Source organism: Aythya marila (assembly GCF_965140915.1).
Source record: "Aythya marila genome assembly, chromosome: 4".
In the NCBI taxonomy this organism is placed as follows: Eukaryota; Metazoa; Chordata; class Aves; order Anseriformes; family Anatidae; genus Aythya; species Aythya marila.
Genome location: NC_139045.1, coordinates 51,971,084 through 52,105,041, shown reverse-complemented (window position 1 = coordinate 52,105,041; position 133,958 = coordinate 51,971,084). Strand labels below are relative to the sequence as shown.

Genomic DNA, 133,958 nt, shown 5'->3' with positions numbered 1-133,958 from the left:
AATTCCATTTTTGATGGAATCAGAACTTAGTGTATGCACAACCTTTGCTTTGGTTAAAACTTTTATAAATAAAATCTTGCAGCAAAACCATCTTAATTACTACATTAATTATTAAGATACCAAGAACAACAGATTGGATTTGAGGAGCATATTTCCCTTATGCTGAGAAATTTCTTTCAAAACCAGCAGGAACTGCATAGAGTTGATTTTCCCAGTTAAAATGTCCAGTTGATAAAGCCACTACGAGCCTAGCACATGACATGGACATGGAGAAAAAGGGCCAGAATACAGGGTCTGCATTACCCCTACAGCTTCTTAGTTTTAGTAATGGGCAAGAGCCATGTTTACCTGTAGTAAGTCGGAAGGTGGCTGTGTTATTATCTGTCTTGGTGATAACTCGCAGGTTAGTTATTCTATAACAAAAAAGATCTGGGGACTAGGTGTTACTGCTAAGGCTAAATGGCCATACAACTTGTGTTCACACTGCTTTCTGGCTCCTTTAGAGATTTGCTTTGGAGAAAGTTAGTCAGAGCAACCTAAAACAGTGAAAAGGAGTAAAGCAGGAGCTGGCAGTATGGACGATTTATCAGGACTGCTCAGATTCACTTTCTGGATCTTTTTTTATTAAACAGGCTAAATGTCCTCAGTGTCATAATAACTACCTTGGATTTCCGGTGCAATGAGAAATGATGGTGTGGAATAATCTAGGAGTCTATACTGTTTGTATTCATGCTCTCCACCTCACTCCAAGGTGCACATCACAGTGTCAAGGACATACCTTCTAACATACCTTGTCCAGGTGCTGTATATAATGAACAAGTATGCAGGATGGATTGCATAGGATGGAGTGCTCAGGAGTCCATAGCATCCCTTATTAGGCAGAAACAGGGTCTCTGCAGGTAGTCTTTGAATTAAGGTCATCAAAGCACTTTTTAAGGATGTGTTTCACCAGCCTGAACAGCAGTCATAATACGAAGGAACAGGGTTGCTGCCACTTATGCTCATCTAAAGACGTGAGTCAGTGGCACAAAAGGAACAAACTCCACAGCCCTCACACATGCATTCTTGCTGCAGTTTAAAATTTAGCTCAAACTGTATTTTAGCTGGAAACATATTCTGTCTTCTCTTGTTGCTTTTACTTTTAGGCTGCTAAACACACTGAATAGTCTGGTGATTTTGTTACCTAGACAAATGTCTACATAGAACAAGTATGAAACCACTAAACTGATTTTCACTTTTGATTTTAAAACAAGATTTTGCAGTAGGTTTCTAGAGGCGAGATCTAACAAAAGATTAATCCCAAGTCACCTAACTGTTTGGTATTAGCCTTAGGAAGTTTATTGTTCATAATACAAAGCTCTATTTTGATAGCAGATGTTAATGCCTTTACTCAAACTGATCTCAGCTGATAGCATTACTGAAAAAAGCTCTTAGCAACCTAGAAATTGAAGTGCTATCTCAATTTGTGTATGACAAATACATATGGCAGACATCAGTTTAAAGTATTTCTCCAACTAGACAGCTTGATATTCAATACTCAAATAGGAAAGACAAATTATTCACACAGATCTACAGAGCAGAATGAAATCAGATGACTAGCAACTGCATAAGCTAGGTTCATGAAAACAATCTTTGAATATTATGGGTTGAATATAAAGAACACACAGAACAGATCAAATCCAAAATGCAATACTGTATTTCTATTCACTGGGTATCAATGTGCCCCTTTTATTGGTCTTTCAGCATCCGAGGAAGTCGTGATTAGATGGCATGAGTGTTCCATTTTCAAAAGAATAGATAAATAGCATGAAAGTCCCCTTAAGAGTGTAAGAAGAAATCCCCCCGCACTATTTCTGGTTCCTAGTAAACTTCGCTGTTCTTTGAGAAATACCATTCCTTCAAGATATCATGCAATTGTACATCTGCAAATGCCAGAGATACTATGATGATGCCAACACCACTGAAAAAGTCCTTCAATGTATTACATACTTCTCCTAACTACGCTTCTTGTCCCAAATATTATTCACTATTCATTTCTAGTGACCTTTTTTCAGTGTTAGACACCAGCGTTGGTTTATACATTAAACAAGAATCTTAATGTGAGGGTCACCAATGAAATGTTAGGAGATAATTATACAGTAAATGATGAACAGAATTTACCACTACTATTTTGTAATCATCATCATTTGGGCTTTATTGTTTTAGGGTTATTGCTTTAGTGTTATTGTTACCTCTAAAGGCGTCAGTTGAGTGTATGGAGGCTGTTGAATGCTGCAATTGCTCAGATTATTATTATTATTTTTTCCTGGACTTTTGGAATTTGAGTTTGCTTGCAGTTATGCAGCTGAGCTGGAGTAAGTGGGGTCATAGCAACAAAACTAAGTGTACCTCAAACTGTTTACAGAAAACAACAACAAAAAAAAATAAATGGAGTGCCCAATTTAGTTTTCAAGAACAGCAAGCAGACACAATCCAGTTTCTGAATAACTAGAAATCTGGATTATTATGAACAAACTTGAATTGTACCTGATATGATTATTTATCAACAGAATCTACTACGACTTTTTCTAGCAGGCACAGGGATATGACGAAAACAGATCTGCCTTGTGACCTAGTTATCTCTTGTGGAGTTAAACATGGTGTGTTCAGAAAGAGATGAGAAACCACTTGTTATTTTGGAGTAACAAAAAATGCTTAGGCACCAAATATGCCTTTCCCTTTAGCTACTATTTGGCCCTCCACTCTCTTTTTTTCAGGCTTGCAATGTTCATTCTCTTCTTTGCACCATGCACTGGAACACAGGATATCATCTTGTTGAGGATTAATATAAAAGACATTTGTGTCCTGGTGATGGACATCTATTTGACCAAATAGAGAGGACAAAAAGACATTTATTTTCCTATGCTAAATATTTTTTCTTGAATTGAGTGTCTATTTTAAATAATATTCATATTAGAAGTTAAAAGACTTTAGGAATAGAAATACATTCATTTGATGATTTAATCTTATGAATTTAACATTCATCAGAACTTACAGCTGGAAGACAGGGCTACGATCTTACTTGTATTCACTTTAAATTCATCTATGTTTGACTATTGAATGACTATTTTCCAGTTTGATTGCTAAGCAATAAATCCTCCGATAAGCACCATGAAAAGAGAAGACAAATAAATACTTGATTGACACAAGTTTGATTGTATTGCATGAGCTGATGACCACAGGTAAAATTAATTAAATTTTATCATTGATGCCTCTGGTTTAAAACTGTAAAAGAACTGGATCCCATTTAATTGTTAGCAGTGTACACTGCCACTACTTGACAGTAAGGCTAGCAAATGTTATCAATACTCAGCTTTGTTATGGGGAAAACAAAAACACCACCACTGCTACCACTGCCAACAATAGAAACACACTTTATTTGCTTCTTTTAAGGTCTTCATAAAAGCAGGTACACAGGAAAATATTCTTGAAGCAGTGAGTTTTACATAGGACTGTAGTTAATTGTGTCAGTAAGATCTGTTATGGTTTCCATGCTTTGAACTCAACAGTTCTGATGGCATCCTTATCTTGGCTGTGGGCTACTCCAGAAACTTGGTACCATCTTCATTGGGTGTATAATGCTATGTTCTGGGCAAAACAAAAACAAAAAACAAAAACAAAACAACAAAACAAACAAACAACAACAACCCACATCTTTGTAGTGGATTTAAAGTAGGCAAGCCCTATGACCTGTTCTCTGTTCATATTTCAGGCTAGTTCATGTTTCAGGTAGCTAACATTAGGTAGTTAACATCTTTGGTTCAAAGCATCAGACAGCACTGAGGAAGGGCTTATCTTTGGATTACAGCTGATGAACAAGGTGCTGAGTCACTTGGCTTGGATGGTGTCCATTCAAAATGAGGCTAAAGATTGACCTTTGGAAAGATTCAATGGAAATCGAGACTGGTGTCTGGAAATTCCAATGGAAGCCAGAAATAAATTTTACCTTGTGCTTGGAGATAGCACTGGCAGACCTTTTTGCTACCTGGGCTTGTATTTTAGGGACTCATAAGAGGCTTTTGTTTCCAGCTCCAAAGTTGGGGGCAAGCTTTTAGAGAAACTTTAAACATTTGACTGTGAGGTCCACATGTAATTCTCTCATTTTAGTCACAGAACGTCTGAGATACTTTTAACCAACTGTCTTTCAAAACTGTTTTCCCTTAGAAATTGCAGAGTAAAACTTTTTTTTGTTTCAGGTTTATCTTAAAAAAATCACAAAAATATTTGATTTCTGTCTGTTCAAGTAAAAACTCCTGATGTTCTGAAAAAATGAATCAGTATTTAGAATATTAATATATCGGCACTACCAGCATTTATTTATTTATTTATTTATTTTCAGGAAAAATGTACACATCAGGAGATTTCAAAGGATGAGATCTAGGATGAATTTCACTAACCACTGAAATTTTCTTCATTTTGTGGATATGGTCATAGCTTCATTTATACCAAAACAGTAAAAAAGTCATGTCTGATGCTGTTTCACTCCTCCCAGTAAATTGATATAGTTAACTGAAGCGCTGAAAGAATGACTGAAAGAGAGTTTCTTTTTTGCATCTCAGGAGGACCCATCTGAGTTGGCAAGCTCATCAGGTTGTTGTGCAAACTCATAAAGCTTCATTTTCAGAGTATGTAGATTCTTCACTTCCACTGTTCTCACTGGAAGGCTGTTACAGATTCTGAATGTTTGGTTAGGAGGTTTCCTGTTTCCAGTCAAAATAAATTAATAGCAGTTTATACTTATTTATTTTTGTACCAACATTAATATAACTAATAGCATACCTGCCCTGCTATTACCTAATATACAGCAATTCACTTCTACTATCCTCTCACGAAATCAGTTCTTTCCCTGAAGAACCAGGGACATTTCTGATAAAAAATAAAAAGCTTAGATAAATATCTTTTATATTATGATTCTTTAATTTATTTTAAACAATAAAAACTTGCATTTCCTCAGTTCAGGTTTATTTTCAATATATGTTTATCTTACAACATTTGCATTATTTAAAAGAGGTAATATCTCAGGTTGTTGATGCAGTATTGATGAGGAAAGCTGTGAGCTGTGACATCTAAGAATAGCTGTACTGTATGCTTATTAATAACCCATATTCTTTTATCTGTATCTTAGAAATCAATATTTTCTTTTCATAATGATGCAATTTCTGAGAATACTTACTCTGTTATTAACTTGCCTTGCTACTCATCACTTCATTTTAATTTCTATGAATCTGTAAGAGTTCTCATCTTTCACTATGCATATAACCACGACTGCTCTTCCATTGTGTATTTGTTATCCTTACAATGGTGGACATCATACCCTTTACTAGCTGTTACAGTTTCTTTGTTTCTGCTTCTTTAAACCCCCACTTTTCACAAAGTCCTACAGATATTAATTGTAACAGACCCCAAGGTCCGGTAGATCCATCTTTCCTCTTGAAGCAGGACCATATCCAACATCAGATCAAGTCACCTGTGTTTTTTTTTAGCTGAGTCATGAAAATCTCCAAGAATACAGATTCCACTCTAAGCAACATACTGCTGCATGTAAATTAATTTCTCATTGCCTGTTGTTCCTCTCCTGTTCCTCAAACATATTCCTTTCATTAAGTATTCTCTCTACTACAGCTTTCTTCTTAATGCTTCAACCTTCTGACTGATGTTCCTTTATCTTTTTGATACCTCTATTTGTATGAATTTTTCTATTTGTGCTAAAGTAAGCACGCGCATTACACTTTTCCATTTTAATCTTCTTTTCCCATTTGCATTTTTTTCATCTCAGTCCTAGAATGCAGCTTACGAATTCTTATCATGAATGACTCTCAACGTTCAAACATCTCTGTATCTTTCCACTCTCACCCATCATGATATTATATGTTGAGAACATCTTCCCATAGCTTCTTTATCCCTGATGGAGTACCAGAGGAATCATATTAAACACTGGATGGGATCCTTCTTCTTTAAGGATGTTTCCCAGGATACTAATTCACCATTTAATGATTGCAATGTGAATTTTGTCATGTCATGTGAACTTCTGGAACTTTTTGCCTGTTCCTAACAGATTTCTTTTAGGCTTTGCATCTGCATGCTGTTTCCTGCTGCAGACAAATGACAATGAAGGAATCACATGAAAAGTATGACATAATTTTTATTATTTCAAGGCTTTTAATAAAGGCCCTGGCTCTGGTAAAGGTTAAGACAAAGATGCAGAATATGTTATCTTGCAAGAGAATTATTCACAGTCTTCTTAGACACACTATAATGTAAGACAATCTTATCTATGACAAAGAAAAATTTTAAAAATCTTTTATATATGTTTTGACTAGGAAAATGAGATTAAGGACACTTACTTAATTTTCAGAAGTGTGCAACTCAACAAAATTATTGTAATCAAGAATAAATGGTATGACTCACCAAAAGCCTCTGGGAAGAAGCAAATAGTGAGGATAGATGGTTTTCTACAGTCAGTTCCTGAATTCCCTGTGCTTCTCTTCCTGCCTGATCCACTTTCCACTGACTGATACTGACTGATATACCACTGACCATTATATTGCAGAAACTGTAATCTTGCTCTATGTTTATCTCTTTTGGCTTACATATTCCTTTTTATAATGCCAGATATCTCTCTTGAACCCTAATTTCCTTGTATTTTACCTTCTTAATAAAGTAATTGCTAGATCCTATATACAAGTGACCCAAGATTGCCAAAGAAAAAATGCAAGATAGCTCATTTCTGCAAAAGATGTAACATGGCACGCTGAATTCAATAAGAAGTTATGAGCCTCAGAGAATAAGCTTACATTATTGGTCACCACGGTCTGTATATAAATCAGAAGCATTATGACTGAGTGAGAAACTTATCCTTGACTTACTGGTAGGCTATCTGACTAATTGGTATCCTTGAGGATTGTTATATCTCACAAGGAACATTTCTGGGATATGGACAGCTTGGTTTCATTCAATTTCACGCCACTTCAGCACATGATTAGATCAGATTTAAATGGATGGACTTTACCTATAACTGTTTGGAAGGACAAATCTAATTAACCTGATTGTTTTTCTATGTATTCTTTATCTTTTCTAAGTTCTGAGCTCTTATCGATTACCAGTAGTCACAATAAAACAGTTGGATAAAATACGCATGTATTTTTTGGCAATGATTGTAAACCTAGATTAATTTAATTAAATTATATGGGATAAAATAAAAAAAAAAAGAGGGATTAATTATATTAGCTGGAACCCTTGGAGCATTTGACTCATGTTTGGTGAATAAACACCAATGAGTAAATATACCCCCCCCCAAAATAAAATAAAATAAAATAAAATAAAATAAAATAAAATAAAATAAAATAAAATAAAAGCAACAGCATATCTCCAGAAGACATGTCAACTCACTGTGCTTAAACAATTCAACATAAAATGTTAAAAATATTTCCACATATCCCTATCATTTAATCACCCACCCAGTCTTCTTTCACTATGTATTTCTGAATGGGATCTCTCAAAGAATATAGAAAGCCACTGATTGCAGAGTTTATCTGCACCCCAACAAATGTTTGAAAATTCAACATTGACAGTACATGGTAAAACACTGAGAGGAACTTATAAAATATAATAAATGAGACTAGTGAAACTTAGAGTGGCTAGGAAACTATACATGATTGAGTAAAAACTGTCCAAAATCAAAAGCTTCTCTCTGAAGCCTCTTCTAATCTTAGTAAGGATTTCTGTATACACCTGTAAAACAACTGCTTCCTAGGTACTTTTGCAATACTCTTAAGAGTGCAGATAATACAGACAGATGTGAGAAAAAAATCTAAAGACATATGTGGATGAAACCAGAGGTGGCTTTGGAGGTACAGAGAACTAAACCTGTGCAGTCTCCACATTTATTCTAGTAGTGAGAAAGGTTTTGTATGTGAATTGAGTGGGATTTCCGGCTTTCTGACTGGTACAGTCATGTTGAGGGAAGATATCTAGTGTTTGACTTCTGCTGACTTCAGATAAAAGCAGGAAACTTCTTAGTAGTTCACTATCAGTCATCTTATGTGGGTTGAAATAGAACCTAGTTCTTTATCTGCAAAAATCTGCTTACAATAAATGAGTGGCAGAAATGTAACTCTGTTCATGAATAAATCTGTTGAAAATGACTGGACCACAGATTATGGTGCTATTGGTCTTTAGTTACTCATGCTGTACCATGTCAAGTGTCAATGTGTTGCCAAACTTTGCAGGTTTTTTGATTGTTTTTGCTGAGGGTGGTATTTCAGAAAGGGAATCTTTCTTTGCATATTTCTATCCATACATACAGCTAACATTCCTTGCATCATGAATGGAAGTTTTCAGTATGAAAGTTCACAACTTTGGGGATTTGTTCTCCTTGCTCTGTCTTTTTATTGCCTTGTTGTAGTCCATAGTTAGCAGGGGAAGGGCAAACTTTTATCAGTTAACACAATACTTAGTTCACCATTGATCACTACATCTTCAGATATTTCTTCAGGCTTGCAAGAGGATGTCTGTCAATTTTTCTGCAGCAGCATTTCCAGTCGGTCAGTACAGGCAGTTGAAAGCTCACATCTATAATTCACTGTATTTCCCCATTTGTTGATATGTTCTCTTGTTGCAGAATTAAAATCTTCCTTGCATTTATTAAAAGAACACTTGCCCATCTTTCTTTCCATACTTGAGTTTCAAGTATTTTTCATGCCCTTGGTGGGCTGAACATTACAAATAAAATACACAGGCAACACTACTCCCTGATTCAACCACATGCCAAGCCTTGTGCCATATCTCCACTCTTAAAAAGATACATAGAGAGTTATCATAGCTTTTTGTAACATCTTAAGATTACACTTGCAGCTTCTGTGTCACCCTCCCTAGTAATGTAGGGATATACCAAAATCCTGTAAACTAGAAAATCACAGAAAGCAAATTGAAGGACTGTCTTCCTATTTTCCACATCTTCAAAAAGGTTGTGATTTCTCTCTTTCACTGCTTTGGCAGGAACTTAGTGATTAAAAGGCTAATCCTTCCTGGAAGGGTGAGTAAATGGAAACTCCAGCTGTGAGGGAAAAGAAAGAAGACCATGTCTGATATTGCTACAGACCATCAAGCAAAAATCACAAAGCAATCTAGTAGAGAGAGACAGAAGACTTCTGTTTCTTTTTCTGAAAAATGTAACAGGCATTGACCCGATGTCCTTTATTGTTTCTTGAAATTTGGACAGCCAGCTTGAGATAACCACTAACAAGAACCAAATTGTTCATTACAATTTTGCATAAAAACTTATTTTAGCTTTGCGTTATACACTACTGATACAAATAATGGAGCTAGTTTGGCCATGAGGAACTGCAATCCTATCGACCTTGCAAGAATGTTCTCTCTTTTATTTGAAATAAATGAAAACTGTGTACAGATGTTAGCAACAGTACCTTCTTTCAAGTCCCAAAGTACAAAATAGATAAAATCGTCCTCTGAACCTCAAGTGCTCTGTGCTGCAAGGTGCTGAATGCCACCTAAATGATGATACACAAACTACTGTTAAAATAGTTGAGAACTGAGGATACTGAAGACCATAAAAGTTTTTATGCTGCTGGCTGTGATGCTATTAGAAAAACAGTACAATGTCCAACTTTAAAACAACCTATAAAGCTGTAATGAAAAGTACAAATATTTTATTATGGTTGTCCAAATTCATTTAACAACAATTATGGTTTATAAAATATTGCCATAGTATCTGTAATGAGGATTTCAGTAATTAATTTGAAATACCATAGAAGCCTCCCTCTTCTTCAGAAGTTCATTCAGTCTTCAAATGACATGTGGAGTTTGGTAGAGGATTGCATTTGGAAACACAAAACGACTCAAAGGAAAGTGGCAAAGGGGAGTTGGGAACTGTGTGTGGATTCCCTTTCCAGCCCAGCTATGCCAGTGCTTGTGTGTATACACACAAATCTATTTTAATTTCACAAATCTATTTGATTTTGATCCATGCAATATTTAACTCTCAGCGATGTTGTGAGCATTAGCAAACTTGCAGTGTCCGCAGAGTCTCAGTCTGAGCTAACCAATGCAAAGTATTCATATACTCTTAAATATAGGAATTATTTTACAGACATACCAAAATGCTTTATTTATTTTTTCTCTAAGGCTTCAAATTGGATTAGTGGAAGTAGGTGTATATGTTTTGGCCTGAAAAATCAAGATATATCTCCTAGCATCCATCATTTTTTAAGCTCAGAGAAAGCTGATCCTAGGTACCTTAACAGCCAATAATTCTATATAGGCTTATAAATGCACTGGGGAGAAACAGAGATGTGTTAGTTATGATTTCAGATATGTCTACCTTGATTGTGTCAGACTGCCATGGAGAAGAAATGGGACTGGATTGCTAATAAGACAGATAAATCCTTGGCAATTACAACAGTACTCTTCTACATATCTGAACAATCAATCATCAGTGGAAGCAGAAGTAAGCAAACTGGTGCCTTGATGGTACAAAAGAATTCCCTTACAACTGTCGGAAACCAAATCATTAATAACATGGGAATCAATTTCTGCTTCTCTTCTCTGCTCATTCAGCAATATCGTAGCAGCGAAGAATTGGGAAAGGGAGAAGCCAATAGCCGAAACTTAATTTTTGAAACTATGATTTAATGTCTTTTCTCAAGTTGAAGTGAAGAGTACTGTGGTCCAAATCGCTCAACAAAAAAGACAATATTGAACAAGAAGTAACGACAGACACAGAATGAAAGTGAGGGGGAAAGTCAGGAAAAGAAAAACTGGTACAAAACAAAGGAAACTTCTCAGCTGTAAAGACACAAGTGTAATATTTCCTGTTAAATTTCCTAATTCCTAATTAAGTTTGTTTCAGTATGGCACTTTTTAAGCCATTAAATTTTAGGAATAAATAAAAGAATAACATTCTATTTAAATTAAATTAAGGCGGATCTGTGAAAGACAGCTTTTGCAAAAACAGAACATAAAATTTACTGTTATGACACTAAAATGACACTAGACAGACAGCAAAACAGTCCCCAGAAGCGAATGTTTTGTATGTGCGTACATTCAGTCATCCTTAAGTTACAAATGCTAAGGAATAAACAAGCATTCCTGACAACTACATGGGTTTGTCATCCTAGGCCAATTTAAGAAGCATATAATCTTGAAGACTCATCAGAAGGTGTTTTTTTTTTCTTTGCCCTTTTTGACATTTAAGTTTTGTTGAGCTAAATTTCTGATGGTCTTCAATATGGATTTCAATGTTGTTGCTTTGCCTAAATAAATCTGTGTATGTTAATATTTTCCTTTATAACAGAGAAAATAATCTCAAAATAGTTAATTTACAGGGGCCACCTTTCAAAGCTTTAATTTCAGTTTAACATAAGTGTGTGCTGGTATTCTAACTACACATTCGAGAACACCCTGTAGACACTCTGACTGTTTTAATTCTCAAGTGCTGTTTACCCACAGAGTATCCTCCACCTGTAGAAGAATGCCCCCCAAGTAGCAGGTAGTTCTTGTGCCTGCTTTGCAGCCACTTGAGCACGAGATGAGTGGTTGGGAAACTAAATGAAAAATCAGGTTCTGCGTCTTCAATTTGAAACGTGTTGATTAGCCTAAAGCTTTAGCTTGCATGTAATTGTTATGATATTAGAGTCCCTATCAGCTGACTCTTCTTTCACTCCTTCCCTGTCAATACATTTCATTACACATTCTCCAGATGCTTTCTCGAGTCTTTTCCAATCAATCTTCAAGTTTAATTTTCACAAACCAGAAATGAGGCTGATTGCAGATGTTGATTCCAACAGCCTCAGTCACACACACAAAAATATCTTTTTGCTGCTAAAGAGTAATTAAAAGCATCTGGGAATGTTAGAAACTTGAGCAGGTGGCTTGTGTTTCTGGAATCCATGTCACCAGGAGGGGGAACCTGTGGCTCATCCTTGTGAGAAACCCTGGCGTTCAAACCACAGGAAGCTACAGAGGCTAAAAGGCAAAGGCATGGGCATAGGCTGTGTCTTATTTTGCTAGATGCCACTTCAACAGAGTAATGCTTGATTCACAGACCTCTAACCAGGCACAGAATCGTGTTTGCATGGCTATCTGGCACAGATCAAGTAAAAAAAAAAATCAATATTAAGACAAGGGACAGAGTAATGAATGGAGCATTAATCCTTTCCAAGAACTTGCAAATGGGATACGCTACATGATACAGAGTGAGTAGGAGACTTGTGCTTTGTGCTATCCAGCTCAGTCCTCACATCAAGGACAAGCATATCTGAAATGCTGATTAAAGCTCTTTAGCTTTAAAGTTTAATGATTTTTGAAACTCACTTCAAAGCTGCTGCATTTTAATTTGGTACTGCTCACAGCATGAATGTTGGGGCACATACAGCTTTGAAGAAGCTCCCTTTTTGCCTTTTTACATGACAGGGAACCAATGACATCAAAACACACGGTTACAGCCTGAGGCGGCGTGACAGTTAATTTGCAGGTTGCATCACTGCTGTGCGATGTGACCCTGTTAGTAATGCAGGACTGGGGCACGTCCTGCCTAGGCTCTGCGACCTTGTGATTCCCATTTACATCACTAAGGCATAGCACCAGGCTGTGTGTTACTGATGCGTCTTGCTAAATGGATTTGAAAAGCCTGTTAGGCCCTCAGTGGGTAAAAAATTCCCTGGAGCAGCATTGCAGCAAGCATTAATGTTCTTGCTGTTTACCACCCCGCTGGGAGCAGTTGGGGAGTGTGGTCTATATGGTGTGTGGTCTATATAGAATCACAGAATCACTAAGGTTGGAAAAGACCTTCAAGATCATCTGGTCCAACCATCCCCCTACCACCAATGTCACCCATGTCCCTAAGCACCACATCCAGCCTTTCCTTGAACACCCCCATGGATGCATATGCCACCACCTCCCTGGGCAACCTGTCCTAATGCCTGACTGCTCTTTCTGGGATGAAATGTCTCCTCATTTCCAACCTGAACCTCCCCTGGCACAACTTGAGGCCATTCCCTCTATGGACCACACAGGGTGGAGAAAACAAATGTCACACCTCGTGGGAATGGGGGCCTGAGGGAATGGCATGGCTGTGTTGTGTGACACAGTGACATGCAGGAGATGTGACCCTTGAGGAGGAGGGTGAGAGGGAGAACCCACACGCCCATCCCACGTTAGTGTGAGGTGATGAACACCTGCTGCTGTGGTGGTGTCACGGATGTGGGGGTGTCACTGTATGTGGGGATGTCACTGTATGCAGGGGTGTCACTGTGTGTGGTGGTGTCACGGATGTGGGGGTGTCACTGTATTTGGGGATGTCACTGTGTGTGGTGGTGTCACTGTATGTGGGGATGTCACTGTATGAGGGGATGCCACCACCACCACTCAGTGTAGGCCTGTGGTGACATCTCGCCATGTCGTGCTTGGGGCACCATGTGGGGACACCCGCCCCACCCAGCCCCACAGGGAGGCATGGGGCGGGCTGGGGGAGGACACATGGCGCCCCCCCACCCCATAGCGACGCCTTGTGACGTCATGAGGCGGGCAGCGTGACGTCACGCGGCCTACATTCCCCGGCAGGCCCGGCAGCCGGCTGGAAGTGACATCAGGCCGCATCCGGGGCAGGGCCGCGGCGGGACGGGCGGCGTGCGGGGAGCGCTCGCTGCGGCCATCGCGGTGGGTCCCGGGCGGGCGGCGGCGGGGCCGGGGGCCGAGCCCTGAGCCCTGCGGGCCGCGTCTGAGGCGCTTCTCTCCCCGCTTCTCTCCCCGCAGGCGCGGCCATGGCGGACTCCACGCAGAACGGGCCCATGCAAGGCGGAGCCGGCGGCGGGGCCGTGGTAAGCAGCAGCCCCCGGCCCGGGCACGGCCCCCTCTGCGGGCCGCCTCGGTGGGAGCGTGCTGGCGGCGTGCGGCTGCTCGGGGGTGGCTGGGTTTAAGTTGGGCTTGTGTGGAAGTGGCGGCGTGGTTGGCGTGCGAGACCGTGCAGGACGATAGCTGCTGGCTTCTAAAATTGGGAGGGGTGGAAGGTGGATGGGGAGCTCCTGGCAGACCCAAGCACAAAATGAGGCATGAAAAAGGTGGAAGCAAGGATAGGCAAGCTGGGAGGAACATAGATGGAGGAAAAAATGGTGATGTTTTGACACTTCTCTTAGGCTTGTAATCACTTAAGCGTGCTGTGTTTCATTAGGGCCCTTCTGGTCCTGGGACCATACAAAGGTGTGAAGAGACCTGTGGTTAGAAGAGCTTAACAAGAGAATTTCGACGTTATTGAGAGCTCTTGTGTTTTTTTGAAGCCAGGATTTTGTAGCTTAAAACCCTGCTGTTGCTTCTGATGTGGTTATGCTAACTTTAAGTTGCTCCATCTTTTACCCCTCTGTAAGAAAGGTGGCATTTCTAGGCCCAGTTGCACAAAGTGCATATTTCTAATGAGCCTTGGAGCAACAGATACAGGAGTCAGTCAGGTTTAAAGACATTGCGTGATAAGTTCTTGAAGTTGGCTGCTCAGTGACGTTGGTATGTGTTGAAGCACTACCTCCATGGAAGATCTTAACAATGTATTTTGTTGTAGAATGTAAAGGAGCCTTTTGATTCTGAGGTGGCCTAATTATTTTTGATCTGGTTAGTAACATCGAGTAAATCAAATATCACACAGAATGAAAATAAGCCCTTTGCTTCAAGCTATAATTTGATTCAAGGTTGTTGGAGGAGTTGCAATTTAACACTGAAGGAAGAACATTCAATATATGCAAATATTAAAATCCCAACTTCTGTGGAAGTCGGTTTTCTTTATCATTTTGTCTTCTTCTAATGTAGCAATTTCTGATGGCTAACAAGCTGGATACAGCAATGTGGATTTCCCGCTTGTTCACGGTTTACTGCTCTGCTTTATTTGTCCTGCCTCTTCTAGGGTATGTACTTCAATATTGAAAAACAGTATTTAAAAATTTACAAAGTAACTATGCTCCGTTTTCATAGAGTGGTTTTCATGTAAGGATCAATTTATATTTAGTATACTGGGTTGGTTTGTAAGTACAGCTTTTGTTAAAGGTTGGCTTAAAATACTTGTTGATGTGTTTAGAAAATGCGTTGAATAATTATAAAGTATTGGCTATGCTGTTGTTGCGTAGTTACATAACGATATATTGAGTTGCTTTAGCATCGTCGGTAAGTCAGTATTACCAATTTTTGAGTTTTTTTTCGTACTAGTTCTTATGTACGATAATAGAAGTACTTCAGGTATTGTGCAATTGTTGATGCAATTCTCAAGGGTGAAAGACTTCTGAGCAGGGGCTTGGTTCTTATGGTAACGTCTCCTCTGATGATTTGCAGGTTGCATGAAGCAGCAAGCTTCTATCAGCGTGCCTTGCTGGCAAATGCTCTTACTAGTGCTCTCCGACTACACCAAAGGCTCCCGCACTTTCAGCTTAGCAGGGCATTCCTGGCCCAGGCTTTGCTGGAGGACAGCTGCCACTACCTGTTGTACTCTCTTATCTTTGTGAATTCCTACCCTGTTACAAGTATCCTTTGCTTGTGTCATCCTGGTAATGTTTTTAAATATTTTAAAAACTGGATTCTTTTCATCACTTGTTTTATGATTTTTAAAAAATAATTTAAAATAGAATGTTTGCTTTTCTTAGAACATACTCTGTGTGAAATAGGAGAGGCTTATGTTGATTGATCCATATCCAGGTTAATCATCTCTGTAACTAGTGCACTAGGAGCCAGCAGTTTCTGGCTTCTAGTATTTTCCTGAGACTTAAGTTCAGCATATTTTATGACTAGTCTCACGTGATCCTTTCAGAGAAGTTGATAGCTTTCATTTATTACCAGTACAGGGTTCACGTACAACTCCTTACTACAAGTAGGGCATGTAAAGATGCAGTTTTTCCGTAAGAGGTCTTTCAGACACCTTACTAGGCAGATGAAGTCTGCAAAAAGGACTTACTCCTGTGGCTCTTCAAAGCTGATGTTTAAGAAGTAGCTCTTCTTTGTGCAGTTTTGTATGTGTATGCTTAATGTCTCTCTGGCAGAGGAATGTCTGTGTTCTTGCACTCTAAAATCTGAACTGCTGGCAGCTGCATGTTCTTTAGCGATGAAATGCATTTTACAGCCTCTGTTTATAAAACTGTGATGACTACATATATATGATAGACTTTAAGTAATAGCCTTACGTGTCTTTCATGTAGAAATAATACAGTTCAATGGAAACGCACGGTGTATAATAATGCAAGTTGTACTTTCACGTATGTACGTACACACTGATTTTAAAGCTGATAAAAAATGTGTAGCAAAGAAAAGATGTAAGAAGAAAAAGGCACAGCTATAAATACAGCCTTAGACAAAATAAAAATATGTGTCCTTGGAGATAAAAAATCTTTGGGTGTGATAAGAATAAATTACTTATTTTATTTGTATTATATAAGACATAGACATGTCTTAATCAAGTATTACTCATTCCAACCAACCTTTTGCAAAGAGCCATCACTTGTGTGTTAGCATAATATCGTGGAGAAATTATGCACTTCTGCAGCCTTTAATTTTCCTTATCGCTTGCTTCAGTGAGTATTTTCCCAGTTCTGCTATTCTCTTTGCTTCATGCTGCCACATACACAAAGAAGGTTCTTGATGTAAGTATGATTTGGTATATAATTAATACTGGTGGTATGTTTGGGGCTTATGAGCAGGTTTGGGAGTTGCAGCTATGATTTCCTTCAGTTATGTTAGAGGAGTTAGTGAAATTGCAGTGTGGAGTCCCAGCAGAGAATTTGAAAAGTCTTCTGGTTTGTTTTGCTCCTTCTGCTATGACTTGCTAATAATATACTGGAGTTGATGCTAATTATTTTTCTTCAGATGGCTTTCTTTGAAGGAAGCAACTACTGAGTATCAGTGGAGTATAAACTTCTCAATGTCTTCTCAGGGTAAACCATGTGCTATAAAGTTGAATGTTCTATATCAGCAGTTAAATAACAAACTTCAGGGTGAGGCTAGGAAGCATAGTAGTATTTGCCAGGTGAACCTGATGCTCAGTGTACCGTCTTGAACAGCTTTATATAGCTCCAACCTCCTAACTAGGCCATATTGCTACCATAGGCACTTCATCCTAGTGGACTGAATAAGTATAAGGCTGTTGGCTAGTGCTGTGTAGTTGGACCTGAAATGGGTGGATGAGAGATTTGCAACACTTCACGTTTTTAATTGAACTTCATGCTTCTATGACTCCTGAGATTGTTAATGATTATCCTAATACGGGTTCTACGCTTTCAGTGGTTTTCTTTGCAATACTGATCTCAATCCCTTTAAAGGATCTAGTCCTAAAATGCCAGAGTGAGTCATAAATGGTAAATGTTAATGTTTTGATTTCTTTTGCTAGAGAAGATCAGTATAACTTGTATGTTTTCTGGCACTTTTTTCTTCTTTAAAGGCACGAGGTTCGAATAGCCTGCCCTTTCTGAGAAATCTTCTAGAGAAACTGAATGCTAATCAGCAGAATATTCTAAAATTCATTGCTTGCAATGAAATTTTTCTGATGCCAGCTACGGTTTTCATGCTCTTCAGGTAAGAATCATCATAAATATTTTTAGAATGAGAAACTTTCTACCCAAGTATGTTTTGCTGTGGTTTACAAGGATCTCAGTTTGTGATAGTTTAAGGCTTGAACTTAGTTTATTTGATTCTTTGATGTTGCTGTTGATGCATTGTGAAATCAAACAGCATTTATTCTGATGCAGAAACAACTCAATTTCATAGAATGAGTGACATTGTTGGATTGAATCCAAGTTTTTCCACTTCTATAACTTAAGTGTACCTATGTAGTTTAGTAGGTATAATGTTGGTCAGTGTAATCGAATATTGATCTTTAGCCTCACTGAAGGTGTCTGTTTACTCTTATTTTTGGTTATTGGATCACAGAAGGTTAAGTGGCATAGAATTTCATTGTGCTAGAAGCATACAAGCAGGAGTGGGTTATATCTTCTCCCATGTTATTTCTCACCAGAGACCTTTGCCTCTTTCTAATTCATTATTTTTGCCCACTGTGTCTGTGCAGCCTGTTGAATTCATTTTAGGGCTCTTAAGATTGCAACTTCAGTAGGATTCTAACATGTACAAAGATATAACGACCTGAAAATCACTGAAGTTTGAGTTATTGCCTTTTAATATTTGGAGAGGAATTAATGCCCTTTGTTCTATGTATGCCATTGCACAGTGAGAGCATTTGTCCTGAGGGGTCTCAAAGGCAGCAGAAGGAAGGCTTTATGTTCCTGGAAGTTGACAGAAACATAATTTGTCTGCATCTTATGACATGTCAGCTGAACCCTTCAGTGCTTCAGCCCTGATGGATTCTATTACGCTTTAAGGCAACTTACCAACTGACAGATACTTGAATGTTAGATACTGGATACAGAGAGTGCTTTACAACTTTGGGGAGATCTGTTTTTTTTTTTTTTTTTTTTTCTCTATGGAGAACGTAGCATGTGAAGTGTAGCTACTTGATAAGCTACCTAGTAGATTCTGAAGCTTTTAAGAGATCGTATACCAAATGATAAAATAGTATAAAGGTTAAATGCAACTACAGTGAAAATTTTGTTCTTCAAGCTGCTAAGCATATTAAATTGCTTGTAAATATTATACAGATGAAAGACTTCTCCCCTGCCCTTGTAGCCCATCTCCCTTTTCACTTTATTTTTTATATTCTGTCTAAAGATACTGTTCATATTTGAAGGAGCTAGCTACTGGTGCTGTGATGCAGTGTACAATTTGACACAATTTTAATATTGCATTATATAAAGAAGCTTCAGTCAATTAAACTCAAGGTATTTCTGTATTTTGTGAATGGTTTGCAGTACTGTCACGTGGAACAGCAGCTTTGTAAGGTATAAAGACCTAATTTCAGAGTAACTAAAACAGTTTGATATGTTTAACTGTTATATCTCAAAACATACAGTTTCCATTGTTTTCTGAATTTTTTAAAAAAGATAGTATAAATATGGTCCAGACTCTCAAAGTGCTATGCTTAGGGCTGGAAGAGTTCATTGTAACAGGAGTACTACTGTCAGCCAATGTCCATACTTGTCCAGCATTATCTCTTAATACTAGACTGGCCTCACTGTTACTTTGGTTACTCTTAGTCACCAGAAGTGAGGTGTATAGAATGTTTACCTATAAAACAAATACGAAAACTGTAATACTGCATTTCTGTACGTCTTTTGCCTTTGTTAAGGCATGTTTATGTATATATTTTGTTGTCAGATCTAGATTATCTGAATAAATATGGCCATAGCCTCGCTTTTTTTTCACTGAAATAGTTTTCTTGCTTTTATTATGGTAAATCCTGACCTTTTTTAAAACTGGTATTAAGCTCTGCTTCTCTGTTCTCTTTCAGTGGTCAGGGGAGTCTGCTCCAGCCATTCATTTACTATAGGTTTCTAACATTACGCTACTCCTCCCGGCGAAATCCATACTGTCGGTAAGCATTAAATTGATTTTGGAAGTTAGTATTTAATGGTGTAGTGTTCAGGCATTCAGAATTTTTTCTTTCTGCAATGGATGCATAACTCTTAATAGTAAATGTGCAAATGGTAACTGTAGAATACAGAATATACCTTGGATAGCTTTTAAAAAAAAAAAAAAAAACAAAAAACTAAAAACCACAAAATATGTCAAAACCCTACCACACCCGATTCAAGGTCATGCTTATTTTATGTAGCTGAACTTTTCTGGAGTGTAGTACTATCATTGAATAGGAGTTTTCAAAACATGCTTGTATAATTAAAACTGTGCTTTGGGGGAAATAAGTTTGGAAGAAGGAAGTCTTTTTCATTGTTCTGCAACCACTTATCAGAACCACATCCTTATTTTTAGGTTCCATGCCTATCTAGGACTAATCATACATGAGAATAGACGCTTACAAACTTGTTTGATATACATCAACTGAAGAAGTAAAAGATCTTAAATATGTATGATCTAAAACATGTTAATTACCTCCTTTATTTGTGAATCAGCTTTATTAGAATTGAAATAAAGCCTTATTGATTAGCATTGGCTTGACCAGCTTCCATTGCTTTAAATTTTGAAACTATAAATATTTCTATGAGGTTTTGATCAGGTCAATGCTTTCTTGTTTTTGTTTTTTTTTTTTCTCATGACAAGCTTTGCATAACATTAGATTTCATGAATGTACTTTCCAGTCTGATAACTGTCTGATTAGAAAAAGGCTTGATAAAGTACCAAGGAAGCAGCCTTGATGCTGTGGTATGCCAAGACAGGTCAGAGAATCATAAGCTTGATTGCTTCCTATTCCCTACTATTTTGTAAGAAATCAGTTGTTCAGTCTTACGTGTATTTTTTAACAGCAAATCTATGAATGCACTTTATTTTTTTGGTTAAAAAAAATACATATATTTGTTTGGTTGTGCACTAAGAATAACTTCATGGAATCAGAGAATGTTTTGGCTTGGAAGAGACCTTTAAGGATCATCTTGTTCCAACCTCCCTGCCAGGAGCAGGGACACCTTCCACTAGACCAGGTTGCCCAAACAAACTGTTCTCCCACTTGTTTGATGGTATTTCTGTAGTTTTAAGTGAGGATACTGTTAAGTGTTTTTTTTTTAATTTATTTTTTTATTATTTTTATTTATTTCTCAGGTTTGTCTCTTAGAGTTGGTTCTAGAGTGTGGGGTTCTTGCATTCTAGTCAGAAACAGCACTAACACACCACTTCCATTGCCTCCCAAACTCTTATGGTACTTCTGAAAAAGCATCACTCCTCTGTCCTGCCTTCCCCCAGTGTGGTGTGTTTTTTTTTTTTCCTTGAATGTGGGATTTTATTTTTTTGCTGTTTCCGTGTCCTCCAATGGAAGTGGCTGAATTAAAGTTGATTTAAAATATTAATGTTTAAAGTACGAGAATTCTGAAGCTCTTGCAAGATGCTGCAACACTGAGTTGATATCACTTCAAGTTAGCAAGTTTTATGTATGTGTTTTCTAAGTTTGTTTATTTAGAAAATAAAGTCACTTATTTAGATAAATTAGAGTTAGATTTAGAGTTTAGATTAGATTTAGTCATTTAGATATGAGTTCTGGTAAATGCTATAGCATTTTTAATACAATGTTTAAGTATGATTAAATCTTTTTTCAGGACTCTGTTCACCGAGCTGAGAATTGTTGTTGAACACCTAATAATGAAGCCCTCATGCCCTGTTTTTGTAAGAAGACTATGTCTCAGCAGCATTTCCTTTATAAGCAGATTGGCACCAACTGCTGCATAGTTGAATTTCAGACACTCATCTATTGTGAACATTATGAGCAGCTGGCACTTCTGCTGATGATTATAAATTCCTGGTTTTACACTGATCTTAACTCCAGGCTGTATAAAAACGTGTATATGCTTTTCTTGGAGATAATATAAAATTTAGCATATCAAAAGCAAGTCATGGAAACTTAAAATTACTGTGCTATATTGCTAATTGGTGTGTGTGTGTGGGGAAAGTATCTGCATATATCTAAAACATGCCCAGTCTTATGGAATTGTTTTCTAGAAATCATGAGTTGTTGGACATGGAAAAACTTTTAAGTTTGTGCTTTGTATGTTTACGTTAACTGGAAGCATCGCTACAGTAGGAGGTCTCCAGTAGGTCGCACTGGTGCACATACCTATGCAGTACACTTCGGACAGTATTCTTCTGCTTATTAAATGTGTCTGTAGAATTACTTTGTCTAAATTACTATATTTGGTATAAAATTACATCCCACTTTGAATTCAACAAAACAAATTAAAGATTGTCAAACTGGCATAGTTAACACTCTTTCTGAAGGAGAGCCTATTTCTGTTAACATTACTTAAAGATAACCCTTCCAAGCTTTTACCTTGTGATAGTTTTGCATTAGGTTGTTGGGAGAAATCTCAAGACTGACCATGGAAAACAGCTATCTTGACATAACAAGATGTTTTACCAAGCCAAATTGCTGACCTGGAGGCTTTTCAGACAAAGATGTAATGCTTAAACTTTTAACCATCTCTTAAGTGAACTAATCAATGTAAATGTAGTAACTTTTGGAGAATCATTGCGGATGTGTTCTTGTGTCTACACAAATGTGAGACTGTGGTAATTCAAGCATGTCTACTCTTTAGAAAATTAATCTGTAGCTAGCTCTATATAAATTGTTCTTCCAGTTTCTGAGACTCATCATGATGGGAAATTTGCATAAAGGATTGCACCTATTCAGGCAGCTATTGAAACAAATGGCTGTGGGATTTTTTGGCGTAAATCCATTTTATGATGCTGCCTTCAGATCAGTCATAAGTACAGAAGTGAATATTAAATTGAGTGCTGATTATGCATTCACCCAACAGCTGGAAGGTAGGTCATGGAAAAATAATACTATCTGTCCAAATACAATGTCTTTCCATAAATCCAAGGCAAAGTATTTGCCTAATCCTCTGTAGTTTATGTTAATATTCTAATTACATACAATTAAGTGGGATTCATTGGCCTTTTGTAAAAATAGTAAAGTACTGTGCTTCACTATTCTCCCTTTGTTGGAGGAGTCTTACATGAAACACTTCTGCAAACAGTCTTGATGCAAAGTATTTTATGTAACTATTGAGTTATCTTTTGTGATGTGGATATCATTCAGCCTTTTCAGTTGTATTAGTGTGCTAGTTCAGAGATGTGTATTTATACACTTATTTCATTTTTTGCTCAACCTCTTGGTACTGATAAAGACCTGTTTTTTGGTAATTGAATATGTTACTCTTTGACTTTTCATCTTGCTCTCTGAACGTGATTAGCTATTTATAGAACACTTGCATACTGCAGAAGCAATTGCATGCAGTACTGCTCTACAGCTGCTAAGACTTGCAACAAGTTCCAATATATGTATATCCTGTAACTTGAGGATTTTATAAAAACTAAAATTTCTACTACAAATAAAGGAGTGTTAAATGTAACTTGCTATGCTCTTCAAGCTTATTTTCTGTTTAACAGAACATGTTGATACTCGAACCTGGAAATTGAGCAGAATGCAGTCCTGTGCGTATGTGTGCATGTTCTCTTATTCCCACTGGGGCTTCTGACATGAGACATAGTCAGCGTCTTATGCACCTCTAAATCATTTTATGGGAAATTTTTGCCTTCTAAAATGCAAAAATTTATGACACTTTGTTTCAAAACTTAACCTATGAATAAGCACTGTAGTAATGGTATCAGAGCAGAAATCTAGACCTATTTCTGACCGTTTCAACTCTCCAGCACTGTTCTAGAGCGTATTTCATGTTACATAGTATGTTTGGGCAGTGACATCAGGTTCTGTTCAGCCCTCTGCTGATTTTTAAATTGGTTGTCAAATTGGTCCCCCCATACTGGGAATGGAAGGCAAATAAATGCTTTGTTAATTCCTTTAAGGAGAGTGACATGTTTCATCTGAGCCAGTGCTTGTGGTCTAAGACTGCTGTTACAATTGTGGTTTACTGTTCCTTTAACTGTATGCTATTATTATTAAATTAGTATAAATTGGAGATGATGTATTGCAACTGTAACTGAAGGATGTTAAGTCAGATCCAACTCTGAATGGGCAAGGATGTTTAAAAGGAATAAGTGAATGAGATTGCAGTAAGTAGAGAGTTGGAAGACAGTGTCATGAAGTAAGAGTTTAAATGTGGATATGGAATCTTTTGTGCAGTTTTTCTTTAAGTGGTACTAAAAATGGATTGAGGAGGAATATTTTCATAAATGGAAGCTGATTTGTCTAGTATTATATTCTTGGCTTTGCCAAGAGCTGCTCGACAAAATTGAGGCCTGGATTTTGCTTGTGGCCTGTTAAAACTTACCTGACTGTTATACCACAAAAATATGGAACAATGGGATAAGAAGAACTTAAAAGCAAAATAAATTGGGCAGCTGACCTGCACTCTGCATCAACTTTGATTTTATGTTCTGTAGCCTTATGCTGCCTAAGTGATAAGAAGCAAATTTTCTCAAGGCTAGCAAAAACACGCTGTCCTTGTGCCTGTTTCCTTATAACTGTGACTGTTTCTCTACTAACAACTAAATTAGCACATGAAATGCTGGTTGTGTCCTGACAGCTTGAGCAGCTTGAGATTTTTGTGTGTGTGTGTTGCTTTGCTGTCAACAGCTAGCTGTGATGCAAAGGCTGTAACAGAAGTCAGAGAAATTTTCCAGCTGACTGTAAAATGTTTGTGACCCCCAAATACAAAGCAGAAGAATTTTTGTCCTAGTGAAATGTTGCCTACCTGTACAGTGGATGTTTCCACTAGCATAAATCACACTGGTCATTGTTTTAATCATCTTAACATTTCACGAGTCAAAGTGCTATTGGATAAGTCTGGCCAGACCCACCTCTTGCTGTGCACAAGCCTGCTGTAGAAGTGATATTCAGCATAACGCTTGTCTGTTCTCACCTGCAGATAAATAAAGCATCAGGACCAATTGGGGCTGTTGGGAGCAGCTAGTGCCAGTTTAAATTCCTTAACAAAATAATCCACTACTACATCTATCCTTTTCTTTATTGTCTTTTAATTTTAATCTTTCATGATCATCTTTGTGCTGTCGGTGTTATGTTTTGTTCCATTCATAGCAGAAATGCTAACTGTTCCGTGATGGATGTTCAAAGGGAGCAATATTTGTCAATATTTTAAGTTCCATGTTAATGAACTTTATTATAGTCATGAGCCAGTACTTGTTCTGACATTTTTTGAGCTGCTAACTGTGTTGGACCTTTTTATCATTAGGCACCTTGCAACATCTGCTGTACAGATCCCTTGTTAATAAGTAAGTAGAGTTCTTGCCCATTTTACAGACAGGAACTGAGATGAGGGAGGAAAGTTCACTTGCCTGGGGCAATACAAGAGCTCTGGCAGAGCAGGGAAAAAAATTAAAGTTGGATAGGCACTGGGGAGACCGATTTGTTTCTGTATCATGTATGACTTGGTCCTGTTTCCAAAAGGTACTGTACCTTGCAGGGCTCAGATTAAGGCTGGTAAAGACCATCGAACTAGAACAGCTTCTATTGTCAAAAATTGCTTCCTATGTGCGAGAGCTAGGTTTGGCCCCTGGTGTCTTCCCTTTTCTGCTGAGGGAAGAAATATGTGACAGAATGAGATCACGAGCACTTTCCTGTGCCAGGTGTTAATGGGGTGTGCTGATCTGTTGCAGTTGTCTATAACTTTTAATTGCTGCAGTGTACATATTTGTGGCTGAAATTTTATATATATAAATAGATCGGTATCTTTGTAACTTTTAACAGGGTGTAAGCTTCTTTTAAAAAATCACAGGAAAAATTAAGCCTTCATTTTTAAATAATCTTTTAAGGATAGATCCTTAAGCAATCCTTTATTGCAAAGATGCATTATCAGTATGGATAATGTAATTGAATTTATTCTTAAATGTGGATTCAAAAATACCTTTTTTTTTATAAACTGTCAGCACTAGTTATTAACTTTTCTGCAAAAGCTAGGTCTGCGATAATAGCAGATATTGTACAGGTAAGGGAGTTTCATTGCTTAGTTTGGTGCCATCCAGATGGCACAAACTTCTAAAATGAATTGAAAAATTCATCTTTTACTTGTATTCAAGGACTGAGGCACAAAATGCTAATGTAAGGCTCAGAGGGGAAATATAGTTCTCCTGCATATTTGAGAAAATGTGAAGCCCTTTCAAGAAAATCTAATAAACATAATAATAGCAGGCTGCTGACACTAAGGAAAAAGCACCTCATTCGCTCTTTCTTTTATGCAGCGATTTACTGGTCCCTACTGATTTTCAAATTGGATCACTGCAGTAAATTATCCATGCCAGTACCTGTGAAGGAAAGCACTGGGATCCATATTTGTTTAGTGCTGTGCTTAAATCAGCAAGAATGATAAATTTGATGGTATGAAATTGGAAATATCAAGGGCTTTTCTCAGCGAATGAGCAAGTAACTCCATTTGTAATTTATTGTGACCCTTTTTCACTGTATATGCTTTGTATGTCAAATATTTATTTCAAAACAAATTAAATTGTTTTCTGTATTGATACAGCTATGGTTTTGTTGATGTTGTCGAAATCAAATTGTATATTTTTTTCTGGATTTAAAATACTACCGATGTTACATTGCAAAACTGCATTTGTTGTTTTAGTTTAGATTTCTGTGTTTGAGTTCCTGACCAAAAGCTTTACATGCCGGATGTTTTAGGTGTGCATTGGGTGTTTTTTGTTTTGTTTAGAACAGAGCAGGATGTAGTGAGCTTTTGCAGTTTATTTAATTTTCTAGAGAAAAATGTCAAGCTGCATATCAAAATGAAAAGCTGATCCCTGTTTTTTCAGTCACTGGAACTATTCTCCTTTACACTTGTTATATGTAACACCAACTTCTGTGGAAACTTACCTGTGTGCTCAGTTTACTGCTGTATTTTGGTGCAGGTGTTAGAGCAACTTACCTGTACGTTTGCGTTTTTGGCAGGAGTTCTGTCTTGTTCTGTGAATCTTCAGGTAGATTACTTTTGTGATATAATCATAGACACATAGCTAAATAAGAGCAACTGCTGATCTGAAATCTGGTCTCAGCTAATACTTGATTACTTGGAATTTATATCTGTTGAATAATCTCTTCTGTAAGAAGTAAGTAAAATCATGAGCCAGTATAGTTAAAAATGTGACTGTTATCCTCTTGTGGGCTAGACATAGATCATTTATGATGGCATGTTAAACAGCTGACTTCTGTTCAACCCCAGCTCAGATCATACAGGTTTTCTTTTATCTAGGCTAGTTCTGGAGAAACATCAGTGTAGATTATATTCTAAGGAGTCACAAAAGACCTTGCTTTTAAAACAAAACAATAGTTAATGGGAGTTCACCCTTTATCCAGAGTCCCATGTGCTTGACCCTGATACCTTGCTTGTGAGGCAAGCATTAGAGCAGTCCAGATTCCTATGTGGGAAGAGGAAACTGGTTTCCTGGGTAATAAGTGAGGATCATGGCATTTTTAATTTGTGATGTGTGTTTCTATGAATCTGCATGATTGGTGCAGAAGTGAACATCAAGAGCTTGTTGGATGAAGATGGTGCATCAGTTGGTCAAGATATTTTCAGCTTGATTTTCCTATGAAATGAGAGATGATGGTGTAGGTGCACTACGGAGTGCTCTAGCTTTCACAGACCCCAAATTACCATTCGTGGTTTTATGACACTGGTATCCTCTGGACGGTACTTAAGTTTTCTAGCTGTAAATAGGCTAATTTATGCTGTATTGAAATACCATCTTCAGATTGCTGTGTTGTATGAGAGCAGGCAGGCTGATTTTGGTCTACTTAAAATGGAAAAAGCTGCTGTGGGATTGTGTTCCTGTCCATTATGTTTGAGGCTCCTGTAGTGGAAAAGCAGAGAAATAAAGATTTACTATGGCCTATGTTACTGCTGGGCTTCTTGGCTTTTTTTAAGCTTTTCTCTTGTTGCTTTGTTACCTTTTTATACTGGTGATATAGACAAAGATGATGTATGTGCACATCCAAGGCTTTTTGTCCTGGTATATGTTCACTTCAGTGTGCGAAGACAGGTACAGAACAAATACACTTTATCACTTCTGAATTTGTATTATTTAGATTCACATCTTTTGTCCAGAAAATCTGACCAAACTGTGTTTTGAAATGTTTGCCTGTTGCAACCATTTTCAACACGATTTCTTTCCACTATAGCAGCTTAAGCTAGGGTCTGACCAAAGCTATCATTAGCTAGGGCGTAGCAGTTATTTGTAATAGCACGTGGGAATCTGAAGTTGACTTAAACACTTCTGAATTATGGCATGTCCATAGCATCACAACACTGCTGGAAGTGTATAATACAGAGGAATTTTGAAACCTTAAATACTAAATAGCTTCAAGCATCAGATTAGCATGCATTTCTGAAGTGTCCAGTGGGTCTATTCATACTTCTTTCATTTTTTACCATCACTCTGCAGCTAAACAGGTTGCTTACCTCTGCCCCAATGTTTATGTGCTGCGGATTGACGTTGTGTATTTACATGTATACTTACAGCAGCAGATAAGTAACTTAAAGCATATAGTATTTTTCTTTGTTTTTCATTTAAATATGTTCATGCACTTTGCTGTTTGATTTAAAAAACAAACAAACAAAAACCACCACTGCCAGCCTTCTCTTTGCAGAACACTACACCTTTGTAAGAGAAATACTTCTGTAAAGATATTTGCTCTGTGTAAGTGCTTTTAATGTCTCATCTTTGTACGTTCAAAAGTATTACACAAGCTGTCTTCATATTCCTTAAACCAAATTTTTTTTCTTAATTTTTTGGGGGGCAAAAAAAACAATCTGCTTTTAAGCTGGTGTTTGATTTGTTTATGCAAGATTGTATGACATGCAGTAACAGGAGACCAGGGCTGATGATACTGGAAGCTTTCTCCTGTCTCATGTTCCTATGCATGTCTGCATATAGCTATTCAGGTAAGAGTAGCTACTTCAACAGAGTGAGTACTATATACCTAGCACTGTTTTGTAATTTTGAACTAGTTTTCTGCTTTAGGATGGAGGTAAGTTCTCTTTCAGAATGGCTGGAAATTTTACCTGACTGATTCGGTCAGCTGAAGTGCAATGGAATTGTTCTTTCATGCGCTAACTTTATTCCAAACAACTGACCTCTAGTGGCTGCCTTGCATCTGTGAAGCAAAACACGTTAATGTGCACCTCAGGTCTATTGGCTACACTAAAACTTTTTCCTCCTGTTTCTCAAGAATGTTATTTTCATGAGTCACTGCACTTTGGTTTCACAAGCATCTGCTTTCCTTATGCATTAGAAAGGAAATCAAAGGGAAAATGAACTTGTGACTTTTTAACTAATCAGTCACAAGCCAAAATGTGTGACACAATTGTTAGTAAACTAAAAGGCCCTATGATCTCAGAGCATCCCATAATATTCTACCTAAGATTTTAAAACCTTTACTGTCAAATCCTTGCAGACATAAAGCATAGTAATTACATTAAGCAATAAGGAGGGGAGATTCTGCTGGGCTATTGCTGCTTTACAATCGAAGTCTTACCTATGTGTGTAGTTAGTGATGTGTGTAGGTGTGGGATCTTCCCACCCCCATTTTCTCAGATAACCACTCAGTGCACACTTCTGGGTATACTCGGCATGATTATAGGTGCACAACTGTGTGAATCTTTTCCCTGATTTGATTATAGCTACATGTGACCCAGTACAAGTCCCACTGATTCTTGTTTAGGCATGCAAGTGTCCCCATTCGCCAATGGGAGAGCAAGTTCTGTAGAAGCGTAATACTTTCCTTCATAAAAACTATATTTAAAGACTATTAAGTGTCTGTGTTGGCATGTTAAACTATTGGTTTTTAATGCAAATCCACCTGTTACCACTTACTACACCCCCTCCTCTGGAAGATCTGCTCCAGGCTCACTCCTGGTGAGCCCCAGCCTTTGACAGGGTTCTGAGGGTCTGACCAGGGTGGGGGTGCACCACTGCCCAGTTCTCCAGTGTGTACCAACAACAGTGGCAATGGAGGGTTCCCAAACCATGGAGATGAACCTGTGCTGTCCTGATGTCTTGTGCACTAAGTAAAGGACTAAATGATACATCTGCCTCCCTGCTTGCTGTCCATCTCCATCCCATATCTCATCTTTCTCCTACCTTGATATTCCTTCCTTTCTTTCCCTGCCCTATTTCCTGTTGCTTTCTGCTCTCCTTTCTTCTGGAACTCCCTTTCCACCCCCACCCTACTATTCTTGTTCTCCTATTTCCACCAGTACTGACTCCTGCTTTGCCTCCCAGAAGATCAGGCCTGTGTCACCTGGAGGCCTAAGGAAATGATGAGGTGGTCAGCCTGTGGTGAGAGGGGACCAAGAGCAATGTTGGGGACCTCTTGATTATTGCTGGGAGCAAAAAGGACTGGTGATTGTAGCTGGATGAAGTTCAAGAAGCTGACTGCTGATGTTTAGGTGGATGAACTGCATGTGAATAATTACAAACTCCTGCCCACATGCAGGAAACTAAAAATATTTACTTCCAGTTTATTTCGATCTTTGACCTAGTGGCAATTAAATACTTACAGACCTGGAGTAGTACAGGACTTGGAGTGGAGTTGTACATTTGTCATTTTCTGCTTCAGAAGAGCCATTTCCCCCATGCACCAACCTGCCACAAAATATTTTTTCCATTAATTTAAATATGTTACCTGGAAAATTTAAAGGCTGTTTAGGATCACTGGATCCCTTTCTGTATTCATACATTTAGGAAAAAAAAAATGCACACAAAATTATCAGTACACATTTTGTGTTAGCAAAATGTGAGTAGGATCATAAGTTACAAAATCAAAATAGTCTCTTCCATTTAAAAACACTGCCGGTGTGTTTTTCATTTAACATATCAATGTTATGGGAATACCGCAGCAATTTCTTTAAACTATATTAAGTCCTTACCTGAGATCTTGTGGCTGTTCTGAGGTCATGTAAATCCCCTCCAGTGTACTTGAAATTGTTAATGAATTTCAGAGTCGGAAATATTCCAACTGGCTTTGTTGCATCACTTCTCAAATAAAGAACGCTAAAATCCTTCACTGTATATTAGACTTAACCAAGTCACAGACTTTTTTTTTTTTTTTTTTTTTTTGATAAGCAGTAACATTGGAGAATTTCAGCACAAGGTCACATTGTAGCTTCAGTAATTCAGTCACTTATCAACTTCTTTTAAACAAACAGGAATGCAGAAGAAGTAGGTTCCCAAGGTCTGTATTTCAGTTCACTCGTCTGCCTTTACTTAAAGTTGCTTACAGCTAAATTTTGCAAGCTTCTCATTGGGTTCTAAATCTTAAAAGGGTTGGACTATGCAGTCCCTGTACTTTGTGAATGATTTTGTAATTCTGTAAAGCAACTTAAAATCCTTAGAAACATTTACTGAAAAGGTAACACGCTTTATTCAACACAGTTCTAATATTATGGTGTTTTCCTTTTTAAAAAAAGCTTTTTCTGCCAAAAAAAATAATCAGGAAATGACCCCTTTATGGTAGCCAGCCTTTCTCATTCAATGAGCAATATATCAAAATCTTCATGTGATAGTTACATCAGCAAAGGGAGAAGGGTAAACATCCTCATCAGTGGTGCTGCTGGGCAGGATTGGCCCCAGCTGTCTCCACAGGTATTTCCAGGTGGCTGTGTGGTGCAGCTGGTAACCTGCTCTGTCCCTTTGCCAGGTGCTCAGAAGGCATTGGTGCAGCATATAACCTTGAAAGAGGAGTTCTCTGATGGCTCAGTGGCCTCTGTCAGATTCACTAATATACAACTGCTCTGCAGCATCACTTAATGAATGGAAAATCCTGTAAGGGATTATTAAGGGAAATGATCTGCCTTCTGCTTTCCCCTCTCATAATGGGGATCTCTGAGGAGATTTTAAATATTTTTTTATCAGTTCAAAATGTAGAAAATCGAACATGAATTAGTGTTTTTTTGTTGTTGTTGTCTTTTTTTTTTTTTTTTAAACTGGCTTGATTTCATAGCATAAGGGCTTAAAATAGCTACTGAATAATTGTTACTCTCTGTGGAAACCTTAGGATGCAGTTCTGACAGTTGAAAGTAAGTGTTGCCCCTCAGTGAGAACCAATATCTTACCCATTCACTATGGCTGTATCTAGTCTTTTGTCATAGGTGAAAACTTATTTAATACAGTTTAGATGTACTAAAACATGTAAACAGTTCTCTATTACTTGGAGGGTTTTTCCACTCGCTGCTTGTGACTGACAACTAATGATCATGATGTTATAAATAAGGATTTGGGATTCTGTCTTGGGATGCTGCAGGAATACGCTGTGAGATGTGGCAATTCAGTATCAGTTGCTTTATGTATTTTGTTGTCCCATGCTGATCAGGCTGTTATTGATGTTTTGGTTGTTGACTTGTACAGGTTTCAGCCTTCATCAGTGTAGGTTCAGTTCACTTGGAGCCCTTGATCATGTAAATTCTGGTTGACTTCCATACCAGTAGTATCTATTGTATATGCTATTGTGCTTTGTTATTTTTCTTCCTGATCCATATTTATAACATTTATGGATAGGAATTTAAAAAACAACTATTTTAATTATTATTATTTTTTTTCTGTTAGGCTCTTGCCAAAATAACAAGCAGCCAGCAAACCATGCATTGGTTGAATGTAGCATACCACCTAAATTGGTGAAATGACTCCACCTTTGTAACTTTACAATTTGCAGTTAATTTAGTATTTAACTCAATTGCTGTACATCTGGTAGGTAATGATACAGCATCTGTTGCTCCTGATTCACCTGGTATGGCTGTGATTGGGCTACTGGGAGGATGGGTGTTAAGTTAATTATTTCATAAGTATTTTACTTCAATCTGCCTCCACTGAGTTTATAGGTAAACGTACGTTGGCAATACCAATCACTTTTTGACTGTTAAAGAAGTTATGTGCCAGTAAATCTAGTTGGAAATCTAATCGAGTATGTTAAAGACAGGCATCATAATAATTCTCCTAAGTGGTCAAATGCTTTGTGGATTATCGGATACATTATTTACCAAAGCTCCCTGCCAAGCTGACTAACTCCTGGTGAGTTTCCGTGTTCCTCCCAGCGTGCAAATGAAGACAAGGCAGCCGGGGCCAGTTTGTCAGAGTCGTGTAGGCGATTACCTAAGCTATCCTGGAAAATCTTCAAGTTGCCAAAACGCTGTTTATGAGAGTGTAACGTGGTGCCGGTGAGACTAATTGTATGCTTACAGTGGGAACTTTCACGGCTCCGGAGCGAAAATCCGGCTGCGAGCAGCAGCAGGAGGCGGCGCAGGCAGACACCGTCACCACCTGCCGCCCGCTCAGCCGCCGGGCCCTCTTTTTGGGGAAAGAAACAGGGTTTTTATTAGATTATGCTTTATTAGCACCGACCCGGGAGGTGTGTTTTAAGACAGCGCTAGGGGTAGAGATGAGGGTTTTCGCACAGAAATCCTGCAAACTTCCCAGGGAAATCCTGTCAGCAGCTTCGGCAGGCGTGTTTAACGTGGTGTCTGCAAACAACTCCACCGCACGTCCCGCACGCTCCCCTGTTATCTCTTCCTTACGGGGGGAGGACGGGGCGCTCCCGGGGTGCCATTCAGCCCCGGCCCGCACCCCTGACCGCCTCAGCACCGCTCAGCCCCTCGGCCAGCAGCACCCCGAGGGCGTTTTTGGGGGGCCAAAGGGGCCAAACCCCGCGGGGGAGAAGCGCGGCGCTGAGGGGAGGCCAGGCCGGGCCGGGCGCTGAGGGGAGGCCGGCGGCGGCTCGGCGCAGGCGCGGCGGGGGCGCCGGGTGAGTCAGCGGCGGCCCCGGGCCCCGCCGCACGTCCGAGCGGGCTCCGGAGGGAGAGGAGGAGGGGAAGGACGGGAAGGAGGCGAAGGAGCCCGCCGCTGCCGCCGCCGCCGGTGTCTCCGATGCGAATCGCCGGCCGTTGTGCGGCCGCTGGCGTGCGGCGGGGAGCGGCCGCGCTCCGCCCGAGCTCGCCGCCATGATGCCGGCGCTGGCCGCCCAGCGGCGGGGCTGCCGCAGCCTCTACGGGCTGTACCTGCGGGGCCAGGCGGCGCCGCTCCGCCGAGCCTGCCACGGTGAGTGCCGCACGGGAGGGCCCTGCCCGGCCCCGGGGGACCCTGCCCGGCCCGGGCCGAGCCCCCCCGCAGCGCTCCGGGGCTGCCGCGGTGGGAGCGTCGCGTCCTGCCTCGGCCTCCTGCCAGGCCTGGGTTAAGGGGTGGGAGGCCAAATTTGTAGGAGTTAGGTGAAATAAAGCCCTGCTTTGTGGGGTTTGTGGGGTCCGTGAAGCGGGCCCTGCCTGTCCTGCAGGCCACGGAGCCCCTGAAATTAAAATTCTGCTCAGATCTCGTAAAGGCACTTAGGTTGCATCGCAGCAGTATATTTTTTTTTCCTTATTTGTTTCTTCTACTTGTGTAGAGTAATAGGAAAACCGTCAGCTAAGCATGCCGATAACCTTCCTTTAACGAAGCGCTCCGGTGGCACCAAAGCTTCGGGAGCAGCAGTGCTCGCGTCTGGCAGGTGCTCGCCGCAGCCTTTCCTTCCTAAGTCATCATCAGCGAGCTCCCTGAGCGGCACCCAGGTGGCTTGCTGGGCTTTTGCCACATTGGCAACAGTTTAGCATTCATAAGAGCTTATTTGACTTTTTTTTTTTTTTTTTAAAGTGAAATTATTTTTCTGGAAGGTTCAAGTCAGTGCCTGCACACATGTAGGTGCCACAATATAAAGGATAAAAGTAAAAGGAAAGTTCTTTGTACCTTCGTGGGATCCACGGTTATCTGAAACGTAGTTATTTTGTTGAGTAGTGCGTTATTCATGCATGATTAGTCATACTTTGTATGACTTGATTTACCAGCATTGCTTGATATATATATATATTTAATTTCTTTTAATGCATGCTTTCCAAAGCAAATAGGTTTGCCTGTGGCACGTCAGGTTGGAGGAGTTACACTGAGTGTCTGGTGAAGCTTTGTACTGCCCAAAGCAAGCTGCTTGCTAGCACAGGTTGGTCTGTAGGGCATCCAACTCCGCTTTTGGCCTGTCTTTTAAAATTGAAATTGCCTCCCCAGGGTGACCTCCCGTTTGACTTTTTACTCACTTATGTTGTAATCTAGTCTGTTGTAAAGACAGTAGAATTTTACAGTGTTCTTCATTAAAGGGTTTTGTACAACATAACACACCTTTGTGGGTAACTTCTTTAGCAGGTGCTCTGAAATTGAACCGTGTATGTTACACGTTTTGTTAATAGGTAACATAGTTTGTACAGAGTGTACACAGTGAAATGAAACGGCAACACTGGCTAATAGTTTTGTAGTGGTTTGTGTTTGTTCACTAATGATTGTATTTGAAGATCTTGAGGCAGTATGACTAGAAGAGTACTGAACATATCAGTAAACCAATCTTAATCAAATAGCTTAGTATTTTTTTTTTTCTTAAGATCATCTAGAGGTATGTAGCAGGTTGTATAAAGGGGGAAAAACTGGCATTAGATGGGATTTTAAAAGTGGATGTTTAAAAGGAGGTAATGGAAGTGTACTGTGTTTGTGTGTCTGTTTTGTAAATCCTAAACCCAGGTAAAATAAGCACAGGTCAGTACTTAAACACTAACTTTCTATAACCTGTGTTGGTGTTTCTGAGCCACTTTCCTTCCATTTTCATTTCAAAATGGTGGTCTGAAAAGTCTTATTTTCCTTCCCCCTGTTAGGATGGCAAGCTTCAATGAAAAGCGTGAGTCTGCCATGTATTTTACCATGCAATCGTCTGCCTGTGCAGTTGATGAGTCAAGTGAGAGTTTATACCTCCAGTGGTCAGAAAAAAGATCTTGGATCAGAAGATAAAAATGTACCAACCTCTGAAGAAACTGTGAACAAAGTCGGAACAGGTAATACTGGACTAAAATAAAGAAAACTTTTGTATAAAAGTTAAAAAAAAAAAAAAAAAAAAAGTGTATGTCACAACTGATACTTTTTAAATTCCACTGTGTGACATTACAGCTGCAGAATTCTTAGTATTTTTTGCTTCTTGGCGTCTGTATATTAATTCCAAATGCACTAAGTAATTCTGAAATTTATTCCTTTGTTATTCCATTATTTAAAGGATTTAGGTTTAGAGTTAATCAAACTTAGTTGTGATGATAAAAACGTGTTGATGTCAGCAGGTATTAGATTGTATAAGGGATAAAGGGAATGCATCCCTTTTCTTTTGCTGCTTTTCTTGCTTACTTGAATTTTTGTCGTACTATTGCAGGTTTGTTGTGTTAAATGAACTTGGGATAAAGATTGAATTAGGGTGAATACTGAGTACTGTGACTTCTCTGGATCAGGCTTTAGAAGACTGCTGAAAGATGGTTGAGCTGTTTCTTCTGCTGGAGCTTTCTGATGTGATGGCTGTCACACCTGCAGCATCCACATTAAACACTTGATATAATGGACATAACTTCTGACCCTACTTGCTGCCAATCTTGTTTTCTTGTCAGTCTTGTGCGAGTTAGGTGTTTAAGAAATGCAGAACTGTCTTGTCCTTGATCCATCCTAGCATCTCCTATTTTTTTTGTGTTTATTGTGTGTAGGACTGCACAGATGCATCTTTGAAAGACTAGCATGCTCAAGCGATTACAAATGCTTTTCAAAACAAAAGCTTGCTCTCTGTGTGCTTTTGTCTAAAGCTAAGTGGTTTATTCAATAACATTTTATTCTCTTTAGTTGTCATGTTGGCAGATCTAAGTTCTAACTTTAGTAACTTGTAAATTCCGGAGGCTTTGCAGCAGTCTTTAAAAAGCTAGTCTTTAAAGCTAGGAAGTATAGTCAGCAAAAAGTATTATTTTTCTGATGTTTGGAAGTACAACAGATCTTGGATATTGCTCAAAGTGTAACAAACTAGATATGGTTTCTGAAGATTGTAATTGGATTTTAGAAGAGGACAGTACCTCAGACCATTAATGTTTCTTGGAAAATCTTAAGCTGCAGGTGGATGCTAGAGGGTGAGAATCTTCCAGAAGATACCTGCCTAAATGCCACAAAAGGCTGTAGAGTCAGTTCTAGTTGTTGTTTTTTTCCTGGGTTCTTAATGTGCAGCTTCTGGTATTCTTGAAATTTGGACACGTGAAAACAGTCTAGCACCATTGCTTTTGTGATTGCTCTGAACTTGTATAATTGGTGACTGTTGTCTGAGGGAGTGTTCCCATCATCTCCTATCCCTCTCTTGTGTTGGCATTAATAATGTTCGGGCTTGCTTTGTTAAAAATGAATTGTGCTCTTGTTTTTCTGAGCTGGGGTTCAGATGAATCCTCAAGCTGATCTTGCTCGCTGTCTCTATAATGGCTGGAGGAGAGATACTGTCCTTTGTGGTCTTGTGGCCTTAAATCATGCTAAGCCTTAAGTGGAACTGCACCAAGTGGCTACCTCAACAACACCCCTTTTCCTGAAGGTTGGGGGCTGGCAAGTGCACCTGGAACTGCCCCCTGGAGATATTATGTGTAGACGGATAATTGCTTTGAGGCTTGTTTTGGGATACATATAGTTGTATCCATGCTTCATATACAGGATCAAACGTTATTTCTTGTGTAATAAGATCAGCTTTGTACATTTGAAAGTGTTTTCCTTACCTATAGTTTCCTGAGAAAATATACTTGGGCTGCTCTTAGCCTTACTCCTCAGTTGCTGTAAGGGCAGTAGCTAATTGCCTGATGAAAAGATATTATGGAGTCCAAGCTTGAAGAATATCTGACCTTTGCACAATTTGAGTATCATGTTAAGCTAGCTCGTTAATTAACACTAACCTGCTTGGAAAAAATCTTCATTTTCTTTTTAACATCCCTTCTAATTTTGTTGATGACTGTTGATATGTGGCCAACCTATAGTGTTAGGGCACAAAAGGAGGTGTTCGTTGGTTCAAGGTATTAATATCATATGGTTTTTATTCTGAAATCTGTGTCGAGATGCATGAGAAAAGATGCAATATTTGTCTAAACTATCCTGTAGTACTTCTAGTTTCTACTTAAAATTTTCACTTTAAACTAAATTACCAAATACCACTTTTTACCAAATTATGGCTTTAAAATAAATTACCAAAATTTATTAATTTTCAGATATTAAGATTCACTTCACAGTATTGTAAGTTATATTTTATTGAATTCTTCTAGAGTCATACTGTCAAATTTCCAAAGCAAAAATACTTTGTGCTAAATATAACTCAAATTTGTGACATAAGAGTTGTGGGTTCTAGTTTAAATATTCTTTATTTTAAAGAGTGAATTTCTGTAAGTTAAATAGTTTCAGTCCCTTAAAATTGAATAGCAGCTTGAAAGCTTTATGAGACTTGGCTGATGAGCAGTCATAAGCCGTGTAGAATTCTTTCTGTTTACTAGTCTAAATTTTGCATAAAATTTGCCCCAAATTGTAAGTACACTGTTAAAATAGTTTAAAAATTCAATATATGTTCTGTTACAGATTGCATGTTTGGACTGCTTTTGAAGCTGCTAGAAGTTTCAGTACTATGTTAAATGTCTTTTGTTGTTAACTTATTTTTTTACTATTCATGTTTCATATTTTAAGAGTTTTAAATGTTGGAAATCCGGCAGGTATTTTTGTATCATCATGGAAAGCAATATTAAGCTGTATTCTTACATCAAAGAAACTCTTTACTAAAAAGAAAAGAAGGTTTTTCCATATTTGCCATGAGCTTTATTTTTATTTTACAGGACAAGGTACCAGCAATGCAGATCAAAAGCAATCTTTCCGTAAAGACCCAATCCAAGTAAAAGGTAAAGAAATATCTTATGTATCAAAACTTTGTTGCTGTTGACAAGTAGTCAAAAAAAGAAGTATGTAGAGTAACTGGTTTCTGTTCGATTGTGTAAAAAGTTGTGAGAATAACATTTTTATAAGTGCTTGTATGCCAGCTTTGTTTGGTGCCTGCTTTTTTTTAAAATGACTTAAAAAAAAAAAAAAGTGTGTAGGAATGTTCCTTCTAATTATCCACTCTTTTATGACTCTTTAATTCATTTCAGCTGATGTGTTTGTCAGGAAAAGACAAACTTGTTTTCTCATCTGTTATGACAATCTGTCCTCCTTGCATCTCTTTAGGCAAGTCCATTTCCCATATCAGATTTAATGGGGCTAAGCTGAATATTTGAGCTTCCCCTAGTCCTTGTTCTAAGTCTTCCTCTGTTCCTTCTTATTGCTGAGTTAATCTAATCAGTGTTGTTTCTAAATATATTTTGACCACATGAACAGCCTAATCTGCGTCCTGTAGTATCCCTGTTTGTGCCTGTAATAAATACAGATTTTTGTTTTTTAAACACTTAAGTTTTTAAACAAGAGCATATCTTACTTTCATGTTGTTAATTTATCATGCTTGATTTCACTCTTATCTTTATTTATTTTTTATTACATTATTATGAGAGTTAAGCTATAAGTTCTTTTCCTTTTGATCAGTCCTAGCCTCCTATGAATGGAAGGAACTTTATCAAAACAGAAATTGCCGTTTTTCTTTAAACTCCTTTAAAATAAATCTCTTTGCACTGGAACTGACTTAGTGTGCAATAACTTCTGTCAGAATTCCTTCCTGCCTTTTCCGTAGCTTAAAGAAACATCAAATTCCCATATTCCTCACTAACAAGGTGAGGTTGGTGTCTCCTATTCTCCATACATTTTTGTCTGCATCCCTTATGTTAATTTCTTTGGGTTTATTGTCACTTAGTGCATGAAGGCAGGGGGAACATACAAGGTGGACAGGAGAAATTAGAGTAAGACTGTGAAATTTATATATTTTATGCATGTGTATTTTGGTGAGAAGGGGGTTTGTCTCTGTACTCACAACCAAGAATGATTATGTTAAAGATCTTGATTCTGTCTGTGAAGTGGAAGTCTTCAGATGCTGCTGTGACATAGAAGCTTATTCTTAAAGGAACGCTAATCTTAAAAACTCTGTGCTATTTATAATGTTGTTTATACATCATCTTTTATTGAACTTTGTCCTTTGATTGAAAATACCAAGCTGATTTTTCCTTTTCTCACTTTTGTCATCAATTTTAGGCAGTTATTTGAAATAGGGGGTAGGATTGTTGGGTTATAACCATTGTAACACTGTTGCATAGTGTGTTATTTTAGTGAAACTTACTTGTGTTTCTGCAAGGTGCATTCGTGTTTGATAAATCCACAAATTATATTAAGTTTAATATTTTGGGTGTATATCCGTGTTTTAAATCAGAAAAGGTGGGAAACATTCTTCCTGTTTAAAAAAAAAAATGTTCATCCAGTTTTAAACGTAGTAAATAGTGGACCTTCTTATGAAATCTCTAGTTTGATGTCATCTTTGCTCAGGAGCATCATGTGATGAATGTGAGTACTCAAGTACTTTAACACAATTGTTCACAACTCAAACTGGATGACAAAAACCAGATCATTATGGTAAATATTGGTATCTACATAGTTTGCAAATTGTTAAGTGTCAAGCAATATATTTTACCTTTAAGCTTTCAAAGCACAGAAGTAAGAAAATGGGAAATTGTGGGATTTTTTTTTCTTAGCATTTAGATGCTGTAAGTATTCTATGATTTCATGAGAAGTTTTGGACTAGCTGTAGAAAATATTGGCTGAGATGCTGTGATACACAAGAAATTCATGTGTTCATAAGTCTTCTTACTGGCAAAGTTTCATATTTTTGTTTTCAGATGTGTTCTTTATGCTGTATCTTTCAGCAGCTGTAACTCTTCTTGCAATGTGCCTAACATTTTTAACAGAAATAAGCATATAATGATTTTCTTTTGAAGATAAGACAAAGATATATATGTACCTAAAGACATGCAGGAAATAAAGGCATAAATTTAAAATTCCATTTATTTCAGAGTTTATTATCTATTTCTGAATAGCTGTGGTATCCTTTCTTATGCATGAAAATATGATGCAGTATGTATTCTACACATGCAAAGAATTATAAATGAAGAATATACATCTTAATTGTTAAAAACATCTAATATTAAGTGTGTTAATTTTGACAATAATAGCTGAGCAAAATGACACATGCAGCCATCTGAGTTTTCTCTGTGGTCTGCAAGATTAAAAACCTTAACCAATTCCAACTTCTGCACGTAAATAGTAGGGGGAAAAAAGAAATAGCGTGCTTTGTCATTTAATTTGCCAGAGCAAAGCTTTTCAAACTGCCATAATTGAATGCTGTCTTAACAGCCAAAGCCCATCCCTGATGTTAAAGTTGGATGCATAGCTGACAGTTAAGTATGTGGGATGTTTGAGGGCCTTGAACTACAATACTGCAAGTAGCATTTTTTGAGGTAAAATCATTCTACTGTTATGCACTTACACAGTTGTGAGCGTTTCTGTCTCTTCTTGAAAGTTTTCTGCCTCACTGACAACAGTGTTTTTCAGAAATCCACTTAGAGCCATCACAATTTGTTGTCAGACTGAATTACCTCTTTGGAATTTCTGCTTTGGTCTCTGTCAGTGACTGACTTGTTCATTTATTTCTGTTTTTAAGTGAAAGCAGTCCTTAAAAAAAGAGAGTATGGACCAAAATACACGCAGAATAACTTCATCACTGGAGTCAGAGCCATAAATGAGTTTTGTCTCAAATCCAGGTATGATGGATTTAAGTTGAAATTTAAATTGTGAATATTTGTTTGTATTTGTTTCAAAAGTAATAATGATTGTAGAGTGACTTAGCTCAGCAACTGCTAAAGCTTTCCCAAAGCTTTTGCAGTATACATAGTTATATAGCTCTTGTTTACTAAGTGTAACTGTGGTTAGGAGCTCACACTTAGTTTGCATTATCCCTGTAGTAGCCTCTTAAACTAATTTACCTATATTTATATGACCATAAACCTAGCTAGGGAATGTCTGCCTCTAGAGCAGCTAATCACTAGAAACTTCATGTTACATGAGGTCTGTAATTTGAGATAAAATACAACCTGGTTCGTTGCAACCTAACTATTTTTTACTTGATTCATAGTTACTGTCTTTTTACTATGTGTCATTCCTGCCAGGAAGTCTTACTGAGTAGTGTCAGTTGAGCTGTCTGTCAGATGTGATGCATGTTGTGTGTGACCCATATTAAATCTAAAGACTTTGTGACTTCGTTCATAACTTTTTCTGCTGTCGCTGTTCTTCCCCAGTTTTCATGTGTAGCACATGTTACCAAACCAAGGGAAATCCTCTGACATTATGCTTAAATCCTTTTTTAAACCATGACTGGTAAAGCTTCATAGGGGGCCACCTCTCGTATGGAGAGAGCTGGGGTGGTTCAGCCTGGAGAAAAGAAGCCTCCAGGGAGACCTTAGAGTAGCCTTCCCCTTCCTAAAGAGGGCCTACAGGAAAGCTGGCATCAGGGAGTGTAGTGATAGACCAAGGGATAATAGTTTTAAACTGAAAGAGTAGATTTGGATTAGACAGTAGGAAAAAATTCTTCACTTGAGGGTGGTGAGGCACTGGACCAGGTTGCTTGGAGAATCTGTGGATGGTGTTCAGGGCCAGGTTGGATGGGGATTTGAGTAATCTGGTCTGGTGGGAGGTGTCCCTGCCTGTGGAAGGGGAGTTGGAACTGGGTGGGCTTTAAGGTCCCCTCCAACCCAAACCATTCTGTGATTCTATGAACTGGCATACTTTGCAGTAATAACGTTTTGCTGAATTGACCAAAAAAAAAAAAAAGAAAAAAGATTAAGACTAGATTGGTTGGGCTAAAAGTGAAATGTTCTACTGTTTTCTTTGGTGTTGGTATTATTTTGTCTGTTTGTTTTTATTTTATTTTTTTTTTAAAGATGCTTCTAAATGAAATTTAGATGTCCTAATACGTAGGTCATCACAGAGAATTTATTGGCTCCCCAATGTAGTTTTATCTCCCACCTTTTGCAGCTTACCCTGGTTGCACAGTTTTTAAGGATGCATTTGTTAACTTTTCATGTCATGTGACTTCTGATATTCATTTAGAAGTGTTAATCTGTTAGCCTTCTAATCGAGTACTTGTATACAATCACTTACATTCAGATCGTTCACTGGAAATGTTTTATTGCTCTGTCTTCCATGTATGATAGTTCATAGTATGAGGACATGATTTGCACTTCTGACTGTGGAAAACAAAGTGGTTTTCAATAACTTCCTATTGACAGCTTGCTTTTTTATGTGTTGTATCTATCCTGGCTCAAGTAAACAAGTTCATTTTTTTTGTACCGTGAATTAATAATGAAACTGTGGAAGATCACACAGATACAAAAGTAGAATTAGAATAATATGCATTTTTTTTCCATTAAACTTTCTCTGCTTTCCTCAGTGATTTAGACCAGCTGAGGAAAATTAAACGACGAAGCCCACATGATGACACTGAGACTTTCACTGTGTACCTGAGGTCGGATGTAGAGGCAAAGTAAGGTCATTTTTTTTGAAGGAAATGTTTGAATCATTTAATAAAATGCATTATATGAGAGAGAACTTTTAGAACTCAGGTTTACAATGTAAAAGGGCAATAATGTTTTCTATTTTTTATCTGAACACATTTTATATCCTTATTTTTGTAATAATTACATGGCATATATAAAACTGGAGGGTATGTTTCTTGTGTCCAAAGATGAAAAACTTGTCCCATGCATCCTCTCTCCCTTTTTTTGTTCTGCAAAGTAATATGTGGCTTCTTGTCAGAAAGAATAATGTGATGTTCTGTTTTTAGGAAAGTCATTTTTAATGCAGTTAAACCATAAAGAAGTTACAGGTCATTGTTTTATCAAGTGTATCTTGCATAAAGCAGAGCAATTGTTATGGTACTTTTACTCTGTGCAGATCTCTTGAAGTTTGGGGTAGTCCAGAGGCTCTTGCTAGAGAAAGAAAACGACGCAAAGAGGAAGAGATCAAGTACAGAGAAAGTGAGTATAGAATCACAGAATCATCTAGGTTGGAAGATCATGGAGTCCAACCTCTGATCTAACACTAGCAAGTCCTCCACTAAACCATATCACCAAGCCCTACATCTAAACATCTTCTAAAGACCTCTGGGAATGGTGACTGAACCACTTCCCTGGGCAGTCCATTCCAATGCCTCACAACCCTCTCAGTAAAGATGTTCTTCCTAATATCCAACCTAAACCTCCCTGGTGCAATTTTAGCCTGTTCCCCCTCGTCCTGTCACCAGGCACATGGGAGAACAGACCAACCCCCCAAATTCAAGTGTAAACAACAAAGTATGACTGGAAATCCACTAGATGGTGAGTGTGTTATTTCACTGAGAACATACAGATTTGAAATTGCCAATTACTGAAAAAGATTTTATAGCATAGTATAACACATTGTTATCTATGCAGTTGTTATCTATTAACTATCTTATAATTTATTAATTCTGTGATACAGCAAGAAAATACATTCAGTTGAGGTTTACAGTCATACTTTGTTTTTTTGAGGATGGGAGCATCTTAGATAAAAATAAATATCTTAAATGGTTTTGGAGAATATTCAGAAGGCATAAAATAAATCGAAGTCGTGATATAATATCTTTATCAACTTATTTTTCCCCTGAAATGAGTTCAGCTTGTCTCTGCTTTGGAAGGGGGGACCCTCCCCCCCCCCATCATCTTAAGCAAAAGTCATCCTTGTGCTTAAAATGAAATTATTATTGTCATCAATAGCAGCTACAGTCAAATCAGTATAGCTTTTAATGGATTTTGGACTGTCTGGTCAGTTAAAATCTCAGGAGAGGTAATACCTCTTCAAGGTACTTACTCCAATTATGCACTTAAAAGTCTTTTTCCCTCTCTCTCTCTCTCTCTCTCTCTTCCAATTCTGCAACTGGAACTTCCTGATAGTAAAACAAAATAATTCTTGAGCATAATACAGAAAAAAAAAGATACATTAAAAAACCTACTTATTCATAATAGCATTCTGATACAATGTATACTGTAAGTGGTAACTTCCTTTTTGTACAGACTATCCTTGTACTCCACTGGCTGTTTCAGAGTATTTTGTACAACTTTGTAGGACTACATCTTCTTCCGTAGCATACCTTTGTTTATTTTGAAGTTATTGAACACCATACATGGGTAGGAAAAATATTGAAATTAAGAGACTTGCAATGAAACATCCTCCCTTCTCCCCATCATGGCAAAAAAGGTTGAGGTAGGGGCAGTAGAATGCGTGAATTTGGTTCTAAAGGTGTCATCACCGCCACCCTGGGAAACTGAAAGGCCAAAAAAAACCTTAGCCAAAATAGTGTATTTTGAATTTTTCCCTCTGCATGTAATCCTTTGTTGGCAGAAATGGAAACAGTGTATGGGATCATAGCAAATTATATTTTGCATTTTGTGCAAGTACATAATATGTATTTCTGATGAACAATATTGGGAGGACTTTTTCACAAACAAATATCCCTTTAAAACATTTTAATTCAGTAAGACCATCTTGCTCTTAATAGAAGTTAGCTGCTGTATGGAGAGAAAAAAAAACAGAAATTCCTGAAACTACTAGCTACTAGTATATACTCATGATAACATTTTTTTTACTGCAGATTTATTTAGAAACCAAAGGCTGTTGAAGGAATACAGAGAGTTCTTTGGAAATACTAAGGTAAGAGTTGTTTTAATGATTTTGGTAAGAAAAATGCTCTGAGGTATACTTAATACCTTTCAAAGGGAAAAAAAGTTACAAAACAGTTGCATAAGCGTAACTACTTGAATATTACTAGAAGATTTATTTTAACTGTAATATGCCAGCTGTAGCTCTGATTATAATGCAGTGGTAAATGGGTTGCCAGTTTAAATGAGTTCCAACTATGGTGGTGTAATCCACTGGTAAGTTTTTTTGTCAATTGCCTTCTTAATAAAATTGCAGCTTCATTTGGATTCTACCTATAGTCCATAAACATGTGTAGTAAGTACATTGTTGTTTTTAAGCTGTAATAAATTTCTTTAGCCAAAAAAACCACACCAACGCTTTGCTCTGCACCTTGCATTACTTTTGGCCTTTCCTCTTTGCTTAGGCAGACCTATTCTCTAGATTTACATGTAGGTACTCTGTCACGGTAGACTGATGTCTTAATCTTTCAGCTGCACAGCTGGCTTCAGTTGTTATGGTAGCAGTGGCCCCTGGTGGAGGCTGGAGGCTCTGTTGGTTGTTTGTCTTTTTTATAGCCATCCATTTGTAGTAATGTATACGATGCCACTGCAGTTTGGGTAAACGTTCAGTAGTAATTAGTAGGCTTCAAGAGTTGTATCTTCACTTTTGCAATACTGTGTACAAAGATTTTATTTAATAAATTGTTCAGTAGATACTTCATGAGGTCTTCAAGATTTGGTTATTTTGTTTCAGTGGCTTGTTTTAATAATCTCTTATTTCTTTATACAGCCACGCTCCAGTACAGCAGCTATGTTTTTCAAGGGACCAGGGAAAGTGGTAATGGTAGCTATTTGCATGTAAGTTTAAAAAGGAAAAGTTTTGTTTATGCAATTATTAAAAAACATTGATTTTTTTGTTGTCCTGGAAAAGGAAACTACAGTCTGTGTATTCAAGCTAAAGATACCTTTGTGTAACTGAAATTAATAGATTTGTTTATTCATTGTTGTTGGGAAAGATGTTCAGTAAATATATTCATCAATATATGGAGGTGAGAGATGTTTTATCACTGATTAGAGAAGAGCAAATTTTTTGAACGTGATTACGCTAAACAGTTTATTAAAGCAAAGCCCTACATCTTGAAGGACATGAAGAGGCAGACATTTAAAGTTGTTCTTTTCCTTGCTGTCTTGTGAAAGGAGGCTTTTAAACAATCTTTATATAACAACAGAAAATTATTCCTTTTTCTGGTGTTATTCAGTGTGTTTCAACTGATAAGGGGGTGTTTTAGGAGGTTTCTGCTTTTCACACATCTTACAATTTGAATGAAACATAACGAAACTAGTAATTCTGACAAATAAACCCAGTGACTATCTGGCACAAAATAGACAAAGGTATGTTAAATTTTTCTCAGGATTGCTGGAAAGTTCAGAATGGCTAAAATTTGCATCTTATAACCCATGAAAATATTTATAATAAAACTTATTTATGAAATTTTTATTTGCTAAGACACTATCAATATAAAAGAGCAAAATAGAAACTTAGGGAAAAATGATTTTTTTGTGTGTGTGTGATGAGAAACAAGACTTTGAGAAAGAAATATCTCTTGAAGTTTTCCTACAAAACTACATGCTTTTTGCCTAAGGAAAAAACATGAAACTCATTTGACTGAAAACTTCCCTCTGAATTTACTAAGTTTTCTAAGATTTCTAAGTTTAAAAAATATAGTTACTGCTAGTATGGATGTTCCACAGTTTTTCTGTGGAACTTTATTTTATTTTATTTTTTTAAAGAAGTTACAGTATCTCTTGATCTCTTGCAGTTCTCAAATACTTGATGACAAGTTGCTGCTTGTTTGGAAATAGCTATGATGAAATATGGTTAGTTCTCAAATGTAGAACCTAAATGCTTTTTTTCATAGATCCGTAATGAATCTGAATGTTTTGATTTTCAATTTTGACTTTTTTTTACCATGCTTTCTTCAGAAGTATAAATGCTTTATGTAGGTAGACAAGAATAGTTATGTAAATCAGACTGATAACTTTTGCTGTAAGACAAACTGCTGTGGACAATCACATGATGATACAATTCACCATATATATTTCTCAATTCCCTGTAATTCCTGTTCTCCGTGTGTCTGTCAGGGTTTTCACATGGCTATTTTTGAAACAAATTCAGGATGTTAAATGTATAATGGGAGGTATTAATGCTCTTTAATTTTTCCAGTTTAGAGTTCTCTCTGGATTGTTGTATTTGAATTTGTTCTAATTGTTATTTAAATTGTTAAATCGAAAAAACTTGATTTAAATAGGTGATTTTGATCTGCTTTTGCATTTGTGTATTTTTTCAAAGAAACCCTGATTCTCCCCATGCATCAGTACATTTTAAAGTTACCAACTAAATTTAGGCTTTACATTAAAATTGGCAGTACTTCTGGCAACAAGGAGGATGTATTGCATATTTGTTTCAACAGTTCAAAAAACAATACTTTTTTCATTTTGTTGGTGAATGTGTGCCTTACAGATTTTGGAACACAAATGCAAAGAGTTGTTTTAAACAAAACTGCTTATTTTCTAGGTGCAGAAGAGAGGCTTACTGGAAAATACTGTGTATTTTAGAAGTAGCAGTTTTTGGATTTTAAATTTTATTTCTTGGCATGATGTTCAAAACATTGCAGTAAATATTTTTCAGACTTTACCTAGCTTTGGTAAAAGTTAAGATTTTCTCCTGAGACTAAAACAAATATGGTACAGCATATTCAGGTCTTTGCATGGAAGGAGATATAGAAAAGATTGCTACCTCTCTCTTCAAGAAGTTCATATACTCTCATTTGAGAGCATACACACATTTCTAAGAGAATGTAATTTGAATACTTTTAAAAATCAACAATAATCTAAGCTGAAATGTATTTAAAGGGAAAGAGGAGAAGATAGTACAAAGGAAATCAGACCATAAGCTGTGACTGTAATGACCAGACTACTGATTCATACTTCGAACATCCGTTATCAGAATGTAATTAATTAAATTTTACCATTAATAGTTACTCTGCTCTGTATACACTGTAACATAATGCTTATTTTTAACCTAAAAAAAATACTTGACAAGGCACATTGGACATCTCTGTGGAGAAAGCCCCATTGATAATTTTTACATTATCTTCCCGTCTGGCATCTTCCTATTAGGAATTTTCCAGCTGAGATTGGAGTGAGAAACTTTCCACTCCAGTAGTAGGAGGGGCTAGATAGGAGGCAAAGGACTAAAATAAGAGAGAAGGAAATTAAGGTTGTTTTTCCACTGAGGGGAAAAATCTTGATGCATATATAGATAGGCAGTTAGTCTTTCTGACTTGTGAAGTCAGAAAGGAAGTGTAGTTTATTCAGGATTGCTTAGAAATTAATGATTTTGGAAAAATTAATTGTATATCTTTGCTTTTTTTGCTTGCTGAAAGTTTTTTTTAGCACAATAAACATGCCGAACGTGTGTATGCCTTATCTGCCCGTACAGGTCTCTAATGAACTAATGTTTAGTTTCACTACTTGCTGGCAGGTAATGCATGTCTATATAGTGCTTGTGTTTTTACTGAAAATACTAAAGACTGAAATTCTGGTGTTCTTTAGCTTATTTCTTCTCTTTGTTTTCAGAAATGGGTTGAATTTTTTCTTTAAGCTACTTGCTTGGGTTTACACGGGTTCTGCAAGTATGTTTTCAGAAGCTATACATTCTTTAGCAGACACATGCAACCAGGTGAGTATTTTTCTATGCTGCTTAGGTTAGCACTTGTATCTGTCTTTATTCTTGCAAAATAATTACTTATAGTAGTTGTAATACATTTGAAAGCAATAATTCAGTTTGCTAGTGTTCATTAGTTTGCCTATAATAAATGTCTAAATAGTAAATGTCAGAGAAATGAAAGCATTTTATTTAGAAGGATTTGAGTGAATGGCAGAATGTTTTTTCTTTTCAAAGGTAGAATGTAAATGATGTTGGTCTGGAAAAGAAGCCTATATACTCTGAGTTTATTAGCAGCAACTCTTACTAAAAATGCCTTTCAGATTCAGCTGTGTAATATGTCTCTTACATTGTTCTTCCTGTTAAATACCTGTGATTGTTTTTTTTGTACTGACTTGTATGGTTTACGTGCTGCTTAGTAATACAGTTTAAGAAGAAAAAGTTAATATTTAATCTAATGTTCCTTTAAAGTGTTTTTAACTGAACAGTTACACCTGGGAGAGGGTGTTTATGCGTGTTGCTCAATTATTAAATAATTGGTGGTTTTAGTAATACAGATTACAAAGCCTGCCCAGAGTGTGACAAGCTACACAGGCATGCAGGGGGAGCAAGATGTACTCTTTTGTGTGCACTTGTAGTGGACACGTACTTTTTTCTTTTTCAGTTTCCTGGAGACAAGTGCAAATCTCACTTTAAATGGAATGTTATTATGTACAGTTTTTATCTAACTGTAGACAGATGAAGGCATATTTTGTCAGAAATGCACATTACTTAGAAACACTGCTGAACGCAGAGCTCTTCCTGCTGTTCCACAATCTGAATGCCAAGCTGTTGTTACCCTGTTGCGCATTTAGATGCCAAAACTAGTGGTTTCTATTAGTGATTCCTACAGACTTCTGTGGCTGTTCTTTTATTCCTTATACTAATGTCAGTAATTTGAAGAATTTATAAACTAACAGTAGAATAGTTGACCTAGTCTAGAAACCTTAAATGCAGAGTTTAGAAAGAGTAATTTGTAACTATATATAAAACTGGTTTTAACTAGTGTTTCTGCTGAGGTAATTCTATTTGTAATACATCTACATTATTTCTGTCCCCCTCCCCAGTTACTTCTGTTCTTTTATTTCAAGATACTGTGTTTTTTTTTCCCCCATATAAGTCATTGTTCCCTACCTCTGTAGCAACTTACATTCCCCTTGTCTAACAGGATGAAAGTGCACTGAAAAAGGTTAAATGGGTTAAAATATTACTCAAAGATGCAAACATTAGGAAATAGCCTTAACCTTGTTTGTCACAATGCATATGCATAATGTGACCAGCCTTATCTTTTGGAAGCAGCGTCAGAACCAAATGCCTGTGATTTGGTTTACGTGCTCACTCCTCTCTGCTTGATCCCTGCCTGTCCCAGACAAGAACGATGTATTTGTCATCTTGAAGTGGCACTGAGTGTGTGTCCTGGTACTTCAGAAACTAAATTATGTATTTTAATTTCTATTAAGGTAAGAATGAGACAAGTCAGAACGTAGATTATAAAAGGTTTTTAGAAGCAAGTGGAAAGAGAGGAGTTGTAGTAAGTAGAACTACAGTCAGCTATTTCATGGATCATCAGCAGGAGTTGAAACTAAGATGACATACAAAATACACCTCTATATTATTTTGTTTAAATGTTGCCTGATAGTAAGAGTATTTCAAGTTATGGTAAGAGAATAATAGACTTGTTAGTCATCTCTTGGTAAAAGAATGGTGAGAATTTGAGCATCATGGTTTCTTTTACTAGATTGCCTTAGTGGCTACATGCAGTGCACACTTACTTTGATAAGGTGGTGTGCAGACTCAGAGCTGGGTGTGTAGCATTGGTGTGCAGGGACAAAATTTATGCTGATTTTTCCACTGTTTTCCTTAGCATGCTTGAGACATACATCAGGAGACCTTGAAATCTCACTTCATCCTAGTGTAGAGGGAATCCTTTTTTCTGTTTTTGATAAAGCAAGTCTTTGGAAACAAACAAAGTACTTGAAGATGAGTGGCTGGAACCCTCTTGAAGTTCAAACAAAGGGAGTCCTTGGGTAGCTTGTGATTGCTATAAAATGGAACTGTCTTGTGTTTCCTTAAATTTGAAGAATGCCCAGAACCTTAGGACAGAATTCAATCGTTTTAACGTAATTGAGGCTGCCTTTCTACTTCATTTATACTTCGTACATTTGTTGGTCTGAAAGGACTGTATTGAGAACTTCTGGTGTGTTTCTTATTTTTTCTGTAAATGGTCTTAGACAACCTTTCAGATGTTCCAGCTGTAAAGTGAAGAGAATGCTATTAACTCAAGTGAATATACTTAAGGAAATTTATGGGGAGACAGCTTTAAAGCATGCAATTTTCATTTGTCCAAATTCGTCGATGTATAGGTGAATCAAGTTTGATAGTGGAATTCTCTACCAGTTGCAAGTAGAAAAGCAATACAGTTTTTTAAATGTGGAAGTTAAAGGTTTCATTGGGAAGCTGGTTTTGTGTTCAAATATTTAACAGCGTGGGTTTTGGGGAAATCACAGGAGAAGCCTTGCTGCCTCAAAGCAGTTTGCCTACTGCAAAACCTACAGTGTTCAGTCAATTCTAATACTTCTTATTAGGTTTAGATGTAACCACATTCCTAAAATAAAAGCATGTACTTGCAAATTTGAGGCCTAGGTTTATAATTTACTGCATCAATATTTTAATCCATGCCTAATTAAATGTCCCAGATATTCCACTTAGATAGCAAGGGTTTTCTTCCTTCAAAATATTATTTTTGTTCAGTATGGAGAATATTAAGTTCAGTAGTGAAAGAAGCTGCAGTATGAGATTATTGCTTCAAAATTATATGTCGTCACTGTAGGCTCTGTGTAATTCCTCTTTGAGAGGGGTATATTAAAATAGTTTTGTTTCCTGAAGAACTACATTCTTTCACAATGAAGAAGTGACAACTCTTGTGATTACATGTACTGTACAAAATGTAATGTTGTGCTATAACTACACAGTGATAACTGCTGTGATCACATGTAGTAGATGTAGTCGCAATTCTAAAATCTGGAAAGTTATAATTAACAATTTTCATGGGGGGGAGAGGGTTATTGGGTTGATATGTGTGTGTGTATATATATGGATACATTGATTATAGGGTTGAGGATTATATTCCAGCTGTAATAAAATTTCAGTAAGAAAGCACGTGTAAATCAGTATATTGCTTCTACTTCTATTTCTCTTTCAAGTTTAGTTGAAATTGAATGTTTCTAATATTTTTTCAACTTTTTTTTTTTCTTTTTTGTCCTATGTAGGCACTGTTAGCTTTGGGCATCAGTCAGTCTGCAAGGACACCTGACCCTAGTCATCCGTAAGCTTTTGGAGTAAATAATGGTTTCAGTAATCATATATAGGAGTAAGATGAGTTCTTTGTGCATCAACTTATCCTTTTTAAATGTGCCATTTCATACTGATCAGAAATGCAGTGTTTCTGCTTTTATGGTAGAAAAAAGTAAGAATGCTGATTTCTGCCAAACTGCCGGAGTTTTAGCTTCAGTGGTTTGATGCATGTTATATTTCATGATTTTTGTTGTGGTGTGTTTTTTGATGTGTACTATTTTAATTGGCTTTATTCCTTCAAGTTATTCTGGTCTCATCTGCCTCTTCCAATGGATAACTTAAAGGAATAGATTTTTTTTTTGTAGATATTGCTCATGTGAACAGCAACATTTTTTTTAAATAAAACTAAAAAAAATCATTCCTGTCAGCTATTTTCAACAAAGTGCTTTTCTGCAAGGAAGTTACTTGTGTTGTAAGGAGATGTGTTTGACTTAAAGTACTGTTTTTATCTTAGTAACAGGGGTTTTAATTCTATATTCTTACAGCATCATGAACATTACAAGCTGTAGTCTCCATGATATTTCCTTGGTCTTAAAATGCTTTACGCTTCACATATTTGGGCAAGTTATTATTTCTGCAAGCAATAGTTCATTATATGCCTGATTTACAGAATTAGTTAAGATTTATCTTCATTAAGAGCTCTACAGGTAATTTGAAAAATGTGTTTTTCAAATTTGTGTTTCAAATTTGTCTTAAATTTGTCAAAATATTATTTGCATCTCCTTCCACTCAAGTTTTTCACATCTTCCGTAGTGTTTGTCTTTCAAACTATTGCTTTTTAAATGTTACCGAAGGAATATTCTGTTTGTAGTAGCAGTTAATATCAGAAAAAAAATAAAGGTACACTTTAGAGGGAAGAGGTGAAGTAATATTACTCATAAAGACTGCAAATGTTGAAGGTTTGCAGTTAACTGTACTACCCAAAGATTTTGCAAGTTTTCTTCTCTTTACATTAATACCAAAACAAAAATGTAGGCTAGCTGCATATATTTTTTTTATAGTCACAAAAAACATTAATCTCCACACAAGAGCTAGTACTGCTGTGTAAAAAGTTTATTTAAAAAGGAAATAAATATCAATGCTTGATTTCTTTGTATGTATTAGATACTATTTTTCAAATACCTTTTTTTTCATGTTTTATGTTGGATTTAGCACCTGTATCATAAATAGACATCAGTCTTTAATCTAAGACATGTAAAAAAAAAAAAAAAAAATCAGGGAAAAAACTTGTAGATATGTCTGCAGAGATACAGTAGCTTATTGTCCTAAATAATTTTCTTTGTTTTCATCTAGGTATGGTTTCACAAACATGCGCTATATTGCTTCCCTGATTAGTGGGGTGGGCATTTTCATGATGGGTGCAGGACTTTCTTGGTATCACGGGATCATGGGTTTACTCCACCCTCATCCTATAGAATCTCTTCTCTGGGTAAGCTAATCTTGTTTTGTTATTGTACTTTATTGTACAGTGTACTTGACACTGCTGACTTAATAGAAAATAATAATACCATCTGAAATTCACTTCCTGAGTCAGTTTGAATCCTAACACAATTAACTTAAACCATCCTTAATGACAATGTTTTGAAGACAAAAAAATCTTGTTACATTTTAGCTATTCTTTAAACCCTTTATCTTCCCTTTTCACCTTTTTCTATTTTACATTATATTGCATAATTCAAATATTGGTGGTTGTTTGTTTGGTTTTGGATCATTTGTTTCTGTTTATAGTGTGTAATGTTGTTCTGGAATTGCTGCATTTTGCCAGTCTGTGGTGATGTACAAATATAGATATAACAGTAACTGAGAGGTGTTTTTGTTTTTCTTCCATACAGGCATATTGCATTTTAGCAGGGTCATTGGTATCTGAAGGAGGTATGTAGTTCCAAGAAATATTTTTATTTCAGTATTCTTAAATCTCTGAGGGTATGCTGTGAATAATTACAGTAACAATTAGTCCTTGCTTACACAACAGTAAAGTTTTAAGCTTTGTTAGTGACAATTGTGGTGAACAAAAGAAGTGGGATAACTTTCCTTATCAAACTTATCTAATCAGAAGTTGAAGAATGCATTATGTGAGTGCCTATGTAGAATGCCTTTTTGGCATTTAACTATCAGTGTATGTAACTGTTGTTGATTTTTTTGAGGAAATGTATGTAGAAAAGAAGGCTACTTTCTGATTTGTCAAAGTATCAGTTTTCTTCATGATTTATTGCTATAATACAAAGAAAAGATTCCTCCCTTTCAAAATGAAAACAAGCTGTGTTTTTTTTTTTTTTTTTTGCCTCTAACCATTTTCAACTACTACATTGGTGTTGTTTCAGCTACCCTTCTTGTTGCTATAAATGAAATCCGCAGGAGTGCTCGAGCCAAGGGTCTGTCATTTTATCAATATGGTATGTGTCATTATAGCAGTAAGGTATGTGGTTATTTAAAACAGAATCTATTTACTAGTAGCTGCTTTATAATGGAAACATTTTTGTCTCTTCTTCCTTCCTGATTCCCCTTGTTTTATTGATCTATTTTCTCTATTCTAGTAACAAATACATTTTACAAATTAGGTGAAAACCTGTTGATTTAAGTAGCGCTAATTAAATATTTTTACTGAAGAACTTCTGTTTTTTTGGATAAATACTGCTTTACATTTTTCAAATGTTTTGGAGAAGCTTCCATAATTGTTTCCATAATTTGCACAGGGTTTGCTCTTTGTACTTATGAATGCTTTCAAGTGTGAGCACACATAAAAATTCAGTTTACAACTATATACTTACAGATTATTTTTTTTAATTTGATAGTATTAATATTGCTTATAAAGTACTGTGCACAATGTAGTAAAGCTAAGACTTCCAAAGCAATGTAATTTTTTTTGTTTACACAGTTGTTCAGAGTCGTGATCCTAGTACCAATGTGGTGTTACTGGAGGATGCTGCAGCAGTTCTGAGTGTGGCTGTAGCTGCTACCTGTATGGGTCTGACTTCCTTAACAGGTGAAATTCTGCCTCAAACTGAGGCAAGCTGAATATTCTTAATGTGCATTATATGAACACAGATTATTTGGCTTATACTGGTTGACTCTAAATCTAGCTCTGCTCTTTTCCAGTACTTGCACTGTGTGGGCTTTCAGAGGTTTATGCTGTTCTCTGATCTGATTTCCAGTAGTTTGAATTTAAGATATATAAAATAAAGATATATATATATTTTTTTCATGTCAGTTATTGATGGGATTAAACCTGAAAGAGTACTTGCATGTGAATGGAACTAGCTTCCTTTTGAGCTATTTTACCGGACAAGCTGAGAGATTTTAGAAGTATGTTTATTATAGTCACATATGTAAATGACTTAATGGTATTACATAATTTGAACTACCTTATTCAGTGGTATGCAGCCCCACATGCATGTGGGGAGAATTTAAGGAGGCAGTTTTTCCCTTCCTTTTGCTACATAGTGGTGTTAGCATTATCTTATTTAATAACTGTTCCTGAACAATTCTGGATAAACCAAATTGTGCAGGTTGGATGATCTGTAACTGATTCAAAGTCTGTCTTTACACAGTTAAATTTTATTAGATGGAAGATTGGTTATTTGCCTCTTTCGAGGCTTTGACTTTTTTTTTTATATTTTTTTAATGTCTTTTTGTGTTTGTGGCTTTCAATGAATTAGTTGCAAGTTTTTTTAAACAAAGACTTCTGTATAAAAATTAATTTCATCTCTAGTTTCCTTCAGAAAGTTAAAAAATACAGTACTCCTTTTACCAATCTGAATTTCAGTAAATACATGTTTAACATCCATTATGTAAATACTGTATTCCAGGAATGGTTAATAATTGCAAGCATTTGAGTTGGTAGGAAAAATCATGCAGGAAGTCTGTTCTGTCTTCCATCAAAGTAATGGCGATATAATTATTTTTATAAAACAATGTTGCTTTACTGATAAAAGAGCAAAGACTTCTAGTAGTGCTACTACCTGTGTTTAAATTTATAGAATTTTATGTTCATAAATTTAAGTCTATACCTGGAAACCCCAAAAAACTGAAGACTTCTCATCAGTCCTGCAGGAGAAAGGAGAGTATGATGTTTTCCAGCTGAGTGAGAGGAGGTACTTGAGATCTTCTTAAGATAACTTTTTTCTTCTAAATTTGTGTCCCTTGGTAGTAAATAACTGCTAATACCTAAATCAAAACAAACAAAAAGCAAAACAAGACACTCAAACTGTAGTACTTTCAGTGTGAAATCTGAATTATCTGGAATGTTTTAGAAATGCTCTCAAACTAATTTGAGGTGTCTTGTTTAGGAAACCCATATTATGACAGCGTGGGGTCTCTAGGTGTTGGAACTTTGTTAGGAACTGTGTCAGCATTTCTTATCTACACTAACACTGAAGCCCTGCTGGGACGATCCATTCAGCCTGAACAGCTGCAGCGACTTACTGAATTACTGGAAAGTGATCCTGTAGTAAGGTGAGAATCTTTATAATTCAAAAACTCTACTAAGAACAGCAAAAAATAGGAAAATAACATTTGAAAAAATAGTTCAAGCACTTACATAGGAGAAATCTGGTGAGATTGTTTTCAGTTTTCTATACTGGGATTTTTAGACTTAATTATTACTAACTTCTATGCTAAAAATGTAATAAGTGCATGCTCTTACCTCTCATACACTCCACAGCTGAAATGAAATTGCATATATGTTCCAACAGCTACATTAATTACCAGAATTGTCGCATGACTTAATGAGGTCATGACAAATATAAAAGTAACTTCAAATACATGAAATGCAAACAGAAATGATGCCACAATGTTGCTTTCATAGCTTATAATACTTAAATGTTTTAATTCGATGTTACTGTTAACATTCAGTGTATGGGATTCTGTTACAGCTGGCAGTGAAGTGCTGCAGTAGTGTTTCAAGAGATTCTGCACGCTAGATGTTTACAGAATGAATTCAGTGCTAATTTCTCTTCCTTTGGATATCTGTAATTTGAAATAACAAACTTACAGCTCATCGTAATTCTGAAATCTTGTTTAAATGCTTTTAAGGAGCTGTTTTAGATTACTTTAACATTATTAACCTTAATTTAGAAGCAAAAACATTTTTGTTTTCTTCTTAATCTTTAGTCAGAAATGTATTTTCAAGTAAATTGTCCACAGTATTTTAGTTCTTTTTATTATTATTATTTGTGGTCATTCCCAAGTTATGGGGGGGGGGGATGACACACAACACGACGACATGAAAATTAGCTTCTTTCAATTGTTCCTGAATTTCATATCCAAAGTACACAGATTGTTGGCTCTTTCTTGTCCCAAGCTGGAATCTTGAAATCTTTCCTGTCCCAGACACCACTTACGTTATACTCAGTTTTTTAGGCAGCTATAACTTATGAACAGAGCAGATTTAGTTCATCTCCTTGATGAAAGCATTTTTATAACAGAAATTAACTTAATTTTAAAGAAGCACATAGGATAATAACAAAGTGAAGACTTAGTAAGGAACTGACTATACCTGAGTTTTCAATGCAATCCTTCTTTTTGCAGTTGCTTCTTCTCAAAACAGTCCTCTCGTTCTTTGAGAGAGGGTTTGCAATCTTTAATGTTTCTGCAAGATATGAAGAGGATATATGTGAAGGAGAATTGTTTAGTATTCATCAGAAGATATTTTAGATCCAAATTGACCAAAGGATCCAGAAGCTCTGATTTTTATTTCCCCATGCCATCACCATTCATAATCTACTATTCTGTCAATAGATTGTCTGAACATCATGTTCCACTACTAATTATAAATTATTCGACTCATCAGACAGTACTAACTGCTGTAGTACTAAAATAAATGATCTCTCTTGCTAATCTTTTTTCAGCTAAAACTTGAATTTTTTTTTTTTACAGAGTTTGTTTGACAAGACCTACATTTACTAAAGCCTTAATGACTGATATTAATGCTGTTAATATATATTTTTTTTCCACCTTTTTCACTATTTTGCCTTTGGTTGTCAGGTGAAATTGTCTTTAATGAAATGGATTGTCTTATTTGTAATTCTTAAATTTTTGCACAGTGTTAATCTTTTTTTTCCCCACTCTCATTAGTGTTGCAAGATGAAAAATTAATTGGCTTTCACAGTTATTCCTAGTTCTTCTGACTGTCAAATACAAGTTACAGAGCCTGATGAATTAGAAACATTTTTTTTTCTTTTAAATGTCCAGTATGCTTGTTGGTTACTAAGAGAAGTGTTTTTACTAGTTTATTGTTCAGCTTTTTTCAGATTAAGATGATGATGCTTATTACATGTTTCTTCCTATTCGGTATCATTAGTAGCAATTCTGTCATTTCCATCTAGTAGAAGGCTTGTTTCCAGGTTATCTTTTGTTTCTGCTATCCTTACAAACCAAGTTTTATTTTCTTTTGATTTTATCACCAACAGTGATTGCCTTTTTCCATTCCTGTCGGTTTCCTGGACAATTTGTTTCTGTTTTTTAAACTCATTTATTTCCCATTTCTTTTCCTTTTGCTTAATAATTTCTAGCTGTAGCCCTTAATTTGTGAACTAGAATGGTCTTTCACAGTTATTCTTGGCTACAAAATTACTTGATTTTATTTTTTGCTACATGAACATTCCATTTGTAACTCTTGTTCACAAATTTTTGGTGCCTAAACCTTTGTGTTGAGTTTAACTGAAACGTTAGGAGGTTAAGCTTTTGGAACTGTGAGATAAAATATATGACTTGGTACAGACTGTCCTCATCCTGTTTTTATGGAATGTAATCATGGGCCCCTAGGCGTCAACTATTTTTGGTGACAGTTTCATCCTCAATTTTAATTAATTGTAAAAACTATTAGGTAATCGTGCTACTGTTCTGTTGTAAAATCTTTTTTTTTTTTTTTTTTTTTTTTTTTTTTTTTTTTTTAAACATGAAAAATTACTACTGATGGCTCAAAACTCATAAATTGAACTTCTTGACAATAGTCAAGTGTGGAACTTGCTTTTTTCCTTAGTTGAGTTCACAGCATGTTCTAGCCACCAACAAGCTTTGTAACTTAAGCTTTAGCTGGTATGCTTGTATTTGGAATTGTGATTTTCTCCCCTTGACTTATGGTCTTATCTTCCCTGGGCAGGTTATGAGTAGGTAGATTTTTTTCTGCATTTACAGAATATGCATCATTCCACTGAATTCTGTTATCAAGTTATCATCTAATTAGGGTCTGACAGATCTTTTATCTTCTTTCTTAGCTCTTGATGCATCTTCAACATTTTTTAATCTCATGGATTTGAATTCCCTTCAATAACCCTCATTGAAACACATCTGTTACCTTAAATACCCTCTTGTATGAGAAGATGGTTTGATGCAAGTTAAGTTAACTCCAGTTAATATCGTTTTGATTTGGTAGCGTCCCACAGTATTGCTGTACAAATTTGATTGGAGCTGGAAATTCTTTATTGCTACCAGTACGCTGATAGTACTTCTAATCTGCTTAAATATTTGCTATGATTTTTTTCGCTGTGTCTATATTTAGTTCATTCTATTTCTTTTTTTTTTTTTTTTAAAGTTCTTGACACACAAAGAAATAGAATTAGAGTATTATAAGAGAATTTCCACAAACACTTTCTGTAACTGATAATCATAAACTTCTGCCTCCTGTTCTCTGTTGGCTGCTCTCTGTAGGGAGAACAGGCTACTTCAGAAATACTTGCCTTCTGCTTTCTCCCTGCACCTCTTGTGAAGTTATTTCTAATTTATAAGCATTCAGATGGGAAGCAACCTTTCTGGTTGGGAAGAGAAAATTTGCTTAAGAGAAAAGGGCATGCTAATTCTAAAGATGCTGTGAAATTGCACAATTTAGTAAAACAAATGGGAAAAAAATAGTACTTCCTATCATGTGAGCTTTATTGCTTTGTCTAAATGTTACGTTAGAATTTAAAAATTTAAGATTGAATTTTTCTGTCAATAAAACATTCACGAGAACTTTGTCTGCAGTTGACCTCAGATATTTGTTTTGCTCTTTTGCCTCAGAAATGTTGGAATAAAGAATTTCAAAATTTTGAAACTTGTAAAAATGAGTTCCAAATACACTATCCACAACTTTTTCATATATTAAGTATATAGGAAATAGGAATAATAAGAATGGGAAATTCTCCAAATCATATCTTTACAGACTGTGTAGTTATCTAGGAAAGGACGCTTTTGGAATTGCAATGAGTACTTCCAATATCTGGCAATGTATCATTTTTCTTCATGTCAGAATTGAGGATACTTGAAAATTTTTCAGTAGTTGTATGTATTTTTTTCATTGCAGAATAAATTATGTTCTAGAGTAGGAGAAGGCAAAACAAGAACAAAAAAACCCTGCGTAGTAGCAAATAAGTTGAACTTAAAAGCTTGTTTTTCAAATACTACTAATCTAGTTCTGAATCTACCTTGCTTCTTGTAGTCTGTCTCTTATTGTAGTGAGCCCTTCAAGGATGTGGGATATTTGTGTTGGTGTAGCAGGTATCCGTGGAAGAGGTGCAATGATTAAATAAATATAAAGTATTTAATGGAAATGTGTGGTAACAAAATGAGGATACGTTAGTCAAAGGCAGTGACCTTTTTAAAATTAATTGATCATGTTACTGTATCAATATTGTTAACGCCAGAAGTCAAACTAGCTAGTTATTTACTTAGTGGTGTTCTACTTTTCTTTAAAAACTCTGCGTTTCAGAGCAATTCATGATGTGAAAGCCACAGACATGGGAATGAGTAAAGTGAGATTCAAGGCAGAAGTAGACTTTGATGGGCGGGTCGTTACTCGTTCTTACCTGGAAAAACAAGACATTGAACAGCTGCTACAGGTATGTTTAAACAAAATGATTTTGTTACCTCCAGCATTTGATTTTGCTTTCTAACTTCAAGTATGTTTTAAAAAAAGTTTTTTCAAGACTTGAAAATGACTTCTTCATTTTGAAGGTTTGTAGATGTCTTTACTTTGTGTTAATGTGTTCCGAACACTGCATCTGCACACAGAATCGTGTTAATGTGCTGCTGAAATAGAGCCATTATAGAAACAAGCTTAGCGAGGGCTGGGTAGGAAGAAGGGCAGATTTTTAATTCAGCTTTTCACTAGAAAATGCAGACTTGTCTAAAATCATGTTATTAAGAACATAGTTCATCAAATAAGTATTTATTAAGTTGCAAGAACTCTGGTTAAAACTAGAAGCCTGTCACGTGAGAATAAGCGTCTGTTTTGGCAGAGGCATTCACTTTGGGTGCTGAAGATGCAGTTACGGTTTACAGGTACTGCCATTCAGACTGGGCTTGAGTATGGATTGCTTGCATCACATGACTTAGCATTTTGACAGCATTAAACATCTGTGTCTGTCTCCGAATCTAGAGTAGTTCAGAGAAGTTTTTTTTTAATCCCTCTCTTCAATACAGAAATGCAAAACCCTTCTCAGTTGAATTTTACTTGGCAAAGCTATGAAGTTTGAAGTAAAGAATGATTTGTCTAAACTACAGAGAGTTTTAAGTAGGCAAAATGTTTTTGCTTATCCATCTGTTTTCACTGGTAGCAATTTCTTATACGCATCTGTATGCGTAGCTGTAAGATTTTTCTTTGCTACCCTTTCAAAATGAAGATTAGATGTCTGCATATTATGTCTGTCCATTAAACATGACTTAGCAGTTATCTGAATTTACATTTAATTACTGCAAATTTTTAAGCCATTAGTCAGTGTGTGAGTTTATAAAAAGCACCACCCTTTAATAATAATAAAAGATGTATATTATATAGTGCAATATGTGATTTGTGTGTGGATTGGATTTCAATTTAATATGTTTTTGGAAGGAATAGTGCTATTAAGTTTGTGTAACTGGGGCAATGCAGGTTTGCTTGATTTTTTTTTTTTTTAAATTGTTGAGTCCCAGTTCCTTTGCGTCCTTGCTAATTTTTGTTCTTTACCCACTATTCCCTTCCCTTGCGTAGAACCTTCACTGTTTCTTTTCTTGGGTTGGTTCTAGATTGACAACTGCTTCATATACAGGTCATTGTAGCTCCATGTAGTAACCCTGTGTCAGTTGTCAAGCCAACATTGAAGAAAAGCCCCTTTCAGCAGGACTCCATCATTCATAGTCAAGGGCAGACATAGTGCCTGCCTTTTGGTGTGCATTTTTGTTTTTTAAATAACTGGCTTATCCTGTATTGATATCAACACTGCTTATTCTAAAGGTGTGAAATCTATGAGTTGAAGTGCTGTCATTCAGGTTAATCTCATTTATTTTGCTTGTTAGACTTGCCCTTGTCTTAGTCACACATTAGTGTGGTTGGGGGACATTTTTTAAGCTCATTCAAGTACATTATTAGTCTTTTCAGTTTTAGAGTAATGGGACAGAAGAGAAATTGATGTTGTTTTGTAGTTGTATGCACAAGACAAATTGTCTATTTGATTATTATCAGTCTATTACCAATAACCTATTCGTCCTGCATTGCAGCTGTATCATCTAACTGGTGACAAAGATATTAGAGGGCATAGGGTGGCTTCTGGCCGGCTTGGTTCTTGGTGTGAGAACTGTAAGGAAAGCTTATGATAACATGGTGATACCTTCTTTGGTGCTTCTGATGTCTGTTTTTTTGGGAGATGAGGAGTGGATGTAGCCTCCTGTCTTTCTTAACCTTATTCTTTCAGTTTGTTATGCACTTGGTCTCCTAGTCTTAGTTCTTACCAACTGTCTTTGAGGGGTTTTTTACATTGTTGAGGAGCAGTATTTACATCATCATTCACAGTAATGGTGGATTTTAAGATGAATTGATCACGTGGTACTCAGAATAAGTATTTTCCCCTCCTCCCCCTTTCTCACCTTCTCAATGTCTTAAATTTGATTTCTTGCTAGGAAATTCAGCAAGTGAAGACCCTTGAAGAGTTAGAAGCATTCATGCTTAAGCATGGTGAGAATATCATTGACACACTGGGAGCTGAAGTAGACAGACTTGAGAAAGACCTAAAGGTAAAAATTAGCTACTTAATAGGAAATGTTTAAAATATATCAGAGTATGCAATACCATTGGTTCTATTTCTTGTGATTGTGTTTGTAAACATAAGAGGGAAAAAGGTTGATGATCTTAATGCCAATTTTCTTGTGGTTTCACTAGCTAAATTCTGAACAGCAGCAAACCCTTTGCCTTTGATCTGTTTTGCATTTTGGTCAATTTTATACTGTTGCATAACACAGTTTCCATGAAATGAGAACTCACTGTGCCTCTGTAAATGCTAGGGTATTCTCAGTGTCAGGTTATTTACATGCTGTTGAATTTTGTTTTGGTTCTAAAGTAGCAATTTTTTTTCAATTTAATTTTTTTTAACATGGTACTTAGCATGTAGTCAAAACTGGTATCACCATTTCAGTGCTCTAATTACTCAATGGCTTTTGCTGATGTTGAAGCAGCACAGTGCTTACTGCTTTTAAAAGCCTGTCATTACTTCTTATCATTATGTTTTTTTGTTATACAATTTAAATATCCTTTGATTGATGTAACAAATGATTATTGCTATTTTTAATTGTTTATTTATTTCATGGCTGTTAATTACACCTTTTCTGGTGTGAATATAGAACTGTAAGTATACTGATTGCCAGACAAATACAGTCCTGTTATGACTCTCTTTTCTCTTCATGGGGAGACACTGCTCAAGAGTATGTCCATCCTTGCCTATAATTTTTGATAAATATTCTAGTTTCAGTTTATTTCCCTAGAGTGGTGCTGTTTATAAATCAAAATGTTTTCGAGTGTAATTGCATCAGCAGATCCAGTTCCTCATGGTTTTTGAGCAGCAGGCTCATAACTAATTATTTTATTAACATGAATACTACTTTTTGGTATAGTCAGGGATTTCAGTGATTATGTTGCCGTTGAATATGCTTTACTGAATACACAAGTCATACTCACAGGCTGGATGAGTTTGAAGTAGGTGACTCTCAATAAACCTGTCATAGATTATATAGTTCATGTAGTGATGATAACATCTCTACCCCATCAGAGAATGCATATTTCTTAATGGAAATAATATTTTAAATCTTTATAAATAGATCCAATGGCATTCAACAGAATGCCATTTCAGAAGTTATCCATTATTCAGGAAAGTGCCTGTTAAACACATGCATATGACTTTAAGAAAGTTTTATTTGGACAGTTTTACATAAAAGTAATTGCCTTTTTAAAATCAAAAGAGCTGTTTAATACTATATAAAGCATAAGAGCTAATTCAGTGGTGAAATTAAAGAGTATTTGTCAAATAAAAAGATGACTTAGTCTTCAAAATTGCTATAATAAAAGCTGTGTTTGTTGAAGTTATTCTTATTTCAAAATAGTCCAGAGATTACAAGAAAAAGGGATTTGTTATGCATTTGCCAATATTATATGAGGAATTGATTATTTGTATCCATGTGCAAAAATGTTTGAATATTTTCAATTAAAAACATATTTTTTAATTTCAGCAACGAAATCCTGATGTTCGTCATGTGGATTTGGAGATACTATAGACTTGACAGAAGAAATCTTTATGTTGATACCATTTTTGAAGAAATCACGTAAATGGCTGAAAAGCTTCTGAAATTGCAGTGACCTCAGCACCATACCTTGCTTACTTTAGCTGTAGGCTTCCTGGGCTGTTAGCACTGCTTCTGTTTCTGGAAGAGCATTAGAGTTGCAGACAACAAATTCCATGGCAAAATCAATTTGAAAAGCTACTTGACTTAAAGTCCACTGGAGAATCTGTCTGAGCATATTTACTGCAATTCAGAACTTCAGACTTGAGGGTTAGTTAGGCAAATAAAACTGCCTGAAAATATACAATATACATTTAGTTTTTCAATTTGTGTCCCTTTGCAGTCAGTTTGCACTTGTTTAGTTTCTTTCAAGATATCATTAAAGGTTCTTGGGAGATATTAAGATTAGCTAGGAAGAGTTTGTTCCAGTGGAACCTGCCAACCTTAAACTAATTGTTATATTTCAACTGTGTGATTGTTTCACAGTTCTTCTTTTCTATGAGATAAATTCTTTCAAACAGGCGCTGGCCTTCTCTTAAGTACCATGACCTGAAATCTTTTTGCCACCATTGTGATTACCAACAGCACTTCAGAAAAATCAAGTTTTTCTCCTCGGTGGTGTCAGCTTTATGTGGTTAGCCAGAGTATGTTGAGTTACTGTGAAGAAATTACTGTGTAGAGACTTCAGTGAATTTCCTCTGTTTAATTTTTTTCCTACTTTTACACTTGTTCTCCTTTTTGTAAATATCTTCAGATGTAATCTGGGAGATATTTATGGTAGTGTTTATTAAAAGTTACCTGGCTTTTTTTTTTTTTTTTTTTTTTTTTTTTTTTTGCTTTTTATACTTTTAATAGGTGGTATTGCCAGAAATGGTCATTGCTAGAAGACGTAAGAAATGTATTTGGAACTAATAACAGTCAAAACTGTGTTAGAAATATTTATAATTAAACAAATGAATACATTGTATTTTTATTTATTTACCTGTAGGCATTATCCATTATCTGAATTCTAAACTGCTTACTTTGTGTTTTTTAAGAATTGACCCTACTTGTCTGGGAAAGGAAAAGAATTTTCAGTGGTCCTCAACAATCCAGAGATAAGTGCCTAGAATTTATAACTCTGAAACTTGCAATTCTAGCACTATACAAGATCAGCTTCAGGGCTTTCTGCAGCGGGCACCCAAGTCATACCAGATTCTTTGAGAACCAGTCATTTAATAGAAGCTATGGTCGTGCATGTTGAAATATAAGTGAAATAACTACATATAAGTAACTCTGAGGAAAATCTTTTATGCACTTTAAAACGTTTCAGTAAAATGAAAATTGCTGATGAGTGAGAGGTGGTAATAAGAACTTCCTAGTGACTCCTCTGCTGAGTAATGACTGACTGGCTGAGAGAAGAAATGCTGACATGAAACACAAGTCATCAAAAATAATTTATTAAGATTAAATTATAAGCATTGCAGCAAATAATAATTGTGGAGACCAGTATGTCCAGATTTGACTAAAAGCTTTTTAGACTTTTTTTTGGTATTAAATATAATTTACCAGAGAATTATAAAAATTGAAAGTAGCATGCCTTTTGACAACTGAAAAGCACTTTGCATGCTGGCCATTTTAGGTAGAATAACATTCCAGAGTTTATTTAAAGATGGGACTTCACATGTGGTGATTGTGGATCTCTTTGGTATCCTTGCCCATAGTTCCTATTCACCAGTGGCTTATTTGTAGTGTATTGGTTTATCGTGGCTGATCCAGAAGGCATCATTTGCCTCTTTTCCCCTATTGTAGAATTAGTATATTTAAGCCTGATGATTAAAAATGCTTTTAGTAAAAGAGTTCAAAGGTAATCTGCAAGTGTACTGTATCAAGTAAATATTACTTTAAATTTTAAAGCAATTATGTTTTCAGTCATTTACCTTACATTTTACATCATTTATCTATCTCCTTGCACCTCCATGTGAACTTCATCTCAAGTCATTATGCAGTGTGCTGATGTTAGTCTTATTCATGAAGAGCACTGGAATCTGATAAATGCATAACCTCTTTCCTACTGCCTAGAATATCTACGTGGATTTTGAATTTGAATAAACGCTTAACAATTGTTATTGCGGAAATGTTAAAAACTGAAAGAGGAGTAGAATTGGGAAAACCTTGTTAGTGTGGGGCGATAGTCAATGTGATATAAATGGTTTGTATGCGGGTGTCAGCGATGCCAACAGGATACAAATTTCATAAAGTCTGCCCTGTTGCAGGGCAGAAATTTCACAAAGTTAGTAAACACTGTGTAGATACTGAAGTGTTCCAATATCTTTTTAAAGAGGAGGCATGAGTTTATATCTTTACAGGACCTCTGTTCCAACAGCCTGTAGAAATGTTCTCTTACTCACCAGAGATGTAATTCACATGAATTCTCATCCTAATTTTCTTACGTGAGTCAGAAGTATACTCACCTACATACCTTTTGTTCACATTCCAATAAAAAATTTAGATCTTTCTCTCCCGATTACATTCTTGATTATGTCATTGCAATATGTTAAATTTAAGAACCTAGAACTTGGGTTTGGATACATAATTAATTGTGTAGTTTGAGGACCTGTTTCCATTTTTAAAACTGATCTGGATGGTGGTGTACCCCAAAAAGGCTGGATGACTGTTTTTGGCAGTTCCTTTTAAGCTTGCCTGTCTTGCAGTTGGGTGAAAATATTGATTCATTGAGCCTGTCAGATTGGAAAGGCAAGGTAATTCCAAGTTGTTACATTTTAATATGTATTATAATCTATAGATTGCTTCTAAAAGTTTTGACATTTTTACTATTTTTTTTTCCTTAAAGCTTGAGGTGATGTGGGTCCATACTTAGTTTACTTTTGTTTTAGTGTTTTGGAGGAAAATATTCAAATAATCCATTTACCTGATAGAATCCTCAGAATTGAAGAAAAATTGTAAAGTCTGAAGGAGTGGATTTTTTCTTCATCACAAATACAATTGCATGATGATCCTTTAAGACTGATTTAAAGGTGTGTAGTTAAGGAAAAGGAGTGAGGGTTAGCTAACTGCAGTTATATTCTAGGAAATATTTCAATAAAAAATTAGTATGTTAAAATAATTATTTTTGTAGACTGGCATTACAGGTGTTCAAATTGTGTTCAAAGTACTACTGCCCTTTGCTTATTTGTTGTCATATCTCATAATTCTGTAAAAATTATGCTTTTAGTATAAAAATTGTTTAAGTGTTTCAATATACTGAGTGATCATAACATATTTTAAGTCAAAGTTGGCTGGACACTAGTAATATGCTTTCCTACACTCTGTAAGATAAAGATAAAATTCTGAAGTGATTATATTTGCCCCCATGAGTCAATTTCAAGCCTAAATTGTTTATAAACTTTGGAATTCAGTACTTCATGTGGTCCCACCCCTCTGACTTTCTAAAGCATTTGTTAAGCCTGTGGTGCTAGTCCTTTAGTGTGCTACAGAGTGTGTTACAGAGACTGCTTTGGGTTCTGGTCTAGGAGGAGCAGGGACTTGGGGAACAGGAGAACATGTTTTAAAAGACATGCTGCATCCTTTTTCTGCTGTGGTTTGTGCTCAAAATGAAGGTTTTTTAGCCCATGCTTTTCTCAGTCCTTGAATTCCTACTTTTTTTTTTTTTTTTTTTCTTATTTAATCTCTTACTTGGAAAGGAGGAAGCCATAACATGGAGCTTATGTCTTAATAGCAGGGCTAAATTCTACCCTTGGTCTCTGGATTTTTGTACTGGCTTCTTGTTTATTGGTAGTTTACAGTAGTGATCACTGTTTTGAAAGCTTCAAATCATGCTAGCCAAAACTACTGGCGTTCTCTGATCATGGTAGGCGAAGCTTTTTCAATCTAGAGATCTGATTTTTGTTGGTCTCCCTTTGACAAGGGGAGAGAACAGGGAAGAGTTTTAGATTTGTTTTGTCTACGTAATACACTGATTGCAATTCTATGTCCTCCTTATTTGTTATCACTTTAGCTGACTTCTATTTTCTGCTTAACAAAGAAAAAATTATACATTATGAAAGTCCCTCTATTAGTGATGAGTGCATCAAATATGGCTTTCCTGCAAAGAGTTTTTAGGCTTTTGTGTATCAAAAGGAGTGCTGCAATTTTCAAAAATTCTCAATTAAGTAATCCTTGTGCTAAAGATGATCTAGATGCGTTTCTCACAAAAGAATTCACAGAAGCATATTGTCTAAGACTTGAAAGAAAAGTATTTCATTTGGTCGTCATGTTCTTAAGGCACTTTGGCTTGGCAGAATAGAACAATTGATTAATATTGACTCCTGCACCAGAGCCGAACTTCTGTGCATGCCTAAGGGCTTACACTGCAGAAGTGGGTGTAAAATGAAAATGCACGTTTTTCCTAGCTTAAATATTGTGCTGCTTCTGTTCTTAGTGTTAGCTCTGAATAGAGAGAACAACTAACATCTATCTCTTCTGCAGTTTGCCTGCTTAATGTAAATGAGAAGTTGAGATGTACCAAACAGATTTTTTGTAGAGGGGTTGTCTAGCTTTAGTCTTTTTTTTCCTTTCTTGTCAGTGAGACAGAAATAATTAAGATCAAAAGAAAACTGTAGCTGCCTTGCATATAAAAAGAAATAGGAATCCAGGCTTTCAAGCACAATAGTCTGATTTCTGGAAGACGTTCTGAGGAAAATAAAAAACTGCCATGTGGTTGTTTGGGCTGTAGAAACTGCAGTCAATCAGTCTGGGTTTTCAGGCTGAAGCAAAAGAATAGAAACTATAACAAAATGTGTGGTAAAAAGGAAAGAATGAAAGGAAGGAAAAACCTAAGGTGTTGAGTGTTGGGAATAGGGATATATCAATACAATCTAGAAAATGTGGCCAGAGGTAAGAAATGATGTTTGGAGAGGGGAGGAGCAATACAAAATAACATTTGAACAGAATGCCTAGAACAGAATTTCTTTTTTTTTTTTTTTTTTTTTTTTTTTAAACAGTATTAAGAGAATTGAGTAATTTCCCCCCACCCCCTACTGTAGTGAAAACTTGTCTTTCTGTAGTGAAATTCAGTGACTCAGTTTATCCGTTGCCTAATCTGGTATTCAGTCTTGCAAATGTGCACCTGTTTGCCCTCTGAAAACTGAAGGGTAAGGGCATAATCTCAGTCTGGATCTGAGGAGGTGTTGTTGAGGAGGTGTGTGTTTGGTGAGTGGAGGTTGAGGAATTTAAATTGTGGAAGTGGTAGCTGGAGTGAATTAAAGAGGAAACGAATTGCTTCTTTCAGCCAAAAAGGATTGAAAAACCATACAGAAGTACAGAAAAAAGGGTGGAGTACTGTAAGGACTACAGCATTGTTGCAGTGGATTACAACTGTTACTGAACGTTAGTCTGTATTATCAGGTTGCTTAAGTGTCTCTGGATAAGCAAGATTTCCAGTTAAATCATGACATTGTGGGAAGGAATTAAAGAGAAATTTCGATGTGTAATGTAAAGAAGACATACATTTTATAAGATACCACAGAAAATGAAAAATAGGTATGGAGAAAATCATCCTTCTACATTACACTAGGTTCTTAAGGACAATTTCTTTTCTTTTCTTTTCTTTTTTTTTTTTTTTTTTCTGTGTAAATGAAAAGCACCAATTAAAATAGAAGGTCTTGGTTACTTTTTAGAAGTGTTACACTAACAGTAAGCCTGGTCATATTTTTGTATTATCGGTGTTTGTGGTTCTGTTATGGGGACAAGGGGTCTGTTAAAGTAGTGGAATACAGCTCTACACTCACTTAATCTAAGATAAGTTTGATTATTGTAACCTAAATTTAGACTGTATTTAAACCATTTGAGGTTTTGACCAACTGCTTCAAATCTGAAGACAGAAAAAAAAAAAAGCTATGTTGTATAAATGATGTAATATAAAGCTTTTTGGTAAGATTCTCTTCAAAATAAAGACTGGAAAAGGATGTGAGATGAAGTACCTGAAAAATGTCTAAAGTATTTGGAAAGCTTTTTGGCTATTGCCAAAACTATTAAATCTGAAAGCCAACGGTGGGGGTATTCACTGGTGGCAGAGCTTTCAAAGGGCAATCTCAAAACTGAAATGTGTTTTTCCATGCAGCCTTTTAATCAAATGTATTTTCTACCCCACTTCTTCCCCCTTCCGATGCTTTATGGTGTATTGGCTTTCTCATTCTGTCTTGGTTACTTCAGATTAGTATGGAGAAGTCAGTTTGATTTGTGAGATGTAGATATTTAAGTATTTCGCTGCATATGTTTTCTCCTGTAATTATAATTGAATTTGGTACATCTTGTAAAATGTCTGGAAGCTGTAATTATTCAGTAAAATGTTACATAGCTGGTAAAGGTTGTGCTCTGTTAATTTAAGCTATTTTATGTGTGTTTGGAAGGTAAACAAAGACACTGGCTTTAGGCAGTTGATGGTGACTTGCCATGTGTCTGAATTCGAAGTGCACAGAGCAGCGTTTTATGGATGCAAAACAAAGGTTATATCCATCTATTTTTACTTGTTAAATTGCCTTTGTGTGGTGTGGAGAGTGTGTGCCATTGAATACTGCGTGCTCCGTGAGCGAGCAACCTGCCTAGGGTAACCAAGCGGTATGTATTAATGCTCTGTACTTCAGTGGCAACTGAATCCTTTCCACCTGACCCCCAAAGAGTGAAACTCCTTCCCCAGTAGAGTCGATTCTTGGTGCCTGTGTCAGATGCCCACTGGTGCCATCTCCAATCCGAACCTCCAGTCCTGGCTCAGAGAGACGGCTTGTTCATCCGTGTATAGATAGCCAAGTGTTTCAAATTGCTTCAAGAGGTTGGGTTTATGTATTAGACTTGTGTATTAACAATAATTTCACAATACCAGCAAAGCTGTCCAAGCCGCTTAAGAAAATGCCAGATATCGTTCACTTGAAATTGGTTAATTAGAAGTTAGCTTAGAGAGGATTTAATATAGTGACTGGTTCACTAAAGTGCCTCTTCATCATTAATGCTGACAAAATCGAGTGGTCTGTCTGGTTATGGAAAAAAAAAACATTTCTAACTGGGCTGAAATAAAACCTGGACACGGTTATAAAAGGAAATATACAAATGCAAGAAGCCTGGGTGATAAAGTGGAGAAACTTGGAAGAAGGCAGAACATCTGTCCATATGGGGTTAGACATCAGAATTAAGTTGGTCAAGCACAGTATTTCAGGAAAAATAAGTTGTTCTTCATTTGAAACTTTGATTAATCAAGTTCAGATTGTTACAAGAGCCATGTTCTTCAATACATGGAGATAATCATAGAATCATGAAGGTTGGAAAAGACCTCCAAGAGTCTCTGGTCCAGCTGTCCCCGTACCACCTCTATCACCCATTAAACCATATCCCTAGTGCTTCAGACACCAGTTTTCTGCATTCAAAAAGAAATCAGGTTAGGGTATGATTTGTCACCCCAGCACAGATCATTATTGGGAGTGTTCCTGAGTTGTGTTCCTTTAAAAAAAAATCCCTCCTTCAGTTAGTTCAATAAATAGTCCTCTTGGCTCTTACAGTTACACATCTTGCAAGAAAACTCTTTGGGTTTTCACTCAGGTTACTACTACAGCGCATTTTTGTCAGGTTTAATTAGAATTTTTTGCTGTATTACTGACCCTGTTCCCAGATGGGAACTAAATTTAATGTTAACTTTTGTAATGGGTAACTACTTTGAGTCATTAGCAAGCCTGTTTCCTTCTACTTTTCTACAGACTGCCTTGGTAGTGGCAATTACATCTGCTAGAGTGGAAGGGTTTAAAGTGTCTTTGATAACAAAGGGTCCCCCCTCCACCAAAATTATGTGAAGATTTTTTTTTCTGTTGACTCAGGTAATTAATCTGTAGTTACTTGTTTATTTCTTCCTTTATATATCCGCAGTAGGAGCTGCTTTTATGCACCTCAGGTGTTGATGAGTCTTTGGAGAAGTTTTGTATTCATGGGGCAGGTCAGTGAGATCTGCCGAGTACTCCCTGGGACTCTGTGCTGCAACAGGGAGCATTTCTCCCTGGAGGGATTTTCATACATGAACTTGTTAGGAGCTGACCAAGACAGATCTTTTGATTTAACTAGGCGAGACCACGGTGAAGGCAGCATCTTAAGGACTTACGTGTTTGGAGAGAGGCCACCCTCTCCCTCAAAACCCTGTCTTGCTCACTGCTCGTCTGCCTGCATGGCATACACAGCCAGAATTTTTCCCCCTGCTTTAGAAAAAGGATTTCCCTCCAGATGAAGCTCCTTGTGAGGTGAATGAAATGTGGGTCCAGTGCATGAGTGCTACAGGCCACACATAAAGAGAAGCTGACACTGAAACCACGAGTTCCTGTGTAACTGGGCTCCCAGGGGCTAGTTTAGCAATTTGAGACACCTTCTTTTAACAAAAAATTTGTATAATGTGATTTTTATAATATTATAAAATGTTAAAAATGAGCATTTTTAATGCAAATGAAGTAGAACTTAAACTCCTCCTTACCCATGAAATTTAACACGTGACTTGGACCTTGGGAGGTCCCCTTCAGGGTTATCCCGGTACTTGAGCAAAGACATAAATAAGTGCCAGCAGCACTGGCTACACTCCTCTGACTGGACCAACCTTGTAACATGGCAAAAGCACATCCAAATTATTGCTTAATTACAACTTTTCTAAGAGAAGTTCAGTGTGTGTATGTGTGTGTGTATATTGTTTTTCAGGGGGATCAGTGCTATACTGCATTTCTCAGGATCACCTGCACTTACCTGGACTGTGGCTTCGCAGCCCTATGACCTTAAAAATATCAGCCCAAGGGGTTAAACTTTTGCGATATCACAGGGAAACACCAGCACCATGATTTTGTACTGGAATTATCTGGCACCCTTTTCTAAGAGGAGGCACCAGCCTGCAGTTGGGCCTGTCGTGCTCTGCTGAGTGGACGTGTGCTGCTGTACAGGCCATAATTTCTCTGCAAATCATCTGGAGTTGGGATTTTCTCAACTGGTTAAGAGAACAGGAGATGTTTGCCCAGCACTAAATTTTGAATTAAAATGGGATTGAAACTTCACTGCTTGAAAATCCAGGTCTTAAGGCAGCAAATGGGTACTTTCTATGAGTGCTCTATCTGACCATCAATAAATAAATGTTGTCATGTTTTGAGGCAGGAATGATTTATATGATATTCATACTTGAATTCTTCATAATCTTCCCCTGCGCTTGCCAGCACTTCATACCAAACAAGCATTTAATGAAAAAGACCACTGCTCTAGCCCTTTGTATAAATCTAAATGTAAAGCAAATCCATACTTAGAGCCCTTTGTATAAATCCAAATGTAAAGCAAATTTATACTTAGAGCCGACTGTGGCCGCTGCCACGCTGACGTACCAGTGTGCACGGAGAAAGAGACAGACAGGTTAACCAGAGACCAACTTTTATTGTGCATTGTTAATGCAACAGAACAAATGGAACTGGAGGTATGTAGTAATAAAACCAATATTCAAATTAGGATTAACACCTGAAATAGTAAACTGTAGGTAACAAATGTCTTTATAATTAAAAAATATTGACTGTTTAAAAAATTCTCTAAGATTTTTATATTTTTTAAAAGAAATGTGTGTTGCCACATAGAAAACAATTCACACATCCTATAGAAATTGTCACAAAAACCTTACTAGTCTATATTACACTATGCACTTTTTTGTACAATATCTGGTAAAGGTCTATCCCTAACCTGTACTTACTCTACACAGTACAATCATCATTAGAAAGTATTCATAGAATTAACTACACCATAACAATAAAAATATCGGGATTAATGGTTTTTTAATCACAGTTTCTCCACAAATATTTGTCATAGAAAATATAGCGAAGGCATGTTGGCACAGATGGGCGTGCGGTACTGCTACACAAAGTTTGAGAGAAGGCAGATACATAAATGACAGTAAGATTAAAGAGTATGGAAGGATAAGACAAGGATCTATCCTCCTGGGACTTGCTGGAGTGACATGACAGATAGCAGCTTCCTTCTGCTGCCAGCCTGCCGCCTGCATCCAGCTCGGAGAAGGGATGTGCTGACTTACAAAGCACAGTGCTTAAATATGGATATCTCGCTGTGCGAGGGCTTACAGGCTATCTATTATTTCGGGTCCCATAGCGTTATACCTAACATCTTGTGGATACATAGATGCTTCGATCTGCATGGATTCATAATGCCTCGTGAATAAGCTAATTGGAACAAGTAGTTGTGAAAGGGTTTGTAAACGAAAGGGGTGGGTGAGGAGTCAAGTGGCCATGATGGCAGTTAAAAACAAGAGAGATGCTGCCATGGTCTATTATTGTTAAAAAAACAAGCATGAACAAAAAAAGAGATGAGCTCCTGTCTTCTGATGCCTGTCTGTGACTACTATTCATGTCACCAGTGATTGCACAGAAGCAGCTGAGGGCAAAATTTTGTTCATAAAGAACGGTCCAAACCTGCCAAGCCATTTCTAGTGCTAAAGTGGCTTTCAGGATGAAACTATACATTTGGTTATTTTGCACAATATGAGAGCACAGGATTGTGAGCGGTACCAGGACGCTGGTTACACTTCTTACACTAAAAATAAAGCTAGACTTACAAGTTATTTGCAAAATCTTTAGGTTATTAAGTGAGAGAGGTCTGTCCAGTCCAGTAACTCTGTTCTGCAACTATTAAAAATGAAGCATCTGTGTTTTTAATCTTATATGCTTAACCATTTGAAAGGAACCATCACAATGTTTACAAAAATACAGCATGATACATATCGCTGTGGACAAATTTACAGCATAATGTTGACTCGCACGCTCTGACATGTTTTACCAAGTAGTTCTGGCAAGTGTCACCACATTAAACATATACCAGCAAGACTTACACCATCTGAGCAATGTAACATCTTCTATTATAGTTCTCTTAAAAAAAAAAAAAAAGTGTTAAGTTCAACACGGAAAAGCTACTAAAGGATAGCTGTACTGTGACATTTTTATACACCGAGTATCTTCCCCCTTGGCCACCGCACACCACTGACTGGTCAAAGAGAGTCGCCTCCTGCCTGCACGAGGGATGCTGCCCCAAACCCCTTGGCCCGGGAAGGAGCAGTGTGACCAAACTGCTTGTTCTCTGATAAATTGGTTTGTCTGGGTCAAATAAGTGCCTTTCGACCCCCTTTTAAAAATTAGCAAAATGAAAATGAGCTGAGAGGTACTGGGCATTTAAGGGCCTAAAGCATATCCTGACTGAGCGTGGCTCTGTCTACTGTGGTTGGAGTTGTGTGCCGTTCATGGCAGCAGGCAAAGGGGAGGCAGACAGCAGGGAGAAATGATGGTGTGGGTAAGCTGGCATTTGAGAGGCTGCCCCAGTCCTTCATCCATGGTCAGGCACGGGCTGGGTGCTTCCCCCCCTGCCCAGTGTGCGGGGAGGAGGTCGGGAAGGAGAGGAGGATGGCGGAAGGAGCAATTAGTAGCTTCTCTAACAGTGTGCATGGGGCAGGGAGGAAAGCTGGGGAGCATGAGATACACGTTCAGCAGAATCAACACTGATGAGGTAGCACTAAAGGTGATCGCAAGCGGAGTGGATTTTCTTTCCCAAAACCAGTGCCCTGTCCCTGCCGGCCGGGGAGCGTTGCCTCAAGGAGAGCTGGGCCAGGTGGTTGTGGCGAACACCAGCACCAGCCTGAACAACTGGCCAGGGCACGGAGATCGAAACACCCTGACGCTGAAAGGAAAGGGTATTGTTTCTTTGGCATTACGTATTTCTGGAGTGCATCAATTTGGAGGGACAAGGGACTCCCAAGCCTTTGAAAGTAAACGTTTTTAATGGATGGACTATTTTTCTGTTGAGCTGGCATCTGCTTCCCATGTTGCACTCTGCTGTAAATTGGCTTCTGCTCTAACACACGTCCTTTTTCACAGCTTAGTCTGGATCCCAGGTTTACTTTTCTTACAACAAAATGCTAAATTAGGCTTTTCTAACTCAACCCCTCCCTGAATGCACCACTGAGCATCTGACTATTGAGACCAGCACATTGCCTCATCTATTTCAAGGAATGGATATAAAACACAAATGAAAGCAAAAACAAGAAAAGGCAATTTAAAACCTCTAAAGCTACATAATATGGCTGCAGAATAACAACAGACAAAGCAAAACCTGTCTTCTGAAATGGCGATTTGTTTTTAGCAATCTTTTTTTTAATGAAAACTGTCATGATCAACTCTAATCCCTTAGAAATCTAGATAAATATAGTGTCTATCCGATACACAAAGCAATTTTTATCTATTAGAAGTGCCTGTTATTGTTCTGGGTCTTTGAAGGATTCTGTTGCTGATGAGTGCTGATGTTTTATCCAGGAAGCTTAATTTCCTGGCATAGCTGGCTAAAGGAAGTCCCTGAATTTTCCATCTCGTGTGGTATTTTAAGGTAGCATTTATAATTATACTGCTTGCTGTTAAGAAATGAGCATTTTTTGGTTTTGGTCACATGCACACGGACTCATTCTTACATCTCCTACTCAGGAAAAGCAAATAGTACCTGGTTGTTCTGTCTGAGGGTCCAGACCTGGGCTTGTTACCAATGGGCAGACAAGATGGTAGCTGTTGTTTCTTTTGAAATTTGTACAATTTTTAAATTATCTTTCCTCTAGAACTAAATGGAATGAACTGCAGCTTCCCCTTGGGGGTACTATGAAGGGTTTGCAAATAATAGGCACTGAGAAGTCCCACAGGGCAGGTCTTGAAATGGATTTCTTTCTGTAAATGGGGACATGGTAGGATGGAGAAGCTGAAATGTATGCAGTATGTGTTCAAACATGCTTTGGACTCTTAAATGACTTCAGGGTAAGTATGCTTAACAAATAGTCTCTTCTAAATTAACTGCTTGCTACTGTTGCATGAGTTTCCTCTCACTGCTGTCAATCGCCAGATCCGTCTTGCATACCTCTATTGAAAACTTCGTCCTGTGATCCTGGATGGTCAGTCCCTTCATAGTATGAGTTCCCATTGTGAAGGAAAGTCCCCACCGCACGCCCTTGCCGAGCGTGTCCTACTGCATCACTGAAGACCTTGTTTATTTGCTCTTCGGATGGCATCCACCAGTCAGGGTTGGAAGTACAATGCATTCTAATGAACTCTGCAGGAAAACAGGCAAGGATACAAAAAACAGCTTGTCTTGGCAGCACCTGGTATTGCCCAGACATCAAAAGCTCATGGGAAAAAAGAAACAGGGGCACCATTGTTCTACTGAAACGGAGGTAAAGCCTTATGGGAAATGCCATGAAAATGCCAGTTGGAGCTATCGTACTTCTGCACAAGTGTGCTTCTCCACATGCAGTGTCTGCTCTTATACCTGAGGGGATCTGCAGAGAAAACCCCTTCTTGCAGAAAGAAAAAGAATTACTTCTGAGTAACACTTATGATTCAGCACCTGCAATACATGCAAAAGTTAAAACGAACTGGGATGTATTTCATTGAAGTCTGTTTTGTATGTGTGTGTGTGTCTTAATGTGGTTAATTTCACGGACTTTCATCATCTCCCTCTGCTGACTGCTTGAACATCTGCAGGTTGCAGCAGCCCATGACCTGCTTGAAAACGTCACTCCTCTGATTTCAGTTCAGTGCTGCTTTCTGTTTGGAGTATCTTTCATTTTAAGTCCTGCTCCTTCCATCTCTTGGAATCTAACACTTACTTTTCAGAGATTAAACCGGGCTTAGAAATGGGTGAGATGAGAGTGCTAGTCTGGGGAGCCATGCAATAGTTTTCAGTGTGTGAGAAAGTGAATCGTACTGCAAGTAATTTGGCCATTTAAGTAGCTGCTGCTACAAACAGCTATTTGTATGTGATGATTAGCTTTTAAAATTTCTGTTCAGATTCTCTGACATGCAATGGCTACACTTGCAGAAGGCACCTTACCAGTTCTGGAGTTGTAACTGCTAGGTGGATCTCCAACAGGTGCATTTGGACGTAGAAACATCCAAAAACAATTTTAAATGTGAGGGTACCTTATTAGATATATTGGATACACAGTATCTTATATGGAAACACAGCTTCTTATTTGTTCTGTAACATTAGTTATTCCCTCATGCTGTATTGTGTCTCCCAGGATATTTTTAAATTCCATTTTCTCCTGTTGACAAGCCAACGGCACAGTAAGTGGCACAAGGTAACTTCATTACTGTTACATCATCTTGAGACCAGGGAAAGCTGTGCTTTTACATGAGTTACTGTGCCTGCAAGGTATCTCATCTGTTGGACAATTAGGATGTGATTTTTGCATAGCTCTTCCAGCAGTGTGCTTGCAAAAGTGATAGCTATCTTGGTTTTAAATTCATTTCCCTTAAAATCCACATAGGCAACAGTAATTCCTAGTTACGTTCACAAGAGGCTTCAGACTGGCATTTTTCTCAAAGAAATGGTCACAATGTGAAGGAGTAATCTGATAATTTACCTACGCCAGGCTGTTTTAAAGCTGGTTCCAGACATTGGTCAATTGTAGGAATACACTGAAAGTGCTTATAGATGTTTAATCTGCTCTGAGAAAGCAGCAGTTTGTTTGTCCTGCTGTGGCATGAAGGCATCACTGGACATGCTGGGAATTAATTGCATTACCTGGGCTTGCAAATGGGTAGGCGTCAGTGGCTAACTCTTGGCCCTGTAGAAAGTTGTCATCTTCCCAGTGTTCCCACCCGCACACAAGCGTCCAAAAGGACAGCTGTCTCTGTGGCTTTCTTAACTATACTGAGTGTTTTGGCTTCCTGTTAAAGCTTCTGAAAATTAAGGCAATTGTCCTTTCTCTTTCTCTAACGAATACTTCACACCTTCAGTCTGCCTAGTGCCCCCAAAAGGCAAGTAGTTATATGCATATGCTCATCTATGGGTGGAATAACTGTTAGTCTTAGTAGGACAAATGGGTATGAAAGAGGAAGAAAAGGGTATTAACTCTCTGTTTGTGCCCAAATCATTAGATGAAAAGGCCATTTAGTAAATAGTAGTCATCCCTTCGGCCTTCCATTTCCAGGAGACCTTCTGAGACTCTGAATGTGGCTCCAGACCTTTGTGCAGCTTGCTGTGCAAGGGACTTGCCCTTCTCTTGGGCTCTGATGGAGGATAAGGTCTGGCAGAGTATTCTACAATAGTTGTAGTATAAGAAGAGCACCTTTGCCTAATTTGTCTGTATGTAAAAACTGAGTTCATTACCTGGTTACATCAATGTGCTACAATTAAATGTATGATCTGCTTGGCCTTGTTGAATTTTTTCTAACCCAAATGGGAAGAGGCTCCATCTTACGTATAACCACTTTGGATTCCTGTTAAATGACTAAGAATATTATTGCTGGCTGCTGAAAATTTAGCAATTTACACTGCATTGATTAGGAAAACAGTCTTGTAGTAAGTCCAATCTAAATTTTATGTATGTGCTCATAGAGCACTATAAATTAACTGCAGAAATGATAAACAGCTGCATTTATGAAATGCAGACACTGATACTACAAAAATGTTTCAACTGGGCTTTAAAAAGTCCTATTTTTGTATGTTTCATTATAAAGTAACAGGTCTTAAAAATGTAGAAAACCGAAGTATGAACTGCCACTGCAGCAATTTCTTCCCAACGTAGGTCCCTTCTCTGTATTGTCCAACATCCTCTCTCTTTGACATTGTGAAATACTTGCAAAATTCCCCTCCTGTTGAGGCCAAACATAAGGGAAAGTGATTCCCTAACTTTTGCAGTTGATGTTGCATCAGCATTCCAAAGAAGAAGTTAAATCCTTGACACTGCATTTCTGTACACTTTGTATCTAACTAACCTGTAGATGTTCTTGACCCTATAAAAAGTTCAAGCCTACTCGGAATCTTGGTAAGGTTTTGACTTCAATAATGTACTGCACTAACTACATGTTTGGCTAAAAAATATTCTTTTTGTTAATTTTGCTGTATATCAGTGTCAAAGAATGCCCTGTTGTTTTACTATAAAATAAGGCAACCAGGATTGTCTGATTTTCCTTTCAAGTACCTTGGTGTCATGCAGCTTGTATTTGTCGCCTCTCCTTAAATAAGCAGCCCTGTTTTTTTCCCATTCAAATATCTATATACATATACATAATACATACATATATGAATGTATGTATTAAAAAAAATGGGGAGGGTTTCTGGCTGCTTGCCACCTGTCTCTGAAACCCCGTCTAGGTCTGCAACTGTCAGCCAAACGCTTCTACTGAGCCAGAGCCAATGTGGTGAAATGAGATCACATATGGTGGACACTGAGCGAAAGGATGCAGTACCTCTGAGACATGTTACTTTTACGGGATCCAGAGGACGTCTTTCAGGACCTGTCTCTCCTGACTGCACTGACCTTTTCCTTTTCCCAAGGCCGCATGAGTACTTAAGCTCATCGGTTGTGAAAACAAATCTGATGAGATATCGAAGGAGTCGCCGTCCGTCTTTCTTGGAAGAGTTTACAGCCTCATCCCACTGTTTACTAGTGATGTAGACAGGATAGTTGTTCAGCAACTGCTTACTCCCCTGGAAAAATGAAATATTTTCACTGCTTATTTTACAAGGCAAACAGGTAAAGACGTCATTTGCAATAAATAAATATGCATTTTAACTAGCTGAGATGCTGACAGTGAAACACACACCATGGTGAACAAAAATTGCCTTTTCTAAGTACTTTTAAAATTAGATTTCCATTTTCTACAACTACAACTTGGCGAGGTGCAAGGCACACATTTTGAGAGATGGCCATTGATAATCTGCGCTTTAACAAGTAGGTTAAAAAGTGTTAAGAACTAGTGACTGGATATGCTATTCAAATATAACCTTTCTTCTTAATATGTTAAAATGCATAAAAAGGGTCTTTGAAGAGCATGATCAAATGGATCACTTCATACCACCTGACAGCTTACTTCAGAGGTGGCTCTATTTTTATAATAAATTTATTACTTCTGTAGTGCACACCTGATATCTGACAGCAGTTATGTTACTGTGAAAAGTATAAAGAAAATAAATAAAGCAACTATGAAAACTAAAAGCTTCATTACTATTAATGAATGCCATATTAACTCAAATTACAGCTTTATGGAAATGCCACCATGTCAGCTGGAAAGAAATTTTGCTTTTAACCTTTGTAATTTGTGTGCTTCAATATTCCAACGTCAAATGAATGCTGCAGGACTAATTATGGGAATTCCTGTAATCCACACACATTTATAAGCCCTCTCATTCAGTTGTACCTAAACTGTATTACTTGAATTCTTGCTGCCTATAAAATAGTTCAGGATTAGTTGATTAATAGAAGATGATATTGTTAATACCATCTTCTATTGAAAACACTGTTAATTTGCTTGTTAACAAGTAAATAAAGCATACAAATAACCCAAACCACACACTCCTAGACACTCATCCACTTGTACAGCTACACCTGTTTATCAAAGCATGCAGATCTGGAGGCCCAATTAGTGCAAGCTTCATATAGCACTCAGCTTAGGTAGGGGTTCACAAGAAATGAGAAAAACCTGTGTCTGGGGTTCAACACAGGCAATCACCTGCTTGCTGCGCTTGTGGCCAACTGTTGCAAAGTTATCCTCCTTGCTTTTGCATCTCTGATATCTGAAAACTATTTTAAGGACTTCCCTTGCCTCCTTTCATATGTTTATAAAAGTGTGCTGGGAGGCAGCTTAGGAGCATCTTTGAAGGTATTTTCTTTTATTTTCTTTTGCAAATTTGATGAATATGCAGAAGGTTGAATTTTGTGAAGACTGTGATGAGGGGGAGTCTGTTTGTATGAATCGGGACATTGGCATCTCCCAACGTAGGGGAGCACTGCTGGGAGCTCAGCCTACATGATGGGGCGCTGCTTGTTCACCTTGGTGTAAACCCAAAGGGCTTGGTGCAAACTGCTGCAAAGTCACCTACAAGCAAACCCAAAACTCAACAATGGAAGCCACAACATAAAGGGGGAGAAGGGCTTTGTTCTGATGGCCAACGATCTCAACCAAGTGGGAGCTGACACTAATATTTCCTTGCCTTTTTCCATCAGAGATGCAATGCACAGGACCACCTGATCCCCATGTTGATATATATATATATATGCATGTTTAGCAGCTTGCTCAACATCCCTTTTATATGAATCTAACTATTTTCCACAAGAACCTTTCTTACTGGTACTGGTGGGAAGTACGAGCTGCAGCTAACTGTGGGTATTGCCTTGCTGTTGAGCCTGAGAGGCAGAAGCAGCGCAACACAAGTCATTGCACAGTGCAGGGCTCCAGGCTTGCTCACGTGTCTTAGGGTTGGATGCTCATCTGTGGCTTTGCTAAGCAGCACGTTATCCTAAAAGCTACCGTTTAAATGCATTGCACTGATGGAAATATGGTCTTCCAAGCCTAGCGCAGCAAGGCCTGACATCTAAATTTCATGAGAGCTCACATTACTATTAACTATGGAGAAGGTAATAAATTTTGCCTAATTTCCTCAGCCCAAATCTTATTACACTTCTCTCTTATTCCCACTGAAAGTTAGGATATTTTTCTTCATTCTTCTCTAAAGGCTTGATATAGTGTTATGATACTCTGTTAAACAATTACTGCGCTCCTGCTATGGATACACTTTCATTACTTTGTGCGAAAGTAAAGCACTTCTGGGCAAAAGATCCTTGGTAAATATATGATGCAGTTTGGTGCGTCCAGCAGTCATTACACTAGAACAAACAGAAAACCTTCCAGAAATGAAATAAGCAGATCCTGGAGGAAGAGCCACAGTAAAAATGCGTTCATGCTTGTATTTGTACATGATTAAATTTATGAATAAAAGATTAGCATCTATGTGTTTAATTGAATAAAAAATTCTGTCACATCATGACAAGCTATTCCATGTGGGGCATTACAAAGTAGCCTTACTTTTACAGTGCTGGAAAATTTCAGTTAAGCAGAAGAGCATTAAAAAAGGAACATGAAATATTGGAATATATTTGAGTGATAACAGCTAATGATATATAACCATTATATACATCAATTTGCATGGGGTAAAAACTGAATGGAGAAGCAAACCAATGCAAAGCCTGAACTGCTACAAAGCATCTTCAGCAAAATGATGGAATATTGGACTATGTGAGGCTTGCACGACATATAATTTATATGAGGAGCAATAGGAGGCCAGACTAGACTTTTGTCTTCCCTCCTATGGTTTTGTTAGCGTGAATATTGGGTACTGACAAGTACAGACTATATATATGATAGCATGCATAATGAGATCCTGAAATATAGATGGTCTCAACTAGAGAAGTCTCAACAAATCCACTTCATCTGAGGCATTTTTACATGCCTGGATAGAAACATATTGGAGGAAAATTAACATGAGTTACACTAAAGCTGATACCTACATCTGTATGTCTATTTTCTAGAGGAGAGGACTTGAATTTTATTTTTTTTTTTTTTCACTGATGCACCTTCAAAAGGAACTTAATTGCAAAATTCCTAATATCCACATTAAGCACAAACTAGCCAACACACAACATGTTGCTTGGGATCCTTTCTGAAAAGAAAAGGGTGCTCCAAAGACTTTGTGAAGTCTTATAATGGTTGTGGTGGCAAAACAAAGGAAGTAAGGTGTATTTCAGAGCTCAGGGATGCATTTGACAACAGGAGGCTTTGTGGGAAGGTGTAGGAAGCCCCACTTTTTTTTCTTTACAAAACATTTCTCCCCTCCCTGTGCTGTCCAAGCCCAGCCTTCAACCTCATGCTCTCCAGTTCCTCCCTCTCCCACGTCTGGCAGTGCCTTGGCCCCACAGAATGAATGCCCCGTGTGCAGCCACCCCACACCTTCCTACTCTCTGGGCAAAGGGGAGACTACAATGGGCTCCATGCTTCCAGCTACATTTTTCACCAACCCAGTCCTAGCCTGAAGTCCACCTATGACCCATCAGTGATGCTCCAGAGGCAAGGGGAGAGAAAAATTATCCGTGCAAGTGCAGTGGATGCAAATGAAGGGAGTTATGCACTGCTCACTAAGTCATCCTATATTACACTAGTGATGACGCTTTTCCATTTTGGGGATTACTGTAGCTAAGAATGACAGTTTAATAAAAGATTTTACATATTTTACTACTACATGTATTCTTCCAGCACCTCCTGATTTATCTGCCTACAAGTTTTCAATGAATTTTCAAACACAAGGATATGTAGCTTGTCTTTGCTGCATACTACCTCAGTCGGATGGTCTGCTGGCTGCGGTACCAGAAGTTGGTTGTGATGCTGAAGTACAGTCTTCAGATAATCTAAAACAGTCTGGCAGGGCACTGCATGAAACAAATTGCAATTACTGTATATTAGCTAGCTAGCACAAAATAGAACAACAATATTAAATCAAGCAGTGTTCTTCAGGATCTGTGTACTTCTGTGAGATTTATTTCAAATAGGAAATATACCTCATTTTGATTTGTGCTGTCATTTCATTCAATAAATACACAACAGATGCCACATTTCCTACGCTGAGATTTCTGACATTGCTTTTATTTTCTGCCCACTAGTTTTCAAAGGCTTTCTCTGGTTTGAAATTATAATTATTACAAATATAAATTAGGTCAGCGGTAATGATAATAACAAAAATCTGTAAATACTGTAAACAGGCCAAACCATACAAGGGAGAAAACATTCCTTGGACCTAAATCATGCGCTGATTAACATGTAAATATGCTCATATATTTTAGAAACTACAGTCTGATTAACTATACTGAGCAGATTTAATGATTCATATACTTTAATTTCTTTTCCCACCCTCCTCCCAAATTTGTTATAAAACTAGGTGTTAGGCAAATTGCTTTCGTTCTCTTTCCTGCATCCTTCCCTCTTTCCATCCCCATTGCTCTCATCCATTTCAGTGGTGGTACCAATATCTCATTGCCTTCTGCTGAGGTGATAGGTTAATTAGGGATGATTCAATTATGGGTCTCTCTTAAACAGATGCTGCCACATCCCTGATTAACTCTGGAGTATTTTTGAGATACAGTGCTTTTCTCCTGAGCCTGAAACACAGTAGGAGAATTAAACAGATATTAACCCAACATTAAGACTGACTTTTCCAAGACTAAATAAGCATCATTTTTAAGGTACCTTCTCAGACTTATTTTGTGTGTTTTGTTTCAGTACAGTATTCAGAGATAATGTTAGCTTCAAATAAATATCCAGAAAAAATATCTAGTGTTCCTTCTTTTTCTATTTATTCCTTGGTTTTTGGTCTTTACACCTGTAAAATCTGGCATTTAGGGCTTTGTCTTAAGCTGGCAATCTAAAAGCAAGCACTTGAATCACTGAAAATGTGTTAAGGCAGGCTTTACAGTGGTCTTCCCCCAGTATTTTGCACTATTCCCTGGGCACTCAACTGGACAGTAACTATGCCCTTGTCTAGGTACCTTCTCTGCTTTGAACATGGACAAAGCAGCGTTATGTTCAGTAGTTTGCATACAGAACCTATGTAGAGTGCCTCACATGGGTAACAAATTCCTACAGTGTTTCATCATGTGCTATGTATCTGTAAAGACGAGCAATCAATGTACTTACTCCTGTTTCATTTGACGTATTGTACTTTGCCATGTGAGTTTATGGGCTTTATGTTGGACAAAGTTAGCATTTCCAGAGACTTGTACCCACTTAATATATCTGGTGTAGATGCTTCGCTGCTTATTGCTAGACCACTGGTGTAGGTGCTATGCTGAAGTATACAAGCAGGAGAGTGTAGATGCTTTTTTTTTTTTTATGGAAAAAAAGGCTTTTTTAAGTGTCATCAGATGGCTTTAGAAAATGCTTCGATTTTGAAAAAGTCAGAAGGGCAATCAAGCTTAACAGTCTCACCAACCTGTTCTGTATCCGTCTTGTAACGAGAGCTGTGTATTTAGCATATAGCAGCAATCAAAAAATTCAGTACAAGTTCTTGAGTGGAATATAGGAGAAAAACATGTTAACCACAGCTAGTTTTAGTACACTAAATATTCTTCAGAGGGTGTGGCAAGAAAGCGTTTGGATTCTTTTTCCCCAATTTTATACAGAAGAAAGGTTACGGAGGAAGAAGAAAAAAATTCTTCTTTTGCCCCTGTGTATGGGCAGAAAGATGAGACACTGTCTGGAGACCCTTTCTTTACATTTTGTTCAGCAAAACCAAGTCCCTACGGTCCTATACCAAGTGACTTGCCTGAAGAGCTAAATAAACCAGTACTGAAACCCTACAGAAAATAAAATGCTGACTGAGGACATCATAAGCTGGTGAATAGGAGAAAGTTCCTTTTAGTGACCTGAATTCTTAGCATGAAGTTGGAGGTGTTCTAGTAGCCTGTATGTAAGTGCAAAAGGAAACTGTGCCCTACGCAAAATACACCACTTTTATATGTGTTTGCTGTATGATGTGCCCAAAATTAAGATTAGCCTGGGAATGCCCATGTTACTTTGTGATTAAGTGGGTGTGCAGGGAAGAAGCAGATGGATCTCAAAGATTTGGCCCGGGTAACTTCACAATCCATGTGACAGGGTCAGCAAAAACTCCTGTTTGAGTGGAAGTTACCGCAGGCATCTCCTGTGAGACCCTGGGATTTTCTGGGAGGTGACAGTGAGGATGGAAAGGGCCAGGATGGGTGATTGCATTACTGCCTGAAAGAAAAGATGCTTGGACTTGGAGGAGAGCTGAGTGACACTCAGGAAACTTGAGATACTTGAGAAGAATCCTATTCCTGCTGCCCTAAATGTGTCCCTTTTTGTTTAGCACGTGCATTTTGCACATACAGCCAAAAGCATCACTGCTACCTGGGAGCTTCAGGTCCTCACGAAGCTGGGTTCAAAACAGCCTGTGAAGTTTGCACTTGCCTTTCCAGCTGCCTCTATTAGCAAGAGTCCCTGTTGATAACGTGATGATTGTCAGCCATACTCGGTCCCTATTACCTGAATAATGTGTCAAAAATTTCTAGTTTTTAGGAACTGATCTCACAGCAGGGTACCATTTTACTCACAAAAAGTAATTTCACTGCAGACTATTCAAAGATAGATTTACACTTGTTCTTCCAAATGAATGGGGCACAAGTGAGAAAGGAAAGTACACAGGTAAATATCCAACCCGTTGTGTCTCTGGCCCAAGAAATGCAGCTCTCCTTTAACCATATGCTGCTGATACAAGGCTTTCTCATTGCTGGTGAGAAATGCGAAGGCGCTAAGAGCTGACTGAAGCTTATAAACACTCTTATCTTCACAAAAGCAGTAACATTTCAAGCACAAAACCGTATGATTTTGTTATCATTCTGATGGCTGGAGTCCTTTGAGCACTTTTGACTTGTAACACCATCACACATCACACTGGCTGCTCCTGGTGCAAACAACGCCAGCCTTTCAAACACCAGATGCTACTTGCAAAGCCAGGGTTCTTGGCCAGCCTTATTAACCAGCCCCAAAAGGAAGCCCCAAAGAGGGCAGTGCAAGGCCCAAGAGTCAAAAATTCCATTTTGCTTCTGCATCCTATTTAGGGCTCTACAAATACTCTCTTTGTCAAGAGGTAAGAACTGTTTCCTGCAAATCCCACAGCAAGCGCAACTTTGTAAGAGCCTGTGGCTCCCAACTGTACGAATAATCACTTAAACCTGCCTGCTTATTCATTTTGTATTTATTTTACTTTGATGTGGTCTCTAGAGAGTTAACAGGATCACAACCTGGAGAGCTGATTCTCTGCATGCTTATGCATGTACCCACTATCAGTGACATTACCAACAGGGCTCTCTGCTTACTGTAACCAATGCGAAAGATGCTAATGTGGAAATAACAGTTGCTTGCTATGATTTAGTAGAAAGCCTGAGGGGAGGCAGCAATTTTCCTGCCCATTAGGAAGAAATTCCCGTGGCCTTTACTTCCTCTGAGTGACTCAGAAAAGATGCTGAGAGTGGCAAAGCAACCTGGCCTGCAGGGAGGGACAAAGGAGCGGGATCTTTGGGTAAGCTCAACAGCGAGAAGGAGGTGCTGGGGAGTACTTAGTATGCCGGGGAAAGCTGCCCATGCTAAGATGCTGAGCAGTGACTAAGCAGGACATGCTCAGAGGTGGCAGGACTTCATTGTTAATTGATCAAAGTTACGAGACCTTATTGTTATTCTGGGCAGAAAACTTTGTTTGCAAATGTTGTAACAGCGGTCCTTTGGCACAGCTTGTCACGGCTTTCTCTGTGGAATATCCTAATTTCTAATAAAGCGTTGACTGGTGTGTCGGCCACCGGCTGTGCTGCGTACAAAAGGCAGGGTTACAAAATCCCTACACCACCTATGGGTTTGTACACCAAAGGCCACACCAGCCCATTGGCTGCCCTGAGCATCAGTATCCAGCTGGGAACCCACCACGGCTTCCAAAAGCCTTTCCCAGCATCCATTTCCTAGTGGCTGAAATGAAGCCAATATTCAATATTTAGTAGTAATATTGAATATTTGGTGACATTGCTCTGTGCTAAATGCACAGTGTTCGGATGGGTCTGTAACCCATCATCTTCCTCACTCTGTTACCTCTGCACTCCCTGCAAACTCTCAGTAATGATTGCAAGTTTTCTTCCAGGACACTGATGAAACCATTAAAAACACAGGCTACAAACAGTTTCGCAAAGAATTGCTCTATAAATTCATCTGCCTCATGGCAATTTCCCAGTTACAAATGTGTTTGCATTTTTTAAAATCACTCCTTGTTACATAATGCTAAGTAACACCCTGAAGACCTGCAATATCCTCATCAGCCAAACTTTTCATCTCATCAAAACCATTCGGCAGGATCTTGACTGGTACCAACTCCATTATTCTCTTTTAATTCTCTGTCAGTTGAATCGGGAATCAGTTGTGCAATTATTTTGCCTGGGATCAGCATCAGGCCAGCAAGCCTATGATCATCCCAGTTATCTCATGTATCCTTTTAAAAAATACATTATAGAGCATTTGCAAAAATAAATTATAGAATATTTGTGCCTTTCAGTCTTCTGGAGCATCCCAAATATTCCAAAAGACAATCAAAATCAGGGTCAGGGCCCCTTTTGTCCACTCTCATTTTTTTTAGCTCTTGAGGTGAGCTGTCCAAATCTCATGACTTTTAAACCATCACACTTTCAGGAGGGACTCCTGAATCCACTTGTGAACCACTCTCTGTTGCAACCTGAACTGAAACACATCAGCTTGTACTGGAGTCAGCATCTGTTTGCCACTTCCAAAACCAGTCGCAACTCTGGTGCTCCTGAGCACTTTAGTTGTCCTTGTCCTTAAGGCTGTCTGTGGAGTGTTGCAGGAGACAGGTGAGGCTGCAGTCCCACCTAGAGCAGCCACTGAACTTGTGCTAACACCCAGAGACAAGGTGGAAATGAAAAATATTTCTCCCTGTACAGTGTTGTTGTTTGGTGGTATGACTGTGTCATTTTACTCCAGTGTCAGCTCACAAATATTCAACGAGCAGTTGCACATTACCACCAAAAAACACCACTTCCCCTTGATAATCACCCAGTACTGTTACCAGAACCCTATTTTTTTCCCTTTAATTTCCTAGGGAAAGAATGCTTCCTCCACAGATGGCTCCAGATTTAAATTACTAATTTTCTACTGCTCCTAACCTCTGCTTTTTATTCACTACCACCAACTTCCCCTTTACCCCGTTTGTTATGTTTCTAACTGTGCTTTGTGTTCCCTCTAAGGTGGTTGTTTCTGCAACCAGCATGAATCTCTGTCTCCTAGATAATCTTTGGGGACCTTCAATGAAGCGTTTTTAATGTTTCCCAATTATCACCCACTCTTTCCTACCTTCAACTCTGATAATTCTTGTTGGTTCTGTGAAACCAAACTTTTATGAAATGCCAGGGGTATTTTATTATTGGTTTGGGCTGCACTCTTTCTGCTCGTAATAAATCTTATCAAGTCACCATCACTTGTACTGGTATCTGCCAAAACGAGGGCTCTCATTTCGCCTCTCCAAAATGTGGTTTCCAGTGTAAGCCACTGCAGGTGGAGCTCTGACCCCCCCAAGTAAGCAGGCGGCAAGAAATCTGGTTATTCTGTTGCTTAATGAGACGTGGTGGTCTGTAACTGACACTAGCTAGCGATCCTCCCGGTGCCTCGCAGAGCAGAACGCGGATTCGAGCATCCAAGCCCATTTACTTCTGAGCTGCCAGGGAGGAGGAGAGCCAGGAAGCGTGCACATGCACATCCATCCCGCTCCGAATGGCAGCTGTTCGTTAAGGCTCTCTCAGCATCGCAATGCGTCCTCCTTCGCTTGACCTTGAGTCATTCTTCACTTGGGAGTTCATTTCAGGGCATTTCCAAATTGATGCTCGACTGTCAAAAAGACGTGACATATGATATGGGACCTGCTGGCAGGGTGAATTTCTTATCGCATTCACTGAGCCCCTTCCCTGCCTGAGATTTGGACAAGTGTGCAGTCTAACACGGCTTGTATCACTTTAGCTCATACACTCATTTATTTCAATAGCAAGCTGAAAGCTGCATGGACAGGCTGCAAAGAGATTTTGGGGTGCGTTGAGCTGGAAAAAGAGGGGCAAGGAGAGATGGGGGTTAGCAGCGAGTATCTGATCTCGGTGCTCAAAACCTGGCAAATTTGGATTCTTGTAATTGGATGGCAAAATAAAAGCAGCACACATTTTTAGCGAGAGCAGCCAGCAGAAAGCCAAGAGCCGAAGAATCAATATTACACGCACAAAGGCGTTAAAGATTGGCTGAACTGACCCATCGCTGCTGCCGAAAGCAGGGAAAGGAGAAAAAAGAGATAGCAAATATCCTGTTACTTCTAAAATCTCTCTCGGTTGTGCTTTCCAGGTGGAGTGGAAAACCATGTTACTTCTGTAAATTTGAATCTGAAAAGGCATTTAATTTCTCTTATTTTTCTTTTGGAGAAAGATTTCTACCAGAAAGAAGAATGTGCCCCTTTCCAACCTCCTCTGGCTTTTATTTTTGCCTGTGCTTCTTCCCCTTCCTTCTCCTTAGTGGATCTGTCTCTTCTTCAAGCCTCAGTCTCAACTGTAAACTCTTCAGGACCAGGACCTCACCTATAAAACACTACACATCTGAACCACTAATGAATAACAGTGAAACCAAGGAGCCCCCGATGAGCAGGGACAGCAGTTTGTGTCACTAAATACTAAAGGCGACCTGCAAAACCCAAACCGAAGCCCAGACAGGTCAACCACAACTCCCTGCAAAATGGCAAAAAAGATAAAACCTTGCCCATGCAAATCCTTATGTTTTTTTTTACAAGGGCAAACCTTACTCTGAAGGGGACAAAAAAAAACAACAACATGATAAAGCCTTGGTCTGCTGCATTTAGATGTTTTTGAGCTCAGGCTGGTTGAGCTGCAGCAGGCAGATTCAAAGGGGCTCTCTTGCAGAAGAGTTCTGGTAAAGCTGGCAGTGGCTGCACTCAAGGCTCGCCTACTAAGGGAACCTCACACTTTGAAGCTGAACAGGCCAGAGATCAGACCAAAACATCCCGAACATCAAGGGAAACCAAGGAACTGGTTAAACGCGAACATCGAGAAAAAAGGACAACAAAAAAAGACATGAAAAAGCGTTCGTCATAACCCTTGATGGCTGCTTTATCTGTGCTGTTGCTGTAGTAGAGTCTTTGGAAATGCGATGCTCTGAAAGTATAAAGGAGACAGGATTTGTAGGGAAAAGTAATATCTTTTATTAGATCATTCGACATAGTCAGGAAAAAAAAAAGTCAAGCCCTGGGCACACAAAACGTTCTGGAAAACTTGTCTGACTTTTTCAATTACACTGATATTAACTCTACCTGCAAATCCCGCTTTGCTTTGGCTACTTCCAGCTGCCACCAGCATCTTCTCCTTACGTTATCACCTCTACTTTTGACATTTTTTTTTCATCCTTGTTCTTCCTCCTTTCGCTGAAACATTTTTTGCTGCTGGGCCAACGAGGCAAGAATAATTACTGTATTTATCACACGTCGCTTCATCTTACTTGTATCTTTATACTACTTTCAGGCTGGTTTGCCTGAAATTGTGCAGCAAAGCATAGAGTACTGGGGGCAAACCTTCACACACAACTCCAGGCCTTTGCTTTGACCACCCACAAATATTTCCTCCTTTTTAGGCTGAAAGCTGTGAGAAAATCTGACTGACAACAGCAAAGAATGGCGTAATGTTCTTTCAAATTATACGGTCTAGATCCAGGTCTTACGTGCAGTTTCACAAATAAGTCTTTAATTTAACTTTTGGGAATGGATGGCAGCCCTGGCAATTTTTATACAGAGCAAAAAGATTACACCACATTTTTCCCCTCATATAGATGGATTTACTCGGTTCTTTATGGTCTCAGAACCTTAGAGAGATAACGGCAGGTTTGCCAAAGTCCCTCCAGGAATTACCTAATCTTTCTAAAATTGTTTTCCAAAATAAGACAACACACCGCATAAAAACCTTTTTTTTTCACTTGAACTCTAAACTGAAAGTGTTCAGATAATGCTTTTGCCTAAAAAAACAAAACAAAACAGGGGAACTGCACAAATTGCAAGACATCACATCACTCCAAACAAAAGCACCGAAATAAGAGTTTCTCTTTATATATTCCATAGCTGAAACAATTAAGATTTCATACAAATTTAGATATTGTTTCAGTCAAATCAAATGGGTATTTTTTTTTAGAAAAAAAACAACACCACCACCAACAAACAAAATATAAGCAATATTTCTCCCATGTAATCATTTTCTTCCAGTGGTGATCTGCCAAACGGATGATGCTAGGCTATGGGTAAAAAGATCTTAAGGTACTGGAGGGCTCCTACAGCAACAGGACCACAGGGCTGAAAACAGAAAAAATCTTATTTTCTGTGTCCAAAAGGTACAGGAATGTATGTTTTCTGTAAAATCTGTTAAAAAAAACACAAAAGTTATCGCCTTCAGATTTGCTGAGGAAACACTCTTCCCTTCCTGGCCGCCTTTTTGTGAGCAATGCAAATGCTCCGCAGAGCTCCAGTCAGAGATGTGCAGGGGCAGGTATTTTTAGAACACAAACTCTCATGGATTTTGAAAGGCTCTTTGCATATGGAAAGTAAAGAGAAAAAAAATGCAAAGTATTTCAGGAAAAGGATAAAATGATTCATCGACAGTTATAGAACAGAAGGGATGGGCTGGTGCTTTTATCTTCTGTTTACAGAGTTGCTCATGTGAGCCTCAGCCCCTGTGCTGTGGGGACCGTGTGTACCTCGTGTGTACCTCCCACCGCTCCCCCGGGCTCCCCAAAAAAGCCTGACACAGCAACTGGAGCCCAGTTTGCTCACTGCTGAAAGGGCTAAGTCAACACCAAGTCAATACAGCACTCAGTCAGTGGCCTGGCGGGACAGTATGGCGGCCTCCACGCTAACCTAGTTGCCTTCACAGAGGTTTTTCTCTGCACTCATTGTCTTGCTTGGTGTGTTGGACACTCAGAATGAGATGAATAAAGGAGCAGGGAAGAAAGCTGGTGTTCCAAAATGCCTCTGATGTGACAGATGGTGGCAAACACCACTGAAATCCTCTGAAGAGGGCCTTCTGGATCCCACCTGAGGCGTGCAATGGCTTGATCGGCAAAAGTGCTCTGGGTGCAGCCTCTGCCTATGTACAGTTGGGCATTTCAAGCCACAGGACAATTTCTGTCACCTGCTTTGGTAGCTTAACCTCACTGGAGCAAAACCAGCACCTGAGACAAAAATAATCAGACGTTGCCTGGAGTTGATTAAACTCACCCAGTGGAGGCCCAGACCTTGTGCCAGAATCAGATGGGGCTTTCTGTGGTTCTTAATGTTTCCTCCAACACTTGGGACACCTCAGGCCTATCTGCATGTGTCACCCAGACAACAACAGAGGCATTTGATGATCATTTTATGTTGGTGAAGTCATACGTCCTTGCACATTTAAGGTTTTCTGCCTCCTTTGATACACCACTAACAAGGCATTTCATTATTGCTGGGGGGTGAGAAAAGCCTACATTTATGTAACTTTCCTCTATTTTAAAGTGAGAAGGATAACTGTGATGACCCAGGGGAGAAGCAGATGCTTAGCCTGGCATTAATCCTGGCACAACACAGGAAAATGCAATGAAAATTCAACTGACAAAGAACTAAGGAGTATGAATGTAATTAATGCCAGTCAAAATGGTTTCTGCAAGGTGGATCTTGTCAGATTAACCTGATGGCCATTCTTTGATGAGATTACAGGTTTGACTGAAAAAGTTTGGTTAAACAGGTATAAAATACCCAGACCCCTGAAGGATGTTTAACTTACTACCATGTGTTATCTGACTGCAAAGCAGCAACATACAACATCAGTAGACTGTGACACACATTGATTAAGAAACTGCTGCTGACATCTCAAGTATTTGTCATTGGGGGAATCATCATGAATAGATGTGTTTCTAGCAGGGCTCTACAGGGACTGATAGCAGCCTCAACAACATTCAACATTACTAACCAGGATCGGGAAGTTAATTTAAAAACAATCGAAAAAATTCTAGATGATACAGAAATCGACGAAGCAGCAAACAGTGGGAGAACAGGGCAGCCAAAGCAACCTGGATCACTTACTAAATTAATAAAGCCAAACACAAAGTAGGTATGGGTAGGAAGAAATGCACACAGAAGGAAAAGCTGCCTTCTGGGAGCTGTTTCAGGGGAACAGAGACTATCTGCCTTTCGTCAGACAGATATGAACATATTGTACTAATTTCCACTGCTCAAATTTTAAAGAAATGAGCAGAGGGGAGTAAAGAGCTACAAAGACAGATTCAACTCATTTTGGTAGTTTTGGTAGCTTTCCCTTTGTCAAATGGTGTTTCAATGTGATGTACAAATCACTACTAAAGCCATTAAAATTTTATGAGTTATGGTGACTAAATTTTGAGAGGAGTATGGGGAAGTATTCTAAATTTTGAGTTTTCTCTGTCCTGACAAGTGTTGGTTATGGGATTTGCTTGTACCACCAAAGGACCAATACACAAAAGGAAAAGACAAGACAAATAATTAATAATACTTCACTGATAGCTGGGGAGAATAATGGAAACTACAGCTCCTTTCCTGATTGCTTTTTGCTCAGATTTTGAAACTGCATCTACATATTCGGGCAGTAGTTGGCTTCTGGTTTCTAACTTTCTGCATAGTTAGCAGGTTTGGAGTATTTTCTCTCTTGCTGACTGTGCTAAATTATCTGTACCTTCTTGCCATTTAGGGATTAGTTTAATGAACTTTGCATGGATCTACCCTCAGCACTGCAAAGTTTAGCTAGCGAAGTTGTATCTCCCTAGCATTTATACATGTTGGAAAAGAAGTGTGTTTTATACAAATTTTCTTTGCTAGCCTCCAATTTGCTTTTACTATCACTATTTGAGGTGCATTTTTGCCTGTGCTTAAAGTTTAGAGGATATGGGTTTAAGATACTTTGTTCTCATCTGATACCACTCTTGAAGTACCTCAGTGCATTGTAACGGTGAGAAATTCTAAATTAAAAGGGGAATGAAAAGCATTTCACAGTGGGGTTTTCTGTTGGATAAGGTTTTTCTGTCTAATTCCCCTCCTCCAGCGCTAGGTATCACTGCAATGGAGAAGTTGTTACCAAGTTTTGTTTTCAGGTTTTATTGGAAGATGAATGGGAGGAGATGTATTTATGCTTCTCGCTGAGCTAAGAGCAATTTAAGAGATACTGTTCAAGATAAAAGCTAAATCCATTTCATTAGAAGTATGGACATAACTTTGAATAGTTTCTTTAAGTAACCAAAATAGGAGCCCCAGAAGGGAATTAGGTTTCATAAACTGCAGCATCACTTACAGAACAACACAGGTAATTAGGTATAAAAGCATATGGTTGAAATTACCATGACAAACCACCTGACGTTTGGAATTTGGGATTGCAAGTACATCCCATCCTGAACACTGCTCATTAGCCTAGAACTCACAGTTCACATAGACAAGTATCAGCAGGTAATTTTTCAGTGGGAACAGCTATGGGAATTTTGGATGAAGACAAATGCCAGCGTTTGATAACTATGACTGCAACCTCAAAAACCAACCCGAACTTAAAACAAATTACTGCTCAAACTACTTTTATCACTGACTGGAAATATTACGTGGCAGGGGATTGTTTACCTGGAATGCTCTCCAGTTTTCTGCGAAGCTCCTCATTTTCTTGTTGCAATGAAATTACCTCCTGTTCTAGCTCTTGACACCGAGGGCAGTAACCTTCTTCCTCTTCCTCCTCTTCCTCCTCTGGAAGTGTAGAAGACGATGGGTGACCATGAGATTCAGAAGTTGCTGGAGATGTCCATCCACCTAAAGTGTGCACTGGAGAGGTTGAAAGCGGATCCACATCTGCCAAATGGCTAAAATCATTTACTGACGAGGTGTTCTGAGAAGGGAAGCTCCCAGAAAGCAAATAGTTCTGAAGGGAATCAGTAAAAACTCTCAGAAAGGCTGAGGTTTGTTGTTTCTTTTGCATATACTGCATCTCTATGTCTAAAATGTCTGACGTCTGACTATGGACCATTTTCCCAAGCTGACATTGCTCTTGTCTTTCACTATAATTTGGGTTTTCCTGCTTTATACAAGAAATCATGGACTGAGAGTGATTGTTGTCCAGTAGTTTTCCACCACAATTTAATAGACTTAGAACCCGGCTGCATTGTTGGGCAAAGGCATCCAGAATCATTCGACTCTCTGAAACAAAAGAAAAGATGAATCACAGAAACCTAACGCAGAAGGTTATGCCAGGCAGCAGCAGCAGCTAGATGAACGTACACAACCATTTACAGTAGCATGCATTTTATTTCTGAACACATTAAAATTATGGCTTCTGCTTTAATACTTCTGCAACACTGTGATTTAAAACAATCCTGACTTTGCTTCTATTTTGAGAGTGCCCTTGTGCCCTTGCTGTTAATCAGAAATGCATTGTGATGATAGTCACCGCTTCGTGCCATGTTCTTTCAGAGGGATTAAGGCAGGGAAATGGGGAAGAAAATACAAATTCCACTCAATTTGCCACAAGTAAAAGTTCAAGGAAGTATTTCTTTTGAAGCATATTTCAAGCCGCTGGTGGGTATGGCCTGTGCGTATTTGCAGGACATTGTGCTACACCTTCTTCCTACGCCCTGTTCCTCCCTGACAAGGCTTCCGAGCTTCATTTTTTCTCCTTTTCATCTTTGCTGCACTTGCTTGACATTGGGCCTGGACCACCTCCCATGACCCAAACCAATTTTATGGGCTTTGTTTCTGTTCCTTTGTGTTCCAAATACGTCAGGAGTAATAGGCACAAAAACCTCTTAAAGGCATCGAATGTATAGCATGAAGCTCCCCTGGTCTGAGGATCAATGCTTTGTCTCCTGGCTTCCTATGAGCTTGTGTGCAGGCCACTACCATGCCATGTGGTTGTGGGGCTGTGCAGCAGGTTTTGGGGGCAGCAGCTGGGTTTTGGAGACAGGATAAGCGCGCCACGCCGTACCTGGTCAGACCTACCCTGGCTGACAGGAGGTGTCAATGGTCTAAACCTCAGTAATAGTAGGATGGTTTACTGCTGCAGTGCCTGTCTATGCAGAGTCAAGCTGCCCTAACAGTGCTTGGACCACACATAAAATGACCCAGACGTTTGGCTCTGACTTATGGTATAACCTGTCAGGTTCCCCGATGACAATAATGACTTTAAAAAAAACCTCATTTATGGCTTACTCATAGCTGAGTTCCTCTAGGTGCCTAACATTTTGCATGAAATAAATAAATAAATAAATAAGTGGTAGATTTAAGTGCTGCCAAATTTGGAGAGCTCTTCTCAGACAGGCTTGACTTTTAGAAAGTGACAAACGCGTTCCCTTTTTCAAAAGGCAGCCTGCTACAGATGCAAGAAACTAAGCACCCCAAACCTTCATTTAACTTAACCTTATCACTAGAGATGAAACGCGTACCCTCATCACACTGATACAGTGTAAAGACCAGAAACCTTCAGAATTCAGTCCGTTAAGAGGTGGTACTTCTCACGGTACTTCTCCGTGAGCCAGGAGATACGCTTCCTGGTGGAAAACCTACATCATCCCAAGGTTAGTACAGCTGTCCTGAAGCATATCTGAAATGACACTAATTTGGATTTTTACCATTCTCCAGCTGTCTATAAAGAGGAAAAGGGCTGGGGCAGCATACAAATGCTCTACGTCTTGAATGCAGCTGGAGGAGACAACCCGAGGACATCGCCTTCTGAGGTAAGAGGTAAGAACAAGGATGTGAAATGGGACAGAAGAAGGGAAGGTGCAGTGCTGGGCTATGAGGTGGCCAGGGATAAGCCGAGAGAGACCAGCAGCCTGGGAAGGACTGGGGGGCCCTGAGACCACTTAAAGCAGCCCTGCAATCTCCTCCTGTGCCAGCGAGTCACACCGCACCCTCGGTTCCTACATGGGCTCCACTCACCAAGCAGGACAGATCCCTCTGACACATCTCTTTATGATCAAAAATGCAAACTAATGTGCTCCATCCATATTGCAAAAGCAGAGTGGGTGCCAGCACCGGGCAGCGACTACTTGGCTCCTGCAGCAGCAGGGGCTTGGTAGCCTCCATACCCGTCATCACTTCTTCCCCTTCGTGTTTCAAAACATGTTTCAAAAGCATGGAGCCCTGGCATCACTGCATCTTTCCAACTGGGAGCTACCGACAAAACAAAAGGAGACCAAGAAACGAAACTATCCCTGACAACCTCGAGTTGTGCTTTCTGTGCCTCATGTCTTTACTTCACACATTTTCCCTTTAAAAATATGAGAGGATGATATCGATTGGAACTTTGCAATCCTACTACAGAGCAGTTTTTCATTCATTTTAATCCTATAATCCGATTCCAAACCTGAAGTCATATTTACTGTTTGTATTTTAATCATTATGGTCCCTGTTGAGAAAACAGTTACTCATTTTTTTTGCATCTCCTTGTTGCAAGGGGACAAAATATGAATGAAACAACTGAAAAGGGATTAGATTAGTTTAAGAGATGTTATGCTAATATTATGGTTTCTGCTAAAATATGGCAAAAAGTAACCTGACATTTCAAATACCAGTTTTGAAGAATGCTCTAATACACACTACCATCAGTAAAGATAAAATTAATGATTAGTTTTGTTGTAAAATTCAATGCATTATGCACATTCACTGTGATAATGGCTTAAAATGCAACTGAGATTTTATACCAAAATGACAGCATTGATTTAATCTTCAGTTCAGTATCAGATCTACTACAAAGGCACAATAACAGCAATTACTATTTTTCTTCTTAACTTTAACCCATACTCGAAGATATAAAAAGGAGAGCCGTGACTAGGCAGGGTTATTCTGCAGTGCTAGCACAAGGATTCGGAGATGCTTTCTGTGGGTACCACTGGGCAGCAACAGGGAGGGATGCTCTTGGCATACGTTCTGGACACATTCTGGCTGAAGCGTGTACCACTGAGAAGTGGCTGGTACACCAGGAACAGCACACGTACCCATGCTCTGAACAACCCTGAATGAGAACGATAACTATGGTTATTTCTTGTGATGGAGAAAAAATAAAAACAAATGCTGCCCATTTAGCATTTATTGTGGAGCTCGGGATTTCAGCTTTTACAGAGTGACTGCAATTAGAAATGCAAGCAGTGTGCAATGTCTAATCGCTAAGAAATGACAAAAAATTATTTTTATGTGAACACTACTGAATAATCACTGATCTAGGGTTCTTAATTGATTTAACGTAATGTATATATTTTTTAGGAAAGCAAGATTCTCTTGAAATGACTGTACCAGACTGAAATAGTGTAAACCGTTTATTAAATTCTTATTGTGACATTCCTCTTCCTTATTATGATGCTCACCAACCATGTAATTCTAATGTGTCAGCCCCTGCGCAGTCTTTAGCCTTACAGAACTTGTACTGACTTTAACCCCAATTGTGCCTGAAGGTGGACTTGCCAGATTAGGCCCATCAAGTGCCAACAGATCGTGATTAACTTGCTAAAAGCGTAAGCAGTTTGAACCAGGCAGTTTCCTTTGAGTGTGCCAGCAATCAGATGTCAACACATGGCAGATCAGGTACCAGCTCCCAGATACAGCTTTCATCTTTACCTCTCGCTGCTGCTGAAATAGGAGGTTTCTTGGCTATCCAACTGCCAGACCAAAACCAAGGTTTTAGTAGGAGCAAATGTCTGAAACTCAACCTGATGAATTACATGGATGTATCTGAAAAAGCTGGTGGGTATAAATCATGTTTCACTACACCTGAAGATCTTTTCAATACTAAGCCTAGAAAGCTTTACTAATAAAGCATCGTGCTGGGTTTCAGTGGATCAGGATTTAGGTGTTGCTTTTTCCGTATCTTCCTTTTTGACCTCGGTCAGATGGTCCAAAGAGATGTCTTTGTAACTATTGAGGGGGTCTGAATACCATACGTTCTCCCCTTTATGAATTTTCACTAAGATTTGAAGATCCAAGTTCCTTAACAGTAATCTCACCTTTCACCTTGCAGTGTTTCAGATTTTTCTCTCTCCATTTGTTGTATTATTGTATTATTATTGCTTTAGATTCCAGGGTAGCATCTTTGTACCCCCAAATAGCTTTGCCCTTGTATATAAACCTTTACATTACATGTTGAGATACAAACCCTGCTGCAAATGCCCAAGTCACAAAATCAAGAGCATCTGACACCCCAACTAAGGGATGCTTTTTGTGGGTGTTCTGCATGAAGACACTCCAGCAGATGAAGATTACACATGTCTGGCCATTTCAAAACTGATCTGTCTACTCCAGATAAGTGTTTCCAACTTCTTGGTTAAGGGCAAGATGATGATCTTCATCTATCTTCTCTATTCTCATAAAAAAAATCTGTCTGGACATGATAGAACTTGCTTAATTGGTCTCGTTAAACATGCCAAGCTCTTAGCACTGGGATGACACCTCTAAGACAGCTCTGCTCATCTTTTTTTTGCTTTCAAGTAAGCAAGGCACAGCGTAAGGTCTACATCATGCTATCCCTAAGAAAAGGAGTTGTTTTTTGGAGACTGTGATACAGCTTAATGTAAATGCTACCAAAGACAAAGACACGTTATTTGGATTATTTTCAGGGTATGAAAAGAGACTAATAAACAACTCATAATCTAAAGGAGAAAATGTGTCTAAAGGAGACCATGTCTTGAATGTGCATGAGTGGCTTACTCTGCATAGCAGCAGTCACTGTTTGCTGGAGAAGAGGGAAGGGTTGTGCAGCACAGCTCCACATTTCTCACTGTGAGACGACATTTCTCAGGCTGCGAGATGGGATCTGAAGCTAGATTCTTCTTGATGACAATGCAGGGTGACCCCCTGCTCCTCTTCCTTCCCACAGCCCCTCTCCCTGCCAGTATTCTGGAGTCTGGTGGCCAGGGCAGTCTCTCAGAGGACTGAAGATGATGCCATTAATTCTTGGCATGAGCTCTAGCCATTAGGAAATGCTTCGAAACATGGTAGCATCCCTACTCCTCCCCTTGTGGCCGTGTTTTAAGTGCCCACTCTCAAAAGCAAACTTGGTGCTCTGAATCCCCAGGTGCCAGAAACATCATGCCTAAAGATCAAGAATCAATGCATCAAGTGTTCAAGTTGCTAGTCTGGAGTTAGACGTCCCAGGGATGGGGCTTTGCCAGCCAGCTTGCTCGCTGTGGCCTGCACATGTCAAGTACCAGCAAAAAGAAGGGAACCACTGAAACAGGTGTCCCCACAGAAGCGTGATCTGCAGCCCTCTACCATTTAATTCAAGGAAGCCTCTGCCATGTGCTATGGCTGAGCCAAGTGGGAAAACCCTGCAAGCCACCAGTAGCAACTGTCAGCCTTCTGCAGAGCAACAGCAGGCAGCACACAACTGGTGGTAACAACCTGTACAGAATTCCACATCTGCACACCATAGCAAGTTTTTGGTTTGCATTCTTCAGTTTCGCCTGATTCGCTTGGTAGCCATGTCTCAGCTATAAGAAGGGTATGTTGGGATCTACAGAGAAGCCCAGATGCACAGGTGGTGGGGCAGGGACTGCAAAGAACTTCAGTGCACAAAACCTGACACTCCTTAACTATCTTTTTCAGCACTGACTGAAATCAGTGACAAACTCTGAAGCCAGCCCTAGCTCCTCGTTAGCACAGTCCACAGAGGTAGGAGAAAGTCCAAACTTCTGCTCATCAAAGCCCAGCGGGCTTTGCTGTGAATATGGCCTCATATATCATCTACCAGACAGCTGAATGTCTTCCATGGCGTAATCTGCTTCTGCGAAGAAATGTAGGTGTCACATTTATCAGCAGCATTTTGATTGTGGGCCACAAAAATACTGAAATAACAGCATTCGGGCATTTAAAATAAGCAGTAGTTTCAAGAAAAAAAAAAGGCAAATATGACCTTCTGCTATGGATCCTGGGACCGCTCATCAGAGCAGCGAATTTTCAGACTGATCTATTCAAGTATTAAACTTTTTTGGTAAAGTGCACGAATTATTTGTAACAAGACACGACAAATTCATCCCATACACGGCTGCTTGTGAGTGAAAACACACATTAAAACATAGCCATATATCCTATTAACTAGCATATCGCCCTGTTTAGTAAAGAAATGTCATCACATTTGTTACAAAGGCAAACAGCAACATACCAAAACAGGCTCCAATTTTTCTAAATAAATAAATCAATGATGTGTCAAAAATTAACAGATGAGTTAATATACCCGATGTTATCAAAACCAGATGGTGCTTCATAATATTCATCCTGTTCAGTCAAACCCTGAATATATTCCGGACCATCAGTATATAAAATAGGATGCTGCTATTTGTGATGGCAAACAAAAGCAATCATGCCTGCCAAGCACATACTATAACAGGCAGCATTTCAGCTCTGCTAGACAGAAAGTAATTAGAATGCTTTTAATGTCCAAAAGAATGATGCTGATAGGCTGCCACAGATGTGTAGATTTATGAATATTTATATGGTGGTTTATAGCTGACACTTTTATCAGTTGAAGAAGATAAAATATCTGCCTGACTCAAAAGCTTGACAGTCAGGTTAATAAAATCTCATTAAAGAGAATGACCTATGCAATTATATAGGATTTATTGTAATTCATTTTTGATTGTACTCTGCTTAAAGATGCAATTTCCCATTTCCTGATGCCAAATTTAGGTTGCATATCAAGATCTACGTGGTTTTTAACTCTGAGCCATCACCAGGAGAAAGATACGCGCTCGGCATCTCGCTATCTTACACCTTCCAGGAAAAAAAAAGAAAAAAGAAAAAAGAAAAAAAGAGAAAAAACCACCCCAAACCCAACATCTCTATTTCGCTCTCCCGCTCCTCGCCGCGCTTCGTGCCCGGGGAAGCCGCCGCGCCGCTTCCCCCCCGCCTGAACCGCCGCCCCTCCGCCTGCCTCCCCTCTCCATCCCCAGCCTCCCCCTCTCCCCACGGGGACCCCAAAGCCTCCTCCTCTCCCCCCAGACCCCTTCCAAGTGCCGCTTTCCCCCAAAAAACCCCGGAGCTGCCGTGGCTGCACGCCCCCCCCCCCAAGCCGGGCGGCCGCTCGCCCCGTCGAACCGTGAGGAGCGCGCCCGGGACGGCCGGGCAGAGGGGACAGCGGGGCGGACAGACGGACACAGATCGGACAGACGGACACACAGGGCGGACAGACGGACACACAGAGGTGGGGTTAACCCGCTGCCTCCCCCGCTTCAACGCCAACTTTCCTCGGGACCTGCCCCCCCGACGTGCGGCGCTGCGAGCCGGGGGTCCCCCGGCGGTGCTTAGGGGGGGGCTTCCCATCCCTCCTCCCCCTCGGGCGGGCACCCCACAGCCCCCCACAGCCCCCCACAGCCCCGCCGAGCCCGAGGCGAGGAGTTGCGGGTACCTGCGCTCAGCTCCGCGCCGCCGCCCCCCGCTCCCCCCGCCGCCGGCCCCGCCGCCGCCGCCGCCGCTCCCCCCGGCGGGCAGGGGCCGTAGCGGCCCGCGGAGCCCGGTGCCGGCGTGCGGGGGTGCCCGTGGGCGGCGGCGGGGCGTGCGGGCCCGTTGGGGAAGGGCGGGTAGGGCAGCGGCTCGGCGGCGTGCGGGAAGGGCTGCCCCGCGGCGCGCCCCCGGGGCACCTCCACCATCGCGCCGGCTCTCTCGTAGCGCCGTGCCAGCGCCGCCCGCTTGCCGGGGAAGGTCTTGAGGACGCTGTAGGGACCCCGCTGCTTGTAGATTTTGGGGGTGCTGGGCCCCTCCTCCGCCGCCCGCATCTCCTCCTCCTCCTCTTCCATCCTCCTCCTCCTCCTCCTCCTCCTCCTCCTCCTCCTCCTCCTCCCCCGGCCGGGCTGTGGCCGCCACCGCTGCCGCCGCCGCCGCGGCTCGTCTCTGTGGCACGGCGGAGCCCCGGCGCGGCGGGGCGCCGGCCTGATTGACAGGCGGCCGCGCCAATGCCTGGAGGGAGACGGGCGGCGACCGCCGAGTGTTTGGGGCGATCTCTGCTAATGGCAACGGGGCGGGGAGGCGGGACGTGGCGGGGCCGCCCCCGCCCCGGTTCCCCTCACGGAGGGTGCAGGGGGGGCGGCCCGGCTCGACGCGGCCCCTCGCGGCTCGGCCCGGGCCGTCGTGGGCAGACCCTAAAACTTTGTGGGGTTCTCCCCCCCCCCCCCCCCACCGCCATCACCCCTCACGGGGCGGCCCGCAGCGGAGCGGTGCCCTGAGGGTCGCGGTCCCCCGCCGAGAGAGCGGCGTGGTGGGTGGGTGGGTGGGTGGGTGGGTGTGTGTGTGTGTGTGTGTGTGTGCGTGCGTGCGTGCGTGCGTGCCCCCCCGTTATTAGGGGAGAAATAAATAATGCCATAAATAAAAGTATTTGGGCGCGCAGGACCTGTCAGAGTTGATTAGGGCACAGAGGACATTTTCTTCCTCATTATGCAAAAGCGTTTCATGGCAAAATAAAAAGAGGTTTCGCCGTAACTCATGCATGTCAGATTTCCAGGAATCCGGCAGATTAATCACATTTAGCATTATTTTCATTGCTCCCCCTTCCCCCTCTTCCCTCCGCACACACGCACCCCCCTGCCCGCCTTTGGGCAGCCGCTGAAAATTAGGGAGACGCGGGGCGCAGCCACGTCCCTCTCCCCTCCACCGCCTGCCCAGACCCTTTCAGGGACAGTTAAGAAATAATGAAATGCTGGTGAAAGACAGCCGGAGAATGAGATGCCATCGAGAGACGTTTCTGAGAAATGGTGGAGATCTGGGGGAGATGGGAGACAGCTGAAACTGAATGATATGTTGAAGAAAAATAAACGATAACAAACCGCTCGCTCTCCCCATTCTTTTCTGCGAGGCAATTTTATATTTTGCATTAACATTTCCCTCTTTCTGTCCCACTTCCCTCCTGCTCTTGCTGCTGTAATTTATCAGGATTACAATAAGCCCTCTGGCTTTTGGAAGTAAAATTACAGAACACCTTAGTTATATTTAAGCTGTGGCGGTGGGAAATCATTCCTCTGTCATCACGTGGAGTTTCGGCTACTTATTGTGGTCATCGCTCTCCCATTTCAGCTTTATTTATTTAGTCGGAGTCGGGCTCGCTGGAAATGAAAAGCGACCCTTCTCTACTGATGTAATTAACTCCCGCAGTCTTTGGCCCCTCTCCGGCAGAAAAGTCGAGCTAACTTCCACAGGCTGGGCTTTATTTCACGCGGGGCATACGGGGAGCAGGGCTGCTTCTGCTTCAGATTTTTTTGACAAGTGGGATAGATCGATTCATTGTAGCAGCCAAAAGCCTCTAAATAAAGGCTAGTGTAATAGAAATCGCTATTTTGCTTAAGCAAAATCAATCATAAATCTTTGTTTTCCAACTGACTCTTTGATTGCCTGTGCTTTAAAAAAAAATATTGTACTGTAATGCAAAAGATAGAATGGAAATAACTGGGAGAGAAACGTTGCTCCCACTTCAAAATGACATGTTTAGGTGATGAGCTTCAACAATTTAGTGTCGGAAAGCTGTTGAAGAACGGACACGGATGCCACTGTTTGGTCAACAGCTGGCCCCATCCATGTCCTCCACCTCCTGTCCTTGTCTCATCTGCCACAGCTACAACCCACAGCTATCTGAGGCCAGTAGGGCAATAAAACCGTATAAAGTTAATATTAGGCTCTTAATAGTTAGATTCAGATAAATTCAAATAAATGTCCCCAAATTAACTGTTCGAATTCACCGAGTTGAAGGAAACAACTCTTGCTTGCCATGAGCCTCCTTGTGGGTCCCCACAATTCAGCTGGCTTGAGGGCAAAGCTGGGTCTGTGTGGACATGAAGGGAGAAGCTGATTTGGGGATAATGAGGTCTGAAACATCCGAAATGGGCTGGGGACCTCAGTCAGGAGGAAAACAAAGCCCACAGTGTATGCACTGAATTTCTTTCTGTAGAGGTTTTTGACAGTGCCCATCGCTGGACTACCAAAATGCCCCTTCAGTTGTCTTGGCTTTTCCTCTGCTCTGCTCTCCATGGCTCTTCTGGGGCTGTAGACCTAAAAATGTGTTTCATTCTGTTTTGTTTTCCCTACTTTCCTCCTATGACTCTTTTCCCCCAGTTTGTGGCCCAAAGGCTGTGTGTTGCGCCTAACCTGCTTGCCTCCTGCAGCTGAACCCCATGGAGCTTTTGGCTTTGCAGATTGCCCCCTTTTAGGGGAACATCATTTTCCTTAGAAGCTCCAACCAGGTATGCAGCCACTTTTGGAGGTGGAATAACACAGCTTTGCAATCGAGGAGCACCTAAAGTGGCAAAAATGCAGGCTGGGTTGAGTGATGGTGTCAAGGTCTGGGGTGATAGACGCTGCTGCACCTGTGCGAGCCATCGTAGGGTGGGCATCCCTTTTCCACGCACCACTGCAGCTCCCTGTGACATATTTTACAGCACCAGAGGGGTCTCGTGGGCAACAGCATGTGGTCATTAAATTATTACTAACCATTTAGCTCTGAATTACAATCCCGTTTTGGTTGCACACCGGATTAAACAGTTAGCGTGTTGTCCTCAACCTTGATTATCCCCCACAAATTGCCTTAGCTGATACCAGCAGCTCATTTCAAGAAAGCCAAACACCTTAATTTCCCTTAGACTGCTCAACCACTTGGGATTTGACCCTGAAGCGATGACTGAGTCTTTGCCTACCTGTTTGTTGATGCAAGTTTCCCTTGGTTTACTGACACTAAAGGTTTGAGATCTGTAACATGATTTTTTCAGAGTACTCTGAGTGAGCAAAAAAAGGATGCGGAGGAACTGACCCTCAAGAAAAAGAAAGAAAGAAAAAAAAAAGCTATTCAAAACAAAGACAAAGGGCACAACAAAAAATAAGAAACCCAGCAATGGTGCAATATATGCTCTCCTGCTCCTAGAAATCACTGCGAGGAGAATATTTGTCAGTATATAGAAAAATACCCAATCTAGACACAGGCTATCAATCACTGAACATGCCTGTGTTGACGGTACCGTGAGGTACTCAAAGAACAAAAGTGTGATTCATCTCTATCTTCCGAGCAGGGGCTAAATCTTGCGCCACTTATTCATGGAAGCAGAGCTACGGTGCTAACGAAAGCGTGCAGGATTTGGCCATGAACTGCCAATATTGCTCTGCACATTTGGAGTACATGATGAGAGCTGAGATTGGCAACTCTCCCCTGTAATCTAAACCACTCTGCAAGCAGGCTAGCCGTAATTTGCTGCCCTAAACATTTAACCTCAGCTAGTTAATTTAAGCTTAGCTCAGTTGCTCATGTTTATGGATAAAGAAACAAAAGGGGGAGCATCAAAAGGAAAAGATGACTGTGGAATTCAATATTTCAGCAGCTGTTGATAGGTAAATGTTATTGAAGTGTGGCATTCAAAACCAAAGGCCTGCATTTATGATAATGAGCCTAACAAGGAAATGAGATTGACACAGCAATTCTCTGTTTTTGTTGTCCCCTGAGGTTAGAGATTATGCAGCGCATGGTTCTGTTTTTAGCCTCTTTGGTGATTCCAACTGTGAGAGACAACGCTGCGCATATTTGTCAAGGTTGCACTTCAATCAGGTGACTCAGGAGCTTTTGGAGGGGGAACACGAATCGCTGGCCTCACTTCAGCCTTAATCCACATCCCATGTCAGAGAGCTGTCCGCTGAGCCATGGGCGTTTAGCCCCTGGTTCTCCTTTGTGCTTACTCAGTTCCTTGTGAAAATGCTTCGAAATAATTGAAATATATCCATCACAGCTACATTGTGTTTTGAGAATTACTGGAATGCTTCTCAATGACATTAATTGGTTTTAAAATATTTTTCTCTTTCTAATTAGTGCAAGATTGATGAGCAGTGGAAAGGGCATTTATACACAGGCAGACACATATTTCCATGCTACATTTGTGTCTTAATAAAATGGTAACTAACTGGATTCTTGCGCTGAGTAAACATTGGCAAGACAGAAAATATCCTATAACTGTAGGAGGAGGAAATGCCCTATCTTTTAAGTGGGACCATATTGTGTAAAAAAAAAAAAAAAAAAAAAAATCAACAAAAAACTGGTTTCCCTGAGGGCTGTAAAATGGATAAATGAATAATTTAAATGTAGTTATGTAGTTAAAGGACACACAGGAAAAACGGCTTTGATACCCAGTGTAGGAAAAATTATTAATATTTTAAGGAACCAATTGTGGATGTATGAAAAGCTCATTTTAATTAAAGGTAGCTTACATAGAGCAGTTTGAAGACAGTAGAAGTCGTATAGGGGACCCGTTGCTTAGAATTTTTTAGAAATATGTCATGAATAAGGCTGATGACATAACTCATTCATAACTTCACCCTGCCCTGTTGGGTTAGGTTTTCAATAGCACCCCCTCCCTAAGCTCTTGCACAAGCTTAGTGCTGTCACATTGGCCAGCTTATAACTGCTCGGTGGTGTTTAGATCTCTTCTTGAGGTGTTTCAGGCTTTGAGAGCAGCACCTCTGAAGGTCTGATTGCTGCAGACTGAAGGAGCCGATGCTCTGTAGGGTGAGGATCAGGCTGCTCCACCAAACCAGTGTGACTACCGCCTGTTCCCCTATTCCCCTTACCTCCTGTACTCTCAAACCTATTATCTGGCATTCAGAAAGGCAATCCTTGTAGGACAGAAGTCACACTGACCTAGAACTCTATTAGAGTAGAAAATCTTTCTGTTCCCAAGTAGGGACACTGATGTTTAGTACTGAAGCACTACCCTAGGACCTAGCACTAGCACAGTTTGGTGGTAGTTCAGGTGAATTTTATCAAGCAAGCAGTGCATATCAGTCATGGTTAAAACACAGATGGGTTGGACTGGGGAAAACAGCTGGCAGCAGAATCTTCCTTAAGTTCACCCAGCTGGGCAGTTTGATGGTGGTTCAAACATAACAGGATATACACCTTCAGTCATGCCGTGTGTACAAAAGCAGAGCCGACAAGACTCAGTTTGGTGAATAGCATAGGTCTGGCAGATTCCTGCAGATACTGCTGGTGCTGGAAGCACAGGAGTGACACCTGGTCCTTTGCTGAAGGTGTGCTTTATGCCAGAACAGATGCCTTTCCCAGCTTTAAATAGGGCCTGTTAGGAACTGAAGGGTGTAAGATCTTCCCTGCATGTGTCTTCATCACTCTTCCATTCTCAAGCAGCCCCTAAAAGTGACATTAAATCATGACAACAAGTTGTTCTTAAATGTGTAGTTCAAACACTTCATGGAGATGAAATAAAGGGCTTCCTCTACATTAATAATCTTGTAGCAGTAATGCTGGTAATCCTGTGGGAAACCCCCCAGAAAGCTGCCCTTGGGGGCAAAATCATTACTTACAGTCCAGAAAAGAGAAAAGCAAGGGGTAAAACCTGGAATCCCCCGAGACCTCGCTCATGCACTGAGTGGTACAGCACAGAATGACTCCACTGGGAGAGGTGTTAAAATCTTCAGAACACAAACAGAACCATATGCCATATTAAAAGAAACAAAAAAGAGACAAAAGTACAAAAAGGCAAAATTGTGCGGGAGCAGGGCCAGGAGACCACTGTGGCTTCAAGCAAGAAGAAATTCTGTCACCCTGTAAGTGCTGTGCACCTGGGAATATCCATCACAAGCTGCATCTCCTTCGAGGGAAAAAGAAAAAGGTGAAACCAAGTTTGCTCAGTGGCAAATGTGCAGATGTTGTGTTTGCAGAAGCTGAAACTGACCTGCTGCATCACCCACCTCTGCACACAGAGGAGTTCCACCCAAAAGACATCTAAGGTGATCTTAGAACAGCACCTCAAATGGATGTCTTCCTGTATAAATGTATGCTTTTACTTGTTTAAATGCTAAGAATCTGAAATAAAATTGATGGCATGTCTGTAGTTGGCTCAGAAAATGCTACAATAATAAATGGAGCATATATCAGCTTTACTCTCATGATTACTGTATTGTGAGACTCTCTTTACATCCTGGTCATTATTCAGCATCTTCATTATTATATTCTTGTTTCTTTGCTATGTGACAATGGGTTTAAGTCTTAAAATGGGAGGGACACACATCCCTTGATGTCAACAGAGCAGTGACAGTTTACTTTAGCCAATGCTCTGTCCCCAGATATCTTCATTTATAGTTCAGGCAATCTTATAGCACCCAGCATCCTTAGAAATATCTGCTGGCTTGGGTGCTGATTTTGCCAGCCTTAGTACAAGAAAAGGAGATGAGAATTTAGGTAATTTACATTATTTTAATCTGGACTACCATTTAAAAAATTACCCAAATCTTTCACTCATCTGGTAGAAGAGTGGCTCTTGAAGGAAGACCATTTTCTTTTAGTGGAATAAAACCCCCTCCTGCTCAGCTCTATTAATGATGGAGGAAACCATGCTTTCCAAAGAAAGGGCTTTAGCTTACCTAATTGTTGTTTTCAGACCACATGTATGTATGAAAGCAAGACATTGTGACTCCTGGAAAATACAAGTAACAAGAAAGCTGTCTGGATTTGAAAGAAAATACATTGCACAATCACATCTGGGCAAAGTATGTACACAGACATGCCCTTTCTTTCTTTACAATTTCTCGCAGACACATCCAGAAAACAAGAAAACTAAATATTAAAACCTGACACTTGCACAGTTAGGATTTTACTGATTCACTTACATAGACATCTGATTAAAAATGCAAATGAGGCTGACTTCTGTGAAAGGCTGACCTGAGATCAAGCTTTCTGAAGACAGGCTATTTCCACTTTGCACAGAAGAAAGAAAAAAAGACTAAAGCATTTTTATTCACCTGGATGAAGCAAAAAAAAAAAAAAAAAAAAAAAGTGTAAGAACTATTTATAAATATGTATGAATAAATATTTTATGATATATATGCTGAACAGTTTAACTGTTGTTCAGCAAATATATAATTTGTTAATTTTGCCTGCTTTCACTGAATAATTTATTCAACAGATCAGCTTTTTTAATATTCACTAGATGATCGGCTGATCAAATCCTGTTAGCTGAATACGTTATTTGATTTTTTTGCCCTTTTCAAAAATCACTTAGTTTATTGGAAGAACATTGCTGTGATTTATTAGAGGTATATTCCATCCAGTCCATGGTGACATTCTTCAAGAGTAACCTCCGAAGACAGTAGATTTCTTGCTCCTGTCATATGATATTAACCTTTTGTAATCCTGACACGCATTAGATGTCTTTGACCAGGGAAATAAAACCTCATGTCCAACAGCCCCCTTTTGTGTCACACATCCATGACAACACGTGTATGATGCAGTTTATTTTTCATTTGATGACTGAATATTGAATTATTTAGATTAGCTACATCAATCAATCCTGCGTTCTGGTTCACCCAAGCGTCTTCCCTACAGTTCACTCAGCAATGCATCTCTGCACAGAATTTCTTCTAGCCCCTAAAACTGTCGCATAGCTTCAGAGAGACCCTGACATTACAGTGCAAAACAAGATGCAGAAAGGACAGTGTCTAATCCTTTACAAGTCAGCCTTGAAGTCAATCATCTTGTGTCCCTTTGTAGCTAGAGAAGGACTTCTTACACTTTCCACTTGAAAGGGGAGATTCCTAGCCTGCTATTGTTCTGTCTTTGCACCCGGGGAGGTCTTTGGAGATCAGGAAGTAAAGGCATGACATCATACATTTGGAGAATTATCTTATGATTTATAGTGTTATTTTACTTTTTTTTTTTTTTTTTTTTTTTTAATTTTTAAAACTTCTGAGGATGTGCTTTTTCTCTTAAGTCACCGAAGCCTAAATACTTGAATAAGGCTACCTTTGTAAAAAAGAGGCTGTAAAAAGCAGCATCAGTTCAATTAAAAAAATAAATCCTTCTACAGCTAATTCTCTGTAAAACTGCTCTATAAGACCTATAGTAAATAGAGAATAAACAACAGGGCAGTAACACACAAAAGGATTAAGAGCAGCACTCTACAACAGCCTGTGTAACTTTGTTTGTGCTGTTGCCATCAAGACTGATGCTGACATCTAGTACTCAGATGTGTGTGCCATAATCTGTGTGGTGCAGCCTAATGTATTCCATATTTCAATATGCATGCATATGCAATAGGCTATATAATATTCCGTACAAAAATTGCATTAAGAAAATGTTAAAGTTGCCTAATTCGGCATTTAAAAGTCAGGAAATAAAATTAAGGTTGTACATGCAACATTAACTCTGTTCCCTAGTGCATTTGCCTATGATACAGTCTAATTACATGATCAAATATTATTTCTCAGATTATACAGTATAATATCTAGATTTTTTTTTTTCATCTTCCAAAGAATGAAGTGAATTATGCAGGACTCAGCCAGATTTCTATAAGCCTCCATATGAAGAGTTTCTAAATAAACATAGACTCATCAGTTTGGAGAAGGGATGACTGAAAGAAACCTGACATAGTGTTATAAAACCATGAGTGGTGTGGAAAAGGTAAATGATTACTCACTGTTCCTTCTACTGGGAAAACTGAGGGGCATTCCACTCAAGCAGCAAGTTTAAAACAAGCCTTTACATGCCACACACCGTCGTGCTGTGGGACTTACCACCACTGACTGCCTGAGAGGTCCGAAGTGTAATGCACCCAAAAGGCAGCAGAGAAATACGTACAGCATACTACCAGTGCTAAGTATTAAACATGAGACATGGATACACTGTCCATGCCAAGAAGTCACTGTATTGTTGGTGACTAGGAGCTGGGGGCATCTACCTGGGAAAGGCTGGAAGATTTCATCTTCCTCCTAGTCTTCCTCCAAACAACCACTGCTGACCGAAGTTTTGGACGAGTAGCAGTTACCAAGGTTTTCATACAAAGTGATGATGGTGATAATGATGGTAATACCTGGTATTTGGGATCCCAGTCACAAGAAAATAAGAGGTGTATCCCCTTGGTATAGGGAAGATATGACCACTAATTACCAGCAGAGAACCCCATCCTCTGAGCCATTTCTTACAGCAGACATTGCTACATACATAAATAATCTGACCTCCTAAGAACACTGCAGGGCTGTCCCTGTCTTCACTCCTCCTCACTGCTCCATGCTCTAGCAAGATCTTTCTTTAGGTCTGTAGGCCATGGTGTTTTAAGAATTAAGTGGAGGACTTGTACAACAGTATCCTTCTCTGTATTCTCCCACGGTTAGAGGCACACAGACCTGTGCCTCAGTGGCTTCTCTCCTGACTCAGATACCAGAAATGTTCATAACATGATTGTTGCATTCCACTTCTGGATGGCATGGGATGCCCTAAGTGGACCAGTGAGAGACTGTGAGCATCCCTGGGAGCTGTGGACCAAGGGAACCCAAAGGGGTGTTGGAGATGACACACACACGAGCTTGTGACAAGGTGCAGCTTAATATACATGTATGACAGCACTGCCTAATGCATGGGAAAAGACTGGAGAAGGAAACTTAAGTGGGGCTGTTTTCATATAGCATGGAAGTGTGTGTCAGAAAAAAAGCAGGTGGAGATGACAGCCATGTGATAGACAATATTCACAATAAATTCCATTTACCTTGCATATATTATCTGCCTGCTTCACCTGCACTGTGACTGCTAATTCATTTCTACCAGGAGTCTTTTTCTCATGCTAATGAGGTTCTTTAAACAATTGTTGGTAAAAACTGAGTTGCTAGAGAAATGGTCCTTTCTTTTCCCAAAATGCAGAACAGTCCTTCCTTCACTCGCTGACAGGCCTGAAATGACAGCGTTATTCCGCTGGCAACTCTAAGGTCTGTTATTTCACTCTTTGTTGAATCTAGGAGTCAGTATTTTATATAGTTAAAGATCAGCAAATATTAGTTCAGGGGTAGGAGATTTTTGTGAAAAGCTTGTCAGACAGCAAGATATTGTATATAATTAACAGGAAATAACCTACAATTAAAAGATTATGTATGTACAAAGGTTATTTTGGGAAAATCATGGATAGTTTAGAAAATACATTAGTGGTGTTTATTCCTTCTGAAGTCTGAGGTTCTGCATGCCTTTGCAGATAGAGCAATATAAAAACAACATTTTTTTTAAGGCCTCAGTTCTTAATTTTGTGTTCTGTAAAATGTCTGTAACATCTCAAGATTACATCTGGCTGAGGTGCCGAATAAAAAAAGCTGGTCTGTCTTTACAGAGGGAGGAGTTAGTTTTCTGTACATGGAGAAAAACAAGCTTGATGCTTATGCCTGCCATGCTACAGTGGCTCATACAATAGGATTTTCAGGCAGGGAGGGGAGAAATAAATGTGAGACGAATTATGATCCTGTGGTAAGGACTCAAACTTCCAGTGCCGACTGTGTGCAGGATTTGTCACTCACCCTGCAGGTGACAACATCACAGGAACAAAGCACAAAGGCATTGTTGACCATGAGCACTGTTCATATGATTCTGTCTTTTTGTTGCTGTTACAAATTCAGTCCCAACTTGGTACTAGTTAAATCCCCTATTTAGATCAAACCAGTCCTTATTCCAGAATGAAAACCAGCAAGATGAACATATTTACATTCCTCTTTCTACTTTCCTCTTTGTATATCTTTCCTCTTTCTTTTCTTCTTATATTTACTCTCCTGCTTGTTTTTCTTTTATTTTTTGATACTTCATTTACTGGTTCATCCCACCAAGCAAACAGTCTGGGGTTGGAAAATTCATAGGGGAGGGCAGCATCAGAGATTTTGGACGCTGACTATTGTCCTTTAACAAATCACACTGAGCATTTTGAGATTTATGAGATCTCAGCTCTCTGTCTGCTTTTACCCCCAAAGTTTTCTGTGCTTGTAACGTATCACAGGAAGAATAAGGAAAGAATATGGTTTTGTGATGTATCTGTATGGCTCACAGTCTGAGCCTACAAGTTGGTCTGCCCACAAAGCAACAGAAAAAGAAGCAATGCTCAAACACCTGAGATCTCATGGGCTTGCACCTGCAGGTAGGAGCAACCCAAGAGGTCTTCTTTTGAATATCAGGGATGAGAAAGAAACTTAAGGAGGCAGGAACTTATGGTTTCATTTGTGCAGACTGATAGAAGCCATTAAATGTTTGCAAAGCAGTTTTTCCCTGTAACATTACACTTAATGGGAACAAATTAGCTGAAAGATATGATTGCAAGGATGGTAACAGCAGGATTCTGCGTGAGCTCCAAGTTTACAGTGTTTTTTTTTTCTGCTCTTCCATAAAGGAAAGCTCTTTATGCTTAACTTCTCTAGAATCGTATACATACATTTAAAGCAAATAAAAGAGGACATAACTCTTTGCCCTTAAATTGATTTAAGTTAGATGATGCACAGATGTGGATGAGATGTAACTCTGAGCATTCTTTAGGGCTGGCACAGTTCTTGTAAAAACAACAGGATGAGCCTGGTTATAATGAATTAGTAGAAGTTACACGGCCCAAATTCTCTGTTAAATGGGTAAAACATTAATGCTGGCTGTGAGAAAATAAAAAGTTATGGAGAGAGCATTAGTAAGGCATTCACAGAAAGAACTGGGTGAAGATATATCCAAACTGACTTCAGTAGCTGGGCTGTGGGACCTGTTATCAAAAGTGCTGCTCAGTAAATCAATAAGACCTTGTGTGAGAAGGGAAGCACCCCGGTTCCTAAGTATTAAAGCTCTCCCCACCAGAACATGCACTGATGTCCAGCCACAGGCTTTAACACAAATGAAATGTCTCTGAAGCTTAGTACTTTCATGTTTCTTTTCTAGATTTGTTATATTAAATAGACTCCTGCTATCATACCTGAACCCTATTACAACAAAGAAACTGCAGAGGACGTATAATTTCAACACCACTAAGCAATATTGCACGGCCAGTACATGTTGTGGGCTTATACAGTGCTCAGTTCTTACAAAAAAAAAACACAAAATATGGTCTTTTCCAAGACCATATAGCAAAGCTAGCAGAGCAGAATATGATTTAGGACCATCCGCCCACCATATGGCACTCACTTCTCCATCCTATGCTGCTTCTTGATCATGCTAAGTTAGTCACAGCTCTAGCAGCAGAAATAGGAGGGGCTGTTTATTATCCTCAGCACAGTAATGATACCTCAGGCCACAGTGACAAGTAATTGAAACAACAGGGGTCTCAGAGATACTTAAAAGCAGAGATCTTAAAATATACAGAAGCCGGTGTAGACAAATGCAATGTGTAACTAATAAATTGCCAGCTATCTGCAGAGCAGGATTGGAGCCTGAATTCAGTCATTCCAGAGAGTTCCACAGTGCCACTTGCATTTTGCCATTTACACCTCAGAGTGTAAATCTCCACCGAGCTGAGGCTAAAATAACAGCAATAATAATAATTAGTTATTCACACATACATTTGCCTAAAGGGATTTCCACTTGCAAAACCTAGGCAGGTGAAGAGTATATTTAACACAAAGGTGTGACAACAATCACATCCAATTACAGGCCCACAGCTATGCAGCGTTGAATATCTTTGGCCTGAAACTGATGAGGAGTTAATCAAGTAAATAGCAATCTTTATAAATATTGTTGACTTATTGTGCCATGTTGTGCTGGCCTGAAAATATGTTATGTCATTCTGACAACAGATTTAGAGGTGAAAAACAAAAAAAACCCGTTTTCTCCACAGTTGTATTTGCCCTAAACAGATGTCATGGAAACTTCTATTATATGCTCTCAGGAAGGAGGGATACAATCTTCAAGGTAAGTCTTGAGCCATTAGACCCACTGATGTGTATTTCTCTGTGATCATTATTAAATAAGATTGCATTTGATATTTTTCATTTGTCTTTATGATCTATTAATAACTCTACCTACCCATCAGTCTGTATTTTCTGCATCATTTTATCCAGGGCTTTTGCTTTTAAGATGGTCCTAGAATTTATAGTACTATTCCATGTACTGTATGCATTTTGGGCATATATTTTATGCAGCTGAGATATATCATACTTAACAGAAAGTTTTGCAAAACCATAGTCTCACATTGTAATGAGATACAGAGAGATTAAGGCTATTTTAGTACTTTGGCTACTGGATGGCAGATGAAGGGCAATATGATTAAATGCAAGATAAAACTGTGAGCGGAGTGATAAAACCAGACAAGTACATGAAAGATTCCTCTGTCAGAGGTTTTTCTTATTTGTCATGTAAATATTGCCTGAATGCGCTATTACTGAAACTAAAGTTTGTAATTTTGCACCTAGTAATTCTCCATTAGAGGAACCATTTCATTTATCACTCTGTGATTGTCACAGGGAGAATAGAAAATGTGACAAAGTCATACAACAACAATCCCCCTTAACTCATGCTAACCTGAATGTGCTGTTTACTTCTAGCAATGGGCACCATTTGCCAGGGTGCAAAAAACAGAATCCTAGGCTCTCTAGATATTCAGCTGGAGGATGTATGTATATATGATGGGTGGTTAATAAGCAGAAGGGGGTAGTGCCAAGAATTGCCAGTTGGGTAAGCAAGGCAGCAAGATTTTTCCAGTTCTGCATCCTTCAAACATCCCAGTTTCCCACTGAGTTCAGTACGGAAGCATTAAGATGTTTCCATCTTTGCAGGTCTCCTGTTTCCCTGGTTATTTCCACAGAGCACAGCTGAGACCTAACCACCTCCCAGAGCTCGTATGGGAGCTGCACAGCTTCCCCATTTGTTCCATGCATTTCTAGCCCCTGGGCTGGATCTAAGCTGTCTGGATGTGACCTGCTGCCTGTCCCCTGCCACTCTCTTCCCCAAGGCCCTTCAAGTCACCTGGGGATAGAGATCTTGCTGTGCAGTCCTGGGTGCCTTGGTAACAAGCTATCTGGATGCTCTTGCTGGAGTTCTGGGGTCCCTTGTGGCTATGGGGCACCCAGGAGTAAAACGAAATTACCATTATAAAAAAATCTGATCTTTTCATGTCTGTAATTTGTTCCTGTGTTTGTGTGTTATTGCATCGCATTAAGCTCCCTCTAAAAATAAAAAGCTACAATTCATAATCAGAGAGAGAGAGAGAGAGAATAATGCTGGGAACCCCAGATTACTGAAAAGGAGAAGAAAAAAAAACACAACACAAAATTGCTGCCTGAGATGATTAAAGACACTTCAGAATTTTATAGGGAACAGTCAAAATTGCTACTGAAAATGGTGAGAGATAAGGCAGGAAAAGGGCTGGCTATCAGAGGGAGAAGTCAGGGTTCTTTTTGAAAAAAGTTGCCGTATGGAAATATCCTCTCTGGTCTCCAAAAAAAAAAGGTGCCAAGAGCAGATACAACCAACGAACATATAGATGATCTGTGTCCCATGCTTCATTCAATCAGGCAATCAAGATAATTAGAAAGTATGGGCAAGATTGATTAATGGCCAAGACAGACATTGAGTTGACCTTTTCTTTATTACTACAGCAGTACATTTAAATAGTCTCCACTTAGTAGGGTTTAAAATAGAAAAGTGAGCTGTTATAGGTATAGTAAATGTGTAACTAAGAATGCATGATCTAACACCCCTGCTCTGTAGCTTGCTTCCCACCTTTAATCTCCATGCCACCTTGTCTGCATGTGAATTAGTTTAATTTTTTGAACCCATGCTCCAGCAACAGTACTAGCTGCTACCTTAGGGGCAAGAATTGGTGTAACAGTAGTAAAATAAATATAGCTTTTAATGTTTTTGCATGGAAAATGCAAAGACATAGGGGCCAGTGTCACTTTGTGAATTAGCAACAGAAGTGTTATCCAGGGGGTAGGACCAGGTAGGGGAGCTTGCCCAAAGCTTTCACGGTGGTACCCATTGCAACACCTGTACTGGGTAACCTGGGCTGCTCCTTCTTTGTGCCAGAGCTTCTTTTTGGCTCAGCAACCCACAAGTGGAGACAAAGGAGCTGCCATGGCATTGGTGACTGCATCAGGCTTTGCAAAACACAGAGCAGACAGAACTCTCAAGGGGGAAGAAGCTTCGCTAGGGCATTGTCAGCTGTATTAGCCAGTCTCCTGGGTATGGAGGGAGAGGCAGCAGGAAGGAGACATCAGGCAGGAGAGGTATGCAAGGATGTGTGTTACCAACAAACGAGATCCTGAGACAAAACCTGCTGCTGTTCAATGTTCACCTAAGAGGGGCTGAAAATGTGACACAGGTTACTGGTGGCAGGGGCTGGGCTGACTTGTGATGCTGGAATGGTGGCATGGGGCTGGATCACTCCTGGTGTGGGGCCACCATCTGAGCAGCGGACTTCAGGGAAGCTGGAATCAGCTGTGTGCCTCCTCCTTTGGAGAAGGGTTTAACCCAGCTTTCTAAACAAAACATCCCTCACTCCATGAGAAATGCATACACCTGGAAGGCATTTAGGAAAAAAACAGATGCTTGGAAAAAAAAAACACAAATAAATCCACACCAGCCTGTGTGGTGTAACACAGGTGAAATCAATGTATTTCTACAGAAATACATTTCTACAGAAATACTTCTTGCAGAAGTTTGTAGAAGTTTATGAAATCTGCAGGAAAATTATGACATTAGGCAATGTTTACAGCTATGCAATGATGTTTGATGCAAAAAATGTTATGAGAGTTGTTCATCTGCAGTGATCTTTACCACCACTTCCCCCCCTCCCCCCAGCTATCATGCTAGCCTTTTAGTTTTGTAGAGTTGAGAGCTGTTGACATGCCATATGAAAAGTTTTATTTTGTGTGTGGTATCTCTATTAAGTAGAAATAATCTTGCACCAGCATTGGAGCAGACGTTCAGCTCATGTAAATCAGTAAATCAGCAAATCAGCAGAACTCCTCTGGTGTCAGTAAAACCACCTTGATTTACAGTAGCAGGAGACTTGGACCATAGATAGTTTTGAAAAACGGAGGGGTGCATGCATTCCTTTTTCCAAAGCTAGGGGTGTAATTGTTTCCACCTGAACATTGCCAAGCTGTGCTCCACCAAGGCCCCTGCAGGTTCAGGGGGACCAGGACTCGCTTACAGCATGTATTTTGTGGGACTGGCTCCTCACTGAACAGGGAGCCATTCCAGCACTTCCTGAGGAATGCCTCTTTAACCTATCCCATCAAAAACACCCTTGGAATGGCGATTAATTGGTTCTGGGACACCCTCCAATGCAAATGGCTGGATCCAAAGCCCTCTATTCTGCTGGTTTCAAAGGGCACCAGCTTAGTCTCAAGGGCCTCAGTTTTTGAGGCTGGTGCTGGTGCTTTATATGCATCTGGGTCACATTTCGTCTGTGGCTAGACAAGCGAGCTGTGACCCTGTGCTGTTCTCGAACTGGGTGTAGGGCCACGTGGAGCCTCTTTTAACCCATATTTCAGCATCAGCATGGAAGTGAAGAGGGGCTGCTCTTATGCATGGAGGTGCTTATCCTTTTGGTGTTTGCTGAACTGGCTTTGTAGAGGTCCTGTTCCTTGTATCACATGTCGGTAGGTGAGACTCCTGGTCTTGGTCAAAATGGTGCTGTAATTCAAATAAATATATTTCCATAAAGAATAATTAAGAAACATCTACCTCACAATATGAAAAAGAAGCTGCATTTTAAACAAGAGGGCAACAAAAACATTTTTGAGACTGCAGAAGGTGCCAGAGCAGGGTCTGGTTTGCTTTTTATTATACATTAAACACTCCAGAACTGGTGGCTTGGTGTGGCAAGATGCAGAGCACTTCTATCTGGTGCAGAGCCTTTTCCACTCTCATTGACTCTACTGGAGGCTACCGAGGGAGCTCAGCACCTTGAAAGGTGACTGCAAGCTCTGACATTTGAATCGTATTAATAAAATAATTTCCCATAGTGGGATATGCATTTCCCCTCCCCCTAACTTTCAAATCATACCGCTCCTTAAAGTAGGAACAAACATTTTACTTATGGCTAGAATGCATTTATTGGTAATTTTCACATAAGTCAACTTATATGAAAATGTATTCATAATCCAAGCCTTCTCTATAGTGATAAAATGTTTCTGCTTCTGTGGTAGAAAATAGCTTATTATGCAAACAGCATTGCTAGTGTTACATTATGCATGGGAGTCACCTGGAGAACATCACAAAAGCTTCAACCAAAAGAAAAAAAAAAAGAGGGGAGGAAATCGGGTGTTCCATTTACTGCACCACTTGCCTATTATAATTAGCTGTAAATGAGCTGATATCTGTACTTTGAAACATATCTCATATATGCCTTGGTAACACTATACAAATAAGAAAAGCAGAACAGAATGGAAGAATATGAAACTCACCCAGGAATGGCCTTGCAAAATGTCACCCCAATTAAAAAGGGAAAACCAGTTTCCATTTTAAAACTGGTTAGTTGTATTTACTTTGAGAATACCTCGGTTTTATTTATATACTACTTGATTTAATTCAGGATGCTGCAAGTTCCCACTGGACTGTTGTTATTCAGAATGACATTGATGAGAAGTTTGATTAAATAGTGTCTGTTCAGAGAAGACAAAAATATATTGCCTCTCTTTTTTTTTTTTTTTTTTAATAATAATAAAGAATAATTAGTCCCAGCACCACTATCTAAGGCCCAGTGTCTCAAGTGGCCTTTCTTAATTTGGCATAAGAGAGTGATTTTAAAGTGGGAGGACCACTGCAGTAGAGGTAAGTCCTCTGGATATAATGAAATCCTGCCATTGTTCTTGTGGCACAGTTTTTGGAAGTTCTGGGGCTACATCACATACCACAGCTCCTGCCCAGAGTGGGTTTAGAGTTGGGGTTGTTCAAGATGAGGTGTCTGTAGTCTGAAGACTGCTATTCAATAACTCTAAATCTTCCACAAACCATGAGACTCAGTTTAGAGAATGTATGTAACTCCCTCTACCAGCCCTATCTTGACCACTGTCTTTATGTATAAAATGTTGTTAGATCTCACAAGTTTTCACTGGGGGGATAGTTTTGGCTGCAGTCTTGTTGCAGGGGCCAAATGTTTCCATTGGCTTCTCTACATCAGTCTGTGAAGTGAGATTTCAGTGATGTTCTAGGCTTTGTCTGCAATCTAATTGAATAACCAGTATCCTCCTGAAACATTTGTTTTTAAAAGCATTTGGCTTAGCCAAAACCAACTCTGTTACGAAGCATTAATTCGATTAGTACTTGTGGCAATGGCAGGATGAGCATGAGCAGGGCTTCACTGCCTGTGGCAGAACTCAACCTCAGCACTCGGCAATGCCAGCCAGCCAAAAGCCAAAGTCAGCCCCCAGGAAAACAAGACGAGATGGAGGTGAGGGAGATGCTGTGAAAGAGCTGTGAGAGAGGAACTTCTTGAAGACCCAAGCTGTAGAGAGGATCCTGAAGGATAAGGATGGGGCTGGGCATGAAGAAGTAGGGCAAAGGACAAAGCTGCAGGGAAGGGACAACTGTAGGAGACCAGCAGCACAGCTTAGTCCATCACTGCAGGCAATAAAGCATAGGGACAGTCCCCAGGGCTTGTACTGGGCCTGGCCTGGATGGAGTATAACTACCAGTGCCTGGTTTCCCTAGCCCAGTCCAAATTTGCTGTCCTGTTTGATGTCTCTGGAAGATATGGCTGTAAGTTCACCAGACCTGAAGGAACTGTAAATGTTCTGCAGTGCATGATTGTGTGATCTCCTAACAGCCTGAGTGCTCTAGGGGATGGTCAGAGCTCATGGGCCACTCGGCACTTGCCAGCCCAGGAGATCACACTATGACCTTGGTACTCTCTCACTGAGACCTGTTCTGCTGGGCCCCAGGACTTAGAAAGTCCATTCTGACTCATGAGGCCTAATGTCAGCATCACAGCTGCTTTGCTCAAGCAACAGACTCTGCGAGGTTTAAGCTGTAGGGAAGCTTTCCACATGAACCAGCTCAGACCAGCTGATATGCAGCAGTGGTGGTGGTAGCTGGTCAGGTAAACTTGGGTACTGAATACTGTGCATTTCTTTTGCTTTTCAGCTCTGCATGACTACTGAAGAGCAAGGGGTCGTAGTAGGAGAACCGGCTAAAAAAGCATCCTGAGAAGAAGGCTGGAAGGTGAACATTACAAGTTGAAACTCTCTGAAAACGTGCCAGACACCTGGGGATGGTTTCCATCTCACTTCACCATCCACAAGATATGGAAGCCAGCAAGCAGGAAGATAATCAGAAGGCAATTTTATTTCTGGCAACACTTTGATCTGAGGCAGCTCATGTGCTTAATGGTTTTCATTTAACTGTCTCTTGGAGAGATCAATGGGAAATTGTACATGGAAATGTGAGATACACTGTCCTGCCCAGAAGGAAAACCTGTTGCTAACATTGCATACATATACTATATATATAATATATATACACATGCATGTATGTGTGTTTGTGTCTATCTGTCTTCAAAAATCCAAGAGTCAAAGCAGAGAAACATAGACAGTGACACATTTAAGGCTAAAAAGACAATTCTGGGGTCCCAAGTCTTTAGTAAAGGATAAGATCATGACAAGAATTTGAGGTGAAAATGCTCAAAGGAACAACTGTTTGAGAAATCAGAATTAATTAGTGGCAGAGAAAATAACATTTTTAAAAGGCAGTAACTGAAGTTGCTTTATTTCTTACAGAGGTGACACTGTGGCTGGTAAGGCAATCCAGAATATTATATGAAAAGAGAGTGGCATACAGTCGTGGCCAACAAAAATACCATGTAGAAATGCACTGAAAACCAATGTAAGCAAAGATAATGCCTGATATTTGGGAAGATATGCAAAACTGAAATGGATTAGGTTACTTTGCAAGACTGCGTACACCAGCAGCGTGTGCACAGAATGGACAAAGAAGACGACAACAGTATCTTCAGCTCAGAGCTATTCCTTCTTTGAACAATGGATACTTCTGCAGAAGATGAGTGGAATATTAGCTTGAAATCAAATGGAACATTTATGAATTTTAAGTTGGACACAGGTAGACAAGCTGCTATGGGGCCAGAAACACTGATAATATCATGGAGATAAAAGCCACAGGCAGAAGGAAATGAGCTGGAAATGTTGGGGTTTACAGTGGGAAGCTTATCTCTACCAAGGGAGTGTGTGAAATAAATGTATGAGCAAATAATAAATTAAGAAGAAAATAAAAAGATTTGCAGATGTGCCAAAGGTGTGGGGAGGGATCTATTTTTGAATTAAAATCATGTAATGGCTATTACAGTGAAAAGAGACTGAATCTGTTTGGTAAGAATTTGAGTATATCTTCCAAAAGCTAGGAAAGGAAGCAAAGAAACCCAGAGTAAAACTGAATAAATCTATTTGTCCTACTTCTAGCACTTCCAAGACAGGTTTCTTCCTCACCCTAAACTGGAAGGCAAAAGAGCAACTAGTTAAGTCATTGCTATTGAATCACAGAGTGAGTGAAGCAACCCTTCAGAGCAGATACAATTTCTGGACATTGCAGGAGAAAAGAGAATGTAACTGTGATAGAACTTATTGATATATTAACTGTAAGGACATAAAAGGTCAAGTCTGATTCTCAGAGGGTGGTATTTTTGGAAACAAGGACCTTGTCAAAGATACAGGATGTGTGATGTGCCAGTGCCTTCCAGGAAGCTCCCTTAGTTTTGTCAGCCCATATTGTGTCTGTCACCCCGTGTCATGTCTTCTCAAGGATCAGCTGAGCAGAAGCTAGCTGCACTAGATCATCATATGTTCCCAAAGGAACAAATTATGCTCCTGGGCAGAGTTTAGCATCAACCCCACCATTCTGCACCCAGTTTTTCCCTAGTCTCAGATAAGAAATTTGTCTCTACTTTCACAGTCCTTCTGTCCAATCTTCACTTTTTTTTATGATCCTACCTATGTTTCAGCACTAGTGAGTTGATTTCTTTCTCTTTCTGGCCTTTATTAAAGGAATTAAATGGACATTTAAACTGGTGGAACATGAAGATATTCCACCAAGCTCACCAACATGTCCCCACTTTCTCAGGGAATTTTATCTCATACCTTCAGAAATGGAAAAATCCTTCAACATCCAATGTAGTTATGATCCTAACTAGAAATGATCAAAAATGGGCTTGAGGCACAGCAGAGAGGCAGAGACAATTTAGTGGAATTACCATTCCTCTTCCCAGAGTTGTGGTGTCATCTGTAATTGCTTGGTCCTTCAGAGAGGCAGTAGCTGGGCTTGAAAGACAGAGTCATTGCATCCCTGCACCCATGAACAAGATGCTACAGGCTGTGTTGGCCCAACAGCAGGTCCTCCAGGGTTGGCACAAAGACCAGTGGGATAATGCTGGTTCTGGTACACTGGTTTGAGGGGATTAGGTCTGAAAAGGAAGGCTCCGGTACTGATGTGACCTCTGGTGAGGTAAAAGACAATTGCCATGCAGCAAGGGGTGGCCCCATGGACCTGAAAGGGGCTTTCTATAAGAGCCTCACAGGGGTGCTAAGTGAGGTGTTAAGGTGGTGGCTGGAAGTCAGAAAGGATCAGAACTCACTGTGCGGAGGTGGAGGAAGGTGGAAATATGGCTGTGGGACCATGGGAAGGTGTTCTTTCAGGCTGCTAGATGAGAGGGAACAGTGCTGCTTCAAACACAAGGCTGGGCTGATAGGGTAATGACTTGCTATAGTCAAACTGCAGGCTGGGATTATTATGGCTTTAGATAAGAGCTATTAACTATTGTTAAGGTGATTGATCACTTTTATCATTTTGTTATGGAAGGAGATTCACAATCAGAGCTAATCACGGGGCATTGCAGTGCCCCTGTCTGCTTAAATGCTGAGATCTGGAGGGACAGATTGTGGGATGATTACAGAAATTGCAAGACTGTCATTTCCATATTGAGTATGGACTGGGCAAAAATCATAACAACACATGTACTGCCGAGATACCCCACGTAGGGGAAAACACTTGTGAAGTTTGCTTTCAGCCTCTGAAGAGGGAAACAAACAAGTTTGCTTACTGTTGTGTTTATCTCTCCCAGAACACAAAGTTTCTACAGTTTTAGCACTGTGCTACTTTGCACCTCCTATGGCATATGCATGTCTGGCTTTTCTGGTACTGACTTCTGCTACTGTCTGCAAGATTTGCTGAGAATTAGGCATGGAGAGCTTGGAGAGAGGTTTTTCTGTGAACATATTTAAAACAAGGCTTAATGAAAATGCAACTCATGTGCAAAAGGATGGAGACTCAAATAAAGAAACAGATGTGACCTTAGCGTTGCATGGCAAAAGAGTGCTCACATTCAGGTGTCTCCAGAGCAGTGAGATGTTTTCCAGGAACGCAGATTTCCATTTTACCCTTGCATGTGGTTTCTGTGAAGCTTTTTGTGAGGCTTTCACTTGAATTAGAGAAGATTACATCTCATGGTCTTATTTTATTTGATGGGCAAAGAAAAATCTGTATGAACTAAAAATTGCATAGGTTCTGAGAAAAACAGGTGGATGACATCATATAAGGTCTAGGTGAATCCAGCCTGGAGATCTATTCAGAAACCAGCCCATGAGACACACTCAACAGCAGCATGTGGCTGATCCTAAATTAAGATTTGAGATGTCCAGAGTGTATCAAAAGAATTCATGTCTATGCCTTGGTTTCACTAGTGATGGATGGTACCATACACTTAGCAACCAGGAAACAGCCTTTTTAAAGGACCTTTTTTTTTTTTTTTTTTTTTTTTTCCTTTGGCATTCCATGAAGATCTACCTACCAAAAGAATGGATATAAACCATGAAATATTTAATGTACAGCTCCTTTTGGAAAATACATGTTCAGCTTGACCTTGCAGAAAATGTGCACATAATAGTAAACACAATAGCAACAAGAGGCACAAGACTGCATCAATACTGAACTGAATAGGAAAGTATGAATGATTCTGGCCTAGAAAGTTGGGCTTTAATTAAATTGTACAAATAATAGAAGGAGCAATAAGAATTATGCAACTAAGTAGTATTTTGTGGTACATAATATTAATAATTTGCAAGACCAGCAGTTCATAATCTATGGACTGGAGTGTCACCAAAGATCTACATTTTTTGTTGTTTGTTTGTTTGTTTATCTGTTCTTTTATTTTCTTTTATTTTCCTTTTTCTTTTTCCTTTCTGAATCACTCAATTTCAACAAAAATCCATGTGGATGGATTATACCAAAGATTCTTATATGTGTGTTTCTTGTACTTCTTTGTCATGGATGACCACAGTCAAGAATTGAACCCTCTTGTCTTGGTTCATCTGTCACTAATCCGTAAATAGGCATGTTCACATGTATTATATGAAGGGACAGAATGACACATACACAAGATAAATTTGGAGGTGTTTTATATGGCTAACTATACCTGCCTTGGGAGATGATAATTTTACAGGGGATGGAGGAGAACCAATCTCAGCTAGTGTGCCCAGATTTCAGACTGCTGAACAAAGGGGAAAACCAACTCTAAAGTCTTTGAACGTGCATGCTAGCTAGATTAGATTTGTACTGATAGCTTTTGTTTCCGTTCTTTTCTCTCTTGCCTAGTTTAATATGCATGGCTATATATGGAGAAAATGTGTCTCTGTGCTGGCATAGCAAAGATAACCTTGAAGAGTATAAATGAATGTACGTATTGATGGAGCAATTTGTGTTTTTATTGATTTCTTGCTGTGTCTCACTGAATTCCTAGTATGTAGAATAGGCTGTAACTATTTTGTTATGAAGAATGCTACAGAATATATTTTCCCACACCAGTTCTTAAGGGACTTGGGCAATTTGTACATGAGAATATGAGAGAAAGCATATGGTATATATTGATTATAATTATTTATCACTCTAAGTAGGATTTAGGGCTCCAACTAGTGACACAAGACTTGAGATCAAAACAAAGATGGCATGTTTTCTATCTAGACAGGCAGAGCTGCCAAGATGAAAAATTGGTTTCAGTCTAATATACATGGGCACAGGAGTCTAATCTTCACATGTTATATCAGGGATCTCCTATCTGTAAATTGAGGATCCATTTTGAATTGGTGTTACAGTAACTAGTGGTATTAAACTGAGAACTTGTAGATATCTCTATAGGTAGCTTGGTTGGATTATCTTTTTCTTTTTTTCTTTTTTTTTTTTTTTTTTTTTTGGTCCTGGTTTGAGCAGAGAAATAAACCAAAGAAACGTGTTGAGTGTTTCAACCCTGTGCAGCCTTGCTGGGCTTCAAGAGCAGACACTGAAAGCTCCCCAGGTGCTGTTTAAGGCAGCTCTATCCCAGTTTTCAAACAGGTCTCCATTCAGTGCAAGGAGATGAAGCTGTATCCTTCTTGTCATGTTGCTCGTGAATGAGAAGAGTAGCGTGTCCATCCTCCCACACAGAAATTAGTAACACCAGAGACATCATGCTGGGAAGAATGCACTTTCATTGGGCCCAATATTTGCTTTCTGTAAGTGCCCCAGAGTGGATGCCTACGAAAGCACATGAACAACAGTGCTCATGTAGCATGGCACTTCCCTCCAGACACTGAAGGAGTTTCTAAGCTAGAAACTTCTGAGCCCTGTGCTTAATAAGCACTGATGGGATCATCCTCCACAAATTTGTCTCATCTCATCCGAGCTCATTTGTGCTTTCGGCCTTTGTAACAACCTCTGGTAATAAACATCTCAATTTAATTATACTTTGTGAGAAAAAGTGTTTCCTTTGATTGTTCTGTAGATCTGGTGCTCTTAATTGTAAATGAACATGCATGTCAATTAATTAGTTTTTTAAAAAGGAGAAAGAAAGTCACAGCTGATTGTATAGATCTGGTGCGTGAGCCTGGACACTAAATTGTGGAAGCAGACAGTGCCAAAAGCATGATCAACTAATGGCCAGGACTGACAAAACAGAATAGCAGCACTTTTCCACTGGTAATTTTACTAGATTTACAGGTTTCCAAGAAATGGAGAGAATAATTATGTGAAAACATAAAAATGTGTCAGAGCAATGATTGTGCGATGTGCATTACCAGTGAAGATGTGGATCATCACCCAGGTATTGGTGTGTGATGAATGCCTCTAAATGAAGACAACTTTAGCATATTTCCTCTTCATTCATTGTCCTTACTGAGACTTGAACTGCACAGTATTCAAAGTTTGTGTATACCAGGGATTTGTATCATCATTCACTAGTATAGTATTTTCCTCTTTGTTCTCAGCCTTTTGTTACTGTTTCCTAAATGCTACATTCTCAACAAAGAAATATGGGTCTTTATTATGAAGAGTGACAATCTAAACCTAGGCCAGCTTTTAATTCCTGCATTAATATAGAAATATGCAGATTTTACAGCAGTGACAAAAATCATGCAATTTCTATGCACAGGCAAGCTGCAAAGCTCCAGATATGTCAAGGCAGCTCACACCTGAAGGGAGTGGACAAACCCATTGACCTTTATAGTAATGTGGAGAGCAAAGCATGTTGGTACCCTCAAAGGATGGGTGCCCTTTGAACCCTGGTACCCATGGTCAAAACGCCGTTTCACAAAATGGTGCCTTAAGTCCAAATCTGTTGACCTTCAAGACACTATTTCTTCATCAAAGTGCCACTGAAGGGAGAAGAGAGGCGATGCTAGCAAGCTAGGGCCAAGAAATTCCCACAGAGCTGACTACACAGCTGTTGTCTTTAGTGACAGCCATACACAGATTTCTGTGTTGGTGGAAAATTCCAGTAGAATTTCCATCCTGTGGAAGACACATCATCTCAAAATTTCCTGTGGAAGAAGATACCCAAGTGTTTTGGTTGACATGACTCACATTTACAATTTTATTTTTAATTTAAAATTTCTAAACTAAATAACTTAAGGATAAAATCAATTTGTTCTAGACCAAATATGTTGCATCAGATGTTATAACTTTTTGAAAATGATTTATTAACTGAAACAAAATGTCATTAAAAATCTTCCTGCAAAACATTTGAGTGTTGTTATGGATTTTTTATAATGAAAAGGTTTTCTGATAAACGTTTTTAAGCACACTGTATTTAAGTTTCCATGTGCTTTTAGTGTTTTCAATGTATTTTTATAATTTCAGAAGTAAATAAATAAGGAACAATAAAAGCAAAAAAACCCATCTCTGGGTCTGAGAACATTTAGTAATAATGTGCAGCGCAACCTCAGGAAGTATTATTGAAATGGCTTGTACACTCCTGCTGATTTGCACTGAAGAGTAATCACTTTTGTAAGCTACCAGCCTTATTTTATACAATACTCGTATGTTACTGCGCTTTCATTAATATGCTGACCACAGTGTAAAAAAAAAAAAACAACCCTCTAGAAGAGCACAGGAAAGGAAAGCTGATTTAGAGGAAAAACACAAGGCTGCAATGGAACTGAACAAGGAAAGATATTTCCCCAACTCCTCTCCTTCCTGTTGTGCCCGCGAGGACCATCTGAGTGATGGCATCTCCATGGCACCTCCTAGTCCATGTCCATCTGGAGCCCAAGAGGACAAAACACATAGGTGCCTTGCAGTCTTACCTCCTACATGGAGCTCCTCTTAGCCAGGATTTGGCTAAATCTTGCTGGGGAAGTTTCACATCTCATGGACCATTTATGCCATTTGGTTTGTATAAGAGTTCTCCATTTTCATATAACTCTCTCTGGAAGAAAGAGAGTGGTTTGGTGACAAAGGAGCACTCAAAATATATCCACATTACCAAGGCAGAAATATAAAGCAGCAATTTGTGGATCTTGAGGGCACTATGCAGACTATTAAACTAATGGAACAGCTGTTCATGACAGAGGGGCATGGGTTTCAGGGCTTTGGGAAATTCTTGTAATTACTTACTGGGTTTAGTAGCATTGTTGCAGATGTTGGAAACTCGGCTGCTAGCTGTGCAGCAACTAAATGTAATAAAATCTTTTCACAAAAGCAACTAAAGATTAGAGGGGAAAGCATTATCCCACAGGATGACACCAAAGCCATTTAATGACCACCCAGAAATGATGCCATCTCCTTCCAGACTGCAAGAGGACTGTTGGCTAATATGTCCATTTCAGGGTCTTTTACGCTGCTAAGAACATGCATCTATTCCTCAAAGAGTTGGAGTGGAGATAATTGTTTCTCTTTGGGAGTTTCATGGCCTCAGAGCATGAAAACCAGTCAGAGCGCCTGCTAGCTCTTCAGCAATGGTCTGCAGTTGGAGCAACAATGTAAGTAAGATGTCTGGGATGACAGCCCCCTTATTAAGTTTAAACCCACAGCTCTTGTCTAGCAAGGCTGTCGTGTGGCTGGTGCGTACAAGATTGTGTGGCTGTTGTCTACAAACCCTTGTGTCTCTGACAATGGTGTAAAAAGCATTATGAACTGCTCTGTGGGCCTGATTGTGGAAATGACCAGAGCCTAGCAGACAGCAGATCTTTGGGATGTAGGAAGTTTCTAGATTTTGGTTGTACTTAGAGGGGAGGTCAACATATGCTGAACTGGAGCTTCCCCAAGAGAACTTAATTTCACTAGAGTAGCCAGTTACTGAGAGGGATTTCTTTGGATTATAGCAGCCTTTTTGTATTTAAGACCATATTTGGTCATAATAATATATTTGGAATGACTTGAGAAAACCAAGACCGACCTCAAAGTATTCTTTTGATTATCAGTTTTTCAAAGCAAGTGTTAAATTGAATAGAGGAAGTGAAGGGTTTGTGGCTTTTGAGCTTCTAGTAGCTGCCACAATGTCTCTTTGAGAGAGGCTGGTCACTCTGTTTTGTATCCTGAATACTACTGAGATCCTGTGGCCCCATCTGGCAGGGACTACATGACACCAGGCACCGGGCTCTTGTTTAAGGGATTTGTGACTTGGGCCCAGGTGACAGTCACAACAGAAACTGCACAAAATCTTCACTTATTTCTACATAGGTATCTAAAGTAACTCCTTTCTGTTATGAAATAATTGTTTTTCAGTATCTCTGGTCAGAATCCCATCAGTCTAGATCTTGTATGAATAAACAGCAGGTTGTGATTTCCTCTTTCTTTCTTTCTTTCTTTCTTTCTTTCTTTCTTTCTTTCTTTCTTTCTTTCTTTCTTTCTTTCTTTCTTTCTTTCTTTCTTTCTTTCTTTCTTTCTTTCTTTCTTTCTTTTTCTCTCTCTCTCTCTCTTTCTCTCTCTTTCTTTCTTTCTTTCTTTCTTTCTTTCTTTCTTTCTTTCTTTCTTTCTTTCTTTCTCTTCCTTCCTTCCTTCCTTCCTTCCTTCCTTCCTTCCTTCCTTCCTTCCTTCCTTCCTTCCTTCCTTCCTTCCTTCCTTCCTTCCTTCCTTCCTTCCTTCCTTCCTCCCTTCCTTCCTCCCTTCCTTCCTTCCTTCCTCCCTCCCTCCCTCCCTCCCTCCCTCCCTCCCTCCCTCCCTCCCTCCCTCCCTCCCTCCCTTCCTTCCTTCCTTCCTTCCTTCCTTCCTTCCTTCCTTCCTTCCTTCCTTCCTTCCTTCCTTCCTTCCTTCCTTCCTTCCTTCCTTCCTCCCTTCCTTCCTCCCTTCCTTCCTCCCTTCCTTCCTCCCTTCCTTCCTCCCTTCCTCCCTTCCTTTCCTTCTTTTTATTTTTTAGTGACAACAGACAACTTTTTACAAAAATGAACACATTTGAAGCAAGTGCACAAATGAGTGTAGATAATGCAGAAAATTAAGTACTGAAGGACTGTATCTATATTGATTCTGTGGTTGTTAGTTTTTTATTATAATAATTATATGGTAAGAAAATGCTAAGCTAATAGTACCAAATACCAAAGAAAAAGAAAAAAAAAAAAAAGCCAATACTTATTATATTCAGCCTAAGAATGGTCAGATAGATATGAGCACTTTTTGACACATTTGCCAATATTTCCTTCCCCCTTCCTGTTAGCAACTGTCTGGCAAAACCTGATGAGTGGACATAAAGGGACAAATCTATCTAGTGTCTAACTTCAGAAGAATTGCTCGAGGGACGTATTCAGTCCATTACAGTGATCAGGGAACACAAGTTGATTGGAAT

General features: G+C 39.1%; 3 protein-coding genes across 3 annotated transcripts; 2 read left to right on the top strand and 1 right to left on the bottom strand.

Moving 5' to 3' along the window:
• Nucleotides 1-13,625: 13,625 nt before the first annotated feature.
• On the top strand, nucleotides 13,626-27,404 carry TMEM33 (transmembrane protein 33). Its single transcript, XM_082759616.1, has 8 exons — nucleotides 13,626-13,713; nucleotides 13,810-13,874; nucleotides 14,851-14,945; nucleotides 15,367-15,554; nucleotides 16,597-16,664; nucleotides 17,459-17,592; nucleotides 19,418-19,501; nucleotides 21,171-27,404. The coding sequence occupies exons 2-8, from the start codon at nucleotides 13,818-13,820 to the stop codon at nucleotides 21,298-21,300; spliced, it is 756 nt and encodes a 251-aa protein (XP_082615742.1). The 5' UTR covers nucleotides 13,626-13,713; nucleotides 13,810-13,817; the 3' UTR covers nucleotides 21,301-27,404.
• Nucleotides 27,405-33,350: 5,946 nt separating this feature from the next.
• Nucleotides 33,351-67,222, top strand: SLC30A9 (solute carrier family 30 member 9). The gene is made up of 18 exons (XM_082759019.1): nucleotides 33,351-33,633; nucleotides 35,259-35,435; nucleotides 38,253-38,315; nucleotides 41,048-41,147; nucleotides 42,833-42,925; nucleotides 43,336-43,418; nucleotides 45,050-45,108; nucleotides 45,886-45,953; nucleotides 48,735-48,837; nucleotides 52,131-52,186; nucleotides 53,509-53,644; nucleotides 54,048-54,087; nucleotides 54,537-54,608; nucleotides 55,091-55,198; nucleotides 56,502-56,667; nucleotides 60,899-61,028; nucleotides 63,064-63,177; nucleotides 64,663-67,222. The coding sequence occupies exons 1-18, from the start codon at nucleotides 33,537-33,539 to the stop codon at nucleotides 64,705-64,707; spliced, it is 1,710 nt and encodes a 569-aa protein (XP_082615145.1). The 5' UTR covers nucleotides 33,351-33,536; the 3' UTR covers nucleotides 64,708-67,222.
• A 7,092-nt stretch (nucleotides 67,223-74,314) lies between these two features.
• BEND4 (BEN domain containing 4) lies at nucleotides 74,315-104,972 on the bottom strand (the record flags this gene model as incomplete). The annotated part of the gene is made up of 5 exons (XM_082759071.1): nucleotides 74,315-77,832; nucleotides 80,979-81,219; nucleotides 84,900-84,991; nucleotides 96,826-97,392; nucleotides 104,585-104,972. The coding sequence occupies 5 exons, from the start codon at nucleotides 104,970-104,972 to the stop codon at nucleotides 77,615-77,617; spliced, it is 1,506 nt and encodes a 501-aa protein (XP_082615197.1). The 3' UTR covers nucleotides 74,315-77,614.
• Nucleotides 104,973-133,958: the final 28,986 nt, after the last annotated feature.

What these genes read in the sequence shown, in the direction of transcription:
- TMEM33 (XM_082759616.1), top strand. Translation starts at nt 13,818, where the DNA reads ATGGCGGACTCCACGCAGAACGGGCCCATGCAAGGCGGAGCCGGCGGC. An exon ending in GAATTCCTACCCTGTTACAA is followed by an intron (nt 15,555 to 16,596) that starts GTATCCTTTGCT and finishes CGCTTGCTTCAG; the next exon opens with TGAGTATTTTCCCAGTTCTG. An exon ending in ACGGTTTTCATGCTCTTCAG is followed by an intron (nt 17,593 to 19,417) that starts GTAAGAATCATC and finishes GTTCTCTTTCAG; the next exon opens with TGGTCAGGGGAGTCTGCTCC.
- SLC30A9 (XM_082759019.1), top strand. Translation starts at nt 33,537, where the DNA reads ATGATGCCGGCGCTGGCCGCCCAGCGGCGGGGCTGCCGCAGCCTCTAC. An exon ending in GCTCCGCCGAGCCTGCCACG is followed by an intron (nt 33,634 to 35,258) that starts GTGAGTGCCGCA and finishes TCCCCCTGTTAG; the next exon opens with GATGGCAAGCTTCAATGAAA. An exon ending in GAGTTTTGTCTCAAATCCAG is followed by an intron (nt 41,148 to 42,832) that starts GTATGATGGATT and finishes TGCTTTCCTCAG; the next exon opens with TGATTTAGACCAGCTGAGGA.